Source organism: Pseudophryne corroboree, chromosome 2 (assembly GCF_028390025.1).
Source record: "Pseudophryne corroboree isolate aPseCor3 chromosome 2, aPseCor3.hap2, whole genome shotgun sequence".
In the NCBI taxonomy this organism is placed as follows: domain Eukaryota; kingdom Metazoa; phylum Chordata; class Amphibia; order Anura; family Myobatrachidae; genus Pseudophryne; species Pseudophryne corroboree.
This window is the reverse complement of record NC_086445.1, coordinates 523,642,957-523,787,135: the sequence shown is the minus strand read 5'-3', so window position 1 is coordinate 523,787,135 and position 144,179 is coordinate 523,642,957. Positions and strand designations below refer to the sequence as shown.

General features: G+C 45.1%; 1 protein-coding gene across 2 annotated transcripts; it reads left to right on the top strand.

The window, feature by feature from the left end:
- Positions 1-61,883: 61,883 nt before the first annotated feature.
- Positions 61,884-123,685, top strand: LOC135033639 (gap junction beta-3 protein-like). 2 transcript variants are annotated; one of them, XM_063954199.1, is made up of 2 exons: positions 61,884-62,213; positions 121,614-123,685. In XM_063954199.1, exons 1-2 carry the CDS (start codon positions 62,208-62,210, stop codon positions 122,427-122,429), a joined length of 822 nt encoding a protein of 273 aa, XP_063810269.1. In that variant the 5' UTR covers positions 61,884-62,207; the 3' UTR covers positions 122,430-123,685. The 2 variants fall into 2 exon arrangements, with proteins under 2 accessions (XP_063810269.1, XP_063810270.1); XM_063954200.1 differs by lacking the exon at positions 61,884-62,213 and adding an exon at positions 93,431-93,515.
- Positions 123,686-144,179: the final 20,494 nt, after the last annotated feature.

The following is a 144,179-nucleotide window of genomic DNA, read 5'->3' as shown; positions in this document are numbered from 1 at the left end:
TTAGTAATGTAGTATTACTGAGCACCACAAGACAATGAGCAGTGATACTGAGCACTAATGTTACTACTGAGCAGTGATACTGAGCAGCACGATGCAGCACAAGACACTGTACTAGTATTAGTAATGTAGTATTACTGAGAACCACAAGACAATGAGCAGTGATACTGAGCACTGATGATACTACTGAGCGCTGATACTAAGCAGCACAATTAGCACAAGACACTGTACTAGTATTAGTAATGTAGTATTTACTGAGCAACACAAGACAATGAGCAGTGATACTGAGCACTGATGATACTACTGAGCACTGATACTGAGCACTGATGATACTACTGAGAACTGACACTGAGCAGCACAATGCAGCACAAGGCACTGTACTAGTATTAGTAATGTAGTATTACTGAGCACCACAAGACAATGAGCAGTGATACTGAGCACTAATGATACTACTGAGCGCTGATACTAAGCAGCACAATTAGCACAAGACACTGTACTAGTATTAGTAATGTAGTATTTACTGAGCAACACAAGACAATGAGCAGTGATACTGAGCACTGATGATACTACTGAGCACTGATACTGAGCACTGATGATACTACTGAGAACTGACACTGAGCAGCACAATGCAGCACAAGGCACTGTACTAGTATTAGTAATGTAGTATTACTGAGCACCACAAGACAATGAGCAGTGATACTGAGCACTAATGATACTACTGAGCACTGATACTGAGCACTGATGATACTACTGAGAACTGACACTGAGCAGCACGATGCAGCACAAGACATTGTACTAGTATTAGTAATGTAGTATTACTGAGCACCACAAGACAATGAGCAGTGATACTGAGCACTAATGTTACTACTGAGCAGTGATACTGAGCAGCACGATGCAGCACAAGACACTGTACTAGTATTAGTAATGTAGTATTACTGAGCACCACAAGACAATGAGCAGTGATACTGAGCACTGATGATGCTACTGAGCACTGATGATACTACTGAAAACTGACACTGAGCAGCACGATGCAGCACAAGACACTGTACTAGTATTAGTAATGTAGTATTACTGAGCACCACAAGACAATGAGCAGTGATACTGAGCACTGATGATACTACTGAGCACTGATACTGAGCACTGATGATACTACTGAGAACTGACACTGAGCAGCATGATTAGCACAAGACACTGTACTAGCATTAGTAATGTAGTATTACTGAGCACCACAAGACAATGAGCAGTGATACTGAGCACTGATGATACTACTGAGAACTGACACTGAGCAGCACGATGCAGCGCAAGACATTGTACTAGTATTAGTAATGTAGTATTACTGAGCACCACAAGACAATGAGCAGTGATACTGAGCACTAATGTTACTACTGAGCAGTGATACTGAGCAGCACGATGCAGCACAAGACACTGTACTAGTATTAGTAATGTAGTATTACTGAGAACCACAAGACAATGAGCAGTGATACTGAGCACTGATGATACTACTGAGCGCTGATACTAAGCAGCACAATTAGCACAAGACACTGTACTAGTATTAGTAATGTAGTATTTACTGAGCAACACAAGACAATGAGCAGTGATACTGAGCACTGATGATACTACTGAGCACTGATACTGAGCACTGATGATACTACTGAGAACTGACACTGAGCAGCACAATGCAGCACAAGGCACTGTACTAGTATTAGTAATGTAGTATTACTGAGCACCACAAGACAATGAGCAGTGATACTGAGCACTAATGATACTACTGAGCGCTGATACTAAGCAGCACAATTAGCACAAGACACTGTACTAGTATTAGTAATGTAGTATTTACTGAGCAACACAAGACAATGAGCAGTGATACTGAGCACTGATGATACTACTGAGCACTGATACTGAGCACTGATGATACTACTGAGAACTGACACTGAGCAGCACAATGCAGCACAAGGCACTGTACTAGTATTAGTAATGTAGTATTACTGAGCACCACAAGACAATGAGCAGTGATACTGAGCACTAATGATACTACTGAGCACTGATACTGAGCACTGATGATACTACTGAGAACTGACACTGAGCAGCACGATGCAGCACAAGACATTGTACTAGTATTAGTAATGTAGTATTACTGAGCACCACAAGACAATGAGCAGTGATACTGAGCACTAATGTTACTACTGAGCAGTGATACTGAGCAGCACGATGCAGCACAAGACACTGTACTAGTATTAGTAATGTAGTATTACTGAGCACCACAAGACAATGAGCAGTGATACTGAGCACTGATGATGCTACTGAGCACTGATGATACTACTGAAAACTGACACTGAGCAGCACGATGCAGCACAAGACACTGTACTAGTATTAGTAATGTAGTATTACTGAGCACCACAAGACAATGAGCAGTGATACTGAGCACTGATGATACTACTGAGCACTGATACTGAGCACTGATGATACTACTGAGAACTGACACTGAGCAGCATGATTAGCACAAGACACTGTACTAGCATTAGTAATGTAGTATTACTGAGCACCACAAGACAATGAGCAGTGATACTGAGCACTGATGATACTACTGAGCACTGATACTGAGCAGCACAATGCAGCACAAGACAGTGTACTAGCATTAGTAATGTAGTATTACTGAGCACCACAAGACAATGAGCAGTGATACTGAGCACTGATGATACTACTGAGCACTGATACTGAGCACTGATGATACTACTGAGAACTGACACTGAGCAGCACGATGCAGCACAAGACGGGTACTAATATTACTGAGCAGCAATAAGCACTGATACTGAGAACTGACACTGAGAGAACATAGCCACGTCCTCTCTGTACCCTCTACTATGCCCGAGTAAAAATGGCGGCGACACGCGGCTCTTTATATGGAATCCGAATCTCGCGAGAATCCGACAGCGGGATGATGACGTTTTGCCTCGTTCTGGTTTTCCGAGTCAGGTGGGAACAACCGAGCCTGGCTCGGACCTGTGTTTGACACGTGGAGTTCGGGGGGCTCGGTTCTCGGCGAACCGAACCCGCTCATCTCTACTTCGAACGCAGGTTTCCTGGCCCCAGAAGCTGGAACAGCCCGGCCATCCTGTGTAACCTGAGGGGTACTCATATGGCCAATGTTCATGCAATTGAACCAATGTTGCATCTTTGGCTCACACAAGCATACAGCAGGCATCTATTTACACAAGATGCCTCCTGCTGCTTTTGCATATTCTTGTACAGCAGCAGCATCCAAAGATGCAACTGCTGCATAAACTGCATCCATCTCTGAATCAAGTACAGTAATAGGGGAAATAAAGTTTTACGTATTTACCTGATAGAGGCTTAACCTGTGCAAGACTTTACAATATACCTTTACTGTTTTCATAGTTACACCTACATTTGAACAGATGGTTCCATTATCCTCAAATACGCATTAATTTAAGTATTGTAAAACCATTTGCTGTATTATGAAAAACTAAATAAATAAGACTTGTTCATACGTTCACATGTCTGCTTATCCACGTCAAACAATAATGTGACTATTCATTCCAAGATTAAAAAAACCTATCATGTTCTACACAAGAAGTTACATGTCTACTGTACAGTGAGTGTATTGAAAAGAATTTGTAGGTGGATGGCCAAACACATCTATAATATACAAGAAGTAGCCCCAGGCATATTCTTGTTTTCAGGCTTCTATGAAAAGCAAGGCTGTTCTCAGAAAGCTTGATCACAGAGGCAAGTTCATACAGCATTTATCATTAGCACAGTTTTACTTCTTTGTAGACATCAAAATGTAAATCAATATAATACTCAATTAAATAATCTGTTCAACACCAGTAGCGGATCTTGCCACGGGCAAGCAGTACTTTTGCCCGGGGCGCCGCCTTCCGGAGGGCGCCGCACCATGGCAAGATCCGCCACTGTGCCCCCCGCAGTGCCCCCCGCTGTGCCCGCCGCTGGTCCCCCGCTTTGAAGGGAACCAGACGCTATGCGTCTAGTTTCCCTTCATGGAGAGGACCTATGCTGTGCGGTGCGTGATGACGTCATCGCGCACCGCACAGCATAGTGGCACAGACACTAGGGGTCATAATTGACTTCTAGTGTTACTTTTTTTGGTGTCGTTTTTTGCGTAAAGTGACTGGGAACCCCAATTAGTGCACCGCGTCCCCTCGCAAGGCTCGCTTCGCTCGCCATGCTTCGGGCATGGTGCCTTCGCTCCGCTGCCGCTTCGCTCGGCACAGATTACCGTTCCAATCGTAGTCCACGTGGATCGTAAAGTATGGAAAAGTTCCCCAAAAGAAAAAAAAAAGGTTAAAAAACTCATGTCGACCTTTTCATGTGTCGACCTTTCATGTGTCGACCATTTTCATGTGTCGACCATGTGTCCATGTCGACCATGTCAGTGTCGACCAATAGTGGTCGACCTAATGACTGTCGACCATAACATGGTCGACCATGTGAACGGATACCGGCAGAGGAGGAGGTCTGGAATCAGGAGCGGGGATTGTAAGTATACTTTTTTTTTTTAATCTTCCAGCTGCGCTACAGGGGCACAAATGGGGGCGTAACTGACCATGCCCCCATATGAAACCACGCCCCCATTTTTGCCCGGGCGCCACAAGGACAAGAACCGGCCCTGTTCAACACAGACAACTACACCATTGGGGTAATTCCAAGTTGATCGCAGCAGGAAAGTTTTTAGCAGTTGGGCAAAACCATGTGCGCTGCACAGGGCCGGTTCTTGCCCTTGCGGCGCCCCGGGCAAAAGTTAGGGGCGTGGCTTAACATGGGGGCGTGGTCAGTCAAAAAAAAGTATACTTACTGTACCCCGCTCCTGTTTCCAGACCCTGCAGACCGGCGCCGCTCTTCTCCTCGGATCTATGGGAGAGACGTCAGTCATGACGTCTCTCCCATAGCACAGCATAAGCGCTAGAGGTCAATTATGACCCCTAGCGTCTATGCCACAATGCTGTGCGGTGCGCGATGACGTCATCGCGCACCGCACACCAAAGGTCCTCTCCATGAAGGGAAACTAGACGCTTAGCGTCTGATTCCCTTCAGAGCGGGGGAGGACCAGCGCCACGAAGGGAAACCAGACGCATATCGTCTGGTTCCCTTCTCACAGCGGGAGGGGGGGCACAGCGGGGGGACACTGCTGGGGCGCACACTGACAGTGGAGGATCTTGCCATGGTGCGGCGCACTCCGGATGGCGCCGGCGCCCTCCGGAAGGCGGAGCCCCAGGCAAAAGTCCTGCTTGCCCGTGGCAAGATCCGCCACTGGCACTGCAGGGGAGGCAGATATAACATGTGCAGAGAGAGTTAGATTTGGGTGGGGTGTGTTCAAACTGAAATCTAAATTGCAGTGTAAAAACAAGCAGCCAGTATTTACCCTGCACAGAAACGAAATAACCCGTCCAAATCTAACTCTCTCTGCAAATGTTATATCTGCCCCCCCCTGCAGTGCACATGGTTTTGCCCAATTGCTAACAAACTTGCTGCTGCGATCAACTCAGAATTACCCCCCATGTTGTTTCTCCACATGATGTGTAGTTAAAGGAACTGCACTGTGATAGAACAGAACACATGTCAGGGCAGGGGTGTAACTATAGAGGGTGCAGGGGATGCCGCTGCTATGGGGCCTGGCAGCTTGGGGGGCCCAAAGGCAGTCCCACTGCACCCTTTAAAAAATATTTGTAATCACTGCTCACTGCTGCCACACCAGTGTACATACAAGGAGGGAGGCAGCATCAGGAAGCTTGGCTGCACCTGCAGTAGCGGCGCCGGCGGTGCACAACCAGTCTGTCAGCTTCTGCAGGTGCAGCCACGCTTCAGGATACTGTAGAACAAGCAGTTTTGCCTCCTACCTCCATCCTAACTAATGCCTCCATCCTAACTGCCTACATCCTAACACTGCCGGGCTCCGAACCCGGTGCAACAGCAGCTGTTACAAATAAAAATAATAATAATAAAATAAATAATAAATTATAGAGTGTGCAGTGGGGTGGGGGGGGCCTTCGATGCCACCAAGCCCTATAACAGTAGCATCCCCTGCACCTTGTATAGGTAGAGGGGCTGGCCATCTGTGTCCATCTATGCCCCTTCTGAATGTCTGTCTATGCCCCCTCCCGTCCATCTGTGCCCCCTCCTGTCCGGCCGCCTGTCCATCTTATCCCCCATATGGTGCTGTCTGTCCATCCGTCTATACCCCTATATGGTGCTCTTTTCATCCGTTTGACTGTCTATGCCCCCTCTCGTCTGTCCGTGTATAACCCCTATATGGTGCTCTATCCGTCCATCTGTCCATCTATGCCCCCTCTCGTCCGTCCGTCTAGTCAAGTAGTGTCTCTCCTGCTCGCTCCTGCTCCCTCTCTCCCTAACACTCACTCTCTCTCTCTCTCTCTCTCTCTTGCTCCTCTCTTTCTCTGTCTCCCTGAAACTGTCTAATTTTCTGTCATTTCCTTATTACATGAAAATCCTCACTCTCTTTCTCTCTCTCCCTCTCTAACTCACTCTTTTCCCTCTTTCTCTTCAGCTGACACCCTTTCTCTCTCACTCCCCTCTCTCTCTTGCCCTTTGTCACATTGTAGTAACAAAGACCGGGATGTTGGGGGGAGGGCTTTCAAGATTTTGCTATGGGGCCCACAAAGTTCTAGTTACACCCCTGTGTCAGGGCAATAAGATCTGACTATGCAGGTACCGCCCCAACGACATCTGTCTCTGGTTTGAGGAGTGCCTGGAAGTACTGCACACCCTGCTTACTGGAAAAGATTCATAAGATATGCTTAATACTGTGCTTCCTGCTCTTCTTTTGTGTTAGAGGTAGACAGAGAAACACCAGGATGCAGAAACTATACCATTTATGAACATTACTCAACTCCACCAGCATTAAAGATTTGTGTTCAGCTCCAATCTCCCAACTTTGTGTTCAGCTCCACCTGTAATGTCAAGGGGAAACATAATAAATACTGGGCCAGAGTCAGAGCTGCATGCAATGCTGATATTCATGGAGTTGAGCAACTGCACATGCACAAAAATCCCTAGAAACTCCTATGTTGCATACATTACACAGTGCGATTGAGATGTATGGTAACAGAAATGTCTTGGATATGTGCTGGACGTTCCTGGGCAGAGAGTGGGAGGTGGTTAAACAGATGCACGGAGATGGTCCATCATATGGGTGTGTTAATGCGAGTGTAGTGGGTGTGTCACTGAAGTGTGTGCATACACAGATGCTCAATCATTCACACTAGTGGCCATACTCAAACAGAAAATCTGCACCTGCCATAGATCTGGTACAAGTTTTGATGGTGCGACCGAAAGAAGTACCAGGTGCTATAACAGCGTCTATTGACGTTTAAAGTGGGCGTCTCAATCCTGTACATTTACTTATTGGTACGGATGTAGGGAGAGGACCTTAGTGTTATTTCATAAAGTCATAATAGAAACCACTAGAAGACAGACCCGTTGTATCCGACTGAAAAAAAAAAAATGTTGACATTGAAACAAACTTGTACCATTAAGGCGCTGTTTATTAAAGCAAATTCCTTTGCAGATCATTCCGAAGCTGCAGTTTCTCAATGGTTTTAGTGTTAGGGCAATTTAACAAATAACAAATGGAGGCGATATCACAGATATCTCCTGTGTTAGGCAAACTAATGGCTAGATCGGGGAATCTGGAATATTAAACATGTTAAAAAATGTTGATTCCCTGATCCCGATAGAAAATGGTCGGGATCAGCAAATCGGGGTATTTTTCAAATGTAGAATTTCCCTGATTCCCTGATGGATCGCGGATCATCAATGGCTGTCGATCAGCAGTTCTGTCAGATCAGGGAATCGGGTAAACAGGATCCTGGTGTATGGGGGCCTTAATGACGGATACTGCAGTCTGGAGCAATTTACCAAGTTCTGAAAGTCTTAGCTTTTTAAAGCTGGGCCCTATTACCCATACTTCCCAACATTCTGCAAGGCTAAGTAGGCGAACCACGCCTCCTGTGTTCATCACTGTAGGGGCATGCCCAGTGGTCTGTAAGCTGCTGCCCATGCCTCCAGCTCCTGTTTACTGTGAATAGATGCTGTGGGCATGCGCACATCTATTCGCGGATGCTCTGCTAAATGACAGGGAGCCGTGGGACACTGCATCCAGTGCGTGGGATAGCAGACAGTCCCAAAAAACCAGGACTGTCCCGGCAGGTCAGCGTCACAGCGGGTTTCACCAGCTTTTGCTGACGATACCCCATAGATGCCTATGGGCTTCTCTCCGCAGCGCTGTGTGTGGGATCCAATCGGATCCCTCCCAGCATGCCTCACACCCGCCCCCATCACTCCATGCATGAGCAGACTGACTCCAGTTGCCAAATCCCGGAAGTCAGGCAGCTGCTGGGGATCGCGGAGAACAGCTCTTAGAGGAAGAGCTGTCTTCCGCAAACTAATCGTAAGTAAGTAAGTACATATGCGATCAGCATCGTGGCGATGGGTGGCGATGTGCATTAGTACATCCCACCCTAGGTGCCTTTAATTAACATATATGTGGCTCAGTGGACGCACATGCACGTATTACATGTACTCCTCACCTGCAGCTGTAGACTGCTGATGAGACTGAGAACACCATCGCCTGGAATGAAAAATAGGGATGTCCATTATTGGGAGTCCAACATAAATATTAATAAGTAGGCCTCTTCATTAATCTGATTTAATTGCATAAATAATGTTTAGATTATTTTTATTTCTAGTGCAGTATGTTGGCTGATCCTGTACTGTATTATAATTTTGGTCTGTTTATAAAAGCAATCCAATATACTGGGGATAATTTCCTCCCTAATGGGTGGTACACACGGGCCGACTTGTGCTGTGTGCTAAGCAATCTAGGTTAGCACAGATCGCTATACAAACAGCGATGTGTGCTGAGCGATCTGTGCTAACCAGTGTTCCTTATGCACATGCTAGGCGATCTAACTAGATCTTGCCTGCATGTGCTAAAGATTTGAGCGGGCGATGGCGACGCGCGGGACCGTGCATCCCCATCGCTATGGGGTGTACACAAGGAGTGATCTGTGCTTAATTTCTAAGCTATCTAGACAGATCGCTTAGAAAATAGGTAGAAATCACCCCATGTGTACCCCCCATTAGAGGTTAGAATTGTATTTTTACATTTCTGCAAATCAGGTTTTGTTTCAGTTCACTCTGATTTGAGGAATTCCAGCTTTAATCCACCAAGTTCATTTCCTGTGATCTACTGTATCTAGAACTGTGGGAGCCACATACAGCACAAGACGGCACAAAGCTAGAAGCCAAAGAAGAAATTATAGAGCAGCTTGGAAGAAGACTTGCAAGTGCATGTAAGACGTAGAAAGCAGAGAGGAAGGAATGATGTTGGATAAAGACAAATGGAAGAGAGGGGGAAGGAACGTATCTTGTAATAAGTTCAGAGATGCATAAAGGGGAGGAGATTGTGAAGGCAATGACGGTGAGTGTGAAGTAACTTAAATTAATTCTGGAAGTAATAACAGGTGAGCGTAGACATTTTCAGAGTTAGGCAGCAGATGTTGGGTGGGGAGAGAGGGAGTTCAGTCTTGCCAAAGAATCAAGAAATAATTATAGAGGGAATGCCCAGATTGCAGAAGCTTGCAGTAGTCAAGGCAGGAAATGGATAGAGAATTGATAGGGGTTTTGGTTAGGGGTAGTGTAAAGGAAGCGAGAAAGTCAAGTAATAAAGTATTCAAGGAAATGGAAGATTGGGCCAGGGTGCGGCAGATGACAGCATTGCAAATGTCCAATGAAAGAGACATGGAATTCAAAGAAGAATTAGGTCCGGATGTAATGACGTCCGAGATCGCCGGAGGTGCGAGATGCCGGCCGATGTCAGACTTTTTTTAAAGGGGCAATCCCTTACAAGGCATGATTTTGCCTTGTAAGTGTTTGTCCCTTTAAAAAAGAACGTCCAAGATCAGCTGGCATCTCACACCTCTGGCAATCTCAGGTGTCATTACATCCAGCCCCTAGAGTGAGAGCTTCTAGGGGGATGACATGGAAGGTGCAACCAGAGAACAATAGGAAACCTACTCCAACACCACCTTTTTGATCACCTTTTTGATCACCTGTTAGAGAAGTGTTGATGTAGGAGAGATCCACATAGGAGAAAGCTTCAGATAATGCAGTGTGAGAGGGAAGGAGTCAGGTACAGGCAAGGATATTGAAGAAATGAGTGGAATATATTATGGAGAAATGTTAATTTGTTGCAGTAAGATCTATAATTCCAGAGCGTACAGGAAAAGGGGTGGTGGGAAGGGGAGAGATGAGAATAAGGTTGCAAGTTTTGCAGGTACACAGTGGGTGGGAAAGTTTATGGTAGAAGGAGGAATGTGAGCAGATAATGAAAACTGTGTGGTTCCTGGTGTTGGCAAAAAAACATAACACCAGCAGCCAAGAGTAGAAATAATAAGGGATCACTAAGCATCTACCTGGCGATAATACCCCCATAATGCTGTGGATTGGCATCGCAGGGTCAGAGCTTGCAAGCTGTGTCCCTACATGTGATAATGGATGCATCCGTGCAATGTAATCAATTATAGCAGTGCGGATTGGGTCGATTTTATCACATCCTATCCGCATTCCTCAGATATGGATGGTGATAAATCGGCCACTATATCTCCCTCCACTTTATTCTCTAAGGTTTAGTACATCTCCTTCTGATTATGTAAATAAATTAATAGAAGAATGTAAGTAACTGGAATAAAAACCCCAACTACCTCAAACTACAAAGGTCAGCAATTCAATTCTTAAATGGTTCTTGCCTAAAACTAACTTTATATTTAGTATATAAAATGTGCATCTGATTGCAGTATATATAACTGATGCAGAGTGGTATATAAGAATTACAGCTGATTTAATAAAGTACAGTAGCACATCTGATTAGTGATGAGCGGGTTCGGTTTCCGAGAAACCGAACCCCCCCGAACTTCACCCTTTTTAGACGGGTCCGAGCCATACTCTGATTCTCCCGTATGGCTCGGTTAACCCGAGCGCGCCCGAACGTCATCATCCCGCTGTCGGATTCTCGCGAGATTCGGATTCTATATAAGCAGCCGCGCGTCGCCGCCATTTTCACACGTGCATTGAGATTGATAGGGAGAGGACGTGGCTGGCGTCCTCTCCGTTTATATAGTTAATATATACTACACAGTTGATCTGATTGCTTAGCTTATTGTGGGGAGGATTGGGGAGCAGCTGTTAGGAGGAGTACAGTGCAGAGTTTTGCTAATAGTGACCACCAGTTTTTTATCCGTTCTCTGCCTGAAAAAAACGCTCCATACCATATCTGTGCTCAGTGTGCTGCATGATATATCTGTGCTGAGTGCTCACACTGCTTAATTGTGGGGACTGGGGAGCAGCTATAGCAGGAGTACAGTGCACAGTTTTGCTGACAGTGACCACCAGTATATGTTTGTCTGCCTGAAAAAAACTCCTGTGGTGTCTTTTTTTTTATACTATAAACGCAGTCTGCTGACAGTGTCCACCAGGTCCATTATACTGTATATAGCAGTACGGTAGGCCACTGCTGTACCTACCTCTGTGTCGTCACTCGTCGTCCATAAGTATACTATCCATCCATCTACATTGTATACCTGTGGTGTCTTTTTTTCTTTATACTATAAACGCAGTCTGCTGACAGTGTCCACCAGGTCCATTATACTGTATATAGCAGTACGGTAGGCCACTGCTGTACCAACCTCTGTGTCGTCACTCGTCGTCCATAAGTATACTAAGTATCCATCCATCTGCATTGTATACCTGTGGTGTCTTTTTTTCTTTATACTATAAACGCAGTCTGCTGACAGTGTCCACCAGGTCCATTATACTGTATATAGCAGTACGGTAGGCCACTGCTGTACCTACCTCTGTGTCGTCACTCGTCGTCCATAAGTATACTATCCATCCATCTACATTGTATACCTGTGGTGTCTATTTTTCTTTATACTATAAACGCAGTCTGCTGACAGTGTCCACCAGGTCCATTATACTGTATATAGCAGTACAGTAGGCCACTGCTGTACCTACCTTTGTGTCGTCACTCGTCGTCCATAAGTATACTAAGTATCCATCCATCTACATTGTATACCTGTGGTGTCTTTTTTTCTTTATACAATAAACGCAGTCTGCTGACAGTGTCCACCAGGTCCATTATACTGTATATAGCGGTACGGTAGGCCACTGCTGTACCTACCTCTGTGTCGTCACTCGTCGTCCATAAGTATACTAAGTATCCATCCATCTACATTGTATACCTGTGGTGTCTTTTTTTCTTTATACTATAAACGCAGTCTGCTGACAGTGTCCACCAGGTCCATTATACGGTATATAGCAGTACGGTAGGCCACTGCTGTACCTACCTCTGTGTCGTCACTCGTCGTCCATAAGTATACTATCCATCCATCTACATTGTATACCTGTGGTGCCTTTTAGTTATGCGCATTAAAATATGGAGAACAAAAATGTGGAGGTTAAAAAAATAGGGAAAGATCAAGATCCACTTCCACCTCGTGCTGAAGTTGCTGCCACTAGTCATGGCCGAGACGATGAAATGCCATCAACGTCGTCTGCCAAGGCCGATGCCCAATGTCATAGTACAGAGCATGTAAAATCCAAAACACAAAAGATCAGTAAAATGACCCAAAAATCAAAATTAAAAGCGTCTGAGGAGAAGCGTAAACTTGCCAATATGCCATTTACGACACGGAGTGGCAAGGAACGGCTGAGGCCTTGGCCTATGTTCATGGCTAGTTGTTCAGCTTCACATGAGGATGGAAGCACTCATCCTCTCGCTAGAAAAAAGAAAAGACTTAAGCTGGCAAAAGCACAGCAAAGAACTGTGCGTTCTTCGAAATCACAAATCCCCAAGGAGAGTCCAATTGTGTCGGTTGCGATGCCTGACTTTCCCAACACTGGACGGGAAGAGCTTGCGCCTTCCACCATTTGCACGCCCCCTGCAAGTGCTGGAAGGAGCACCCGCAGTCCAGTTCCTGATAGTCAAATTGAAGATGTCAGTGTTGAAGTACACCAGGATGAGGATATGGGTGTTGCTGGCGCTGGGGAGGAAATTGACAAGGAGGATTCTGATGGTGAAGTGGTTTGTTTAAGTCAGGCACCTGGGGAGACGCCTGTTGTCCGTGGGAGGAATATGGCCATTGACATGCCTGGTCAAAATACAAAAAAAATCAGCTCTTCGGTGTGGAATTATTTCAACACAAATGCGGACAACAGGTGTCAAGCCGTGTGTTGCCTTTGTCAAGCTGTAATAAGTAGGGGTAAGGACGTTAACCACCTCGGAACATCCTCCCTTATACGTCACCTGCAGCGCATTCATCATAAGTCAGTGACAAGTTCAAAAACTTTGGGCGACAGCGGAAGCAGTCCACTGACCAGTAAATCCCTTCCTCTTGTAACCAAGCTCCTGCAAACCACACCACCAACTCCCTCAGTGTCAATTTCCTCCTTACCCAGGAAAGCCAATAGTCCTGCAGGCCATGTCACTGGCAAGTCTGACGAGTCCTCTACTGCCTGGGATTCCTCCGATGCATCCTTGAGTGTAACGCCTACTGCTGCTGGCGCTGCTGTTGTTGCTGCTGGGAGTCGATCGTCATCTCAGAGGGGAAGTCGGAAGACCACTTGTACTACTTCCAGTAAGCAATTGACTGTACAACAGTTCTTTGCGAGGAAGATGAAATATCACAGCAGTCATCCTGCTGCAAAGCGGATAACTGAGGCCTTGGCAGCCTGGGCGGTGAGAAACGTGGTTCCGGTATCCATCGTTAATTCAGAGCCAACTATAGACTTGATTGAGGTACTGTGTCCCCGGTACCAAATACCATCTAGGTTCCATTTCTCTAGGCAGGCGATACCGAAAATGTACACAGACCTCAGAAAAAGACTCACCAGTGTCCTAAAAAATGCAGTTGTACCCAATGTCCAGTTAACCACGGACATGTGGACAAGTGGAGCAGGGCAGACTCAGGACTATATGACTGTGACAGCCCACTGGGTAGATGTATTGCCTCCCGCTGCAAGAAAAGCAGCGGCGGCACCAGTAGCAGCATCTCGCAAACGCCAACTCGTTCCTAGGCAGGCTACGCTTTGTATCACCACTTTTCAGAATACGCACACAGCTGAAAACCTCTTACGGCAACTGAGGAAGATCATCGCAGAATGGCTTACCCCAATTGGACTCTCCGGGGGATTTGTGACATCAGACAACGCCAGCAATATTGTGCGTGCATTACATCTGGGCAAAATCCAGCACGTCCCATGTTTTGCACATACCTTGAATTTGGTTGTGCAGAATTATTTAAAAAATGACAGGGGCGTGCAAGAGATGCTGTCGGTGGCCCGAAGAATTGCGGGCCACTTTCAGCGTTCAGGCACCGCCTATAGAAGACTGGAGCACCACCAAAAATACCTGAACCTGCCCTGCCATCATCTGAAGCAAGAGGTGGTAACGAGGTGGAATTCAACCCTCTATATGCTTCAGAGGATGGAGGAGCAGCAAAAGGCCATTTAAGCCTATACATCTGGCCACGATATAGGCAAAGGAGGTGGAATGCACCTGTCTCAAGCGCAGTGGAGAATGATTTCAACATTGTGCAAGGTTCTGCAACCCTTTGAACTTGCCACACGTGAAGTCAGTTCAGACACTGCCAGCCTGAGTCAGGTCATTCCCCTCATCAGGCTTTTGCAGAAGAAGCTGGAGACATTGAAGGAGGAGCTAAAACAGAGCGATTCCGCTAGGCATGTGGGACTTGTGGATGGAGCCCTTCATTCGCTTAACCAGGATTCACGGGTGGTCAATCTGAAATCAGAGCACTACATTTTGGCCACTGTGCTTGATCCTAGATTTAAAACCTACGTTGTATCTCTCTTTCCGGCAGACACAAGTCTGCAGGGGTTCAAAGACCTGCTGGTGAGAAAATTGTCAAGTCAAGCGGAACGTGACCCGTCAATAGCTCCTCCTTCACATTCTCCTGCAACTGGGGGTGCGAGGAAAAGGCTAAGAATTCCGAGCCCACCCGCTGGCGGTGATGCAGGGCAGTCTGGAGCGAGTGCTGACATCTGGTCCGGACTGAAGGACCTGCCAACGATTACTGACATGTCGTCTACTGTCACTGCATATGATTCTCTCACCATTGAAAGAATGGTGGAGGATTATATGAGTGACCGCATCCAAGTAGGCACGTCAGACAGTCCGTACGTATACTGGCAGGAAAAAGAGGCAATTTGGAGGCCCTTGCACAAACTGGCTTTATTCTACCTAAGTTGCCCTCCCTCCAGTGTGTACTTCGAAAGAGTGTTTAGTGCAGCCGCTCACCTTGTCAGCAATCGGCGTACGAGGTTACTTCCAGAAAATGTGGAGAAGATGATGTTCATTAAAATGAATTATAATCAATTCCTCCATGGAGACATTCACCAGCAGCAATTGCCTCCAGAAAGTACACGGGGACCTGAGATGGTGGATTCCAGTGGGGACGAATTAATAATCTGTGAGGAGGGGGATGTACACAGTGAAAGGGGTGATGAATCGGACGATGAGGAGGAGGTGGACATCTTGCCTCTGTAGAGCCAGTTTGTGCAAGGAGAGATTGATTGCTTCTTTTTTGGTGGGGGCCCAAACCAACCAGTCATTTTAGTCACAGTCGTGTGGCAGACCCTGTCGCTGAAATGATGGGTTCGTTAAAGTGTGCATGTCCTGTTTATACAACATAAGGATGGGTGGGAGGGCCCAAGGACAATTCCATCTTCCACCTCTTTTTTCTTTCATTTTTCTTTGCATCATGTGCTGTTTGAGGAGTATTTTTTTGAAGGGCCATCCTGCGTGACACTGCAGTGCCACTCCTAGATGGGCCAGGTGTTTGTGTCGGCCACTTGGGTCGCTTATCTTAGTCACACAGCTACCTCATTGTGCCTCTTTTTTTCTTTGCGTCATGTGCTGTTTGGGGAGTATTTTTTTGAAGGGCCATCCTGCGTGACACTGCAGTGTCACTCCTAGATGGGCAAGATGTTTGTGTCGGCCACTTGGGTCGCTTATCTTAGTCACACCGCTACCTCATTGCGCCTTTTTTTTTCTTTGCATCATGTGCTGTTTGGGGATTCTTTTTTTGAAGGGCCATCCTGCGTGACACTGCAGTGCCACTCCTAGATGGGCCAGGTGTTTGTGTCGGCCACTTGTGTCGCTTAGCTTAGTCACACAGCGACCTTGGTGCGCCTCTTTTTTTCTTTACATCATGTGCTGTTTGGGGAGTATTTTTTTGAAGGGCCATCCTGCGTGACACTGCAGTGCCACTCCTAGATGGGCCAGGTGTTTGTGTCGGCCACTAGGGTCGCTTAGCTTAGTCACACAGCTATCTCATTGCGCCTCTTTTTTTCTTTGCATCATGTGCTGTTTGGGGAGTATTTCTTTGAAGGGCCATCCTGCGTGACACTGCAGTGCCACTCCTAGATGGGCCAGGTGTTTGTGTCGGCCGCTTGGGTCGCTTATCTTAGTCACACAGCTACCTCATTGCGCTTTTTTTTTTCTTTGCGTCATGTGCTGTTTGGGGAGTATTTTTTTGAAGGGCCATCCTGCGTGACTTCAGTGCCACTCCTAGATGGGCCAGATGTTTGTGTCGGCCACTTGGGTCGCTTATCTTTGTCACACAGCTACCTCATTGCGCCTCTTTTTTTCTTTGCATCATGTGCTGTTTGGGGAGTATTTTTTTGAAGGGCCATCCTGCGTGACACTGCAGTGACACGCCTAGATGGGCCAGGTGTTTGTGTCGGCCACTTGTGTTGCTTAGCTTAGTCACACAGCGACCTTGGTACGCCTCTTTTTTTCTTTGCATCATGTGCTGTTTGGGGAGTATTTTTTTGAAGGGCCATCCTGCATGACACTGCAGTGACACTCCTAGATGGGCCAGGTGTTTGTGTCGGCCACTAGGGTCGCTTAGCTTAGTCACACAGCTACCTCATTGCGCCTCTTTTTTTCTTTGCATCATGTGCTGTTTGGGGAGTATTTTTTTGAAGGGCCATCCTGCCTGACACTGCAGTGCCACTCCTAGATGGGCCAGATGTTTGTGTCGGCCACTTGGGTCGCTTATCTTAGTCACACAGCTACCTCATTGCGCCTCTTTGTTTCTTTGCATCATGTGCTGTTTGGGGAGTATTTTTTTGAAGGGCCATCCTGCGTGACACTGCAGTGCCACTCCTAGATGGGCCAGGTGTTTGTGTCGGCCACTTGTGTTGCTTAGCTTAGTCACACAGCGACCTTGGTACGCCTCTTTTTTTCTTTGCATCATGTGCTGTTTGGGGAGTATTTTTTTGAAGGGCCATCCTGCGTGACACTGCAGTGCCACTCCTAGATGGGCCAGGTGTTTGTGTCGGCCACTAGGGTCGCTTAGCTTAGTCACACAGCTACCTCATTGCGCCTCTTTTTTCTTTGCATCATGTGCTGTTTGGGGAGTATTTTTTTGAAGGGCCATCCTGCCTGACACTGCAGTGCCACTCCTAGATGGGCCAGATGTTTGTGTCGGCCACTTGGGTCGCTTATCTTAGTCACACAGCTACCTCATTGCGCCTCTTTTTTTCTTTGCATCATGTGCTGTTTGGGGAGTATTTTTTTGAAGGGCCATCCTGCGTGACACTGCAGTGCCACTCCTAGATTGGCCAGGTGTTTGTGTCGGCCACTTGGGTCGCTTAGCTTAGTCACACAGCTACCTCATTGCGCCTCTTTTTTTCTTTGCATCATGTGCTGTTTGGGGAGTATTTTTTTGAAGGGCCATCCTGCGTGACACTGCAGTGCCACTCCTAGATGGGCCAGGTGTTTGTGTCGGCCACTAGGGTCGCTTAGCTTAGTCACACAGCTACCTCATTGCGCCTCTTTTTTTCTTTGCATCATGTGCTGTTTGGGGAGTATTTTTTTGAAAGGCCATCCTGCCTGACACTGCAGTGCCACTCCTAGATGGGCCAGATGTTTGTGTCGGCCACTTGGGTCGCTTATCTTAGTCACACAGCTACCTCATTGCGCCTCTTTTTTTCTTTGCATCATGTGCTGTTTGGGGAGTATTTTTTTGAAGGGCCATCCTGCGTGACACTGCAGTGCCACTCCTAGATGGGCCAGGTGTTTGTGTCGGCCACTTGGGTCGCTTAGCTTAGTCACACAGCTACCTCATTGCGCCTCTTTTTTTCTTTGCATCATGTGCTGTTTGGGGAGTATTTTTTTGAAGGGCCATCCTGTCTGACACTGCAGTGCCACTCCTAGATGGGCCAGGTGTTTGTGTCGGCCACTTGGGTCGCTTAGCTTAGCCATCCAGCGACCTCGGTGCAAATTTTAGGACTAAAAATAATATTGTGAGATGTGATGTGTTCAGAATAGACTGAAAATGAGTGGAAATTATGGTTATTGAGGTTAATAATACTATGGGATCAAAATGACCCCCAAAATCTATGATTTAAGCTGTTTTTTAGGGTTTTTTGAAAAAAACACCCGAATCCAAAACACACCCGAATCCGACAAAAACATTTCGGTGAGGTTTTGCCAAAACGCGTCCGAACCCAAAACACAGCCACGGAACCGAACTCAAAACCAAAACACAAAACCCGAAAAATTTCCGGTGCACATCACTACATCTGATTGCAGTTTAGGTAACTGGTGCAGGGTTGATATAATACATATTACACAGATTTGATAAAAACTAGCTGCTCCTGGTTTAGAGTTTTCTGATGGAATACTTACCATTACAAACATTCCAAAATTGTTGTCAGGTGAAGTATCAGTCCCATTAAGATCAGCATGTGCTGTACATCATCATCACCATCGCCATCATTGGCGAATTTCCCATTAGATGCTTGTGTTGGTACTGTCAGTCAGCCCCCCGAAATGTACTGATAACTGCTAAATTCCACTGTACTGTACCATGTGCCATCTTGAATGGAGTGTAAATTGGTATGACATGCACATACTGCCTCTATAAGCTGTCCTAAATATATATAAATACAGTAAGTAAAAAAAAAAAGTCGTAGTGGCTTTTTTATTATCTTTTAAATTGTCTATCTTCAAATGCGGTCTTATAACCAAGCAATGAAAATAATAAAAGGGTACAGTCGGTACTGTTGTGCCTAGGGGTGCCCTCACCCCTAAATTCGCCCCTGATCGCCACCAAAAGGCAAGAATAACAATGCTAGGCAGGAGTATCAGAAGACTTTCAGGTTGAGGGGAACAAAGATACCGTATACTGTAATTTAATTTTGGTTCTATCTTATTTGCTTTACAGTTAGTAAAATATGCATGCGTGTGCGTGTGTATGTGTGTATTTAGGTTGGAAAATGCACAGCTGATGTCACTTTTCTCTATATGACCATCATAGGGTTGCATACATTTAAAATCTGATAGTTATCATCTGGCTCTATATATGATACAGTATGTTTTACAAGGTTGTAAGTGATGTAGAACAAGCAGCAGTGCCAGATTAAGGTCCGCATGGCCCTGGAGCTGAAATTTATGGACATATTGTGTGCCGCTGCAGGGGGTGTGATCAGCGCCACAGAGGAGTTCTCCATGTGTGAGAAGGGGGGTGTAGTGGCATACTGCATCACTACACTACATCTCTGCACTATGGGGGTCATTCCGAGTTGATCGTAGCACAGCTACGATCAGGCACTCAGACATGCGGGGGGATGCCCAGCACAGGGCTAGTCCGCCCCGCATGTCAATGCCGCCCCCCCTCCCCGCAGAAGTGCAAAAGCACCGCACGGCGGCAATGCATTTGCATTTCAGGAGTACCTCCCGGCCAGCGCAGCTCCTGCGGCTGGCCGGGAGAACCTCCTCGCTGCCCGGGTCACAGCGCTGCGTGTGACGTCACACAGCTGCCGCGGTCTGCCCCCCCAGCGGTCCGGCCATGCCTGTGTTGGCTGTACCGCGCCGCCGTCCAGCTCCCTCTCCCATCGACCGCCTCTGCCTGTCAATCAGGCAGAGGCAATCGCTAGGCAACGACGGCCCTCTGCCGTCTGGCATGCGCCGGCGCACTGCTGCACCGGTGCATGCGCAGTACTGACCCGAACGCACTGCTGCGATAAACTGCAGCATGCGATCGGGTCAGAATGACCCCCTATACCACTACTACTACGTCTCTGTACTATTGGCGATTCAGCTTCAGTTACAAAATCGCAAATCAGGCGAGTATCGGTCAACTGTGCATACGCTGCAAACAATTGCACATGCGCGAAGGCTAATATGGGATCACAATTTAGTGAAATGTGATCGCAGTTTGATTGACAGGAAGTAACCATTCTTGGGTGTTAACATCGTGTTTGTGGCGAGTGGTTGGAAAAACGCAGGTGGATCATGGCCATTTTCGTTTTGCAACTGATGTCAGTTGCAATGGTTTGCGACTAAAAACATGGCGCCAGTGCAACTGCATTCTCATTATTTTGAGTAGCCCTGGGTCAGCGGCAATTGTCGATGGTACTCAATTTCTGCTTATGCATCGCAATTCTGCTGTTGCATACGCATTTTTGAGATTGCATTGGTAGGAGTCTTTTACCATTCTGGGCGTCTGTTCACATGCGATTGTTAGCAGAAGCAGGATTAAGAAAATCGCAATTTCTGTCTCAATAGCGATCTAAGCAGAATTAGGCCATATATAGTGATGTGCACCGGACATTTTTCGGGTTTTGTGTTTTGGTTTTGGATTCAGTTCCGCAGCCGTGTTTTGGATTCGGACGCGTTTTGGCAAAACCTCCCTGAAAATTTTTTGTCGGATTCGGGTGTGTTTTGGATTCGGGTGTTTTTTTACAAAAAAACCCTCAAAAACAGCTTAAATCATAGAATTTGGGGGTCATTTTGATCCCATAGTATTATTAACTTCAATAACCATAATTAACACTCATTTTCAGTCTATTCTGAACACCTCACACCTCACAATATTATTTTTAGTCCTAAAATTTGCACCGAGGTCGCTGGATGGCTAAGCTAAGCGACCCAAGTGGCCGACACAAACACCTGGCCCATCTAGGAGTGGCACTGCAGTGTCAGACAGGATGGCACTTCAAAAAAAATATCCCCAAACAGCACATGATGCAAAGAAAAAAAGAGGCGCACCAAGGTCGCTGTGTGACTAAGCTAAGCGACACAAGTTGCCGACACAAACACATTGCCCATCTAGGAGTGGCCCTGCAGTGTCAGGCAGGATGGCACTTCAAAAAAATTGTACCCAAACAGCACATGATGCAAAGAAAAAAAGAGGCGCACCAAGGTCGCTGTGTGACTAAGCTAAGCGACACAAGTGGCCGACACAAATACTTGGCCGATCTAGGAGTGGCACTGCAGTGTCAGGCAGGATGGCACTTCAAAAAAATTGTCCCCAAACAGCACATGATGCAAAGAAAAAAAGAGGAGCACCAAGGTCGCTGTGTGACTAAGCTAAGCGACACAAGTGGCAGACACAAACACCTGGCCCATCTAGGAGTGGCACTGCAGTGTCAGGCAGGATGGCACTTCAAAAACTGGCCCTACAGAGGCAAGATGTCCACCTCATCATCATCCTCCGATTCCTCACCCCTTTCACTGTGTACATCCCCCTCCTCACAGATTATTAATTCGTCCCCACTGGAATCCACCATCTCAGGTCCCTGTGTACTTTCTGGAGGCAATTGCTGCTGGTGAATGTCTCCACGGAGGAATTGATTATAATTCATTTTGATGAACATCATCTTCTCCACATTCTCTGGAAGTAACCTCGTACGCCGATTGCTGACAAGGTGAGCGGCTGCACTAAACACTCTTTCGGAGTACACACTGGAGGGAGGGCAACTTAGGTAGAATAAAGCCAGTTTGTGCAAGGGCCTCCAAATTGCCTCTTTTTCCTGCCAGTATACGTACGGACTGTCTGACGTGCCTACTTGGATGCGGTCACTCATATAATCCTCCACCATTCTTTCAATGGTGGGAGAATCATATGCAGTGACAGTAGACGACATGTCAGTAATCGTTGGCAGGTCCTTCAGTCCGGACCAGATGTCAGCACTCGCTCCAGACTGCCTTGCATCACCGCCAGCGGGTGGGCTCGGAATTCTTAGCCTTTTCCTCACACCCCCAGTTGCGGGAGAATGTGAAGGAGGAGATGTTGACGGGTCACGTTCCGCTTGACTTGACAATTTTCTCACCAGCAGGTCTTTGAACCTCTGCAGACTTGTGTCTGCCGGAAAGAGAGATACAACGTAGGTTTTAAATCTAGGATCGAGCACGGTGGCCAAAATGTAGTGCTCTGATTTCAACAAATTGACCACCCGTGAGTCCTGGCTAAGCAAATTAAGGGCTCCATCCACAAGTCCCACATGCCTAGCGGAATCGCTCTGTTTTAGCTCCTCCTTCAATGTCTCCAGCTTCTTCTGCAAAAGCCTGATGAGGGGAATGACCTGACTGGCAGTGTCTGAACTGACTTCACGTGTGGCAAGTTCAAAGGGTTGCAGAACCTTGCACAACGTTGAAATCATTGTCCACTGCGCTTGAGTCAGGTGCATTCCCCCTCCTTTGCCTATATCGTGGGCAGATGTATAGGCTTGAATGGCCTTTTGCTGCTCCTCCATCCTCTGAAGCATATAGAGGGTTGAATTCCACCTTGTTACCACCTCTTGCTTCAGATGATGGCAGGGCAAGTTCAGGAATGTTTGGTGGTGCTTCAGTCTTCGGCACGCGGTGGCTGAATGCCGAAAGTGGCCCGCAATTCTTCGGGCCACCGACAGCATCTCTTGCACGCCCCTGTCGTTTTTTAAATAATTCTGCACCACCAAATTCAATGTATGTGCAAAACATGGGACGTGCTGGAATTTGCCCAGATGTAATGCACGTACAATATTGGTGGCGTTGTCCGATGTCACAAATCCCCAGGATAGTCCAATTGGGGTAAGCCACTCTGCGATGATGTTCCTCAGTTTTCGTAAGAGGTTGTCAGCTGTGTGCCTATTCTGGAAAGCGGTGATACAAAGCGTTGCCTGCCTAGGAACGAGTTGGCGTTTGCGAGATGCTGCTACTGGTGCCGCCGCTGCTGTTCTTGCTGCGGGAGGCAATACATCTACCCAGTGGGCTGTCACAGTCATATAGTCCTGAGTCTGCCCTGCTCCACTTGTCCACATGTCCGTGGTTAACTGGACATTGGGTACAACTGCATTTTTTAGGACACTGGTGACTCTTTTTCTGAGGTCTGTGTACATTTTCGGTATCGCCTGCCTAGAGAAATGGAACCTAGATGGTATTTGGTACCGGGGACACAGTACCTCAATCAAGTCTCTAGTTGCCTCTGAATTAACGGTGGATACCGGAACCACGTTTCTCACCGCCCAGGCTGCCAAGGCCTGAGTTATCCGCTTTGCAGCAGGATGACTGCTGTGATATTTCATCTTCCTCGCAAAGGACTGTTGGACAGTCAATTGCTTACTGAAAGTAGTACAAGTGGTCTTCCGACTTCCCCTCTGGGATGACGATCGACTCCCAGCAGCAACAACAGCAGCGCCAGCAGCAGTAGGCGTTACACTCAAGGATGCATCGGAGGAATCCCAGGCAGGAGAGGACTCGTCAGACTTGCCAGTGACATGGCCTGCAGGACTATTGGCTTTCCTGTGTAAGGTGGAAATTGACACTGAGGGAGTTGGTGGTGTGGTTTGCAGGAGCTTGGTTACAAGAGGAAGGGATTTAGTGGTCAGTGGACTGCATCCGCTGTCATCCAAAGTTTTTGAACTTGTCACTGACTTATGATGAATGCGCTGCAGGTGACGTATAAGGGAGGATGTTCCGAGGTGGTTAACGTCCTTACCCCTACTTATTACAGCTTGACAAAGGCAACACACGGCTTGACACCTGTTGTCCGCATTTGTGTTGAAATAATTTCACACCGAAGAGCTGATTTTTTTTGTATTTTGACCAGGCATGTCAATGGCCATATTCGTCCCACGGACAACAGGTGTCTCCCCGGGTGCCTGACTTAAACAAACCACCTCACCATAAGAATCCTCCTTGTCAATTTCCTCCCCAGCGCCAGCAACACCCATATCCTCATCCTGGTGTACTTCAACAGTGACATCTTCAATTTGACTATCAGGAACTTAACTGCGGGTGCTCCTTCCAGCACTTGCAGGGGGCGTGCAAATGGTGGAAGGCACAAGCTCTTCCCGTCCAGTGTTGGGAAGGTCAGGCATCGCAACCGACACAATTGGACTCTCCTTGGGGATTTGTGATTTAGAAGAACGCACAGTTCTTTGCTGCGCTTTTGCCAGCTTAAGTCTTTTCATTTTTCTAGTGTGAGGATGAGTGCTTCCATCCTCATGTGAATCTGAACCACTAGCCATGAACATAGGCCAGGGCCTCAGCCGTTTCTTGCCACTCCGTGTCGTAAATGGCATATTGGCAAGTTTACGCTTCTCATCAGACGCTTTCAATTTTGATTTTTGGGTCATTTTACTGAACTTTTGTTTTTTGGATTTTACATGCTTTCTACTATGACATTGGGCATCGGCCTTGGCAGACGACGTTGATGGCATTTCATCGTCTCGGCCATGACTAGTGGCAGCAGCTTCAGCACGAGGTGGAAGTGGATCTTGATCTTTCCCTATTTTAACCTCCACATTTTTGTTCTCCATTTTTTAATGTGTGGAATTATATGCCAGTATCAATAGCAATGGCCTACTACTATATATATTGCGCACAACTGAAATGCACCACAGGTATGGATGGATAGTATACTTGACGACACAGAGGTAGGTACAGCAGTGGCCTACTGTACCGTAATGCTATATATTATATACTGGTGGTCAGCAAACTGTGCAAAACTGAAATGCACCACAGGTATGGATGGATAGTATACTTGACGACACAGAGGTAGGTACAGCAGTGGCCTACTGTACCGTTATGCTATATATTATATACTGGTGGTCAGCAAACTGTGCAAAACTGAAATGCACCACAGGTATGGATGGATAGTATACTTGACGACACAGAGGTAGGTACAGCAGTGGCCTACTGTACCGTAATGCTATATATTATATACTGGTGGTCAGCAAACTGTGCAAAACTGAAATGCACCACAGGTATGGATGGATAGTATACTTGACGACACAGAGGTAGGTACAGCAGTGGCCTACTGTACCGTAATGCTATATATTATATACTGGTGGTCAGCAAACTGTGCAAAACTGAAATGCACCACAGGTATGGATGGATAGTATACTTGACGACACAGAGGTAGGTACAGCAGTGGCCTACTGTACCGTAATGCTATATATTATATACTGATGGTTAGCAAACTGTGCAAAACTGAAATGCACCACAGGTATGGATGGATAGTATACTTGACGACACAGAGGTAGGTACAGCAGTGGCCTACTGTACCGTTATGCTATATATTATATACTGGTGGTCAGCAAACTGTGCAAAACTGAAATGCACCACAGGTATAGATGGATAGTATACTTGACGACACAGAGGTAGGTACAGCAGTGGCCTACTGTACCGTAATGCTATATATTATATACTGGTGGTCAGCAAACTGTGCAAAACTGAAATGCACCACAGGTATGGATGGATAGTATACTTGACGACACAGAGGTAGGTACAGCAGTGGCCTACTGTACCGTAATGCTATATATTATATACTGGTGGTCAGCAAACTGTGCAAAACTGAAATGCACCACAGGTATGAATGGATATTATACTTGACGACACAGAGGTAGGTACAGCAGTGGCCTACTGTACCGTAATGCTATATATTATATACTGGTGGTCAGCAAACTGTGCAAAACTGAAATGCACCACAGGTATGGATGGATAGTATACTTGACGACACAGAGGTAGGTACAGCAATGGCCTACTGTACCGTAATGCTATATATTATATACTGGTGGTCAGCAAACTGTGCAAAACTGAAATGCACCACAGGTATGGATGGATAGTATACTTGACGACACAGAGGTAGGTACAGCAGTGGCCTTCTTTACCGTACTCCTATATATTATATACTGGTGGTCAGCAAAATTATGCACTACTATACTCCTACTATATACTACAATGCAGCACAGATATGGAGTGTTTTTCAGGCAGACAAAGTATACTGGTGGTCACTGGTCAGCAAAACTCTGCACTGTACTCCTCCTATATAATACTGCTGGTCCCCAGTCCCCACAGTAAAGCAGTGTGAGCACAGATATATGCAGCACACTGAGCACAGATATGGAGTGTTTTTCAGGCAGACAACGTATACTGGTGGTCACTGGCAGAAAAACTCTGCACTGTACTCCTCCTATATAATATACTGGTGGTCCCCAGTCCCCACAATAAAGCTGTGTGAGCACAGATATATGCAGCACACTGAGCACAGATATGGAGTGTTTTTCAGGCAGACAACGTTTACTGGTGGTCACTGTCAGCAAAACTCTGCACTGTACTCCTCCTATATAATACAGCTGCTCCCCAGTCCCCACAATTAAGATATAAGCAAGCACAAATATTTGCATCAACAATGAATAAACGGAGAGGACGCCAGCCACTTCCTCTCCCTAACATTTCCAATGCACGAGTGAAAATGGCGGCGACGCGCGGCTGCTTATATAGAATCCGAATCTCGCGAGAATCCGACAGCGGGATGATGACGTTCGGGCGCGCTCGGGTTAACCGAGCCATACTGGAGAATCCGAGTATGCCTCGGACCCGTGTAAAATGGGTGAAGTTTGGGGGGGTTCGGTTTCCGAGGAACCGAACCCGCTCATCACTAATTACTACTATACTATGTTTCTGCACAATATGCCTGCATTTTTCTCCACACTACAGCTCCACACTATGGGCCTAATTGTGATATGTAAGCAATGTCAATGTTCACGCAAATGAGCGATTATCACTTATTATTATTACTACCTGTATTACATTTTATTTATAAGGCGCCACAAGTGTTTCGCAGCGCCGTACAAAGGACAGTACAGGAAGACAAACTTAGCATTACAGTAAATAAATAACAAAAATAGAGTACAGGTAACAAGGAGCACCACACATAATACAGCTAAGATGTAAGTAGCAAGGGAGTAATCATCGTACTACTAGTGGCTGGTGGCCATAGATGGAGATGAGCCTTTACCAGCAGGAGAAAAAGCGGTAAAGATGGTCGCTGAGTAGGGGAGAGCTGCGAGTGAAATGTGTCAAGAAGAAGGCTTAGATAACAAGAAGAAAGAGGGCTATGCTCTGAAGAGCTAACAATCTAGTGGGAAGGGTCGACAGATAGATGACATGAGGTGCAAGCAAGCGGGAGGTAGCCTGATGGCAGTATGCAAGCAAAGCAGAGATGTTCAAGGCAGGGGGATGGAGGAGCAGCCTCAGGACTAGGTTATGTATCGGGAGGGTATGCTTTGATGAATAGGTGGGTTTTTAGTGTTCGTTTGAAGCTTTGCAAGGTAGGGGAGAGTCTAATGGAGTGGGGGAGTGCGTTCCACTGAAGGGGTGCAGCACCTGCATAGTCTTGAACTCGAGCATGGGAAGCAGTGACCAGGGCGGTGGAGAGGCGACGGTCATTGGACGACTGTAGGGGGCGGGAGGGAGTATGAAGGGAGCGGAGGTTGGAGATGTAGGGAGCAGTGGAATTAGAGAGGGCCCTGTATGTGAGGGTGAGAAGTTTGAAGAGGATTCTGTAGGGGAATGGGAGCCAGTGTATATTTTGTCGAAGGGGAGTGGCAGATGTGGAGCAGCGGGAGAGGAAGATAAGCCTAGCTGCGGAGTTCGGGACAGATTGGAGGGAAGCAAGATGGGAACAAGTGAGGCCAGTGAGGAGAACTTTGCAGTAGTCGAGTCGTGAGATGACCAGTGCTTGGATGATAAGTTTAGTTGCACTCTGGGAGAGAAGTGGCCTGATACGAGCAATGTTGCATAGCTAGAACCGACAGGATTGTGCCAGAGCTTGGATGTGGGGTGCAAAGGAGAGGGAGGAGTCAAGAGTGACGCCCAAGCAGCGGAGTTGGGGAACGGGGGAGATGGTGGCGTTGTCAACAGTGATAGAGATATTGGTAAGGGGTGTTACTCTGGATGGGGGAAAGATAATGAGTTCAGTTTTGTCAGTTTAGTTTTGTCAGAGAGCGCTCAGACATCCAAAAGGAGATTGCGGAGAGGCAGTTGGAAACCTGAGAGAGGACAATGGGGGACAGATCAGGAGAGGAGAGGTAGAGTTGTGTGTCATCAGCATAGAGGTGGTATTGACGGCCAAAGGAGTTAATAAGTGCACCCAGGGAAGAGGTGTACAGGGAGAACTTGATTGCGCATGTGTCGCGGTCTCACTGTGAGCACCAAGACACCGTAGCTGAAACGCTTGCAGTGTGGATTCATTTGCAGAGTAATAGACAGGAAGGGACTATTTGGGGGAGGTAACAGGGAGGGGGGAAAAAGGCTGAGGTGTGGTTACCGTTTTTTGGGGTGTGTCTCTCCCTACATCTTTGATTGCATATTTGGAATGGGGGGCACTAGTGCATCTGACATCAGAGTGCCTGGGAGGAGAATGTGGGGGAGCCCTGAACAGGATGAGGAGATCAGGTCAGTGGACTGTGAGCAGGGCCGGATTAACAATGGGGCGGATGGAGCTGCAGCTCCAGGCCCCCCATTGCAAATAGGCCCACAGCAGACTGACAGCATTGACAGGAAAAAAACTTTTTCCTGTCACAGACTGCCAGCGGCTGTCCTCTCTCCCATGCCCAGTCTCCCCGACACCAGCAGTCTCAGTCTCTCACCATGGGTCACAGACTGGTGCAGGCATTGTAGTGGCTGCCCCTACCCTCCAGTCTCTCCTTCTCCAGGGTCCTGACTGAGCCTGTCACCCCAGACTACACGAGGAGCTGCTGCTGCTGCATGAAGCCTGGTAATTGTAGCATTTGTGTGCATATGTGGTGGTGTGTATGTATATGTGGTGGTGTGTACTGTATGTGTGTTTGTAGTGTTTGTGTGTACTGTATGTATGTGTGTACTGTATGTGTGTGTAGTGTATATATGTGTAGTTTTTAGTGTGTGTGTGTGTGTGCGTGTGTGTGTGCGTGTGTGTGTGTGTGTGTGTGTGTGTGTGTGTGTGTGTGTGTGTGGTGATGTGTGTGTGCTGTATGTGTGTGTGGTGTGTACTGTGTGCATATGTGGTGGTGTATGTGCGTGTACTGTATGTGTATGTAGTGTGTACTGTGTGCCTGTGTGTGTGTATATGTGGTGGTGTGTATATATTTAGTGGTGTGTGTGTGTACTGTATGTGTATGTAGTGTATACTGTGCATGTGTATATGCAGCGGTGGTGGGTGGGTGTGTGTGTGTGTGTGTGGGTGTGTGTGTGTGTGTGTGTGTGTGTGTGTGTATGTGTGTTCACTGTATGTGTGTGTAGTGTGTAATGTGTGTGTGTGTATTTGTATATATGGTTGTGGGTGGGTGGGTGTGTGCTCTATGTGTGTGTAGTGTGTGCATATGTGGTGCATACTTGTCTACCTGACCCTCTCCATGAGGGAGAAAATGCTCTGTTCCTGGACTTTCCTGGTAATGAATGATTGCCATCACCTGTGGTGAGCTAGTTAATTGATAAGAAAGGTGTTTCACCACAGGTGATGGCAATCATACATTACCAGGAAAGTCCAGGAACAGAACATTTTCTCCATCATGGAGAGGGTCAGGTAGGCAAGTATGATGTGGTGGTATGTGTACTATGTGTGTATATTTCGTGGTATGTGTAGTGTGTGTGTACTGTATGTGTGTGTAGTGTGTTATGTGAGTGTGTATATGTGGGTGTGTGGGTGTGTACTGTATGCAGACCCTCCAACATGACCCGCCCCACTAGGTACAAAATGCTCTGTTCCTGGACTTCCCTCTTAATTTATGATTGCCATCACCTGTGTTGAACTAGTTAAATGATAAGAAAGCCATTTCTTCACAGGTAATGGCAATAATAAATCAAGAGGGAAGTCCAGAAACAGAGCATTTTGTACCTAGTGGGGCGGGTCATGTTGGAGGGTATGCTGTATGTGTGTGTGCATACCTCCCAACATGACCCTCTCCAGGAGGGACAGAATGCTCTGTTCCTGCACTACCCTCTTAATTTATGATTGCTATCACCTGTGCTGAAACACCTTTCTTATCCATTAACCTGTTCAAAACAGGTGCCTGCAATCATAAATTAAGAGAAAAGCAGAGCATTCTGTCCCTCCTGGAGAGGGTCATGTTGGGAGGTATGGTGTGTGTAGTGTGTACTGTGTCTATATGTGGTGGTGGTGGTGGTGGTTTATGTGTGTGTGTAGTAGTGATGAGCGGGTTCGGTTTCTCCGAAACCGAACCCCCCCAAACTTCACCTTTTTCACACGGGTCCGAGGCAGGTTCGAACCTTCCCGCCTTGCTTGGCTAACCCGAGCGCGCCCGAACGTCATCATCCCGCTGTCGGATTCTCGCGAGATTCGGATTCTATATAAGCAGCCGCGCGTCGCCGCCATTTTCACTCATGCATTGGAGATGATAGGGATAGGACGTGCTGGCGTCCTCTCCGTTTATTGTAGAAGTTGATTGGTTTACTTTATTTCTTATTTGTGGGGAGGATTGGGGAGCAGCTGTTAGGAGGAGTACAGTGCAGAGTTTTGCTGATAAGTGACCACCAGTTTTTATCCGTTCTCTGCCTGAAAAAAACGCTCCATACCATATCTGTGCTCAGTGTGCTGCATGATATATCTGTGCTGAGTGCTCTCACTGCTTAATTGTGGGGACTGGGGAGCAGCTATAGCAGGAGTACAGTGCAGAATTTTGCTGACAGTGACCACCAGTATACGTTGTCTGCCTGACAAACACTCCATATCTGTGCTCACAGTGTGCTGCTTTATTGTGGGGACTGGGGACCACCAGTATAATTAATATTATATAGGAGTAGTACAGCGCAGAGTGCACTGCTGTACCTACCTCTGTGTCGTCACTCGTCATCCATTAAGTATACTATCCATCTGCATTGTATACCTGTGGTGCATTTTAGACTAGTTTTGCAGTTTGCTGACAGTGTCCACCAGTATACTATATATAGCAGTACGGTAGGCCACTGCTGTGTACCTACCTCTGTGTCGTCACTCGTCATCCATTAAGTATACTGTCCATCTACATTGTATACCTGTGGTGCATTTTAGACAGTTTTGCAGTTTGCTGACAGAGTCCACCAGTATACTATATATAGCAGTACGGTAGGCCACTGCTGTGTACCTACCTCTGTGTCGTCACTCGTCTTCCATTAAGTATACTAGCCATCTACATTGTATACCTGTGGTGCATTTTAGACAGTTTTGCAGTTTGCTGACAGTGTCCACCAGTATACTATATATAGCAGTACGGTAGGCCACTGCTGTGTACCTACCTCTGTGTCGTCACTCGTCATCCATTAAGTATACTATCCATCTACATTGTATACCTGTGGTGCATTTTAGACAGTTTTGCAGTTTGCTGACAGTGTCCACCAGTATACTATATATAGCAGTACGGTAGGCCACTGCTGTGTACCTACCTCTGTGTCGTCACTCGTCATCCATTAAGTATACTATCCATCTACATTGTATACCTGTGGTGCATTTTAGACAGTTTTGCAGTTTGCTGACAGTGTCCACCAGTATACTATATATAGCAGTACGGTAGGCCACTGCTGTGTACCTACCTCTGTGTCGTCACTCGTCATCCATTAAGTATTCTGTCCATCTACATTGTATACCTGTGGTGCATTCCAGACAGTTTTGCAGTTTGCTGACAGTGTCCACCAGTATACTACAGTACGGTAGGCCACTGCTGTGTACCTACCTCTGTGTCGTCACTCGTCATCCATTAAGTATACTATCCATCTACATTCAATACCTGTGGTGCATTTTAGACAGTTTTGCAGTTTGCTGACAGTGTCCACCAGTATACTATATATAGCAGTACGGTAGGCCACTGCTGTGTACCTACCTCTGTGTCGTCACTCGTCATCCATTAAGTATACTATCCATCTACATTCTATACCTGTGGTGCATTTTAGACAGTTTTGCAGTTTGCTGACAGTGTCCACCAGTATACTATATATAGCAGTACGGTAGGCCACTGCTGTGTACCTACCTCTGTGTCGTCACTCGTTATCCATTAAGTATACTATCCATCTACATTCTATACCTGTGGTGCATTTTAGACAGTTTTGCAGTTTGCTGACAGTGTTCACGAGTATACTATATATAGCAGTACGGTAGGCCACTGCTGTGTACCTACCTCTGTGTCGTCACTCGTCATCCATTAAGTATACTATCCATCTACATTGTATACCTGTGGTGCATTTTAGACAGTTTTGCAGTTTGCTGACAGTGTCCACCAGTATACTATATATAGCAGTACGGTAGGCCACTGCTGTGTACCTACCTCTGTGTCGTCACTCGTCATCCATTAAGTATACTATCCATCTACATTCTATGCCTGTGGTGCATTTTAGACAGTTTTGCAGTTTGCTGACAGTGTCCACCAGTATACTATATATAGCAGTACGGTAGGCCACTGCTGTGTACCTACCTCTGTGTCGTCACTCGTCATCCATTAAGTATACTATCCATCTACATTCTATACCTGTGGTGCATTTTAGTTTTGCGCAGTAAATATAGTAGTAGGCCATTGCTATTGATACTGGCATATAATTCCACACATTAAAAAATGGAGAACAAAAATGTGGAGGTTAAAGGGAAAGATCAAGATCCACTTCCACCTCATGCTAAAGCTGCTGCCAATAGTCATGGCCGAGACGATGAAATGCCATCAACGTCGTCTGCCAAGGCCGATGCCCAATGTCATAGTAGAGAGCATGTAAAATCCAAAACACAAAAGTTCAGTAAAATGACCCAAAAATCAAAATTGAAAGCGTCTGAGGAGAAGCGTAAACTTGCCAATATGCCATTTACGACACGGAGTGGCAAGGAACGGCTGAGGCCCTGGCCTATGTTCATGGCTAGTGGTTCAGCTTCAAATGAGGATGATAGCACTCATCCTCTCGCTAGAAAAAAGAAAAGACTTAAGCTGGCAAAAGCACAGCAAAGAACTGTGCGTTCTTCAAAATCACAAATCCCCAAGGAGAGTCCAATTGTGTCGGTTGCGATGCCTGACCTTCCCAACACTGGACGGGAAGAGCTTGCGCCTTCCACCATTTGCACGCCCCCTGCAAGTGCTGGAAGGAGCACCCGCAGTCCTGTTCCTGATAGTCAAATTGAAGATGTCACTGTTGAAGTACACCAGGATGAGGATATGGGTGTTGCTGGCACTGGGGAGGAAATTGACAAGGAGGATTCTGATGGTGAGGTGGTTTGTTTAAGTCAGGCACCCGGGGAGACACCTGTTGTCCGTGGGAGGAATATGGCCCTTGACATGCCTGGTCAAAATAAAAATAAAAATCAGCTCTTCGGTGTGGAATTATTTCAACACAAATGCGTACAACAGGTGTCAAGCCGTGTGTTGCCTTTGTCAAGCTGTAATAAGTAGGGGTAAGGACGTTAACCACCTCAGAACATCCTCCCTTAAACGTCACCTGCAGCGCATTCATAATAAGTCAGTGACAAGTTCAAAAACTTTGGGTGACAGCGGAAGCAGTCCACTGACCACTAAATCCCTTCCTCTTGTAACCAAGCTCCTGCAAACCACACCACCAACTCCCTCAGTGTCAATTTCCTCCTTACCCAGGAAAGCCAATAGTCCTGCAGGCCATGTCACTGTCAAGTCTGACGAGTCCTCTCCTGCCTGGGATTCCTCCGATGCATCCTTGAGTGTAACGCCTACTGCTGCTGGCGCTGCTGTTGTTGCTGCTGGGAGTCGATCGTCATCCCAGAGGGGAAGTCGGAAGACCACTTGTACTACTTCCAGTAAGCAATTGACTGTCCAACAGTCCTTTGCGAGGAAGATGAAATATCACAGCAGTCATCCTGCTGCAAAGCGGATAACTGAGGCCTTGGCAGCCTGGGCGGTGAGAAACGTGGTTCCGGTATCCATCATTAATTCAGAGCCAACTAGAGACTTGATTGAGGTACTGTGTCCCCGGTACCAAATACCATCTAGGTTCCATTTCTCTAGGCAGGCGATACCGAAAATGTACACAGACCTCAGAAAAAGAGTCACCAGTGTCCTAAAAAATGCAGTTGTACCCAATGTCCACTTAACCACGGACATGTGGACAAGTGGAGCAGGGCAGACTCAGGACTATATGACTGTGACAGCCCACTGGGTAGATGTATTGCCTCCCGCAGCAAGAACAGCAGCAGCGGCACCAGTAGCAGCATCTCGCAAACGCCAACTCGTTCCTAGACAGGCTACGCTTTGTATCACCGCTTTCCAGAATAGGCACACAGCTGAAAACCTCTTACGGCAACTGAGGAAGATCATCGCAGAATGGCTTACCCCAATTGGACTCTCCTGGGGATTTGTGACATCGGACAACGCCAGCAATATTGTGCGTGCATTACATCTGGGCAAATTCCATCACGTCCCATGTTTTGCACATACCTTGAATTTGGTTGTGCAGAATTATTTAAAAAACGACAGGGGCGTGCAAGAGATGCTGTCGGTGGCCCGAAGAATTGCGGGCCACTTTCGGCATTCAGGCACCGCGTACAGAAGACTGGAGCACCACCAAACATTCCTGGACCTGCCCTGCCATCATCTGAAGCAAGAGGTGGTAACGAGGTAGAATTCAACCCTCTATATGCTTCAGAGGATGGAGAAGCAGCAAAAGGCCATTCAAGCCTATACATCTGGCCACGATATAGGCAAAGGAGGTGGAATGCACCTGACTCAAGCGCAGTGGAGAATGATTTCAACGTTGTGCAAGGTTCTGCAACCCTTTGAATTTGCCACACGTGAAGTCAGTTCAGACACTGCCAGCCTGAGTCAGGTCATTCCCCTCATCAGGCTTTTGCAGAAGAAGCTGGAGACATTGAAGGAGGAGCTAAAACAGAGCGATTCCGCTAGGCATGTGGGACTTGTGGATGGAGCCCTTAATTCGCTTAACCAGGATTCACGGGTGGTCAATCTGTTGAAATCAGAGCACTACATTTTGGCCACCGTGCTCGATCCTAGATTTAAAACCTACGTTGTATCTCTCTTTCCGGCAGACACAAGTCTGCAGAGGTTCAAAGACCTGCTGGTGAGAAAATTGTCAAGTCTAGCGGAACGTGACCCGTCACCATCTCCTCCTTCACATTCTCCCGCAACTGGGGGTGCGAGGAAAAGGCTAAGAATTCCGAACCCACCCGCTGGCGGTGATGCAGGGCAGTCTGGAGCGAGTGCTGACATCTTGTCCGGACTGGAGGACCTGGCAACGATTACTGACATGTCGTCTACTGTCACGCATATGATTCTCTCACCATTGAAAGAATGGTGGGGGATTATATGAGTGACCGCATCCAAGTAGGCACGTCAGACAGTCCGTACATATACTGGCAGGAAAATGAGGCAATTTGGAGGCCCTTGCAGAAACTGGCTTTATTCTACCTAAATTGCCCTCCCTCCAGTGTGTACTCCGAAAGAGTGTTTAGTGCAGCCGCTCACCTTGTCAGCAATCGGCGTACGAGGTTACTTCCAGAAAATGTGGAGAAGATGATGTTCATTAAAATTAATTATAATCAATTCCTCCGTGGAGACATTCACCAGCAGCAATTGCCTCCAGAAAGTACACGGGGACCTGAGATGGTGGATTCCAGTGGGGATGAATTAATAATCTGTGAGGAGGGGGATGTACACAGTGAAAGGGGTGAGGAATCGGAGGATGATGATGAGGTGGACATCTTGCCTCTGTAGAGCCAGTTTGTGCAAGGAGAGATTGATTGCTTCTTTTTTGGTGGGGGCCCAAACCAACCAGTCATTTCAGTCACAGTCGTGTGGCAGACCCTATCACTGAAATGATGGGTTCGTTAAAGTGTGCATGTCCTGTTTATACAACATAAGGGTGGGAGGGAGGGCCCTTTATACAACATAAGGGTGGGTGGGAGGGCCCAAGGACAATTCCATCTTGCACCTCTTTTTTCTTTAATTTTTCTTTGCATCATGTGCTGTTTGGGGACAATTTTTTGGAAGGGCCATCCTGCCTGACACTGCAGTGCCACTCCTAGATGGGCCAGATGTTTGTGTCGGCCACTTGTGTCGCTTAGCTTAGTCACACAGCCACCTTGGTGCGCCTCTTTTTTTCTTTGCATCATGTGCTGTTTGGGGACAATTTTTTGGAAGGGCCATCCTGTCTTGATTGACACTGCAGTGCCACTCCTAGATGGGCCAGGTGTTTGTGTCGGCCACTTGTGTCGCTTAGCTTAGTCACACAGCGACCTTGGTGCGCCTCTTTTTTTCTTTGCATCATGTGCTGTTTGGGGACAATTTTTTGGAAGGGCCATCCTGTCTTGATTGACACTGCAGTGCCACTCCTAGATGGGCCAGGTGTTTGGGTCGGCCACTTGTGTCGCTTAGCTTAGTCACACAGCCACCTTGGTGCGCCTCTTTTTTTCTTTGCATCATGTGCTGTTTGGGGAGTATTTTTTTGAAGGGCCATCCTGCCTGACACTGCAGTGCCACTCCTAAATGGGCCAGGTGTTTGTGTCGGCCACTTGTGTCGCTTAGCTTAGTCACACAGCCACCTTGGTGCGCCTCTTTTTTTCTTTGCATCATGTGCTGTTTGGGGACTATTTTTTTGAAGGGCCATCCTGCCTGACACTGCAGTGCCACTCCTAGATGGGCCAGGTGTTTGTGTCGGCCACTTGTGTCGCTTAGCTTAGCCATCCAGCGACCTCGGTGCAAATTTTAGGACTAAAAATAATATTGTGAGGTGTGAGGTGTTCAGAATAGACTGGAAATGAGTGGAAATTATGGTTATTGAGGTTAATAATACTATGGGATCAAAATGACCCCCAAATTCTATGATTTAAGCTGTTTTTTAGGGTTTTTTGAAAAAAACACCCGAATCCAAAACACACCCGAATCCGACAAAAAAATTTCGGTGAGGTTTTGCCAAAACGCGTCCGAATCCAAAACACGGCCGCGGAACAAAAGCCAAAACACAAAACGCGAAAAATTTCCGGTGCACATCACTAGTGTGTAGTGTGTGTGTTTGTGTATATATGGTTGTGGGTGTGTGTGTACTGTGTGTGTGTGTGTGTGTGTGTAGTGTTTGTGTGTATATGTCGCAGTGGTGTGTGTGTATATATGTGGTGATGTGTACTGTGTGTGTGTGTGTGTGTGTGTGTGTGTGTGTGAGTGTGTGTGTGTGTGTGTATATATGTGGTGATGTGTGTGTGTGTGTGTGTGTGTGTGTGTGTGTGTGTGTGTGTGTGTGTGTGTGTGTGTAGTGTTTGTGTGTGTAGTGTATATGTGTTGGTGCGTGTGTGTACTGCATGTGTTTGTAGTGTGTACTGTGTGTGTATATGTGGTGGTAGGCAGGGATTTCAGTGAAACAACAAATAAATCCCTAACGTTTATTAAGCCACCAAAACTGTTTGGCCAATTGCTATATTATTATACAGGTTGAGTATCCCATATCCAAATATTCTGAAATACGGAATATTCCGAAATACGGACTTTTTGGAGTGAGAGTGAGATAGTGAAACCTTTGTTTTTTGATGGCTCAATGTACACAAACTTTGTTTAATACACAACGTTATTAAAAATATTGTATTAAATGACCTTCAGGCTCTGTGTATAAGGTGTATGTGAAACATAAATGAATTGTGTGAATGTACACACACTTTGTTTAATGAACAAAGTTATAAAAAATATTGGCTAAAATGACCTTCAGGCTGTGTGTACAAGGTGTATATGTAACATAAATGCATTCTGTGCTTAGATTTAGGTAACATCACCATGATATCTCATTATGGTATGTAATTATTCCAAAATACGGAAAAATCCGATATCCAAAATACCTCTGGTCCCAAGCATTTTGGATAAGGGATACTCAACCTGTATGTATAATTCTCATGTAATGCCGCAGTACTGTGATGCCAAGGATAAGTCACAACAAAAAAAGGCAATAGGAATACCTAGGGAGTGCCATAACAAATTTATTAAAAATGAATATTACTGTACTTACACATTATGCACACATAATAATAATATATCATAAAAAATATGGCACTTTTTAGGATTGGATTCTATCGATTAAGGATTTCTGTCCATAAACCCTTATTGGGTAACCTTAATCATTTGAAGATAAAAGGAGTCTTGTTTAATTGTTCATTTAATATATTTTTTAATTATATATTGTTATTATGTGTGCATAATGTGTATGTAATATTATTTTTTTATAAATTTGTTATTGTGCTCAATAGGTATTCCTATTACCTTTTTTTGTTCGGAGTTAAAGTGGGGCAGAACTACGTTTCCGTCAGTTGTATGTGGAATAAGCGGCTCTGCTACCATGGGCATTTATTATGGGTATAAGCGGCACTGCTACCATGGGCATTATTATGTGTATAAGAGGCACTGCTACCGTGGCCATTCTTATGTGTATAAGCGGCACTACTATAGTGGGCATTGTTATGTGTATAAGAGGCACTGATACAGTGGCCATTCTTATGTGTATAAGCGGCACTGATACCTTGTGGGCATTATGGGTATAAGTGGCACTGATACTGTGGACGTTATTATGTATGTAAGTGGCACTGCTACCGTGGAAATGTATTATGTGTATAAGAAGCACTGATACCGTGGGCATTATTTTGTGTATAAGAGGCACTGATACGGTGGGCATTATTATGGGTATAAGTGGTACTGCTACCGTGGGCATTATTATGTGTATAAGAGGCACTGTTACAGTGGGCATTATTATGTTATAATACCTTGTGGGCATTATGGGTAAAAGCGGCACTGATACTGTGGACATTATTATGTATGTAAGTGGCACTGCTACCGTGGAAATGTATTATGTGTATAAGAGGCACTGCTACTGTGGGGAATTAGTATGTGCATAAGGGGCACTGCCACCGTGGGCATTATTATGTGTATAAGGGGCATTGCTACCATGGGCATTCTTATGTGCATAAGAGGCACTGCTACTGTGGGCATCATTATGTGTATAAACGGCACTGCTATTTACAGGGGATTTCCTTTTGTTTGTTAACTTTCACATTACACTGTTGATACAAGTGAAATGAAGAGGGCAATTAAGGTGACTGAAGGACGGCCACACCCCCACACCACTGTTCATGCCCCTCACATCACTAGTCACACCCCTGTGGCAGCACACAATTAGGCCCTTTGTAAATTTCAGCTCCAGGCCCATGTGGACCTTAATCTGGCACTGACTGTGAGGGTAATTCGGAGTTGATCACAGCAGCAAATTTGTTAGCAGTTGGGCAAAACTTTGGGGGTCATTCCGAGTTGTTTGCACGTAGCAACTTTTTGCTTCCTGTGCGATCAACTCGACGCAGGGCTTTTTTGCATAGCAAGGCTACGAACGCTTGTGCAGCCCTGCTATGCAAAAAAAGTTTTGTGTAGAACTAGACCAGGGTAACAGTTACTTACCATGTGCACTCGATCCTGCGATGCAGGTCCCGGAATTGACGTCAGACATCCGCCCTCCAAACGCCTGGACATGCCTACGTTGGACTCACCACTCCCAGAAAACGGTGAGTTGCCGCCCCGGAACGCCTTCCTGCTGTCAATCTTCTTGCACGGCTACGATCAGGTCTGAGTTAGGCCCAATGTGCAAAACAAAGTTGAGGAAACCCAACATCAACTACAAATGAGGCAGGGGCCTAATTACAGGTTGATTGACACACAACATCTTCCGCTAATGGGCAAAACCATGTGCACTGCAGGTGGGGCAGATATAACATGTGCAGAGAGAGCTAAATTTGGAAGGGGTGTATTCAAAATGAAATCTAGATTGCAGTGTAAAAATAAAGCAGCCAGTATTTACCCTGCACAGAAACAAAACAACCCACCCAAATCTAACTCTCTCTGCAAATGTTATAACTGCCTCCCCTGCAGTGCACATGGTTTTGTCCATTAGAGGAAAATGTTGTTTTGCAATCAACCCTGAATTAGGTCCTTTCTTTGTAGCCACACAGGACTTACTTTCCATATGTATCTTAAACACTTTTTCTTCCAGCAACTGACAACACCTGTTCAGGGTATCGCTCTCGATACCCAGGTAGGACAAGTAATGTGTGGGCCCCTCAGTTTTCTCATGGACTATGGGAACACTAAAATGCTTATAAATGACAATTCATGGAAAAAAGCAATGATTGGATCTGTCTGAAACTGCTGAACCAACACACAGAAGTCATCAAGATATTGAGCTATCCCATGGCCCCTGTGTCCTGCTCAGCACACCAGTGAAGTAAAGGGCTAAACCACTACACAAAAAAAAGACAGTATGTAATTTCCGTCATCAAAGCGAAACCCCATAGACTTGTTAGGTTGAGTACACATTAACACGACCAGTAATCAGGCCGATGGTCACAGCGATTTCTTTTGGCCTACACCATACCAGATTGCCGGCACACACTAGCCCGATGTAATGAACAACTGAATGAATCTCGTTCCATCTTTCATTACACTGGGTCGCATGTGATATCTTCCGGGTGGCCGCGCAATAGGACCAACTGAAAGTTGTCTCATGCAACCTGCATGGGTGTGCAATAGTGCATACACACTGCACAATCTAGACTATTTGTTTTACTGATATGGCAAAACGTGCCAACATTGTGCAAGAGTGTACCCACCCTTAGACTAAGGGTGTAAGAGCAGACTGTGGACCTCATTCAGTAAGGATTGCATTACAGTACTCAACCTGTATTTACAAATCACAATCCAGCTGATTATCGAACGACTGCACATGCGCAACATTTGCATTGCGCACGTGTGAGTAAAGTAGTGACAGAAAATGCGTACACATCGTGATCGCAATGCAGCCGCTGCTTGACTGACAGGGGCCGGTGTTTCTAGGCGGAAACCTGGCGATTACTGTGTGTCTCTGAAAAAACGCAGGCGTGCCCAGGTGTTTTAAAGGAGTGCCTCTGACATCAGCGATGACCACTTCCAGCCTCTTGTGTCGCAAGAATTGTAGACGACCTTGCCTGGCGCAGATAGGCAAAATCTTCGATGTTCTGGAAATTGCGTATAGTTTTGCAATCAGCCCACATAGGGGGTCATCTCGAGTTGAACGCACGCTGCAACTTTTTGCAGCCCGTGCAATCAACTAGATGCCACCTATGGGGGAGTGGATTTTTGCATAGCAAGGCTGCGATTGCTTGTGCAGCCCTGCTATGCTAAAAAAGTTTTGTGTAGAACAAGACCAGGGTAAGAGTTACTTACCCTATGCGATCAATCCAGCGTTGCAGGTCCCGGAATTGACGTTAGACATCCACCATCCAAACACCTCGACACGCCTGCGTTTGCATCTCCACGGCCAGAAAACGGTGAGTTGACGCCCGCTACTGCCTTCCTCCTGTCAATCTTCTTGCGGTTGCCGCTGCGACCGCTTTCTTCGTTAGCGGCGTCGCTGCCCGACGACAGCCAGCGGCCGCCGCGCATGCGCAGTTCTGACCCGATCGCATGGCTGCGAAGAAGCGCAGCGTACGATCAGGTCAGAATGACCCCCCTAGTGTGATGTATTCGCAATTTCTGCAATAGGCATATTTGCTTTATTTCTGGGCGGCAACTATTTGATCGCAGCAACTGCTTTTAGCAGAAATTGCAATCTTTACTGAATAAAGCCCAACATTTTTTTTCACAGAATCCTTCTCTTCATGTATTGTTTAGTATACTTCCTAAATTTGATGGCATTTTGCTATTACTTAGAGCAACAGAGAGCTCTAAGTTTAGCTATGGCCACATTTACCCAATTGGGAAACCTTACAATAGTAGAGACCAACATAGAGACAGATGTTGTATACATTAGCAACATAACATTTAAACAGTCTAATGTCCCTACCCTGCATTCTTGTACGTACATGAGTGAGTCATAGATGATGTGTAAAAGGAGTGTTTAACTTCCTAACTCAGATTAAATTCAAGAGAATTGCTATGAAAATAGTTTATACAGTGCATCCGGAAAGTATTCACAGCGCTTCACTTTTTCCACATTTTGTTATGTTACAGCCTTATTCCAAACTGGAATAAATTCATTTTTCCCTCAAAATTCTACACACAATGCCCCATAATTGAAAATGTGAAAAAGTTTTTTAGAGATTTTTGCACATTTATTAAAAATAAAAAGCTAAAAAATCACGTGTACATAAGGGATGTGGTCAACATCCCGCTGGACGGGATCCCGGCGGTCGAAATACCGACGCCGGAATCCGGACCGCCACAATCCCGACATATTCTACCTCCTTGGGTGTCCACGACACCCATAGAGGGTGAATATAATAGTGTGCCGAGTGTAGCGAGGCACCGTGCCCGCAGCGTGGCGAGCGAAGCGAGCCCGCAAGGGGTTGCGTTCCGCTCGCCACCCCTGTCGGGATTGTGTGGTCAGGATTCCGGCGTCAGTATTTCGACCGCCGGGATCCCATCCAGCGGGATTACGTACTGATCCCGTACATAAGTATTCACAGCCTTTGCTCAATACTTTGTTGATGCACCTTTGGCAGCAATTACAGCCTCAAGTCCTTTTGAATATGATGCCACAAGCTTGGCACGCCTATCTTTGGCCAATTTCACCCATTCCTCTTTGCAGCACCTCTCAAGCTCCATCAAAACTTTTTTCACATTGTCATTATGGGGTATTGTGTGTAGAATTTGGAGGGGAAAAAAATCACTTATTCCATTTTGGAATACGGCTGTAACATAACAAAATTTGGAAAAAGTGAAGCGCTGTGAATACTTTCTGGATGCAGTTTATAGTCAATAAAAAAGGCAGGAAAGTACATGATTGTACCATGTGTACCTGTACACGTACATTTTGTCATTGCAAGTGTCTAAACATTTATAGTAGATGTCTTTCAAAGAAGCTATCAATAAAAAAAGTGGGTTGAGTAATATACTCTGATATATCTGAAACAATGCCCGATCTCACATAGGAAATACATAAAAAGGCTACAGTATGCTATGCCCAAATAATGAAGAAAAGATCAGTTAGTACTGGTGGTTCATTTGCACCTTGAGGGAATTCAATTAGCCACGGGGTTTATCCTGCAGCTAATTGGTCGTGCTGTATGGGGAATCGCTATTCAATTAATCAGACTTTTTCACATGTGGTAAAAAATCTGTAAATGCACGGAAACCCACTGATTCCATGTATGCTGAATCTGATGGGTTTACCCACAATTTAAATTCAGAGAGGTACATTCAGCACAGATTTTCCTTTGTAACTCGTGAGACTATGAAGAGAATTCCTGTCTCTGGGCAGGGCTGGATAAAGACTCTGGGGGCCTAGAGTACAGAATCCTATTAATGTATGACTCCTAGCACTATGTCACGTGGAGCCAATATAGAGGGTCATTTAGGTGCGGTTGCACCTGCGCCTATCGTTACATAGTACCGATTTTCTGTACTTTGCTCATGCGCAGGACCCGTTCTGTGCATGCACAAATGAGTCCTGCAACAAGATGCAGAGCAGCAGCAGACTGTCAGTGAGCCTGGAGAGGTAGCGGCGGCAGCCTCAGTTTGTGAAAATGGAGGTGTATCTCTGCCATTTAGAGGGTGGAAAGAGGTCAGAGAGATTTCCTGGCCTCTGCGATTGATGGCTTGTGCAGCACCATGGGTGCCGTAAACCGCCTGATGGTGAGTGGGAGATCCAATGCTATGTCCTAGGACTCAGGTCAGATCACTACTGCAGCAGGAGGCGTGTGCTTGTAATAGATGCCTTGTGCAGCATTACCATACAGCACTATCACTGCTGCTTCCAAGGAAATGATAACAGCTCCAACCACATCTGAATGGAACTCATAATGCGTCCCAATGGTTTCCACCGAGAGACACATATAAGCATTGCATAGAGAGCGCCATGCAGTTTTGATAGGTGTTCCTGGACAGTGGTTGGAGGGTGGCTAATGGTGGTAGGCGTCTCAGTGTCAGATGCAGTTCCACTGATGGATCTGGTATGAAATACCTGCAGTCAAGATCCTAGTTGTCAGGAGACCAACACCGGAATCCCGACATTCAGAATCCCAACGGTAAGTGCAGCAAGTCACCTTGTGGGCTTTCAATGCCCGCCACGCTTCAGGCCTGGTGACGAGCTTTGCTTGCCACCTTATTATATTCCCCATCGGGTGGTGGCGTGGACCACCACCCGAGTGAAAATACAGGGCTTGGGCCATGATTCCGACCGCTAGTATTTCCATGGCTATCGGGATTCCGTCATTGGGATCCTGAGTGCCAGTATCCTGACAGCCAAGTTATTAACTACATCCCCCACTGACAATAACAACCATGACCCAATGGACATCGTGAGCACCACATGGATGCTTTAATGTCTGATAGTACAGCCAATGTGTGATCAAAGGCCTGTCTTTATGCACACATCAACATATTTGCGTTATAGCTGGTGGGCATCACATTAGGATGCCCAACGGGGGCAGTAACGGCTGCGACTTTGTCTCAGGTCGGGCATCAGGAATATTAAAACATGTTTAAAAATCACACATCCCTGATCCCAACCGGAAACAGTTGGGATCAGAAAATGGGGCATTTTTAACATGGATAATTTCCCAGATTCCTCGACAGATCGCCAATCATCAAAGGCCACTAATCAACGTTTCCTGTAGAGTCAGGGTATTGCCCCATAGTTGTATGGGGGCCTTTAGTCTGACACTGATTGACAGCTTCACAGATAGAAAACAAAAGCTGCTTCTTCCTTTGCAGTGATGTGCTGTGTGCTAGACTACCCAGAATTATATCATAAACAGAGAGCTGATTTTTACTGAACTCCTGTTGTTCATTTACTATGAAAGGTTAGAAAATGCTAATGGAAGTTCTGTCACCATTTATTTCCTAGAGTCTGTTAGGGTGAGCTAAAACTGTCTTTCTGATTAGGGACCGGCGCATCCCTGGGCAGTCTGACAAGAAAGAGCTGGTGGAGAAGACATCTGCACTCCAATGGAATGTTTCTTCTTCAGAGGTAACAATCTGCTGCAGGAAGCTGGTCTAATAGCTGATGTCAGCTCCTTGGGGCAGTGTGAAGCTTGAAGATTTCTTTTTAATTTACTAAAGATAGATAACATAGAAATATTATACTTTATAAAACTACTCTGATCAGATGTCTAATATAGGGGAAACAATAATTAGTTTTCTTACACAAGTCTATGAAAAGCTATGTAAGGAAGAACCTGTGGATATGAATCTGAAATAATATTAAAACATAAATCCCAACTGTTCCGATTTTGGCAGGACAGTCCCACTTTTCACGGTCTGTCTCGATGTCCCACCTGCGGGTTGTAGTGTCCCGCAGTGGTGGTGGCAGTTGGGAGTTCACCCCATTACTCGCTGCTCTGAGCAGAGCAGAAGAGAATACTCTGCAGCGCTATGTGCGGAGCACACTCCGCACAGACCTAGTTACGACCCTTGACTGGAAGCAAAAATAATAACCTTTCCCAAACTAGGGAAGAATCCCGTGATCTTGGCCAATTATCACCCTATCGCCCTACTAAATTCCGATGTGAAAATGTATGCCAAGCTTATCGCTAATAGATTTGCACCACTCCTCCTGGCCTTGATCCACCCAGATCAGGTAGGATTTATTAGCGGGCGACAAGCCCCGGACAACACTAGGAGGGTGATTGATGTGCTGGATGCCTTCTCTGCGTCCTCTGAACCATTGATATAGCTTTCGTTAGATGCAGAGAAGGCATTTGACAGGCTGCACTGGGGCTTTCTACGGACGGTGTTATGTAAATTCGGTATAACTGGCAGGGCCCTGTCCTCCATTACGGCTCTTTATTCCCGCCCGTCAGCTAGAGACCTGGTTAGTGGACTGCTTTCTGCCTCCTTCCATATTATGAACGGTACTAGGCAGGGCTGCCCATTGTCCCCATTGGTGTTCGCTTTGGCAATCGAACCCTTAGCAGAAGCTATTAGAAGCGACCCCATGATAACTGGCCCGGATTTGTATGGTGTCCCATGTAAAAGTAGCCTATTTGCGGATGACGTCTTAGTGACCCTCACCAATCCACCTAAGTCCCTGCCTCAACTCCATGCAATTCTTCAAGAATATTCATCCATATACTTCTACAAGCTGAACTGCTCCAAAACGGAGGCCCTGCCTATTTCTTTTACTCCCGCCCTATTGACACATATGAAATCAGCCTACTCATATGCATGGCAAACCACTAGTATTAAATATTTAGGCATAAAAGTACCTACCAATATGAGGGACATTGTTTCTTGCAACTACCCCCCGCTCTTAATTAAATTCACGCAACTAACACAAAATTGGATGATGCAACAGGTTTCATGGCTGGGATGCATTGCTGCTCTCAAGATGGTCTTGCTCCCCAAGCTACTATACTTATTTAGGATTATTCCCATTTTAATCCCAGATGCTCTCCTGGCTAAATTCAATAAAATATTTGTGACTTATGTTTAAAAGGGGAAAAGGCTGAGATTAGCATGAGCAACGATGGCCCTTCCTAAATCTGTAGGAGGATTAGCCTTCCTGGACCTCCAGGCTTATCACCTTGCCTCCCTTCTATCCCTGTTGGGAGCTTGGAACATGGAGGTTGATCCAAAACCATGGGTAGTGTTGGAACGAGGCCTCTTGTCCCATTTCCTGCTTCCAGATCTACTCAGGTTGCCCCTGAAAGAGGGGAAACGTCTATCTCTCCCATCCATCACCGTTTCCTCACTATGCAAGGCATGGCACCTGTTCATATCTAAAACTTCCATGCTAACTCTGCCTACCCTAGACTTATCACTGAAATGTTTAACGTACTTAATACCTAATCTGTCCTTCACCTCCTGGTCACTGAGGAACATCCATACACTACATAATATAACTGAAGCTGGTATACTGCTATCATTCTCTCAGATCCGAGCTCAATATTCTATATCTTGGAATGACTTCTATAAATACCTCCAACTGAGGCACTAGTTGCATGATACAAAAAGGAGGAGATCTAGTCCCCAGTGGTATGCCAATCCCACTCTCCTGGCACTGGTATTAAGTGAAGAATATAAATTAAAAAAATATAGTGAAAATATGTAAATAGAAATAAAAATAAAAATAATAAAAATAGACAGCAGCGTATGTTTTGCGACTTGGTTATGGTCTCTAGCATGAACAAAATGAAAAAAATCTATAAAACATTGCGCTATGTAAATAAAAATAAAGTATGTATATATGTGTGTGTGTGTGTGTGTGTGTGTGTGTGTGTGTGTGTGTGTGTGTGTGTGTGTGTGTGTGTGTGTGTGTATTTTAAAAGGTAGGAAATGGCTGTGAATTTATCAGAAATAGGGTTGGGAGACTATCTACATACAATAAAATACCATTTATTTCAGACTAAATAATCCACAAACTGTGAAAATGGAATATAGAGATAAAACATGTATATAAGCATCACATTTTTAATATAACATCAAACACAGGTTTGAATTGCATAACGTTCCAGAGGTAATCCCTGGTAAACGTACCAATACGTATTATAACAATTCTCTGGATATGTCCCTTCACTTGAATAATCCTCACATCGATGATAGGATTTGCATGAAACAAAGAAATGAAACACAATATAGTGTAATACTGTATATGGAAATAAAGTTATTTTCCACTGTGCACCTCTGTGTGGAGTATTCGTCCCTCCTCTCCCGGTGGTGAGGCTGTCACCGCCCCGGGTGTGATGTACCGTGTGTCCGTGAATAGAAAGAGGTCGGGGAACTCACCGATTCCTCCCGCTAGGATGTTACTGCCGTCTCTCCTCTCCCGGTGGTGAGGCTGTCACCGCCCCGGGTGATGTAAATCAGATGTCCGTATGTACTGTCCGCAGGCTCCCGCTGCCAGTTTTACGTATCGTGATGATGTTCAGCTAGCAAGCTGACAGGCGGGTGGACAACTGGCCAGCGGTAATGAGAGAACGATGCTGTTAGCAATGGTGCGGCAGCGGGGTCTCGGTGAGTGATCTCTGGAGCCCCACTACCGGGAGAGGAGGGACGAATACTCCACATCTATGGGAGCCACAGGCGGTAATTAAATTATAACATCTTCAGTTTTACTTTGAACTACCAGTTACAGCCGGGACGCCGGCATTTAAAGCCAGCAGTATTATTTGTGGGGATCGTGCAAAAGAAACTGCAACAGTTGTTGCACACTGTCTCTAAAAAGGACACTTAAGTATCTATTTTTATTGCAATATATCCAGAGAATTGTTATAATACGTATTGGTACGTTTACCAGGGATTACCTCTGGAACGTTATGCAATTCAAACCTGTGTTTGATTTTATATTAACAATTTGATGCTTATATACATGTTTTATCTCTATATTCCATTTTCACAGTTTGTGGATTATTTAGTCTGAAATAAATGGTATTTTATTGTATGTAGATAGTCTCCCAACCTTATTTCTGATAAATTCACAGCCATTTCCTACCTTTTTAAAATATATATATATATATATATATACACACACATACACATACTTTATTTTTATTTACATAGCGCAATGTTTTATAGATTTTTTTCATTGGTTGCATGATGCCAACCCGACCCGGCCACCCCTCTGACCATTTCCTAAACAGGTCCTAGCCCTTCTTAGTAAATCTAATAAAAAGGGAGCTATTTCTAGATGGTATTTTGCCCTTGTGACCCCCAACAGCAGCCCTCAATGTCCCTCCTTGCTGAAATGGGAAAGGGACTTAGGTTGTGCAATATCAGATGATGAATGGCATGGCATGTTCCGAACCTGTTTTGGAATGTCTAAATGTATATCTCATATCGTGCAACACTTTAAGCTTATCAATAGATTATATATTACACCAGCCCTGCTTCATAAGATATGGCCAGATACTTCTAGAGCGTGTTGGCGCGACTGTCAAGGTGTTGGGTCAATATACCATATATTTTGGACGTGTCCCATGATTACTGAGCTGTGGAAGCGTATATTCCATCTCATATCTGTCATTGTGCATGACAATATTCATCCACATCCAAAGCTGGCACTACTGCACATACTTCCAGAAAGTATTCCTACCCCCGAGGCCTATGTTGTCTGTTATATTCTATCCACCACTAAACGATGTTTGGCACGCAATTGGCGCACCACTTCAATCCCCCACTGGACCCAGGTGGTGCAGATAACTCAATCCAATTATGAATTTGAAATGGCAGAAACCCTCTTGGGCCCATCCTCCACATCTCTCACTGCTAAAAAATGGGCCCCATGGCTCAACTATAAATTCTCTCACTGATAGGGAGATGCCCCCCGTGGTCACCTGGAGCCGCTATGTTTTTTTTTTGTTTGTTTTTTTTAATTATCTCTCAACCTTCCTCTCTTTCTCTTATTGCCATTATCGACTGAATTGATGTTAGGGGTAGCAGAGCACTGGTGTGTTTGATCAGACCCCTTGGTCAAATACCTGGAGACATGGTAAAATTGTACTATTGGTTCGATTAACACTGTTTATGTACTTTCTAAATGTTTTTGTTTTTGTTTTTTTGTTTGTACCCCTTCCTGTGTTTCCCTCCCCCCTCCCTCTTTTGTTCTGTACCCATTCCTCTATTATTGCTAATACTTGTTCAAACTCAATAAAAATGTATTTTGGGAAAAAAATTACAAACACCATTGTTATCAAGACCACTGGCAAAGAGGGTGGAGTCATGATTATGAAGGAGGTTTTGAAATATTCAGACAAATACTAGATGATATATTTATAGTTATATCAGCCACAAGAGTAAAATTAGGAGTAAATTTGATTTGTTTCTGGAGAAATATTTTATAAAAGGGACAAGTACTAAAGGAGATTACATTTTTTTAACACCATCAACCCCAGAACTCCTCCTATATGTACTGTATGTACTACCCAGGGTACATAAACATATTCAAAATCCTCCTGACTCAGGCAGCCTCACCACCAATCTTTCAGCCTTAATCAATTCTTCCAACCATTAGTGGTTCAAAGTAATTCCTATCTTAGGGATACGACTCTCACTCTTCGGAAAATAGGAAACATCACCTGGGAAGAAGATATGTTCCTAGCTACAAATGATGCTGCGTCATTATATGCCATCATTAGTCATAATAAAGGCTTAGAGGCCTCATCACAAGTTTTATCTGAATCTGATATTCTAGAGAATAAACATAAGTTTATTATGGAAGTGTTATGAACCACAAGTCACATATTATAGTAGTGAATTCAGTATGATGTTTATTGTGGGAAATACAATGACAGGGGATGGCTGATAAGCTTCATATGCAGACAAACACTTGAGTGATGATACAGTTGAGATGCAGATTACTTTGACAGGACACCAATACTTGGTATGGCAGATTAACTTGACATCACAGATACTTGGAATCACAGATACTTGGCTGAAACAATACAGACAGAAGGTGACCTGAATGGCAGAGGTTTCTTTAGTTTTGCATCCACAGAAGATCACAGAAACATACACAGGAGCAAGTTTCCAAGAATCTTGGCAAGGCAAAGCATGATAAATAGGTCCAAACAGAAGTTCCTTAACTTGGCAGAACCAGAAACCATGAACAGGAAACATTGATGAACCAGCCCTGAGTGCAGGGATCAGACAGATTAAACAGGTGGCTGTCAGATGCAGTCCATGCTGGTGATGAATACACCCATTACCCAACACCTGAGCGCAGAACCATCTCTGGTAAGGACCAGTACTGCAGCTCACATAATAGTAGCCATGCCAACCGCTGGTGGCAGGGAAACATACTGCTGGGAAAACACAGCAAACCAGGTTTCTAACAAGGAGTCTCATTCATTTTAAGTAATAATTATTATTTTTCTTTGAGTATTATTTACAGGGACAGCAATGGGCACCAACTTTACTCCCAGCTATGGTAACCTATTTATGGCAGAATTGAAATACAACTTTATTTGGAATGTAGCAAATAAACTTGAAGTCTTGGAACATATATAGATGATATTTTTTTATTTGCAAGAATAATAGCACAGAATTAGAATATTTTTTTGTATCCCATTCATTATTACAATCTTAACATCAAACTTATTTTCTCAATTAGTGATTCCCTGGTCAATTTTTTAGACATTACCATCCATATAAAGAACCAACAATTTAATAGCATAGGTTTATTATAAACTCATGTATTCAAATAATTGTATTGATAAAAAGAAAGAACATCATATACTGGCTCAACAATGTACTGAATATCCAACTTCATAGACTTAGAAAGAATATCACTGAGAATTCTGTTTTTAAAAGGCAAATAGATGAGATGAACCAATTAGTAAAGGTTATGAAAAAAGTAAAACTGAGGGAACAAAGGAAGCTATCAAAGAAAATAGAAAAAAATAAATTCTACCCTCCACATCCACCAAACCAAATTGACCATAATAAGAAATAGGCTTTCATCACAGGCTATGGGATGAAACATAAAGAAATAGAGAAGCTCCTTAAAACCATTTAGACCTCTTGTACAGTACTTAAAGACAAAATATCGCACGAACCAAATTTCATATATAGGAGAGCAACTAACTTAAAGAACAAACTAGTAAGAAGTAGTGATGAGCGGATTCGAAGTGCTCTTACTTTTTAAAAACAATAAGAAATACAAGATACAAAAGTGTACTACATGCCATAGTATAAATGATATCTACCTTACTGAATGTAAGTGTGGGTTATTTTATGTAGGACGTACCTCTATGACTCTCAAAATAAGGTTGGCCGAGCACATACTGTACACATCATCAAAAAATTATTCACTAACCATTCTTTGCCTAAACATTTTAGGTTTATGTGAACTCAGAGCATCAGGAACAATTGCAGTCAGAGGGATGAAGATATTACAGTAGGTTGGCTATAGCTGAGATGTCTTGGATTTTTAAGTTAAAACTCTTATCCTAAATGGACTAAACCAAGACTTTTAGCTTAAATGGCTTTTATGGTTAGTTTGTAATCACATTTTACAAGCATTTTTTCCATTTTGTGTGCACGTTTTGTTTTTCACACAGAGAATACATTTTAATCTTCATATAGTATATTTTTAGTAGTTTAATTATAGTAGCATACTGTGCATTTCTGTGCTGTATTCTGTTATCTCTTTATTTTAGTTTGAATTTTAATTGCTACATTTCCTCTCTGCAGAAAATATAATTAACTATAATAATATAGAAATAAACTACATGTCAGGAAGGATCTGTGTCTTGTTTGGGCTCTAAACTGAAAACAACTAGGCAATACTGACTAGATGGTCTTATGATGCTCTTTCTCATTCAGGAACTAATCTTATGCTGCTTTCACATCGCAAAACCTGCTTTTGAAATGGTTCTTTAAACGGTTCTTAAAACGGGTCTGAGCAGTTAAACCCCCTTCACATCGCATGTTGTAACCAGTATATTACCATTTCATTACCGTTTTGGTACCTTTCACACTGAACCCGTTTCACCCATACAAAACAGTGGTTGTCATTTTAAATTAGTGATGTGCACCGGACATTTTTCGGGTTTTGTGTTTTGGTTTTGGATTCGGTTCCGCAGCCGTGTTTTGGATTCGGACGCGTTTTGGCAAAACCTCACCGAAATTTTTTTGTCGTATTCGGGTGTGTTTTGGATTCGGGTGTTTTTTACAAAAAACCCTAAAAAACTGCTTAAATCATAGAATTTGGGGGTCATTTTGATCCCATAGTATTATTAACCTCAATAACCATAATTTCCACTCATTTCCAGTCTATTCTGAACACCTCACACCTCACAATATTATTTTTAGTCCTAAAATTTGCACCGAGGTCGCTGGATGGCTAAGCTAAGCGACACAAGTGGCCGACACAAACACCTGGCCCATCTAGGAGTGGCACTGCAGTGTCAGGCAGGATGGCACTTCAAAAAAATAGTCCCCAAACAGTACATGATGTAAAGAAAAAAAGAGGCGCACTAAGGTCGCTGTGTGACTAAGATAAGCGACACAAGTGGCCGACACAAACACCTGGCCCATCTAGGAGTGGCACTGCAGTGTCAGACAGGATGGCACTTCAAAAAAATTGTCCCCAAACAGCACATGATGCAAAGAAAAAAAGAGGCGCAATGAGGTCGCTGTGTGACTAAGCTAAGCGACACAAGTGGCCGACACAAACACCTGGCCCATCTAGGAGTGGCACTGCAGTGTCAGACAGGATGGCACTTCAAAAAAATAGTCCCCAAACAGTACATGATGCAAAGAAAAAAAGAGGCGCACCAAGGTCGCTGTGTGACTAAGCTAAGCGACACAAGTGGCCGACACAAACACCTGGCCCATCTAGGAGCGGCACTGCAGTGTCAGACAGGATGGCACTTCAAAAAAATTGTCCCCAAACAGCACATGATGCAAAGAAAAAAAGAGGCGCACCAAGGTCGCTGTGTGACTAAGCTAAGCGACACAACTGGCCGACACAAACACCTGGCCCATCTAGGAGTGGCACTGCAGTGTCAGACAGGATGGCACTTCAAAAAAATTGTCCCCAAACAGCACATGATGCAAAGAAAAAAAGAGGCGCACCAAGGTCGCTGTGTGACTAAGCTAAGCGACACAAGTGGCCGACACAAACACCTGGCCCATCTAGGAGTGGCACTGCAGTGTCAGACAGGATGGCACTTCAAAAAAATTGTCCCCAAACAGCACATGATGCAAAGAAAAAAAGAGGCGCACCAAGGTCGCTGTGTGACTAAGCTAAGCGACACAAGAGGCCAAAACAAACACCTGGCCCATCTAGGAGTGGCACTGCAGTGTCAGACAGGATGGCACTTCAAAAAAATTGTCCCCAAACAGCACATGATGCAAAGAAAAAAAGAGGCGCACCAAGGTCGCTGTGTGACTAAGCTAAGCGACACAAGTGGCCGACACAAACACCTGGCCCATCTAGGAGTGGCACTGCAGTGTCAGACAGGATGGCACTTTAAAAAAATAGTCCCCAAACAGCTCATGATGCAAAGAAAAAAAAGAGGCGCACCAAGGTCGCTGTGTGACTAAGCTAAGCGACACAAGTGGCCAACACAAACACCTGGCCCATCTAGGAGTGGCACTGCAGTGTCAGACAGGATGGCACTTCAAAAAAATAGTCCCCAAACAGCACATGATGCAAAGAAAAAAAGAGGTGCACCAAGGTCGCTGTGTGACTAAGCTAAGCGACACAAGTGGCCGACACAAACACCTGGCCCATCTAGGAGTGGCACTGCAGTGTCAGACAGGATGGCACTTCAAAAAAAAAATCCCAAACAGCACATGATGCAAAGAAAAAAAGATGCGCACCAAGGTCGCTGTGTGACTAAGCTAAGCGACACAAGTGGCCGACACAAACACCTGGCCCATCTAGGAGTGGCACTGCAGTGTCAGACAGGATGGCACTTCAAAAAAATAGTCCCCAAACAGCACATGATGCAAAGAAAAAAAGAGGCGCACCAAGGTCGCTGTGTGACTAAGCTAAGCGACACAAGTGGCCGACACAAACACCTGGCCCATCTAGGAGTGGCACTGCAGTGTCAGACAGGATGGCACTTCAAAAAAATTGTCCCCAAACAGCACATGATGTAAAGAAAAAAAGAGGCGCACCAAGGTCGCTGTGTGACTAAGCTAAGCGACACAACTGGCCGACACAAACACCTGGCCCATCTAGGAGTGGCACTGCAGTGTCAGACAGGATGGCACTTCAAAAAAATTGTCCCCAAACAGCACATGATGCAAAGAAAAAAAGAGGCGCACCAAGGTCGCTGTGTGACTAAGCTAAGCGACACAAGTGGCCGACACAAACACCTGGCCCATCTAGGAGTGGCACTGCAGTGTCAGACAGGATGGCACTTCAAAAAAATTGTCCCCAAACAGCACATGATGCAAAGAAAAATGAAAGAAAAAAGAGGTGCAAGATGGAATTGTCCTTGGGCCCTCCCACCCACCCTTATGTTGTATAAACAGGACATGCACACTTTAACGAACCCATCATTTCAGCGACAGGGTCTGCCACACGACTGTGACTGAAATGACTGGTTGGTTTGGGCCCCCACCAAAAAAGAAGCAATCAATCTCTCCTTGCACAAACTGGCTCTACAGAGGCAAGATGTCCTCCTCATCATCATCCTCCGATTCCTCACCCCTTTCACTGTGTACATCCCCCTCCTCACAGATAATTAATTCGTCCTCACTGGAATCCACCATCTCAGATCCCTGTGTACTTTCTGGAGGCAATTGCTGGTGAATGTCTCCACGGAGGAATTGATTATAATTCATTTTGATGAACATCATCTCCACATTTTCTGGAAGTAACCTCGTACGCCGATTGCTGACAAGCTGAGCGGCTGCACTAAACACTCTTTCGGAGTACACACTGGAGGGAGGGCAACTTAGGTAGAATAAAGCCAGTTTGTGCAAGGGCCTCCAAATCGCCTCTTTTTCCTGCCAGTATACGTACGGACTGTCTGACGTGCCTACTTGGATGCGGTCACTCATATAATCCTCCACCATTCTTTCAATGGTGAGAGAATCATATGCAGTGACAGTAGACGACATGTCAGTAATCATTGGCAGGTCCTTCAGTCCGGACCAGATGTCAGCACTCGCTCCAGACTGCCCTGCATCACCGCCATCGGGTGGGCTCGGAATTCTTAGCCTTTTCCTCACACCCCCAGTTGCGGGAGAATGTGAAGGAGGAGATGTTGACTGGTCACGTTCCGTTTGACTTGACAATTTTTTCACCAGCAGGTCTTTGAACCTCTGCAGACTTGTGTCTGCCGGAAAGAGAGATACAACGTAGGTTTTAAATCTAGGATCGAGTACGGTGGCCAAAATGTAGTGCTCTGATTTCAACAGATTGACCACCCGTGAATCCTGGTTAAGCGAATTAAGGGCTCCATCCACAAGTCCCACATGCCTAGCGGAATCGCTTTGTTTTAGCTCCTCCTTCAATGTCTCCAGCTTCTTCTGCAAAAGCCTGATGAGGGGAATGACCTGACTCAGGCTGGCAGTGTCTGAACTGACTTCACGTGTGGCAAGTTCAAAGGGTTGCAGAACCTTGCACAACGTTGAAATCATTCTCCACTGCGCTTGAGTCAGGTGCATTCCCCCTCCTTTGCCTATATCGTGGGCAGATGTATAGGCTTGAATGGCCTTTTGCTGCTCCTCCATCCTCTGAAGCATATAGAGGGTTGAATTCCACCTCGTTACCACCTCTTGCTTCAGATGATGGCAGGGCAGGTTCAGGACTGTTTGGTTGTGCTTCAGTCTTCTGTACGCGGTGGCTGAATGCCGAAAGTTGCCCGCAATTCTTCGGGCCACCGACAGCATCTCTTGCACGCCCCTGTCATTTTTTAAATAATTCTGCACCACCAAATTCAATGTATGTGCAAAACATGGGACGTGCTGGAATTTGCCCAGATGTAATGCACGCACAATATTGCTGGCGTTGTCCGATGTCACAAATCCCCAGGAGAGTCCAATTGAGGTAAGCCATTCTGTGATGATCTTCTTCAGTTTCCGTAAGAGGTTGTCAGCTGTGTGCCTCTTCTGGAAAGCGGTGATACAAAGCGTAGCCTGCCTAGGAACGAGTTGGCGTTTGCGAGATGCTGCTACTGGTGCCGCCGCTGCTGTTCTTGCTGCGGGAGGCAATACATCTACCCAGTGGGCTGTCACAGTCATATAGTCCTGAGTCTGCCCTGCTCCACTTGTCCACTTGTCCGTGGTTAAGTGGACATTGGGTACAACTGCATTTTTTAGGACACTGGTGACTCTTTTTCTGAGGTCTGTGTACATTTTCGGTATCGCCTGCCTAGAGAAATGGAACCTAGATGGTATTTGGTACCGGGGACACAGTACCTCAATCAAGTCTCTAGTTGCCTATGAATTAACGGTGTATACTGGAACCATGTTTCTCACCGCCCAGGCTGCCAAGACCTGAGTTATCTGCTTTGCAGCAGGATGACTGCTGTGATATTTCATCTTCCTCGCAAAGGACTGTTGGACAGTCAATTGCTTACTGGAAGTAGTACAAGTGGTCTTCCGACTTCCCCTCTGGGAGGACGATCGACTCCCAGCAGCTACAACAGCAGCGTCAGCAGCAGTAGGCGTTACACTCAAGGATGCATCGGAGGAATCCCAGGCAGGAGAGGACTCGTCAGACTTGCCAGTGACATGGCCTGCAGGACTATTGGCTTTCCTGGGTAAGGAGGAAATTGACACTGAGGGAGTTGGTGGTGTGGTTTGCTGGAGCTTGGTTACAAGAGGAAGGGATTTAGTGGTCAGTGGACTGCTTCCGCTGTCACCCAAAGTTTTTGAACTTGTCACTGACTTATGATGAATGCGCTGCAGGTGACGTATAAGGGAGGATGTTCCGAGGTGGTTAACGTCCTTACCCCTACTTATTACAGCTTGACAAAGGCAACACACGGCTTGACACCTGTTGTCCGCATTTGTGTTGAAATAATTCCACACAGAAGAGCTGATTTTTTTTGTATTTTGACCAGGCATGTCAATGGCCATATTCGTCCCACGGACAACAGGTGTCTCCCCGGGTGCCTGACTTCAACAAACCACCTCACCATCAGAATCCTCCTTGTCAATTTCCTCCCCAGCGCCAGCAACACCCATATCCTCATCCTGATGTACTTCAACAGTGACATCTTCAATTTGACTATCAGGAACTGGACTGCGGGTGCTCCTTCCAGCACTTGCAGGGGGCGTGCAAATGGTGGAAGGCGCAAGCTCTTCCCGTCCAGTGTTGGGAAGGTCAGGCATCGCAACTGACACAATTGGACTCTCTTTGGAGATTTGTGATTTAGAAGAACGCACAGTTCTTTGCTGTGCTTTTGCAGCTTAAGTCTTTTAATTTTTCTAGCGAGAGGATGAGTGCTTCCATCCTCATGTGAATCTGAACCACTAGCCATGAACATAGGCCAGGGCCTCAGCCGTTCCTTGCCACTCCGTGTCGTAAATGGCATATTGGCAAGTTTACGCTTCTCATCAGACGCTTTCAATTTGGATTTTTGGGTCATTTTACTGAACTTTTGTTTTTTGGATTTTACATGCTCTCTACTATGACATTGGGCATCGGCCTTGGCAGACGACGTTGATGGCATTTCATCGTCTCGGCCATGACTAGTGGCAGCAGCTTCAGCACGAGGTGGAAGTGGATCTTGATCTTTCCCTATTTTAACCTCCATATTTTTGTTCTCCATTTTTCAATGTGTGGAATTATATGCCAGTATCAATAGCAATGGCCTACTACTATATATACTGCGCACAACTAAAATGCACCCTAGGTATAGAATGTAGATGGATAGTATACTTAATGACGACACAGAGGTAGGTACAGCAGTGGCCTTCCGTACCGTACTGCTATATATAGTATACTAGTGGTCACTGTGTCAGCAAACTGCAAAACTAAAATGCACCACAGGTATAGAATGTAGATGGATAGTATACTTAATGACGACACAGAGGTAGGTACAGCAGTGGCCTTCCGTACCGTACTGCTATATATAGTATACTGGTGGTCACTGTGTCAGCAAACTGCAAAACTAAAATGCACCACAGGTATAGAATGTAGATGGATAGTATACTTAATGACGACACAGAGGTAGGTACAGCAGTGGCCTACTGTACCGTAATGCTATATATTATATACTGGTGGTCACTGGTCAGCAAAACTCTGCACTGTACTCCTCCTATATAATATTATACTGGTGGTCCCCAGTCCCCACAATAAAGCAGCACACTGAGCACAGATATGGAGTGTTTTTCAGGCAGAAAACGTATACTGGTGGTCACTGTCTGCAAAACTCTGCACTGTACTCCTGCTATATAATACAGCTGCTCCCCAGTCCCCACAATTAAGCAGTGTGAGCACAGATATATGCAGCACACTGAGCACAGATATGGAGTTTTTTTCAGGCAGACAACGTATTACTGGTGGTCACTGTCAGCAAAACTGTGCACTGTACTCCTCCTATATACAGCTGCTCCCCAGTCCCCACAATCAAGTAATAAGCAAGCACAAAATATTTGCAATGCATCAACATAAACGGAGAGGACGCCAGCCACGTCCTCTCCCTAACATTTCCAATGCACGAGTGAAAATGGCGGCGACGCGCGGCTGCTTATATAGAATCCGAATCTCGCGAGAATCCCACAGTGGGATGATGGCGTTCGGGCGCACTCGGGTTAACCGAGCCATACGGGAGAATCCAAGTATGGCTCGGACCCTTGTAAAAAGGGTGAAGTTCGGGGGGGTTCGGTTTCCGAGAAACCGAACCCGCTCATCACTATTTTAAATGTTTATTTCCTGCTACTGCCTGGTGACATCACACATGGAGACAGCCTATCACCTTCTGGGGCTTGCAAATACCGTTTCAGACCCTTTCACACTGCACAATGAAACGGGTCTGAAACTGGTAGGACCCTGCTTTTTTACCATTTCAAAATACCGGTATTTTGAAAACGGTAAATTGAAGGTGACCCTTTCACATCGCAGCTCGAACCGTTTAGGAAGCCTTAAAAATCGGCAATTTACCGGGTTCAAGCTGCGGTGTGAAAGGGGTATTAGAGTATCAGAAGTGTACAGGAATGGAAGTCAGAACTAAAGCACTAAGTTGAGAGTAACTGATATCCTGCCCTGCAATGGATGCATTCACTTGGAGGAACTACGCAGAGGCGGAACTACCGCCAGTGCAAGCAGTGCGTTGCACTGGGGCCCGCCTCTGTCCAGGGGCCCAAGCATGTAATGAGTCAAATTGACTCATTACATGCCGCTGTGCGCTGCGGGCAACCGCTGCCCGCAGCGCACAGCCGCCCACAGAGGAGAGGAGCAGCGGCACGGATGGGGGAAGGAGGAGGAGGGAGGTGGAGGAGGGAGCCGCAGCAGCGCTTTGTTACTGGTGGAGGCGCTGCTGCCCCTCTGCTTCACTATAGGCTGTCTTCCGAGAACAGCCTATAGTGAAGCAGAGGGGCAGCAGCAGCAGCGCCTCCACCAATGACACAGCGCTGCTGCGGCTCCCTCCTCCACCTCCCTCCTCCCCATTCTCTACTGCCCGGGAATCGTCTGACGCTGCACCGAGGAGCCTGAGCCAGCGGAGAGGGTAAGTATAATTCTTCTTTCTGTCTTTTCTCTTTCTCTTTTTCTTTCTTTCCTACAAAAAAGGGGGACTGTGTGCTGCAATGTGTAAAAACGGGGAATCTGCCTGCCGCAATGTGTAAAAATGGTGAATCTGCCTGCCGCAATGTGTAAAAATGGGGAATCTGCCTGCCGCAATGTGTAAAAATGGTGAATCTGCCTGCCGCTATGTGTAAAAATGGGGAATCTGCTTGCCGCAATGTGTAAAAATGGGGAATCTGCCTGCCGCAATGTGTAAAAACGGGGAATCTGCCTGCCGCAATGTGTAAAAATGGGGAATCTGCCTGCCGTAATGTGTAAAAACGGGGAATCTGCCTGCCGCTATGTGTAAAAATGGGGAATCTGCCTGCCGCAATGTGTAAAAAGGGGGAATCTGCCTGCCGCAATGTGTAAAAATGGGGAATCTGCCTGCCGCTATGTGTAAAAATGGGGAATCTGCCTGCCGCTATGTGTAAAAACGGGGAATCTGCCTGCCGCTATGTGTAAAAATGGGGAATCTGCCTGCCGCAATGTGTAAAAAGGGGGAATCTGCCTGCCGTAATGTGTAACAAGGGCACGCTGTCTGCCGTTATGTGAAAAAAGTGTACGCTGTCTGCCGCTATGTTTAACAAGGGCACGCTGTCTGCCGTTATGTGTAAAAAGTGTACGCTGTCTGCCGCTATGTGTAACAAGGACACGCTGTCTGCCGCAATGTGTAAAAAGGGGGAATCTGACTGCCGTAATGTGTAACAAGGGCACGCTGTCTGCCGTTATGTGAAAAAAGTGTACGCTGTCTGCCGCTATGTGTAACAAGGGCACGCTGTCTGCCGTTATGTGTAAAAAGGGGACGCTGTCTGCAGTTATGTGTAAAAAGTGCACGCTGTCTGCCGTTATGTGTAAAAAGAGCACGCTGTCTGCCGTTAAGTGTAAAAAAGGGGGACGCTGTCTGCTGTAATGTGTAAAAAGGGGACGCTGTCTGCTGTAATGTGTAAAAAGATGAATCTGTCCGCTGTAAGGTGTAAAAGGGTCTCTACCTGGTGTAGTGGTGCTACTGTGCGGCGTAATTTGAATAATGGAGATTACTGTGCACCGTTTTATGAATTGGTATTATTTTGTGGCCACACCCCTTCCCCACGAAGCCACGCCACTATGTATTTTTGCGCGCGCCTACAGCGCGCACTGCCCCTGTTTTGCATGCAGGGGTGGGGCTCCAATGCCGTTTCTTGCACACAGTGCTAAAATGTCTAGTTACGGCACTGTTGCTAAGTATCCACTTCCCTGAGCAGGTTCCCCTCACCAGATCCTCTCCAGGGGTGAGGGGGTGGACTTGGATGGGGGGGGCCCAAGCCATTTTGTCGCACATGGGCCCACCGCTCGCTGGTTCCGCCACTGGAACTACGAATATGGTGAACAGGAGTGGGCTCTGCTAGTGATGTACAGTAACTGCGCACACTGGAGAAGGTTGGCAGCCTGCTGATGATAGATGGTATTCACACACAGGTATAGGTTGTGTGCTCTGCAGGTTAAGAGTGGTAATGTACACAGATCATGGTTGCACACTCTGCAGGCTGTGAGTAAAATACATGCAGGTACTGGATGTGGGAATGATTAGCAGACTGGGAACTGCACAGGAGAGCAGTGGCAGGTTAACTGCACAGGCTTTGCAACCTGGAGATGATTAGCAGTTTGGAAACTGCACAGGATTGCACACAGACAAAATATAAGAAGCTGAAGCAGGGAAAAGGAACTGATGAACTCAGAACTTGAGAATGCACCATGGAATCTGCACCAGGCAGTAGATACAGCAATCCAACCTGAAATAAGGAAATGGAGCTGCTGATATTGGAACCAGGAATTGACAAAATCCAAGCTGTACTGGCAATGAGCAGATGCAAGTGAATGGTTGAAATAGGACACGCTGAATAGTCATTTGTGCCTCTGGTCAGGTGGAAGCTAATCCCTCTGTGATTAGGAGAAACTGGAGTCAACTGTTTAATCCAACATGGGGGTAAATTTACTAACATTCGTATTTTCCCGTTTCAGGTCAAAGTTCAATCACGAATGACATCGAAAGTGTAAAACTGCAACTTTTTGAATTGATTACGACTAATTTACTAAGCTGTCGTATTCGGGTTTTTCTTTTGTTCCGATGTCGATGTCATTCGTGGTTTTTTTTCTATTTTTACGGCAGTGATTAGCAAAACACTGCCGACTTTTTTACAATGAATCTCGGCCGGATCTGTGTGAACCGTGCTGGGGTTCATTTTTTTTTTTTTTTTTTTTTAAATTAAACACTGTCAAATATTTTAAAAAAAATTGCGTGGGGTCCCCCCTCCTAAGCATAACCAGCCTCGGGCTCTTTGAGCCGATCCTGGTTGCAGAAATATGTGAAAAAAAATGACAGGGGTTCCCCCATATTTAAGCAACCAGCATCGGGCTCTGCGCCTGGTCCTGGTTCCAAAAATACGGGGGACAAAAAGAGTAGGGGTCCCCCGTATTTTTAAAACCAGCACCGGGCTCCACTAGCTGGACAGATAATGCCACAGCCGGGGGTCACTTTGATATAGTGCCCTGCGGCCGTGGCATCAAAAATCCAACTAGTCACCCCTGGCCGGGGTACCCTGGGGGAGTGGGGACCCCTTCAATCAAGGGGTCCCCCCCCCCCAGCCACCCAAGGGCCAGGGGTGAAGCCCGAGGCTGTCCCCCCCATCCAATGGGCTGCGGATGGGGGGGCTGATAGCCTTTGTTGTAAAAGAAAAGATATTGTTTTTAGTAGCAGTACTACAAGTCCCAGCAAGCCTCCCCCGCATGCTGGTACTTGGAGAACCACAAGTACCAGCATGCGGCGGAAAAACGGGCCCGCTGGTACCTGTAGTACTACTACTAAAAAAATACCCAAAAAAACACAAGACACACACACCGTGAAAGTATAATTTTATTACATACATACACACATACATACATACTTACCTTATGTTCCCACGCAGGTCGGTCCTCTTCTCCAGTAGAATCCAAGGGGTACCTGTTGAAGAAATTATACTCACGAGATCCAGGGGTCCAGGGTCCTCGGGGAATCCAGGTGTAATCCACGTACTTGAAAAAAATAACAAAACGGACACCCGAGCCACGCACTAAAAGGGGACCCATGTTTGCACATGGATCCCCTTTTCCCGACTGCCAGAAACCCACTCTGACTGATGTCTAAGTGGGTTTCTTCAGCCTATCAGGGAGTGCCACGTTGTAGCACTCTCCTGATCGGCTGTGTGCTCCTGTACTGAGTGACAGGCGGCACACGGCAGTGTTACAATGTAGCGCCTATGCGCTCCATTGTAACCAATGGTGGGAACTTTCTGCTCAGCGGTGACGTCACTTTAGGTCAACCGCAGGGCAGAAAGTTCCCACCATTGGTTACAATGGAGCGCATAGGCGCTACATTGTAACACTGCCGTGTGCCGCCTGTCACTCAGTACAGGAGCACACAGCCGATCAGGAGAGTGCTACAACGTAGCACTCCCTGATTGGCTGAAGAAACCCACTTAGACATCAGTCAGAGTGGGTTTCTGGCATTCGGGGAAAGGAGTCCCATGTGAAAACATGGGGCCCCTTACAGTTCGTGGCTCGGCTTTCCGTTTTCTTATTTTATGCAAGTACGTGGATTACAAATGGATGCCCCGAGGACCCTGGGACCCGCGATCTGGTGAGTAGAATTTATTCAACAGGTACCCCTTGGATTCTACTGGAGAAGAGGACCGACCTGCGTGTGAACATAAGGTAAGTATGTATGTATGTTTGTGTGCATGTATGTAATAAATCTTTACTTTCACGGTGTGTGTGTCTTGTCTTTTTTTGGGTATTTTTTTAGTAGTAGTACTACAGGTACCAGCGGGACCGTTTTTCCGTCGCATGCTGGTACTTGTGGTTCTCCAAGTACCAGCATGCGGGGGAGGCTTGCTGGGCCTTGTAGTACTGCTACTAAAAACAATATCTTTTCATTATCACAAAAGGCTATCAGCCTCCCCATCCGCAGCCCATTGGATGGGGGGGGACAGCCTCGGGCTTCACCCCTGGCCCTTGGGTGGCTGGGGGGGGGGACCCCTTGATTGAAGGGGTCCCCACTCCCCCAGGGTACCCCGGCCAGGGGTGACTAGTTGGATTTTTGATGCCACGGCCGCAGGGCACTATATCAAAGTGACCCCCGGCTGTGGCATTATCTGTCCAGCTAGTGGAGCCCGGTGCTGGTTTTAAAAATACGGGGGACCCCTACTCTTTTTGTCCCCCGTATTTTTGGAACCAGGACCAGGCGCAGAGCCCGATGCTGGTTGCTTAAATATGGGGGAACCCCTGTCAATTTTTTCCCCATATTTCTGCAACCAGGATCGGCTCAAAGAGCCCGAGGCTGGTTATGCTTAGGAGGGGGGACCCCACGCAATTTTTTTTAATAAAATAACAACTTTCCCACCCCTTCCCACTGATATACATGCACGGATCTCATGGATCCCTGCATGCCTATCCAATCACGGAAAAAAAAAGCAGGTCTAGTTTTTTTTTGCACTTTTTTACGAGTTGTAATTTTTCACGGCAGTGTTTGTTTTTTTTTTGCTTTGCACTTCTTAGTAAATTACCGAGATTCATACTTAAACAGCCGCGTTTTGACCGATGGTGTATTCATTCGTAATTTTTTTCTTGGACTTGCAAAAAATTACGAATGCCCTCATCACTGCCGTGATTATTGCTTAGTAAATTACCGAGATGACACTTTGATGAAAAAACGGCATCTCGGTCAAAATCGGGAGCTTAGTAAATTTCCCCCATGGTGTTTCCCATGCATTGCAGAAGCCAGAAATAAGCTCCAAGTCATCCAGGTTGAATATGTTTATGTTTACTAGTGATTAGCAGGAGCTCCCCAGCAGATGAAGTGAAAACATCAGGTCTGGTTAAGACGGTGTCAGAGTCCGATGCATGACACTACATTTGTTATTGTAACTTATCTCATCCACAGTGGTGTAACTAGAAATTTTCCTCCCCCAAGCCAAAAAATTGTTCGGCGCAAGAGAGGGATAAATACGCGTGCGCGGCAAAAAAGGGGTGTGGTTTCATTGGAATGGGCGTGGTTTCGCATAAAGGGGCGTGGCATTGCAGGAAAAGACTACCTTATACCCCAGTTTTGCAACCTGCACGCCCATACGTTGGCCACCACAGGAAAGAAAAATAATCCTGATTCATGCCCCTTACATTATTTGCCATTTTTCTTCCTTATAGTAATGCCCAGTATACATTATGCCACATACTGCAATGGCCCTTAGACATTATGCCGCACACAATAATGCACATGACACAATATGCACACACTGTAATGCCCCCGACACATTATGCCACACACCGTAATGCCTGTGACACATTATGCCACACACCGTAATGCCTGTGACACATTATGACAGGAATCGCAATGCCCGTTATACATTATGCTACACACTGCAATGCCCCTGATACATTATAGCACATACAATGTCTGTGACACATTATGACACACACCGCAATGTCCGTGATACATTATGCCACACACTGCAATGCCCGATACATTATAGCACATGCAATGCCTGTGACACATTATGCCACACACTGCAATGACCTTGAGACATTATTAGAGATGAGCGCCTGAAATTTTTCGGGTTTTGTGTTTTGGTTTTGGGTTCGGTTCCGCGGCCGTGTTTTGGGTTCGACCGCGTTTTGGCAAAACCTCACCGAATTTTTTTTGTCGGATTCGGGTGTGTTTTGGATTCGGGTGTTTTTTTCCAAAAACACTAAAAAACTGCTTAAATCATAGAATTTGGGGGTCATTTTGATCCCAAAGTATTATTAACCTCAAAAACCATAATTTACACTCATTTTCAGTCTATTCTGAATACCTCACACCTCACAATATTATTTTTAGTCCTAAAATTTGCACCGAGGTCGCTGTGTGAGTAAGATAAGCGACCCTAGTGGCCGACACAAACACCGGGCCCATCTAGGAGTGGCACTGCAGTGTCACGCAGGATGTCCCTTCCAAAAAACCCTCCCCAAACAGCACATGACGCAAAGAAAAAAAGAGGCGCAATGAGGTAGCTGTGTGAGTAAGATTAGCGACCCTAGTGGCCGACACAAACACCGGGCCCATCTAGGAGTGGCACTGCAGTGTCACGCAGGATGGCCCTTCCAAAAAACCCTCCCCAAACAGCACATGACGCAAAGAAAAAAAGAGGCGCAATGAGGTAGCTGTGTGAGTAAGATTAGCGACCCTAGTGGCCGACACAAACACCGGGCCCATCTAGGAGTGGCACTGCAGTGTCACGCAGGATGGCCCTTCCAAAAAACCCTCCCCAAACAGCACATGACGCAAAGAAAAAAAGAGGCGCAATGAGGTAGCTGACTGTGTGAGTAAGATTAGCGACCCTAGTGGCCGACACAAACACCGGGCCCATCTAGGAGTGGCACTGCAGTGTCACGCAGGATGGCCCTTCCAAAAAACCCTCCCCAAACAGCACATGACGCAAAGAAAAAAAGAGGCGCAATGAGGTAGCTGACTGTGTGAGTAAGATTAGCGACCCTAGTGGCCGACACAAACACCGGGCCCATCTAGGAGTGGCACTGCAGTGTCACGCAGGATGTCCCTTCCAAAAAACCCTCCCCAAACAGCACATGACGCAAAGAAAAAAAGAGGCGCAATGAGGTAGCTGACTGTGTGAGTAAGATTAGCGACCCTAGTGGCCGACACAAACACCGGGCCCATCTAGGAGTGGCACTGCAGTGTCACGCAGGATGTCCCTTCCAAAAAACCCTCCCCAATCAGCACATGATGCAAAGAAAAAGAAAAGAAAAAAGAGGTGCAAGATGGAATTGTCCTTGGGCCCTCCCACCCACCCTTATGTTGTATAAACAAAACAGGACATGCACACTTTAACCAACCCATCATTTCAGTGACAGGGTCTGCCACACGACTGTGACTGATATGACGGGTTGGTTTGGACCCCCCCCAAAAAAGAAGCAATTAATCTCTCCTTGCACAAACTGGCTCTACAGAGGCAAGATGTCCACCTCATCTTCACCCTCCGATATATCACCGTGTACATCCCCCTCCTCACAGATTATCAATTCGTCCCCACTGGAATCCACCATCTCAGCTCCCTGTGTACTTTGTGGAGGCAATTGCTGCTGGTCAATGTCTCCGCGGAGGAATTGATTATAATTCATTTTAATGAACATCATCTTCTCCACATTTTCTAGATGTAACCTCGTACGCCGATTGCTGACAAGGTGAGCGGCGGCACTAAACACTCTTTCGGAGTACACACTTGTGGGAGGGCAACTTAGGTAGAATAAAGCCAGTTTGTGCAAGGGCCTCCAAATTGCCTCTTTTTCCTGCCAGTATAAGTACGGACTGTGTGACGTGCCTACTTGGATGCGGTCACTCATATAATCCTCCACCATTCTATCAATGTTGAGAGAATCATATGCAGTGACAGTAGACGACATGTCCGTAATCGTTGTCAGGTCCTTCAGTCCGGACCAGATGTCAGCATCAGCAGTCGCTCCAGACTGCCCTGCATCACCGCCAGCGGGTGGGCTCGGAATTCTGAGCCTTTTCCTCGCACCCCCAGTTGCGGGAGAATGTGAAGGAGGAGATGTTGATAGGTCGCGTTCCGCTTGACTTGACAATTTTGTCACCAGCAGGTCTTTCAACCCCAGCAGACCTGTGTCTGCCGGAAAGAGAGATCCAAGGTAGGCTTTAAATCTAGGATCGAGCACGGTGGCCAAAATGTAGTGCTCTGATTTCAACAGATTGACCACCCGTGAATCCTTGTTAAGCGAATTAAGGGCTGCATCCACAAGTCCCACATGCCTAGCGGAATCGCTCCCTTTTAGCTCCTTCTTCAATGCCTCCAGCTTCTTCTGCAAAAGCCTGATGAGGGGAATGACCTGACTCAGGCTGGCAGTGTCTGAACTGACTTCACGTGTGGCAAGTTCAAAGGGCATCAGAACCTTGCACAACGTTGAAATCATTCTCCACTGCACTTGAGACAGGTGCATTCCATCTCCTATATCGTGCTCAATTGTATAGGCTTGAATGGCCTTTTGCTGCTCCTCCAACCTCTGAAGCATATAGAGGGTTGAATTCCACCTCGTTACCACTTCTTGCTTCAGATGATGGCAGGGCAGGTTCAGTAGTTTTTGGTGGTGCTCCAGTCTTCTGTACGTGGTGCCTGTACGCCGAAAGTGTCCCGCAATTTTTCTGGCCACCGACAGCATCTCTTGCACGCCCCTGTCGTTTTTTAAAAAATTCTGCACCACCAAATTCAAGGTATGTGCAAAACATGGGACGTGCTGGAATTTGCCCATATTTAATGCACACACAATATTGCTGGCGTTGTCCGATGCCACAAATCCACAGGAGAGTCCAATTGGGGTAAGCCATTCCGCGATGATCTTCCTCAGTTGCCGTAAGAGGTTTTCAGCTGTGTGCGTATTCTGGAAAGCGGTGATACAAAGCGTAGCCTGCCTAGGAAAGAGTTGGCGTTTGCGAGATGCTGCTACTGGTGCCGCCGCTGCTGTTCTTGCGGCGGGAGTCCATACATCTACCCAGTGGGCTGTCACAGTCATATAGTCCTGACCCTGCCCTGCTCCACTTGTCCACATGTCCGTGGTTAAGTGGACATTGGGTACAACTGCATTTTTTAGGAGACTGGTGAGTCTTTTTCTGACGTCCGTGTACATTCTCGGTATCGCCTGCCTAGAGAAGTGGAACCTAGATGGTATTTGGTAACGGGGGCACACTGCCTCAATAAATTGTCTAGTTCCCTGTGAACTAACGGCAGATACCGGACGCACGTCTAACACCAACATAGTTGTCAAGGACTCAGTTATCCGCTTTGCAGTAGGATGACTGCTGTGATATTTCATCTTCCTCGCAAAGGACTGTTGAACAGTCAATTGCTTACTGGAAGTAGTACAAGTGGGCTTACGACTTCCCCTCTGGGATGACCATCGACTCCCAGCGGCAACAACAGCAGCGCCAGCAGCAGTAGGCGTTACACGCAAGGATGCATCGGAGGAATCCCAGGCAGGAGAGGACTTGTCAGACTTGCCAGTGACATGGCCTGCAGGACTATTGGCATTCCTGGGGAAGGAGGAAATTGACACTGAGGGAGTTGGTGGGGTGGTTTGCGTGAGCTTGGTTACAAGAGGAAGGGATTTACTGGTCAGTGGACTGCTTCCGCTGTCACCCAAAGTTTTTGAACTTGTCACTGACTTATTATGAATGCGCTGCAGGTGACGTATAAGGGAGGATGTTCCGAGGTGGTTAACGTCCTTACCCCTACTTATTACAGCTTGACAAAGGGAACACACGGCTTGACACCTGTTGTCCGCATTTCTGGTGAAATACCTCCACACCGAAGAGCTGATTTTTTTGGTATTTTCACCTGGCATGTCAACGGCCATATTCCTCCCACGGACAACAGGTGTCTCCCCGGGTGCCTGACTTAAACAAACCACCTCACCATCAGAATCCTCCTGGTCAATTTCCTCCCCAGCGCCAGCAACACCCATATCCTCCTCATCCTGGTGTACTTCAACACTGACATCTTCAATCTGACTATCAGGAACTGGACTGCGGGTGCTCCTTCCAGCACTTGCAGGGGGCGTGCAAATGGTGGAAGGCGCATGCTCTTCACGTCCAGTGTTGGGAAGGTCAGGCATCGCAACCGACACAATTGGACTCTCCTTGTGGATTTGGGATTTCAAAGAACGCACAGTTCTTTGCGGTGCTTTTGCCAGCTTGAGTCTTTTCAGTTTTCTAGCGAGAGGCTGAGTGCTTCCATCCTCATGTGAAGCTGAACCACTAGCCATGAACATAGGCCAGGGCCTCAGCCGTTCCTTGCCACTCCGTGTGGTAAATGGCATATTGGCAAGTTTACGCTTCTCCTCCGACAATTTTATTTTAGGTTTTGGAGTCCTTTTTTTACTGATATTTGGTGTTTTGGTTTTGACATGCTCTGTACTATGCCATTGGGCATCGGCCTTGGCAGACGACGTTGCTGGCATTTCATCGTCTCGGCCATGACTAGTGGCAGCAGCTTCAGCACGAGGTGGAAGTGGATCTTGATCTTTCCCTAATTTTGGAACCTCAACATTTTTGTTCTCCATATTTTAATAGGCACAACTAAAAGGCACCTCAGGTAAACAATGGAGATGGATGGATTGGATACTAGTATACAAATATGGACGGGCTGCCGAGTGCCGACACAGAGGTAGCCACAGCCGTGAACTACCGCACTGTACTGTGTCTGCTGCTAATATATAGACTGGTTGATAAAGAGATAGTATACTCGTAACTAGTATGTATGTATAAAGAAAGAAAAAAAAACCACGGTTAGGTGGTATATACAATTATGGACGGGCTGCCGAGTGCCGACACAGAGGTAGCCACAGCCGTGAACTACCGCACTGTACTGTGTCTGCTGCTAATATATAGACTGGTTGATAAAGAGATAGTATACTCGTAACTAGTATGTATGTATAAAGAAAGAAAAAAAAACCACGGTTAGGTGGTATATACAATTATGGACGGGCTGCCGAGTGCCGACACAGAGGTAGCCACAGCCGTGAACTACCGCACTGTACTGTGTCTGCTGCTAATATATAGACTGGTTGATAAAGAGATAGTATACTCGTAACTAGTATGTATGTATAAAGAAAGAAAAAAAAACCACGGTTAGGTGGTATATACAATTATGGACGGGCTGCCGAGTGCCGACACAGAGGTAGCCACAGCCGTGAACTACCGCACTGTACTGTGTCTGCTGCTAATATATAGACTGGTTGATAAAGAGATAGTATACTCGTAACTAGTATGTATGTATAAAGAAAGAAAAAAAAACCACGGTTAGGTGGTATATACAATTATGGACGGGCTGCCGAGTGCCGACACAGAGGTAGCCACAGCCGTGAACTACCGCACTGTACTGTGTCTGCTGCTAATATATAGACTGGTTGATAAAGAGATAGTATACTCGTAACTAGTATGTATGTATAAAGAAAGAAAAAAAAAACACGGTTAGGTCACTGGTATATACAATTATGGACGGGCTGCGGAGTGCCGACACAGAGGTAGCCACAGCCGTGAACTACCGCACTGTACTGTGTCTGCTGCTAATATAGACTGGTTGATAAAGAGATAGTATACTACTAATATTATATACTGGTGGTCAGGTCACTGGTCACTAGTCACACTGGCAGTGGCACTCCTGCAGCAAAAGTGTGCACTGTTTAATTTTAATATAATATTATGTACTCCTGGCTCCTGCTATAACCTATAACTGGCACTGCAGTAGTGCTCCCCAGTCTGCCCCACAATTATAAGCTGTGTGAGCTGAGCAGTCAGACAGATATATAATATATATAGATGATGCAGCACACTGGCCTGAGCCTGAGCAGTGCACACAGATATGGTATGTGACTGAGTCACTGTGTGCTGTGTATCGCTTTTTTCAGGCAGAGAACGGATTATAAATAAAAGTGGTGGTCACTGGTCACTATCAGCAAAACTCTGCACTGTACACACTACTGAGTACTCCTAATGCTCCCCAAAATTAGTAAATCAAGTGTCTCTCTAATCTATTCTAATTCTAAACGGAGAGGACGCCAGCCACGTCCTCTCCCTATCAATCTCAATGCACGTGTGAAAATGGCGGCGACGCGCGGCTCCTTATATAGAATCCGAGTCTCGCGATAGAATCCGAGCCTCGCGAGAATCCGACAGCGTCATGATGACGTTCGGGCGCGCTCGGGTTAACCGAGCAAGGCGGGAAGATCCGAGTCGCTCGGACCCGTGAAAAAAAACATGAAGTTCTGGCGGGTTCGGATTCAGAGAAACCGAACCCGCTCATCTCTAGACATTATACCACAATGCCCGTGATATAGTATACCATACACCGTAATGCCTGTGACACATACCGCAATGCCCTGCCCGTTATACCCTATGCCACACACCGCAATGCCAGTTATGTATTATGCCACACTGCAATGACCCAGAGACATTATATACCACATACCACAATGCCCGTGATATAGTATACCACACACCGTAATGCCTGACACATTATGACACACACCGCAATGTCCGTGATACATTATGCCACACACTGCAATGACCGTGAGACATTATACCACATATCACAATGCCCGCGATATAGTATACCATACACCGTAATGCCTGTGACACATTATGACACACACCGCAATGTCCGTGATACATTATGCCACACACCGTAATGCCCATTACACATTAAGTCCTACAGTAAGGCTTCTAATTACTTTTCAATTACCTGCTCGTTGTCAGGGGTTTCATGCACTGGGTGTCATGCTCGTTGCCAGGGGTTTCATGCTCTTGGTTCCATGCACGGTGCCAGGGGTTTTCATGCTCAGGGTGTCATGCTCGTTGCCAGGGGTTTCATGCACTGGGTGTCATGCTCGTTGCCAGGTGTTTCATGCACTGGGTGTCATGCTCGTTGCCAGGTGTTTCATGCACTGGGTGTCATGCTCGTTGCTAGGAGGTAGTCCTTGTTGCTAGGGCTGTGCTCCCAGTGCCACATATGTCCCCAGTGCCAGATATTCCCCCACGGTGCCAGGTACTCACATGCCCCAGTGCCAAATATAGCCCCCCCATGTGCCAGGTACACATATACCCCCCCAGTGCCACATATGCCCCCAGTGCCATATATTCCCCCCCAGTGCCAGATATTCCCCCAGTGCCAGATATTCCCCCCCCCCAGTGCCATATATGCCCCCAGTGCCAGATATTCCCCCCCAGTGCCATATATGCCCCCAGTGCCAGATATCCCCCCCCAGTGCCATATATGCCCCAGTGCCAGATATTCCCCCCCAGTGCCATATATGCCCCCAGTGCCAGATATTCCCCCCCCAGTGCCATATATGCCCCAGTGCCAGATATTCCCTCCCAGTGCCATATATGCCCCCAGTGCCAGATATCCCCCCCCAGTGCCAGATATTCCCCCAGTGCCAGATATTCCCCCCCAGTGCCATATATGCCCCCAGTGCAAGATATTCCCCACCCCAGTGCCATATATGCCCCAGTGCCAGATATTCCCCCCCCCCGCGCCTGCTGCTTTTTGGAGGGACACGGAGGGCACAGCTCGCCTCTCCTGTGTCCCTCCTGCTGCATCATCTCCGGCGGCCGCGGGTCTAATAGGGGGAAGTGCCGGTTCGTGAGCCAATTAGAGCTCACGGACGGCACTTCCCCCTATTAGACCCGCGGCCGCCGGAGATGATGCAGGAGGGACACAGGGAGGCGCGCTGTGCCCTCCGTGTCCCTCCAACAAGCGGCGGAGGGAAGGAGACCGCAGACTGACATGCGGACGCTCGTTCCGCATGTCAGTCTGCTGTAAATCAGTGGCGCCCCTGCAGCCCCTCGCCCCCAAGCCACCGCGAGGGCTGCGGGGGCAGTAGTTACGCCACTGCTCATCCATCCATGCTAAGGAGTTGGCATCATACCAGGTAGTTCCAAAAAAAATCACCAAGAAAGGTGAAAAAAGAACTCTCCTGAATTGGGGCACACAAGAGTGCTCTAACTGACGTGCATGGAACGGATCTAAATTTAAAACGTAACTTTTATTAATGTAAAAATAAAATAAACGAGAAAATGATCTCTAAAAGGCGAAATATTAACCCATTACATAAACACAACATTTAACATAGATAAAAGGTACAGGTCGTGTGTGAACTCCAGAGGGCCTCAGCTCATAAACTGGAGAAGAATTATATATAGGTATAACTCAGGAAAAAGTCAGGCAAGACCTAAGGCATGTTTCGTGGTTCTGCTGCCTCGTATGTGCTACTGCATTATATGGTGAGAGACCCTTACTCGTGCCAGTCTCTGGAATTACAGATAGAGCCAGAGCATATATGTGGTGTGTCTCATTCACTTCTGCTTTTGGCTGATGACAGTATGGTCAGCGCAACCAATGAGAGAGTTACTGACACTCTACTTGCTCTGGATTGAAAACAAGTAAGAATAACGACTGAGATATATGAAGGATCTGCCCTGAATTGAGAGTGTGGGTTAAACGCCTGTCTGCCAATGATTAATGCAATTTGTCCAGGCCCGTGGTTCAGTTATAGAATTTATAAATACCTCTGATTTTCCGCTGATGGGATGGAAAAGATTTTTGTAGAAAGAAGACCTTAAAGCGTATTTCGAGGTTCTGCTGCCACGCATGTGCTATCGCATTATATGTGTGGTGAGAGACCCTTACTCACGCAAGTCTCTAGAAATGTAGACAGTGCCAGAGTGTTTAGTATTGTATCTCATTCGTCTCTATTTATGGCTGATGACTCTACGGTCAGTGCAACCAACAAAGCAGGTTACTGATATTCTACTACTCTGGTGTTTGGAAGGAGAAGGGGGACAGGACCTAGAAATCTCACAGAATCATATGTAAGAAATGAATACTGATCAAGGTGCTTATTATCCAACCATTAACATAGCATCTATTAATAAAAATATTGTGTTACAATTAACAGTGCCTTCATTAGCGCCCTGGACACAAATTAATATTTGTTCTCAAGGGATACTAAATATCTGTCTATGTCTTCTATTCATGGCCTTTACCAAGGGAAAAAGGGAGCCTTATAATAATCCCAGTGAACCGGATTTGGAAAAATGTATAACAATCAGGGCACAATGTTTAAAATAAGATTTTAAACCTACCGGTAAATCTATTTCTCCTAGTCCGTAGAGGATGCTGGGGACTCCGTAAGGACCATGGGGTATAGACGGGCTCCGCAGGAGATAGGGCACCTAAAAAGAACTTTGACTATGGGTGTGCACTGGCTCCTCCCTCTATGCCCCTCCTTCAGACCTCAGTTAGAGAACTGTGCCCAGAAGAGATGGACAATACAAGGCAGGATTTAGAAATCCAAGGGCAAGATTCATACCAGCCCACACCAATCATACCATGTAACCTGGATCATACATAACCAGTTAACCGTATGAACAACAACAGTAACGGTCCAAGACCGATTTCAACTGTAACATAACCCTTATGTAAGCAACAACTATATACAAGTCTTGCAGAGTTTCCGCACTGGGACGGGCGCCCAGCATCCTCTACGGACTAGGAGAAATAGATTTACCGGTAGGTTTAAAATCTTATTTTCTCTTACGTCCTAGAGGATGCTGGGGACTCCGTAAGGACCATGGGGTTTATACCAAAGCATCCAATCGGACGGGAGAGTGCGTATGACTCTGCAGCACCGACTGAGCAAACGCTAGGTCCTCATCAGCCAGGGTATCAAACTTGTAGAATTTAGCAAAAGTGTTTGACCCCGACCAAGTCGCTGCTCGGCAAAGTTGTAATGCCGAGACGCCTCGGGCAGCCGCCCAAGAAGAGCCCACCTTCCTAGTGGAATGGGCCTTAACCGAATTTGGTACCGGCAATCCAGCCGTAGAGTGAGCCTGCTGAATCGTATTACAAATCCAGCGAGCAATAGTCTGCCTCGAAGCAGGTGCGCCAATCTTATTGGCCGCATACAGGACAAACAGAGCCTCTGTTTTCCTAAGTCTAGCCGTCCTGGCTACATAAATCTTTAAGGCCCTGACTACGTCCAGGGATCTGGAATCCTCCAGGTCACTTGTAGCCACAGGCACCACAATAGGTTGATTTACATGTTATGAAGAAACCACCTTAGGCAAAAATTGCGGACGTGTCCTCAATTCAGCTCGATCCACATGAAAAATCAAGTAGGGGCTTTTGTGTGACAAAGCCGCCAATTCTGATACTCGCCTTGCTGATGCCAAGGCCAACAACATGACCACCTTCCAAGTAAGAAATTTCAACTCAACCTTGTTAAGCGGCTCAAACCAGTGTGATTTTAGGAACTGCAACACCACGTTGATGTCCCACGGTGCCACTGGAGGCACAAAAGGAGGCTGGATGTGTAGCACTCCCTTTACAAACGTCTGGACTTCTGGAAGAGAAGCCAATTCCTTCTGAAAGAAAATCGAGAGGGACGAAATCTGAACCTTAACAGAGCCTAATTTCAGGCCCATATCCACTCCTGTCTGTAGGAAATGGAGAAAATGACCCAGATGAAAATCTTCCGTAGGTGCATTCTTGGTCTCACACCAAGACACATACATTCCCCAGATACGGTGATAATGTTTAACCGTCACCTCCTTCCTAGCCTTTATTAAAGTAGGGATGACCTCTTCCAGAATCCCCTTTTTCACTAGGATTCGGCATTCAACCGCCATGCCGTCAAACGTAACCGCGGTAAGTCCTGAAATACACAGGGCCCCTGTTGCAACAGGTCTTCCCTCAGAGGAAGAGGCCAGGGATCTCCTGTGAGCATCTCTTGTAGATCCGAGTACCAGTCCCTTCGAGGCCAGTCTGGGACAACGAGTATCGTCTGTACTCTTCTTTGCCTAATGATCCTCAACACCTTTGTGATGAGAGGAAGAGGAGGAAAAATGTAGACCGATTTGAACACCCACGGTGTTATCAGAGCGTCTACTGCCACTGCCTGAGGGTCCCGAGACCTGGCACAATACATCCGAAGCTTTTTGTTGAGGCGTGACGCCATCATATCTATTTGAGGAGTTCCCCAAAGACGTGTTATGTCTGCAAAGACTTCTTGATGAAGTCCCCACTCTCCTGGATGGAGATTGTGTCTGCTGAGGAAGTCTGCTTCCCAGTTGTCCACTCCCGGAATGAAGACAGCCGACAGAGCGCTTACATGATTTTCCGCCCAGCGAAGAATCCTGGTGGTTTCCGCCATTGCGACTCTGCTCCTTGTCCCGCCTTGGCGGTTCACATGAGCCACTGCTGTGACATTGTCTGATTGAATCAGAATCGGTAGGTTTCGAAGAAGACTCTCCGCTTGTCGAAGGCCGTTGTAAATGGGCCGGAGTTCCAACACATTGATGTGTAGACAGGACTCCTGGTCTGACCAAAGTCCCTGAAAGTTTTTTCCCTGTGTGACCGCTCCCCATCCTCGGAGGCTCGCGTCCGTGGTAACCAGGATCCAGTCCTGAATTCCGAACCGGCGACCCTCCAGCAGGTGAGCACTTTGCAACCACCACAGGAGAGACACTCTGGCCCCTGGGGACAGAGTTATTTTCCGATGTAAGTGCAGATGGGACCCGGACCACTTGTCCAGAAGGTCCCATTGAAAAGTCCTTGCATGGAACCTTCCGAAGGGAATGGCCTCGTAGGCCACCACCATTTTTCCCAGAACTCGAGTGCATTGGTGAACTGACACCCTTTTCGGTTTTAGCAGGTCTCTGACCATGTTCTGGATGTCCTGGGCTTTCTCTATTGGGAGGAAGACCTTCATTTGTTCCGTATCCAGTATCATACCTAGGAACGGTAGTCGAGTTGTCGGAATCAACTGTGACTTCGGTAGATTTAGAATCCAATAAATAGTGGCAAACTGCTCTAATCAAGCTGGTAACAATCCTCAGGTGCTGCGGGAGGGGGTTACTCTAGACAAGAAAAACAAAAGGGATTTTCCCACACACTCTGCTGGCTGTTAGTAAGAAGAACTATATACTATGTAATACTAGAAAATGTAGAGCTCTTCGTTACATATGTTTTGCAAAAGATATGATAAGCCTCCAGACCACTTCACGGCTGCTCTATTACTGGAGGTCCCTAACTAAGCATAAGTCCAGGGCTTGGACCCCACAAAGTCGGCTCAGGCCCGACCACCCCTAGGGCAGCACACCATTGAGATACTAAAGTGTTAATATGTGTTAAGAAAGAAGCAGAAGCTATGGGTTAGAAAGTGCTACAAAAATAAGGGTGTTAATAAAATACTCCAAAGAGTAATATTAGTGAAAAAATAGGAGTGTTACATAAGTGCTAAATAAATAATATGGCGTGCTACCCCAAGGTAGCCCAGTCACACCAGACCTGGGGGGTACCACTCCCCAAACTCACACACAGCTTTTAGAATCCAACCATGTTGCTGGAGTACTCTCAGAGAGAGTGCCACACTGCTCAGCAATTTCTCCCTTGATCTCGCTTTTATCAGGAGATCGTCCAAGTATGGGATAATTGTGACTCCATGCTTGCGCAGGACCACCATCATTTCCACCATTATCTTGGTGAAAATCCTCGGGGAGGTGGAAAGTCCAAACGGCAACGTCTGAAATTGGTAATGACAATCCTGTACAGCGAGTCTCAGGTATTCCTGATGGGGGGCATATATGGGGACATGAAGGTACGCATCCTTTATGTCCAGAGACACCATAAACTCCCCCCTCCTCCATGTTGGCTATTATCGCTCTGAGTGATTCCATTTTGAATTTGAATCTTTTTATGTACAGGTTTAGGGATTTCAGATTCAAAATAGGTCTGACCGAACCGTCCGGTTTCAGGACCACAAATAGGGTTGAGTAGTAACCTCTTCCCTGCTGGTGCAGGGGAACCTTGATTATCACTTGCTGTATACACAGTATTTGAATTGCAGCTAACACTACATCCCTTTCCGATGTGGAAGCTGGTAGGGCCGATTTGAAAAAACGGCGCGGGGGCACCTCGTCGAATTCCAGTTTGTACCCCTGGGAAACTATTTCCAACACCCAGGGATTCAGGTCTGATCTAACCCAGGCCTGACTGAAAAGTCGAAGACGTGCCCCCACCGGTGCGGACTCCCTCAGCGGAGCCCCAGCGTCATGCTGTAGGTTTTGGAGCAGCTGGGGAGGACTTTTGTTCCTGGGCACCTGCCGAAGCAGGTGCTCTTTTGCCTCTGCCCTTACCTCTGACGAGGAGAGAGGATCCCCGACCTCTTTTGGACTTGTGCGACCGAAAGGACTGCATCTGATAGGGTGTTACCTTCTTTTGCTGTTGGGGAATATATGGTAAAAAATTTGATTTTCCTGCTGTAGCTGTGGAAACCAGGTCCGTCAGCCCATCCCCAAACAATACATCACCCTTATAGGGTAGTACTTCCATATGTTTTTTGGAATCCGCATCACCCGTCCATTGGCGAGTCCATATCTTGCTGAGATAGACATGGCATTGGCCCTAGAAGCCAGCAATCCAATGTCCCTTTGAGCATCCCTCATAAATAAGACTGCGTCTTTTATATGGGCTAGAGTTAAGAATATAGTATCCTTATCCATATTATCAAATTGATCTGTCAGCTCATCTGTCCAAGCTGCAATTGCGCTACACACCCATGCCGACGCAATTGTCGGTCTTAGCACAGCCCCGTATGAGAATAAATACACTTTAAGGTAGTTTCTTGCCTGCGATCTGCAGGGTCCTTAAGGGCCGCTGTGTCAGGAGACGGTAGCGCCACTTTCTTGGACAAGCGCGTTAGGGCCTTGTCCACAGTGGGGGATGATTCCCAAATCTCCCTGTCCTGCTTAGGGAAGGGGTATGCCATATAAATTTTTGGGGGGATCTGCGGTCTCTTTTCCGGAGTCTCCCAAGCTTTTCCAAAGAAATCATTTAATTCATGAGATGTGGTAAAAATTAATAATCTGTTTCTTTTCCTTAAACATGTGTACCCTTGTGTCGGGGACCGGGGGGTTCATCCTCAATATGCAACACATCCCTTATTGCCACAATCATACACTGAATGGTTTTAGTCACCTTAGGGTGCAATTTTACTTCGTCATAGTCGACACTGGAATCAGAATCCGTGTCGGTAGTAGTGTCTTGTGTTAAGGGACGCTTTTGAGACCCCGACGGGCCCTGTGAGTCGGTCCAATCCGAGGATTGACCCCCTGATGTCCCCCCTAATTCAGCCTTATCAAGCCTTTTATGTAAAGATGCCACACTTGCATTCAACATATGCCACATGTCCATCCAATCCGGAGTCGGCACAACCGACGGGGACACACCACTCATTTGCTCCACCGCCTCCTTGGAGAAGCCTTCCGCCTCAGACATGTCAACACACACGTACCGACACCCCACACACACAGGGATTAACCTATAAGGGGACAAAACCCCAACCAGGCCCTTAGGAGAGACAGAGAGCGAGTATGCCAGCACACACCAGCGCTTAAAAACACTGGAATATATATACCAGATAGCGCTTTTTATATATATATAGCCTTAATTCCCACTCACTGCGTTCCAAAGTGCCCCCCTCCTCTTTTTTCCAGCCTGTGAAGGTTCAGCAGGGGAGAGATCAGGGAGCCAGCTTTTCCTCATGCAGTTTCTGTGGAGAAAATGGCGCTGGTTAGTGCTGAGGATCAAGCCCTGCCCACCCGACGGCGGGCTTCGGTCCCAGTAAACTTATATAAAAAATTGCGGGGGATTCGTGGATTTACTGTGCCACAGCCTAATCCTGCTTATATTGCTACAAAAGTGAGGAATATTGCTGCCCAGGGCGCCCCCCCTGCGCCCTGCACCCTTGTGTGGGTATAATGTAAGACGGGCATTGAAGAGGCTGATAGGAGGGGGGATGTGTGGGTATAATGTAGGCTATGAAGGTGCTGATAGGGGGGTGAAATGTGGGTATAATGTGGGACGGGAATGCAAGGTTCTGAGAGGGGGATGATGTATGGGTATAATGTGGGTCGGGCATTGAAGGTGCTGAGAGGGGGTGATGTGTTGTTATAATGTGGGTTGGGCATTGAAGGTGCTGAGAGGAGTGGTGATGTGTGGGTATAATGTGGAACGGGCATTGAAGGTGCTGAAAGGGGTGCTGATGTTTTGGTATAGTACTGGATGGGCACTAAAGGTGCTGAGAGGGGAGTGATGTGTGGGTATAATGTGGAATAGGCATTGAAGCTTTTGAGATGTGGGTTGTTGTGTGGGAATACTGTGTGGGAATACTGTGGGATGAGCATTGAAGGTGGGGTGATGTGTGGATATAATATGGGACAGGCATTGAAGGTACTAGGAGAGGAGTGTTGTGTAGTGGACAGTGAAGGTCCTGGGGGAGGGACGGCATGTGTGGTAGACAATAAAGGTGCTAGAGGCGGAGGCTGTGGGGTGGATATTGAATGTGCTTTGGCGGGAGTGCTGTGGTGGGTGTATGAGCGCTGTGAGGAGAACATTTAAGGGGCTGGGGTAGTGCTGTAAGCAGATTATTGAAGAAGGGAGAGTGCAATAAAGGGGAAGATTGCTCTGAGTTGGACAGTGAAGGTGCCACTGGGGTGATTTGAGGTGGACAGTAAAGGGGTTAGTAGGAGAGCTGTGAGATGAACATTGAAGGGACTGATAAAGCTAAATATTTATCGTATATAATACCCTTTATGAGGTCTAAGAACAATGTACTCTATTTATGTATGAAGTACCGTAAGGGTACGCTAGTTGCGTAACAATCGCTTTGCCGTGATCGAGACGCTCACTCACGGCCAAGAGATCACAGGCAGGCACGTTATTGGCTGTTAACTAAAGTAATGATTCGCTATAGCGTAGCGAACGCTCGGGACCACGAGGAGATCACCAGCGGAGCTGACGCTCACTATATTAAACCTTTGTATCTATACCATAAACAGTGTATTGTGCAGTAAAACCTTAGTGTACTGTTAGAGAGTAAATGCAACACAGTATAACCTTATTACCTTAAAAACTGTTTGAGCGTCACCGACGCTCTGAGAATACTTAATACTATAAGAAACACACAGATACCGTGCTCAGGGTCCAACGCCTAAAATATATATTATGAATGCTATACTTGCAAAAGAGTTAAACACAATACAAGTCATACACTACAATATAACATAGACTACCTAACCAGATAACTACACAGGAAATACAATACAATACAATTTAAGGGAGAAATGAGTGAGAAAGAGAAGGAGAGAGAGAGAGAGAGAGAAATTGAGAGAGATTGGCCCACAATAACAAGAAGATCAATATAGCTGCGGAGAAACACTTACGCACAAGGGGAAACGATCGCATGCGCCTCGATATCCAGCTCCCGATTATCAGCAATGAGAACCGTTGAAGAGAGTGAACTGGATATGGTCGGCCTGCCTATTTATGCCCCACACACAATACAATTCAATGGTCCCTACAATCTCATTGTTCATTGGACACAGGAATTCGGCTTCGCATTATAACAAAAGGTCATAGGTTGATTCATACAGGTGGGCTGTGACTATTTCCAACTGCTCAGGTGGGAGGGAAACTGGGTTTCCCGCCGCATGGGTAATAAAGTGCAAATAAAGTAAATGTTCATAAACTTCTTATGTCCATAACTATTCGCACGAGCGATTGATCTGCTTCAAACCAACACCGGAATATTTCTAATTAAATATTCTTCCGATGGATACTAAACACCACTGTATTACTCCTGTCTGACCCTTCGTATCAAACAAAGAGGGATTTCTCTGTTCATGAACATTCTATATTAACCAAACTTTCAGAATCTATCAAAGGGACCATGATCTTCAAAATACATTATTAGTGAAAATATGTAATGATTGAGTCGCATGCTACGATCGCATAAACTCTACCGTAAATACGCATACCATGCGCCTGCGGGTGCCCGCGACTGTGAGTATGCGCACGTACGGGAGAGCGTACGCATGCGCAGCACGGACCAGTATGAGGTGCAAATATGGCAGTGTGTGTAGAGATATTTTTCTGACTTTGACAGGACTGAGGGGTGCCGTGAGGTGGACAGAGAAGGAGGGGGGAGTGCTGTAAGATTGACCTAATGAAGGGGGGAGTGCTGTGGGGGGATCAGTGAGTGCTCTGAGGTTGAAGTGAGTGCTGCTAGGTGGGCAGACCAGTGTGTGCTATGGAGGGGCAGCATGTAAGCTGTGACTGGGTCAGTAAAGTAAGGAGTCAGTGAAAGGGGCGGTATGTGCTGTGAGGGTGTCATTGTGTTCATTGAGGTGAACAGTGTCTGCTGTTAGGGTGCAGTGAATGAGCTGTGGGCAGACAGTGAGTGAGATATGAAGGCGGCAGTGAGTGCTGTGATGGTTTCAGTGATTTATGGAAAGAACTGGCAATGAGAGAGAGTTATGGAGGGGGTAATGAGAGACAGCCATAGAGGGACAATAAGTGATATATACAATTAGGTCTTGATGAGACAGCAAGGAGATATGCAAGGAGGGCTGGTAGAAAAGCTAGGGCAACTTGATTACACTTGACACCCAGGCAAACAGCTGCCAGCCAGCCACTGGGTCAGCTCATTGCATACTTACCTACTTTTCCAGAAGCTGCGGGAGGCTCACGTTTTTTGGGGTAGCCCCCCGCACCCCCAGAAGAGTGGGCAGGTCTCCCGCATCCTGCTCGCACCCTAGTGATGCGAGCAGGATGGAGAGAAAATCTCCCGTATTCGCGGGTCCGTCGGGTGGAGAAGGGGTTAAAATGACGCAAATCGCATAATTTTAGCACCGCCCCCTTCCTGCAGACCCGCGAAACGCGCCATTTCCCGATGCGGGGGCGGGGCTTAGCGATGTCACAGTCCGCCCCCCCCCCCGAATACTCCTGCAGCGTTTCCTCTCCGGGCTCTCCCGGAGAGGAGAAATAGAATGTAGGCAAGTATGGCTCCTTGTCCGCACTTATAGTAATGGGGACTATGGTCTGCAGCGGTAGTTAGCCTTTTGAGGGACATGAATTGCATTACTGAATGTGATCATCCCTGACTCGTGGAAACAACTTGACCTGCCTAGAAGGGATGATCTGAGTGGCTGTGTGCTTAAGGTGACCTCACGTCCACTCATGTAATTTCTTCTTTAGAGGTTATGTACCTTTGCTGCCATTCACACAATGGATAAACAATTTATCAAATCTATCTCAGCTAACATATTTTGGCGAGATGTACCAACCTCTTGCGGTACCTCCCGCCACACATCATGCCAACACTGGGGGTCATTCTGACCTGATCGTATGCTAGGTTTTTTCACTGCGCTGCGATCAGGTCAGAACTGCACCGCAATGCGCAGGCGTGTCGTATGGGTACAAAGCGGATCGTTGCTGTGCGATAGCAAGGAGATTGACAGGAAGAGGGCGTTTATGGGTGGCAACTGACCATTTTCTGGGAGTGTTTGGAAAAACGCAGGCATGTCCATGCGTTCGCTGGGAGGGTTCCTGACGTCAATTCCGGTCCTGGAAAGGCTGAAGTGATCACAGCGGCTGAGTAAGTTCTGGGCTACTCAGAGACTACACAAATCTTGTTTGTACCGCTCGGCTGCACATGCGATCGCACACTTGCACAGCAAAAATACACTCCCCTATAGGTGGTGACTATCTGCTCGCAGAGCTGCAAACAATAGCTAGCATGTAATACAAATACTCAAATGAGGCGCTCAGTGTTGTTTCATACAAAATGAATAAATGAAATCATATACTCATAGTCCATAAATGAGATAAGGGCAAAAAAGTCCAACTCCACTGCAAACTTCATGTAGCGGTATGGTGATCTCTTCTAATCCACAAGTATCTCACGATGATATAAAATGGAAAAGGAACAAAATATCATGGTATAGTACGTCCAATCAGATGAAATGATGCAAACAGTGACTAATGCCAATGTAACAAGAGGGTGGCGTACCCCACTCACACAAATTAGAGCTAAACTCCACACATCAAGGTATCTTTGTATGTTGAACTGTAGACAAATTTCATGACATCAAATGCGTACCATTACTCACTCAGAATCACGTATGCATCCTCCCATAACGGTTTCTTTAATGTCCTGCTCCGAAAAACGGACGAGGGAATGGTAATATAAAATCTTATTTATTAAAAATTGAAAGTGAACACATATGACTCAGGGGTGGTAAACCAGTATTCAGCCGTCGGCCTAAAACGGCAAATACCGGCCAGATGTAAATCACAATTACAACCCCAAGAGATACATGAATGTGTCACTATCTGTAAAAGCACCTATCCAACGCGTTTCTCCCCAATTAATGAGGCTTTTTCAAGGAACAAGAGTGCCCTTACCTGTATGGTATTTAAACCAAATCCCCGGATATGAACAATGATTAGATGAATGAATTCAGCTGCGTTGCCATAGCAACACGTCTCCACGAGGTCCCACAATGCAGTGTGGCCGAGTGTAACAGCCGGAGTACTGGCGTGTGCCACGTTAATCTCGGACGGGGAATCTACTTCCGCCCGAAGTGGCATCACATCCGCTCGCACACTCTGGGTGCAGTTTACAATCGCGGACGGGACACTCACTTCCGCCCATAGCAACGCAACTTCCCGTTTGCAGTTGCCATAGTGACACAAGATCCCGTACTCTATCAATGTGGTACATTGTGCATTTTAAACACAATGCATTTGGAGTGTTAACTAAAAAATGAAATATAATGTGGGCATCAAAAGTGAAAAATAATAATAATTAAACACCCACTTCCGCCCAGAATGGCCACCTTAACCAGCAGTGTAGTCATGGCAACATGCAATATCACTAGCTGACACGTAAACAACACCAGGGGACAGATATAATCCAGGACTAAAACAATCCCTTGCACTGATGTATGTGTGTTTAACGTACGCTTGGGGTTATAATTATGTATATCAACAAATATATCAATAACACATACATAAATCATCATAAAACAATGTAAATCAAAATTAAACACAGGAATATCACAAGAACCATCTCAATTCAAATTCATGATTGAGACCATTTGGTGTAAGAGATTGCAGATTGTATATCCACTTCATTTCGCTTTTCGCGAGTCTAATCTCTTTATTGTTGTTTCGCCATTGGTCCTTAGTCACCTCTATACCCCAAAAGGATACGATGTGATCTGTGGAGCAATTATGAATTTCCTTGAAGTGGAGAGAGAAGGGGTGGGTAATTAACCCCTTACGTATATTCCGGAGATGTTCTGTCCAACGGATTTTTAGACTTCTACTGGTTTTACCTATATACAGTTTGTTACAAGAGCATTGTATGGCGTATATAGCATACTTGCTGTTACAGGTGATAAATTGCGAGATCTTATGTGTTTTCCCTTCCCAGTCAAAAGAGGTAAGTTTTCTTACTTTAGAGGGACAATTTTTACACATGCCGCAATCTCCACACCTGTGAAACCCTTGATTTCTAATGACACCCCCTAGTGGTTTATCTATAAATGCACTAGCAGTTAGTTTATCCCTAAGATTAGGCGCTCTTTTGTAAATAAATTTGGGTCTTTCTGGTAAAATGGATGTCAGTACTGGGTCTTTTTTTAGGAGATGCCAATTCTTACGAAACACCCTCTCTATAAATTTATGATGACCATTATATTGTGTGACGAAAGCTAAATTATGCGACATCTCAAGTTGTGGTTTGGTCTTAGTAATCAAAAAGGTTTCCCTATCTAGTTCTGCTATATCATCCAGTGATTTTTGTAGACAGTCAGGTTTATACCCCTTTTCCATAAACTTCTTTTTCATAATCCCCGCTTCTGTAACATAATTTTTATCTTCTGAACAGTTCCGTCGTAGACGGGTGAATTGCCCTTTTGGTACATTTTTCAACCACTGTGACAAATGATTGCTTCTTGTACTAATATAAGTATTCGAGTCAGTGGGTTTAATATAAACTGTAGACTCGATTTTACCATCAGCAATGTATATATGCAAGTCCAAAAAATTTACCTCCATTTTACTGAAATTAAAAGTCAGATAGATGCCCAAAACATTAGTATTAAGATAAGTGAAAAAATCCTGAAGTACACTAACGTCCCCCTTCCATATAAAGAGGACATCATCAATGTACCGCCACCACTGGACCAGGTTCGCCTCCCAGCCATGCCCCGTCCATATGCAATTATCTTCCCATCTGGACATAAAAAGATTCGCATAGCTGGGGGCGAACCTGGTCCCCATGGCGGTACCTACCTCCTGATTGTAATATTCTCCGTCAAAATTAAAATAATTATTGTGAAGTATAAAAGCAATACCCTTCAAAATAAATTCACATAAACCACTCGACATACTGCAAGTGGATAGAGTCTGTTTGACCGCTTCTATTCCATCAGTGTGTTTAATGATAGTATAAAGAGCTGTAACATCCCCCGTCACTAGCCACATGTCATTGTCCCATTGGACCTCTTTAAGTTTATTCAAAACATCCTTAGTGTCCTTAAGGTGCGAGCGCCCCTCAAGAACAAAGGGCTGTAATTGGAAGTCTATATAATGTGACAAATTTGCAGTAATGGAGTTAGTGCCAGCCACTATGGGGCGGCCAGGGGGGTGATGTTCATCTTTGTGTACCTTCGGCAACAAATATAGCACTGGTACAGTGTATTTATCATTAATCAAAAATTCAGCTGTGGTCTTGTCCAGCGTGCCCGTCTCTACATAGTCATCTATTAATTCTCGTAGGCCATTAAGAACTCTACTAGAGGGGTCTGTTCTCAATTTTTTATAGGTTATCCCATCTTTTAGTTGACGCATAGCCTCTTTGACATATGTCGTTCTATTCATGATCACTATGCCCCCCCCCCTTATCTGCAGGTTTAATTATAATAGACTCATTATTTCTGAGTCTATCTAAAGCCACCCGTTCATTCTTAGTGAGATTGTGTTTATAAGATGGCAAGTTACCTTGTAATGCTTTAATTTCATCAGTAACAATCTTCTGGAATACATCAACAAAACAACCCTTAGCGTGGCTAGGGTTAAAATGAGATTGTTTCTTAAAACTATTGCCCCCACTATTTTGTGTGGGTAAATCGACACTAGTGGCAAAAAACTTTTTAAGGGACAATTTGCGCACAAACTTCTGAATGTCAATATACAGGTTAAAAAAATTAATTTCGTTTGACGGGCAAAATTTTAAACCCTTTTTTAATACAGAAATCTCATCCTCATCTAAGGTGTGATCACTCAAATTGAAAATCTTAATCACAGTTTCACTCTCATTAATTTGATGAGGATTAACCACACCATGATTACTTTTATGATGACGCAGATACAGAAGCAGGCTTCTTTCACTGACATGAATGAGTATTTTTCCACCAAATGGAATAGTATCTTGGAAATATGCTCATTCTCATTGATGGAATTAATTATCCAGGAACGACAAAAAGAGGCTGAATTACTAGACGGGCAGATAAAATGCCTGGAGCCTTTATTAACACCGTTCAAGGATTTAGAAGAGTACAAAAATATGGAAGATACCATCACTAATAGGATCAGGAAAAATGAAAGGGATATTATACAACGTAAAACTAAGAAATTGGCACGAGACAAACTCAATTCTGAACCTGTCTCTGTGCCAATGAATATTAACCAGTCTGTAGCACAGGACAAAACTGTCTCGAGACCCCATACTCAGATTAATACATCAGTGTCCACACAAAAGTGGAGAAAACGCAAGAATAGAGTTGATCAAGTGAAATCAAACTTTAATGATAGGAATAGAGGTCCCTATTCTGATGCAAGGTTTAAACCCAAGATTGATCAGACTCCGTCAAGGCATATTTATTCGAACTGGAAACAGAATGAGCATACACAGAGGGAGGGACTTAGGGACCGGTTCCGACCAAGTAATGCTGGTTGGAAAAATAATAGTGAGTCCTTTCACCGTCAAGACCACTTCCAGTTGAAGAATGGCAGCTGGAATAATGGTGGTCACAACATTAATTATTCTAGACAGGATGGTGCTCATTTCACTCCGTTACAGACTAGAAATAGATATCACACGCTTAGAGATCAAACTCCGCCACGTGATTTTTTAGACGTCAGAGGGGACAATTGGAGAAACCGAAGGTAGTCCATAACTCTATCCCAGTGTCCATACCTCAACCTTATATTAGGACGAGGAGAGGGAAAAGAGGTGGACATAGAAAAAGGGAGCGTCATCATAAAAGTAATCATGGTGCGGTTAATCCTCATCAAATTAATGAGAGTGAAACTGTGATTAAGATTTTCAATTTGAGTGATCACACCTTAGATGAGGATGAGATTTCTGTATTAAAAAAGGGTTTAAAATTTTGCCCGTCAAACGAAATTATTTTTTTTAACCTGTATATTGACATTCAGAAGTTTGTGCGCAAATTGTCCCTTAAAAAGTTTTTTGCCACTAGTGTTGATTTACCCACACAAAATAGTGGGGGCAATAGTTTTAAGAAACAATCTCATTTTAACCCTAGCCACGCTAAGGGTTGTTTTGTTGATGTATTCCAGAAGATTGTTACTGATGAAATTAAAGCATTACAAGGTAACTTGCCATCTTATAAACACAATCTCACTAAGAATGAACGGGTGGCTTTAGATAGACTCAGAAATAATGAGTCTATTATAATTAAACCTGCAGATAAGGGGGGGGCATAGTGATCATGAATAGAACGACATATGTCAAAGAGGCTATGCGTCAACTAAAAGATGGGATAACCTATAAAAAATTGAGAACAGACCCCTCTAGTAGAGTTCTTAATGGCCTACGAGAATTAATAGATGACTATGTAGAGACGGGCACGCTGGACAAGACCACAGCTGAATTTTTGATTAATGATAAATACACTGTACCAGTGCTATATTTGTTGCCGAAGGTACACAAAGATGAACATCACCCCCCTGGCCGCCCCATAGTGGCTGGCACTAACTCCATTACTGCAAATTTGTCACATTATATAGACTTCCAATTACAGCCCTTTGTTCTTGAGGGGCGCTCGCACCTTAAGGACACTAAGGATGTTTTGAATAAACTTAAAGAGGTCCAATGGGACAATGACATGTGGCTAGTGACGGGGGATGTTACAGCTCTTTATACTATCATTAAACACACTGATGGAATAGAAGCGGTCAAACAGACTCTATCCACTTGCAGTATGTCGAGTGGTTTATGTGAATTTATTTTGAAGGGTATTGCTTTTATACTTCACAATAATTATTTTAATTTTGACGGAGAATATTACAATCAGGAGGTAGGTACCGCCATGGGGACCAGGTTCGCCCCCAGCTATGCGAATCTTTTTATGTCCAGATGGGAAGATAATTGCATATGGACGGGGCATGGCTGGGAGGCGAACCTGGTCCAGTGGTGGCGGTACATTGATGATGTCCTCTTTATATGGAAGGGGGACGTTAGTGTACTTCAGGATTTTTTCACTTATCTTAATACTAATGTTTTGGGCATCTATCTGACTTTTAATTTCAGTAAAATGGAGGTAAATTTTTTGGACTTGCATATATACATTGCTGATGGTAAAATCGAGTCTACAGTTTATATTAAACCCACTGACTCGAATACTTATATTAGTACAAGAAGCAATCATTTGTCACAGTGGTTGAAAAATGTACCAAAAGGGCAATTCACCCGTCTACGACGGAACTGTTCAGAAGATAAAAATTATGTTACAGAAGCGGGGATTATGAAAAAGAAGTTTATGGAAAAGGGGTATAAACCTGACTGTCTACAAAAATCACTGGATGATATAGCAGAACTAGATAGGGAAACCTTTTTGATTACTAAGACCAAACCACAACTTGAGATGTCGCATAATTTAGCTTTCGTCACACAATATAATGGTCATCATAAATTTATAGAGAGGGTGTTTCATAAGAATTGGCATCTCCTAAAAAAAGACCCAGTACTGACATCCATTTTACCAGAAAGACCCAAATTTATTTACAAAAGAGCGCCTAATCTTAGGGATAAACTAACTGCTAGTGCATTTATAGATAAACCACTAGGGGGTGTCATTAGAAATCAAGGGTTTCACAGGTGTGGAGATTGCGGCATGTGTAAAAATTGTCCCTCTAAAGTAAGAAAACTTACCTCTTTTGACTGGGAAGGGAAAACACATAAGATCTCGCAATTTATCACCTGTAACAGCAAGTATGCTATATACGCCATACAATGCTCTTGTAACAAACTGTATATAGGTAAAACCAGTAGAAGTCTAAAAATCCGTTGGACAGAACATCTCCGGAATATACGTAAGGGGTTAATTACCCACCCCTTCTCTCTCCACTTCAAGGAAATTCATAATTGCTCCACAGATCACATCGTATCCTTTTGGGGTATAGAGGTGACTAAGGACCAATGGCGAAACAACAATAAAGAGATTAGACTCGCGAAAAGCGAAATGAAGTGGATATACAATCTGCAATCTCTTACACCAAATGGTCTCAATCATGAATTTGAATTGAGATGGTTCTTGTGATATTCCTGTGTTTAATTTTGATTTACATTGTTTTATGATGATTTATGTATGTGTTATTGATATATTTGTTGATATACATAATTATAACCCCAAGCGTACGTTAAACACACATACATCAGTGCAAGGGATTGTTTTAGTCCTGGATTATATCTGTCCCCTGGTGTTGTTTACGTGTCAGCTAGTGATATTGCATGTTGCCATGACTACACTGCTGGTTAAGGTGGCCATTCTGGGCGGAAGTGGGTGTTTAATTATTATTATTTTTCACTTTTGATGCCCACATTATATTTCATTTTTTAGTTAACACTCCAAATGCATTGTGTTTAAAATGCACAATGTACCACATTGATAGAGTACGGGATCTTGTGTCACTATGGCAACTGCAAACGGGAAGTTGCGTTGCTATGGGCGGAAGTGAGTGTCCCGTCCGCGATTGTAAACTGCACCCAGAGTGTGCGAGCGGATGTGATGCCACTTCGGGCGGAAGTAGATTCCCCGTCCGAGATTAACGTGGCACACGCCAGTACTCCGGCTGTTACACTCGGCCACACTGCATTGTGGGACCTCGTGGAGACGTGTTGCTATGGCAACGCAGCTGAATTCATTCATCTAATCATTGTTCATATCCGGGGATTTGGTTTAAATACCATACAGGTAAGGGCACTCTTGTTCCTTGAAAAAGCCTCATTAATTGGGGAGAAACGCGTTGGATAGGTGCTTTTACAGATAGTGACACATTCATGTATCTCTTGGGGTTGTAATTGTGATTTACATCTGGCCGGTATTTGCCGTTTTAGGCCGACGGCTGAATACTGGTTTACCACCCCTGAGTCATATGTGTTCACTCTCAATTTTTAATAAATAAGATTTTATATTACCATTCCCTCGTCCGTTTTTCGGAGCAGGACATTAAAGAAGCCGTTATGGGAGGATGCATACGTGATTCTGAGTGAGTAATGGTACGCATTTGATGTCATGAAATTTGTCTACAGTTCAACATACAAAGATACCTTGATGTGTGGAGTTTAGCTCTAATTTGTGTGAGTGGGGTACGCCACCCTCTTGTTACATTGGCATTAGTCACTGTTTGCATCATTTCATCTGATTGGACGTACTATACCATGATATTTTGTTCCTTTTCCATTTTATATCATCGTGAGATACTTGTGGATTAGAAGAGATCACCATACCGCTACATGAAGTTTGCAGTGGAGTTGGACTTTTTTGCCCTTATCTCATTTATGGACTATGAGTATATGATTTCATTTATTCATTTTGTATGAAACAACACTGAGCGCCTCATTTGAGTATTTGTATTGTGTTCTATCTATTCGATAAGGGTAAGGTGGCCCTTTTTTCCTCAAGTGGCTGCACAAGTGTGTTTTGCGCCTTGGGTCTCTGAATTATTTTTTATTGTAATAGCTAGCATGTGATCAGGTCGGAATGACCCCCACTAATCGCATATGTACTAACTTATGGTATTTGTACTACATATGTGATTAATACAGCAAAGGGCAGCTCTCCTGATAAAGAGCTGCCCTTTGAGATGGCTACCGGTTCCTGGACTTTGTGGTTTATGACCCGGGAGTCCATCTGCCCATGCGCAGTAACACATGGCGGCTGAGGGGATCCCTCTGACAGCACCGATGAGGGAATAAGCCCATAGGCTTCTATAGGGATGACGTCAGTTATAGTTTGCGTTACCCCCCGCATTGAAAACCCAGCGGTGGGGCTTTAGTACACATAGTAAATGCGGTAAACCCCCTACTGCATTTTCACATTAGTACGACCCGCCCTTTATCTATTATATGTTCCTTCAATGAAAAACAAATTAATGTACTAAAATGAAATGCATAATAATTAAAGCTACTTCTGAAAAACGTTGCCGCTCCACAGGTCTGCAATACCCATTACATATATAGAACACTATATACACGCCTTTGTGAGTTTGATGAGTTAAAAGGTAAAATTCAAAAGAAATCTCTTTTTTTCATAAAGTCTATACAAATATACACAGCTGTAAAAAATGTTTTCAACTTTCTCCCGGGCCCCATCCCCCTTTCTATGTGTCTGCCTTCTCAGCAAGGTATAACCTGTTAAGGTATTTCCTTGGACACACCTCAGCAAGATCTGAAGGCGCAAGCACACTGTATGACTCTACAACAGTATTAGATTCGAGTCTATTAGGACCCTTCTCTTACCTCTGCCACACAGGTAGGACTGCTGCAGTTCATTCTTTCAATTTCAACTGTGAATCCTGCAGTATAAAACAGTATTTCAATGCTGAGAAATACTGTAGTTGCTTGTAAAGATCTTATTTGTTGCAAACAGGTGCTATCTATACAGTACCTTGCTTTTGTGTTATAGACTATGTTAATCTATAATGCTCTTTCTTTAGTTACCTGTTGTAATTTTCTATTGATCTGAGCATATGACATGTCCTAGTTCTGCCTTGTGGTATATAGCATAGTTAATACCTTTTCTCCTCTGTTATTCTTCAAAGTGAGAACATTGAATATTACAAAGTATTAATATGTCACCTGTATTTTCAAAATACAGTATGGTTTAAATTACAAATAACTTCCTAAATGTAACAAAGAACATTGATAGTAAACTCAAAGTATAAGAAAGAACTGGCTATGTCAGCAGTTATGAGTACAGAGACACAAGTTTGCGCAGCACAGATATAGAATATAGAATAGCATTCTAAGATATAGTAAAAGTTTAGGGGTGGTCTTCAGGTTGCCGGCTGTTGGGATCCCGGCGCAAGTTTAGATGTTTCAATTTTATCTGGAGTCAGTTGAGGCATTCCTCTTACTTCTCTTTATCTATAAAGGTTTGTGGTTTCCCAAACCCCCAACGGATTCCTGTATGTACTAGATGTATAACAATAGTTAGTTAGTAAGTAAAGTAAACACAGCAACTTGCTGGGTGGCTTACATACAGTATGCTACACAAAAGAAAAATAATATTTTACTGTACAGGTACTAAAATAATGAACAAAATTTTTTATCAGCATTTAGCTAATAATAATAATAATAATAATAATAATAATAATATTCTTTGTTTCACTAATTGTTCTGTGTCTTTTACGTGTCAGATTTAATTAATGCATATATATTTTTAAATTTAGCAAGATGCCTCCCTTTCCCATTATTAGTTAAATAAAGATTTTGATTGTTTCATTATTCCAGTAAATTTTATTTTGTTTCCCCAGTAAACATTTATAGCAATAAGCTGACTTAAGCTACACAACGTGGCCTTAACATGTAAAATGTATTGCTGTTTTACAGAGAACCAAAGGAATAAAGTCACCATACGCTTGCTTTACTATAGGCAATATTGTAATTGTTACTCCATATAAGACCTGCTAATGCGATTATTCCATAACACCAGCTATTCAGTTAGAAACACCACATTTAGTGTTACAGTATATATGAGGCTTCCAAGTTGAGTGACCCCTTTATGTAGCAGCTCTGTCCATAAATAGCAAACAAATAATGGCAAAGAGATCACTGATGCTTTAACGCTTAATACATATCACACACAATGGTGTATGTGACCGAATGAGTGGAGATTTATACTAGAGCAGGAAAATAGATCAGATATTTAATTAAAAAGACTTGAAATCCTCATGACAAATAGTGCTATTGACAAGCAGACTAGATGTTCTTATGGAGATATGATATGTGTAATATGCATTCAAACCACACAAACTATTTCAACAGTGTAAACCAGAGCTTATAAAGCCTAAAATGTAACAAATCATCAAACCTGTTACTCGTGACCAGTTTGTTCTTTATGTTTCAATAAAGATATGGGATCTTTTAATCAGTTATCCATTATCCAGCAGTTTCTAAAACTCAGAGCAAAGTTAATAAATACTGCAACTTAGTGACATCAACATCATCCCAAATTTCACTGTGAGGAGCACTGGTAAATAATTACTTTTAATATCTGGGAATGTATGTGGAAACGGACATTTTTAAATGCAAAGCTATATATTTTTTGTGTTATAGGGATGGGCATCGACCATCAATAGTTGCCAAACATCGATGTTAACTATCGATGGATGATGGTTTTACCATCAATGACATAGAGCCAATGGTTCTCTGTCATCAATAGCTAAATAAAACCAATTTTGTCACCGCATGGAGCTTAGCCCCACCCCTGGCCACCCGCTAAGCCCCACCCCCATTTTTTTTATTGGCCCACGGCCCCACCAGCATCTGCAAGTGGTGGCCATCAAGGGTGAAAACCATTGATGGTTCACCATAGATGGTTTTAGTGCCATCAATGGTTATCACTGATGGCACCATTTATGGGAACCATCGATGGTTGCTCCTAATGTGTTGTGCTCCAAATTACTGGGAAACAAAGTATTTAAGATGAATGTTCATTCTTTTCTATTAATCCCAGTGAGATTCAGACCCCTAAGGCTAATAACATATGGAAACTATGAAAAATGAGTTGTGAAAATGAGAAACAATTAATTTTGTACACCGTATTATGTTCATCTTTCCTTGTACTGCTAGTCAGATTGCTTAGAATTTAAGCACAGATCTCTCCATCTGTGCACCCCTTAAGAGATAGAAAAAAGCACAATTGTAAAATGTTTGAGCTTTCGAGGAACCTGCCAGATCTGGGTATTGTTGCAGGGAAGGCAACTATTGCTTTGTATTTTAAGTTATGTTGATGAACTCAATCCTAAATGGTATTTTTCATTATGGGTAAACTACTGTAGTCCTTTGTGTTAGGATGCATTCCACAGCAAATAACATATTTGGATAAAGACTGAGGGAAAGTATTAATTACAGTATTCTCATTGACCATATAACATTATTTAGACAAGGCCCAAAGTAAAATTTGTAAATAGTACTTATGTTTCAAATATTTAATAATATAGCTTTTTGTCATTCTGTTACTCAGAAAAAACTGGTCTTTTTTTCAGTTATTTATATAGCGTACACATATTCTGCAGCACTTTGCAGAGAATATTTGGCCATTCACATGAGTCCCTCCCCCATTGGAGCTTACAATCTATATTTCCTACCACATGTACACGCACACATATTCACACTAGGGTTAATTTTGTTTGGAGCCAATTAACCCACCAGTATATATTTTTGGATTGTGGGATGAAACCGGAGTACCCGGAGGAAACCCACGCAAGCACCGGAAATATATACATACCCCACACAGTTAGAGCCAAGGTGGGAATTGAACCCATGACCTCAGTGCTGTGAGGCAGTAATAAATATATATATATATATATATATATATATATATAACAATAATGTCCTTATCCTGCGCCACAGAGGGTTTAAATAATTAGCTGCTAATCCAACAGAGTCCCCTGTTAGAGGGACTAGAAAATACTGGTATGGGAAAGTTTTTGTAAGAGAGCGCCTATAGGACCCACACATGTAGGGTGATCTGATCATTTATACTGGGAGGAGCTTAGTGTATGTACCTTTCAATTAAAATATATAGTAAGCCTGTTGACATTCGTTATAGATACATAATGCAATTTATTACAATAAAAAAATAATTCATACAGTGTTGTTGCAGTTCTGTATAAATAAGTTAATTCACAGAGTTTCACTTTTAAATGCATACAGTTTTGTCCTTCATAGGAGTATGGACATTCACAGTTGTGTTTTCACCCAGAGTTTTCAAAACACAGTTGCTCTATGCGTTTCGGCTCATTGGAAACTTCTTCAGGGGTTTTTTTCGCTATACTTTCAGTCATAAAGAATCTCCATTGTGTCCCATCATTGGCATCTACAAGTTTTTAACTGGAGGTGTATTTTCTTTGGATGCCCTTCTGTTATAGTAGCAGGCTGCAATCCTTTAGAGTCTGTTAGACAAAGATTATTGGTATGTGATAATACATCAAGGAAAAGAGTTCTTTGATCTTGATCACCAAACTTTAAACGATTGCAGCCTGTTACTATAACAGAAGGGCATCCAAAGATTGCCCTTTAAAGAGGAGATCTAGAAAAATGTACTGTTAGGGGAATACTGCTGTAGACCATCAATAATGTTAATTATTAATATGTATAACAAGCACTATCCAGTTTATAAGGAGTCAAATGTGTACATATACTGTATGTCCAGATTCTTTTGTCACTCCTCCTGTCTTGCAGAAATTACTCCAATGCTCCACAGAGCAGAGAATTTGGATTGTGGAAGGTGCTCACATCCAAAAAAACAAACAAAAAACTTTAAGCTCATGTGGACTGGCCCTACTGCTGCATTGGAAACCCCACTCTAGAAATCCTGCATTTGCCCCTGAGGTGTGGCGATCACTAGTAACTTAACAGGCTCTGTAGTTGATGGTCACGTCTCCTTCTGTATTACACTATGGCAGTCAGTCACTTTCATTCATGTGTTATGCAGTCCAGCCTGGAGAGCAGAGTTGGAGTCACTGGCCACCAGCACAAAGGAAATAGAGGTGGTGCCAGGGCCAGAGTTGTGCTAGAAAAGTCTGTAATATAATATGGCTGCGTGCTGCCTAGTTAAGGCAATATGTTTTGCAAGCCCAGTGCTATAACATTTTGCAGTCCAGTGATCGGTGGCCAGACCAGGGAGATGAAAAGGTCACCGGCCCGGGAGACATTTTGCACCCTGACCCAGCCTGCCACTGTTGCTAATCTATGTGTTTTGATATAAAATTGACCTCACACAGATATAGGTTTGTGAAGTCACAAAAGGGAAAGATATAATGCTTTCGGAGCATGTACAAAGTTTGTAAGTTTCATAAATTACCTTAATTTTGTAGCAAACTTTTAGCAGAGTGAATTTCAGCATGAACTTTGGAGTCTAGATCTGTGCCAAACATCACTAAATCATTGCTATTCAGGATTCTGAATTCTTTTTCAGCTCTGTGAATTGCTAAAAGAAGTAACTTTGAAAATGGCAATGGTATATATAGAATATAAGTCATACTAAGGCATGTGAGTGATTTGGATATCACTAAGGGGTATATTGCTGAAAAGAGAAACCAATGCCAAAATGTCAGTTTCTGTATGATGTACTGTAGATGTCTTTTAAGCACTGGCATAACTATCGTGGGTGCAAGTGGTGCTGCTGTTTGGGGCCCGGGCTTCCTTCAGGGCCTGCCGCACCCCCTACACCCAGTCACACACAGCAGCAGTGGGAGTACGAAGGGGTCTGAAGCCAGACAACTGTGATGCCCGGGCAGGCGACTCAAGAGGTGTGCAGTGTCATTTTTAGGGGCGGGTGCTGGAAGAGCTCCTGTGGTGCACTTTGCTTTGCGCATACAGACTCACGTCCTCTGCATGATAAGCTCCGCTCCCAGTTCTCATTTGCAATATGATTGGTTGTCGCTAAAGCTTGTCATTCTTAGGGGCCAATTAGAGAATGCTATACACCAAAGCCACTAGCAGTCATGCTCGTTGGCTGCTATTGGTCAGTCACTCCTACAAGCCACTGGTGTGTGTGTGTGTGTGTGTGTGTGTGTGTGTGTGTGTGTCTGGAGTCCAGAAGTACAGGACTGCTTACAAGAATTGCTTACAGGAAATGTGGCTTCGCATGTTCCTCCTCCCACACTTCAATTGATATACCTCCTGGGTGCTGCGTACAACCTGCTCTACATGCTGCAACCCTGGGAGTGGGAATTCACTGTACACAGGCGGATCCATTGTGGGGCTGACTCCATCCTCCCAAACTTGCTGTAAACCACCCACCCACGATGCTTCCACAGAGACTTTGAAATGGCCCTTTACAACTGTAAACAAACTGTCCCCTGCTTTGAATTAGTCTGTATGATAAGATGAACCTAATGGCTGTTCTCTGATGCTCCTTTGTCCCTGTGTAAACACTTGCCTGGTATGGTCACATCAGATGTGACCACCGCAGGCTGGACTGTCACTGACATAGTCGTATCTGATGCGACCAGTCAGAAGCCTACTGTGTGGCTGCATGAAGAGAATCTTTCTTCAGATGCTGCTCACCACATCAGCTCACCACTGATGATCGGGTAGCCTGGCAGCACCCACCACCCCGAGGCTGCAGACATTAGCAGCCACTGGGGAATGTAAAAATGCAGCCCCTTTTTCTTTTCTTTTTTTAAATATTTTGAAATAAAATCATATTGGAAATTCTTAACCTAATTCAATCATAACAAAATTAAAATTTCTGAGCAGTTTTTGGAAAAAATATTAGCCATTTAAGTGGTTACGATTGGGTGTGTTAATTAACATTGTTATTCATCCATTTTTTTATGTCTATAGGTTTTCTTTTTCTCTTTTTGTTTTATTTTCAAAATGGAGCTTTTTAAGCTAACCCTCCTCATTCTCTGTGACCCCCAAACCATCTTATCAGCTCTTTTTCTGCACCCACCTCCCCCCTCCATCTCTTCAAAACCCCATTCTCTGACACCCCAGCCATCTCATAAGCATCACATTCTCTGACATCCAGCCATCTCTCCAGCATCCCATTCTCTGACACCCCCGGCCATCTCTCTAGTATCACATTCTCTAATACCCCAGCCGTATCTTCAGCAGTATCCGGTCTCTAGGTGGACCACACTTAGGTCGACAATGTCTAGGTCGACCACTATTGGTCAACAGTAAGTAGGTTGACATGGTTTCTAGGTCGACATGGTCTCTAGGTCGACATGTTCTAGGTCGACATGAATTTTTTTTTTATTTTTTTTTTTTCATTTTTGGAACTTTTTCATGCTTTACGATCCACGTGGACTACAATTGGGAAAGGGTAACTTGTGCTGAGCGCAGTGAGGCACCTTGCCGAAGCTTGCAAGCCATGCGAGGGGACACGGTGCACTAATTGACCTTCTGTCATGTTGACCTTGTACTTGTTGACCTAGAGACCCTGTCGACCTAGCAACCATGTCGACCTACTTACTGTCGACCAATAGTGGTCGACCTAGACACTGTCAACCTAAGTGTGGTCAACTCTATGATCCACACCCTCTTCAGCACCCCATTCTCTGACACTCAAGCCATCTCGCCAGCATCCCATTCTCTGACACCCCAGCCATCTCTACAGCTCTCCATTCTGTGACACCCCAGACATCTCTCCAGCACTCCATTCTCTAACACCCTAGCCATCCCTCCAGCACTCCAATCTCTGACTCCACCATTCCATTTTCTTACACCCAGCCGTCTCTCCAGAACATGCATAATATGCATATGTTACTGACCTCATTTTGTTTTTCTTTGGGGAGGAGGGGGCAAAGTATGTTTTTTACACTCGCTAGTGCCACCACTGATGCATGGATTGGGCCCCCGGGAAGAAGGGACATGCTTGGCCGGGTTACATGTGCCCTGCGCAGGCTCAGTGTCTAACACTGGCCATGTTGGCTGTACTAGGGAAGGAGGAGGGCTGTAGGGAGGGGGGTAGGGCTGTGCAGAGCTAAGAGGATTGCGCAGAAGTCAGACAGCAGTTAATTACTTGTACTGCACCGCAGTGGGGTGCTGAAGGTATGAGTCTGCATGGGCCTCACAAAGTTCTAGTCACATCCCTTTTTAAGAAAAGCCTAACGCCAGTTATAGTGGAGATTTCCCTTGTGCTAGACAAACTAATGCTGAAGACTACAGTCCAGTTATGATTCCTAATAAGGCCTGTGGTCTGGCCCATTTTACTATTCTCCAAAATGCTTGGCCTCAGTAGTTAATGTCACTGTTAGATGGTGTTAATAGGTCTAACCCTATGCGAACAGCAATTTTCTGGTTCCTTCTGGCAGACCCATACTCCTACCCTCTCTGCTATTGTAGTTTTCTTATGCGCATGCTCGGACTGATGGAGGGGAGATGCCGCTGATCGCTGTGAGGGGCGGAACCAGACACTTCTCTGAGTATCGCGTTTTTTGCCCCTCCCTCAGAGTATAAGAGGATATAAAAGGTTTCTGAAATTAAAATTAAAAATTTTGGGATTTATATAGACACACACATGGCCCAGCCTTACAGAGAAAAATATCAAAATATGTATACAGTATATGTCACAATCCTCTAGAACACATACCAATATCCTGTATATGCAGGGGTGTAATAATAACAATAGTAGATGAGGATGCCGCATTAACTGGAGGCACAATGGGCTAGTGAGATCTAACACCCTAAAACAAGCAACATATGAGTAATTGTGTGCCCACCTACCTTAGCCTAGGAAACTGTACTTTTATGTTGTATTTTCCTGCAAGTAGCAGGTCAAATAACAATGTTAAAAATAATATTATTAGTAGTAGAGTAGTTGTAGTAGTAGTAGTAGTAGTAGTAGTAGTAGTAGTAGTAGTACTGTATTGTAATTTAGTTATTTAGCTCTTGAATACTCTGCAGCGCTCCACAATAATAGTAACATATACAATAATAATAATAATAATAATAATAAACAAGACTGGACATTAATAAACAGACAAGGAGATACGAGAAGCCTGCCTGCAAGCTTAAAATCTATATAAGATAAATGTTAGGTTCCTGCCATACAAGCACTGGTATTGTCACTTTTAGAGACTTAATAAAAAAATGCATATGATGAGACAGTGGTTCTTATTTTATTGCAAACTCCCAGCATGTTACATCAGCTAAACAAAGACAGTTTAAGAGCCAGAAAACAGGATAATACAATAGTGTCTGCCCTAAGAGCTGTTAATTCCCATTATATCATCTTAAATGTCTGCTATTTTGCATAGGTGTGCCATAATGTGAGAGAAAGCATCACAAAAAGAATTAGGGTGTTTCTCTAAAATCCATTCAATACCCAGCTTAATGATCTATTATAAATGCAGTAACTCCCATATACCATTACACTTATAATTTATACTATTTATTATTATTATTATTAGTAGTAGTAGTAGTAGTAGTAGTAGTAGTAGGAATATTAGTAATATTACTCATTATTTCAAGCAAAATAAAAAAATCTGATCATATAATTGGCGGGATGTAATGCAGTATGAGATTGCTGGAGGTGCGGGTTGCCGGACGATGTTGGACTTTTTTTAAAGGGACAGTCACTTATAAGGCAAAACCATACCTTGTTGTAACTTAAGTGACTGTCTTTTAAAAAAAAAAAAGTCTAAGATTGGCCAGCAACCCACACCTCCGTCAATCTCTGACTGCATTACATCCCATCTGAAGTCTGGAAGGTCGACTATGAAATAAAGTATAAGTATTGCAAAGTTCCACTCTGTACTTTTTGCCACTTTCCTGGTTAGTTTACCTGTGCCTTACAAAACACACTTTTTAAAGAAACCTGAACAACAAGTTTTATGAGTGAAATGATACACCCAGGTGTCTCTCTGCTGATCGCTCTTGAAAATTTTTACCTCTCATTGAGTAAACAATTTCCCAACTCCACTCCTTGCCAAATATTGTGTCCTCACCTCAGTGGGAAGGGTGAGTAATGGTACAGCAATGTAATTCTCTTATCCTGCTGATATGGAAGTATTTTACATGGACATGATCACTAACCACAAAACTTGCTTGTTCTTGCACACAAACACTTTTAGTGTATCCAAATTAAGTTGCTCTGAAGTGCATCCAGCTATGTTGGGTGATGCAGTCAAAAGCCTGACAGTGGGATCCCGAGCATTAGAATCCGACAGACCCCGGAGGTATGTATGGGGAGGTCAGGGTTAGGCACTAAGGGGAGGGTTAGGTTTAGGCTTTGTTGGGGGTGGACAGGGTTAAGCTGTGGTAGGGGACTGAAAGAGTTAGGCTGCGGGAGGAATTAGGGTTAGGCTGCGGGAGGGGATGGTTTTGGTTAGGCTGCATGAGGGGAAGGTAAGGGATAGGCTGCAGGAAGGGTAGGTTAGAATTGAATTAGGGGTCAGTAAAAATATTTACCTCATTCCTTCGGGATTCTGAAGGGTGGGATCCCACTGTTGGTATTCTGACTTCCGGGATTTCATACCCAACCCTCTGTGGGTATGCAACTAAAAAGTTTATAATATGGAACATTGTTTGCTATGACCAATTGCTATTTAATACATATGGGCATTTATTTGTGAATATTGCAAAATACTGCATACAAATCAGTGACATGTAGAGCCTCTTCTGTCATACTCTCGTTTGTATTACTCTAATAATTTTTATAGTCAAAACTCTGGAGTATACTGGTCTATGACAGGTGAAGCACGGCCCCCTACCCCCCTCCTCCCCTCCCCACCCGCCTACCTTGTCTGCACATCTCTGATCAAAACTCACCAAATTTCCAGCAGTATATACTGCTGCACCTGTGTATAATGCCCACATGAAAGCCTTTTAACTCATATATTGTGTGTAAATCTGGCTCTGGTACTAGCCAGTGTCTCATCAGCCATTTACCTCACCACACGTCCCTGATACATATTGAAATGCAGATATCAGCACAATGATCCCTATATTGATCTACATTTAAACTATGTGACCTCACATGTTCACGCAACTCAGTATAAGAGAATAATAATGGATCGCAGCATTGTAAATAGGTTTGCACAAACTGGTGCTTGTCCAGTGAGCCAAGAACAATATAGCATATGTCAGACTGCTTGGCACTCACATATAGGGCCTGCCTGTGAGTCACACATAGGCCCTCATTCCGAGTTGTTCGCTCGCTAGCTGCTTTTAGCAGCATTGCACACGCTAAGCCGCCGCCCTCTGGGAGTGTATCTTAGCTTAGCAGAATTGCGAACGAAAGATTAGCAGAATTGCATATAGAAATTTCTTAGCAGTTTCTGAGTAGCTCGAGACTTACTCCTACACTGCGATCAGTTCAGTCAGTTTCATTCCTGGTTTGACGTCACAAACACACCCAGCATTCGCCCAGACACTACCCCGTTTCTCCAGCCACTCCCGCGTTTTTCCCTGAAACGCCTGCGTTTTTCCGCTCACTCCCATAAAACGGCCAGTTTCCGCCTAGAAACACCCACTTCCTGTCAATCACACTCCGATCACAAGAACGATGAAAAATCTTCGTTAGGCCGTGAGTAAAATACCAAACTTTTGTGCTAATTTACTTGGCGCAGGTGCACTGCGAACATTGCGCATGCGCAGTTTGCGACAAATCGCTCCGTTGAGAAAAAAACTAACGAGCGAACAACTCGGAATGACCCCCATAATGCATACACACATGTATAAGCATTACAATCAGCTAGCAAATAGTACTGTGCATATGTGACCAAGCAACACCCGGGGGTATATTTACTGAAGGTCGATTTTGTTTGTTTTTGTCCGATGCTAGATTGATTTTAAATCAATTTTAATCGATGTTGGGCTTCCAGGATTAAAACACACATTTACCAACAGAAGATTTTTTAATATTAATTTTTAAATATTAGTAAATGTGTGTTTTAATCCTGGAAGCTCAACATCTATTAAAATCACTTTAACATTGCTCTAACATCGAACAAAAACAAACAAAATCGACCTTTAGTAAATATACTCCCTGGTGACTAAAAGCACCTTAGTTTTCATGTTTCCCAGCACTTATGTGTAAATTAGCCCAAAATCTTTGTATTCACTACTGAAGTTTAATATTATGCAGTGGAAATATGAAATGATTCATTGCAAGGCCATAGAGGTGTTTACTAATACAAATACATGAAATCTTTGAAAATACATTATTCATTGACAGTCATTTTCACAATTGGTTTCAAGTATATTTACTCTCCTCACACAGCCAGCAAGTGCTAAAGAAAATACACGCATTTCATAGACTTAGCACCTTTAAAAGCAAATAAAGGTTATCAGACTTCTTATTGATAATGGCCAATCTTCTTACATGTTTATTTAAAGTGGGTGCAATGTTCCTTTCATGTGTATATGTAAGTGCAGACTGAAAAATATACTCCTCTACTAAACTGTAAATCATTTGACCATTTCCCTTCACAGCAAATTGATTCTACAGTGTGTACAATATTGCTAAATAGATTATTCATAGTACATAGGAATGGAAAGGTAGAGTAATACTACAAGTAATAATAATAAACAATTATAAACAGCGATAACCAATCTTAACAGGTATAAAGGGCCCGCTTCAGCATTCAGCGCTGACACCCCATGACCACCCCACCAGCTCTTAAACTGCGATCGCAGTGTGCACATGCACACATCGCCATGCGTGCATGCGCAGAAGTGTGGAAATTGCATATCGTTACCATGGTACACATCAGACTGATGTTATGAAGGGCAGAGCGATCCCTCATTCCATCCTTCATTACTTTGCATGGCACGCATGAAATATCGTCCAGTTGGCCGAGCAGCATGGCCAACCAGACAATATCACATGTGACCGTGGAAACATGCAGATTGGCCTACACACCAGTGGTGGAACTACCGCCAGTGCAGGCAGTGCCTTGCACTGGGGCCCGCCACTGTCCAGGGGCCCAAAGCATGTAATGAGTCAAACTGACTCATTACATGCCGCTGTGTGCTGCGGGCAACTGCTGCCCATAGCACACAGCCGCCCGCTGAGGACAGGAGAGGATCGCAGCGGACACGGAGGGGGGGGGGGGGAGCCTCAACATTCAAAGCGGCGGAGAACAGCCTATGGGGAAGGAGAGGGACAGCAGCAGCAGTGCCTCCACCAATCACACAGCACTGCTGCGGCTCCCTTCTCCACCTCCCTCCTCCTCCTTCCCCCCTGCCCGGGATCTCTGCCAGAAGTTGCACCGAGGAGCCTGACTGGCGAGAGTAAGTAAAATTCATTCATTCTTACTTTCTTTCTTTCTTTCTTGCCCCCCCTCTAAAAAGGGGGGACGCTGTCTGCCGTAATGTGTAAAAAGGGGGGACGCTGTCTGCCGTAATGTGTAAAAAGGGGGATGCTGTCTGCTGTAATGTGTAAAAAGGGGACGCTGTCTGCCATAATGAGTAAAAAGGGGACGCTGTCTGCCGTAATGTGTAAAAAGGGGGACGCTGCCTACCGTTATGTGTAAAAAGGGGACGCTGTCTGCCTTAATGTGTAAAAAGGGGACGCTGTCTGCCTTAATGTGTAAAAAGGGGGCATTGTCTGACGTAATGTGTAAAAAGGGGACGCTGTCTGCCGTAATGAGTAAAAAGGGGATGCTGTCTGCCATAATGTGTAAAAAGGGGGACGCTGTCTGCCGTAATGTGTGAAAAGGGGACGCTGTCTGCCGTAATGTGTAAAAAGGGGAACGCTGCCTACCGTAATGTGTAAAAAGGGGACGCTGTCTGCCGTAATGTGTAAAAAGGGGGACGCTGTCTGCCGTAATGTGTAAAAAGCGGGATGCTGTCTGCCGTAATGTGTAAAAAGGGGACGCTGTCTGCCGTTATGTGTAAAAAGGGGACGCTGTCTGCCGTTATGTGTTAAAAGGGGACGTTGTCTGCTGTTATGTGTAAAAAGTGGACGCTGTCTGCCTTAATTTGTAAAAAGGGGACGCTGTCTGCCTTAATGTGTAAAAAGGGGATGCTGTCTGCCTTAATGTGTAAAAAGGGGGCGTTGTCTGCTGTAATGTGTAAAAAGGGGAACGCTGTCTACCATAATGTGTAAAAATGGGATGCTGTCTGCCGTAATGTGTAAAAAGGGGGACGCTGACTGCCGTAATGTGTAAAAAGCGGGACGCTGTCTGCCATAATGTGTAAAAAGGGGACGCTGTCTGCCGTTATGTGTAAAAAGGGGATGCTGTCTGCGTTAATGTGTTAAAAGGGGACGCTGTCTGCTGTTATGTGTGAAAAGTGGACGCTGTCTGCCTTAATGTGTAAAAAGGGGACGCTGTCTGCCTTAATGTGTAAAAAGGGGACGCTGTCTGCCGTTAAGTGTAAAAAGGGGATGCTGTCTGCCGTAATGTGTAAAAAGGGGACGCTGTCTGCCTTAATGTGTAAAAAGGGGGTGTTGTCTGCCGTAATGTGTAAAAAGGGGGACGCTGTCTACCGTAATGTGTAAAAAGGGGACGCTGTCTGCCATTATGTGTAAAAAGGGGACGCTGTTTGCCGTTATGTGTTAAAAGGGGAAGCTGTCTGCTGTTGTGTAAAAAGGGGGATGCTGTCTGCCTTAATGTGTAAAAAGGGGACGCTGTCTGCCTTAATGTGTAAAAAGGGATGCTGTCTGCCGTAATGTGTAAAAAGGGGGGACGCTGTCTGCTGTAATGTGTAAAAAGGGGACGCTGTCTGCCATAATGAGTAAAAAGGGGACGCTGTCTGCCGTAATGTGTAAAAAGGGGGACGCTGTCTGCCGTTATGTGTAAAAAGGGGACGCTGTCTGCCTTAATGTGTAAAAAGGGGACGCTGTCTGCCTTAATGTGTAAAAAGGGGGCGTTGTCTGACGTAATGTGTAAAAAGGGGACGCTGTCTGCCGTAATGAGTAAAAAGGGGATGCTGTCTGCCATAATGTGTAAAAAGGGGGACGCTGTCTGCCATAATGTGTAAAAAGGGGAACGCTGCCTACCGTAATGTGTAAAAAGGGGACGCTGTCTGCCGTAATGTGTAAAAAGGGGGACGCTGTCTTCCGTAATGTGTAAAAAGCGGGATGCTGTCTGCCGTAATGTGTAAAAAGGGGACGCTGTCTGCCGTTATGTGTAAAAAGGGGACGCTGTCTGCTGTTATGTGTAAAAGGGGGATGCTGTCTGCCTTAATGTGTAAAAAGTGGACGCTGTCTGCCTTAATGTGTGAAAAGGGGGACGCTGTCTGCCTTAATGTGTAAAAAGGGGGCGTTGTCTGCCGTAATGTGTAAAAAGGGGATGCTGTCTGCTGTAATGTATAAAAAGGAGGACGCTGTCTGCCATAATGTGTAAAAAGGGGATGCTGTCTGCCGTAATGTGTAAAAAGGGGAACGCTGTCTACCATAATGTGTAAAAAGGGGACGCTGTCTGCCTTAATGTGTAAAAAGGGGGACGCTGTCTGCCGTAATGTGTAAAAAGGGGGACGCTGTCTGCCGTAATGTGTAAAAAGTGGGACGCTGTCTGCCGTAATGTGTAAAAAGGGGACGCTGCCTGCCGTTATGTGTAAAAAGGGGACGCTGTCTGCCGTAATGTGTTAAAAGGGGACGCTGTCTGCTGTTATGTATAAAAAGGGGGATGCTGTCTGCCTTAATGTGTAAAAAGGGGACGCTGTCTGCCTTAATGTGTAAAAAGGGGACGCTGTCTGCCGTAATGTTTAAAAAGGGGAATCTGTCTGCCATAAGGTGTAAAAAGGGGACGCTGTCTGACGTAATGTGTAATAAGGGGATGCTGTCTGACGTAATGTGTAATAAGGGGACGCTGTCTGCCATAATGTATAAAAAGGGGACACTGTCTGCCGTAATGTGTAAAAGGTGCTCTACCTGGTGTAGTGGCGCTACTGTGTGGCGTAATTTGAATAATGGAGACTACTGTGCACCATTATATGAATTGGTATTATTTTGTGGCCACACCCCTTCCCCACAAAGCCATGCCCCTATATTCCCCCGTTTTGCATGGAGGGGTGGGGCTCCAATGCCGTTTCTTGCACACAGTGCTAAAATGTCTAGTTACGGCACTGTTGCTAAGTATCCATTTCTCTGGCCCTGAGCAGGTCTCCCTCACCAGATCCTCTCCAGGGGTGAGGGGGTGGACTTGGATGGGATGGGGGGGGTCAAAGCATTTTGTCGAACCTGGGCCCAACGCTTGCTAGTTCCGCCACTGCTACACACTGTACAATCTGGCCAGAAACGACATATGGGCCAGAGATCGCTCCAGTATGTACCCAGCATAATACATGGTGGGCAATACAGAGTTGGTAACAAAATGAGCATAAATAACTTAAAAGTGCACAAAAAACAGCATGTCCGCACATATGCAAAACCATACACATCTCGAGTTGCGTACGCATCCGCATTCTGCATTGGTAGAATTATATATGCCTAATCGTCACTGCCAGTGTGTAATTGCACCTGCCATGTAACAGGGCCATCTCCTGAAGCCCCCCAAGAGCGCTGTCTTGGAGATATCCTTGACTCCTCTCTCTCCTGTAAACCACACATTCAATAGATGTCACAGTCCTGCCATTTCCATCTCAAATATATCTCCAGGATCAGACCCTTTCTCACTGTAGATGCTACTAAAGGGTCTATTTACTAAGCCTTGGAGAGAGATAAATTGGATGGAGATAAAGTACCAGCCAATCGGCTCCTAACTGACATTTTTCAAACACAGCCTTTGGCATGGCAGTTAGGAGCCGATTGGCTGGTACTTTATCTCTGTCGACTTTATCTCCATCCATGGCATAGTAAATAGAACCCTAAGACACTTATCCACTCACTGGTCATCTCCAACTTGGACTACTGTAACCTCCTCCTATCTGGCCTCCTTGACGTTCACCTCTCTCCACTCCAATCTGTCCTCCATGCTGCTGCCCGGCTCATCTTCCTCTCCAAATGTATATATCTGCCTCCCCTCTCCTACAAGGGGTGTGTAACATGTTACCGGCACGTGGGATCCTGGCGGTCAGCATACCGATGCCGGATCCCAGACACAGAGTACCGGCATGGGGGACAGGTTCTATTACCACTCTATGGGTGTCGTGGACACCCACAAATGGGAATAGTCCCTGTTGGTAGGCATGCCAACCATCGGGATAGTGAGGGGGCGGGATGTAGGGAAAGGTGACATAACTGCAACGCCCTACAAGGCTTACACTGGCTCCCATTCCCCTTAAGAACTTAATTCAAGCTTCTCAGACTCACTTACAAAGCCCTCACCCATTCCTGTCCCGTTTACAGTAGTGATGAGCGGATTCGGTTTTACTCGGTTTTACTCGGTTCTCAAAACCGAATCTTATTGGCTCACTGATGTCACGTGTTTTGGATAGCCAATAAGATTCGGTTTTGAGAACCGAGTAAAACCGAATCCGCTCATCACTAGTTTACAGTACATCTCTGACCTCATCTCTCTTTACACTCCCGCCCTCTTTGCTCCTCAAATGCTGCTTCTCCTGCTAACTGATTACTTCCTTTCATTCATGCATCCATGATTTTGTCCGTGGTGCTCCATACTGTACCTCTGGAATTCTCTCCCACTCCATATTAGACTGTCCACCTCTCTGCAAAACTTCAAACGGGCTCTCAAGAGCCACATCTTCACCAAACCCCTGCAATCTCTCAGTCTAACCATCTGTCCCTTGATCACTGTTTACACCATCTGTGACTGTGACAACCCTATCTGTCCTTTCCCTTTAGAATGTAAGCTCTCATGAGCAGGGCCTTCTAATGTCATATGCTTTGGCTTCTCTACCAATAATATCATCTACTCCATGCTCACTTTAATGGGACTTAATCATTTGTTTCTGCCATGTTGCTGCTTATTTGAGTGCTATGACCACAACAATGTTTATATACCACGTACTTCTTTTTGCTTTGTCTTGTTTTGTAATCCACTGTTTTCTTGTGTGCTCATGTGTTTATGTACTTTGTTATGCACTGTGGAACCCTGAAGGTGCCATATAAATAAAGGATAATAATAATAACAAGGGGGGTAATTCCAAGTTGATCGCAGCAGGATTTTTGTTAGCAATTGGGCAAAACCATGTGCACTGCAGGGGAGGCAGATATAACATGTGCAGAAAGAGTTAGATTTGGGTGGGTTATTTTATTTCTGTGCAGGGTAAATACTGGCTGCTTTATTTTTACACTGCAAAATAGATTGCAGATTGAAATCACCACACCCATATCTAACTCTCTCTGCACATGTTAAATCTGCCTTCCCTGCAGTGCACATGGATTTGCCCAACTGCTAAAAAATTTCCTGCTGCGATCAACTTGGAATTACCCCCAATATGCACTAACTTGCTGGTCTGCATGGCCTGTATTTGTGTGAACACGCCTCTTCCTGAAAAATACCTACCTATAAAGCACCTTCCTACACCGTCTGATCATAAGGTTTGATATGTGGCAAATGTATGTGGGCGCATTTATGTGCATTCATATTCAAGAATCGTTTCTGGAAAATACACAAGATATGAGTCACAAACTGGCATACTACTCACACTGCTCACTCCCATAATCATGTCTATTTACTCTTCAAACATTTTGTTATTTAACTTCCACTTGTGACAATCAGTAGATTTGTTTAAAGTATAGGTACTGTGCACAAAAAATGGGCATGACCATGAATCGTGTTGCATATCTGCATAACAACCCCTGACCCCCCCCCCTCATAAGTCTGGAAGCTTGTCATAATGTCTCTGGTTCTGGGCATTTTAGAGGCAAGCTGCCAAAGTCCACTGAAAGGGGAGGGTCCCAGCTTTTGGAATATACCCCAGAAAACCTCTAAGTCAGACTCGGATGGGAACCACCATAGCTTTGAAGTCGGATAACTCTGGTTCCCCAGGGACAATTTTCAAAATTTGGTACCCCTGGAAAAAGGTGACCCTCAGCTTTCAGCATAGAGACCTTTATATTCCTGGGGCACTTGGGCGACTGCCCATTGAGCCCATACAAAAAGACAGCCCTAAGGGAGGCACTGGCTTGCAAGAGGCAGATGTACATACAATATATGAGCCCAAGGGTGCATGTGGACATTATACACGGGTGCAGCAGTATGTACTGCTGGAAATTTGGTGAGATTTGATCAGAGATGTGCATATGTGTCTCAATTGTCATAGACTTTTTACTTCAGAGTTCTGACTATAAAAATAATTAGGTTAATACAAAGAAGATATTTATAATATATTTATTTGTATTTTTCAGATACTTTATATACTCAAAACCCTGGAGTATACTGGAGTATGACAGGAAAGGCTCTGCCTCACCTGCCTCATCCCACCACATGTCACTGGTGGTTACGGCAGTAAGATGGTAGGGGCAGGTACGGCATACTGGCTACCAATTTCTTAAGGGCATGCCATACCAGCCCTTAACACCTTACTTGTACTACTGGCAATGATACAGCATTTCCTACAGTATTGTCAAAATACCCGAATAATGACTTTCACATCTGATGTAAACTTATAACCGTGCTTATAGTATGAGTGATGTCTCTCATTAACACGTGTAGGTCATCCTTTTAGAGGGTGAATCCCTTATAACACAGTCAACTCATCCTTTTAGAGGGTGAATCCCTTATAACACAGTCAACTCAGGAACAAAGCAATTCTATAAACAATTATTTTCCCTAACCCTTATTTATATCCGTTGTGTACATATCTCTAATTTCTCTTCAATAAAACACACTGGACCTTATTTCTATTGAGCACTGGATAAGCAGCACAACATGTGTATCGTATGCCAATGTGCCTAGGTGGTCAATCCTGCATACATAGTGATGTGCACCGGACATTTTTCGGGTTTTGTGTTTTGGTTTTGGATTCGGTTCCGCGGCCGTGTTTTGGATTCGGACGCGTTTTGGCAAAACCTCCCTGAAAATGTTTTGTCGGATTTGGGTGTGTTTTGGATTCGGGTGTTTTTTTTACAAAAAACCCTCAAAAACAACTTACATCATAGAATTTGGGGGTCATTTTGATCCCATAGTATTATTAACCTCAATAACCATAATTTACACTCATTTTCAGTCTATTCTGAACACCACACACCTCACAATATTATTTTTAGTCCTAAAATTTGCACCGAGGTCGCTGGATGGCTAAGCTAAGCGACACAAGTGGCCGACACAAACACCTGGCCCATCTAGGAGTGGCACTGCAGTGTCAGGCAGGATGGCACTTCAAAAAAATAGTCCCCAAACAGCACATGATGCAAAGAAAAAAAGAGGTGCACCAAGGTCGCTGTGTGACTAAGCTAAGCGACCCAAGTGGCCGACACAAACACCTGGCCCATCTAGGAGTGGCACTGCAGTGTCAGGCAGGATGGCACTTCAAAAAAATAGTCCCCAAACAGCACATGATGCAAAGAAAAAAAGAGGCGCACCAAGGTCACTGTGTGACTAAGCTAAGCGACCCAAGTGGCCGACACAAACACCTGGCCCATCTAGGAGTGGCACTGCAGTGTCAGGCAGGATGGCACTTCAAAAAAATAGTCCTCAAACAGCACATGATGCAAAGAAAAAAAGAGGCGCACCAAGGTCGCTGTGTGACTAAGCTAAGCGACCCAAGTGGCCGACACAAACACCTGGCCCATCTAGGAGTGGCACTGCAGTGTCAGGCAGGATGGCACTTCAAAAAAATTGTCCCCAAACAGCACATGATGCAAAGAAAAAAAGAGGCGCACCAAGATCGCTGTGTGACTAAGCTAAGCGACCCAAGTGGCCGACACAAACAACTGGCCCATCTAGGAGTGGCACTGCAGTGTCAGGCAGGATGGCACTTCAAAAAAATAGTCCCCAAACAGCACATGATGCAAAGAAAAATGAAAGAAAAAAGAGGTGCAAGATGGAATTGTCCTTGGGCCCTCCCACCCACCCTTATGTTGTATAAACAGGACATGCACACTTTAACGAACCCATCTTTTCAGCGACAGGGTCTGCCACACGACTGTGACTGAAATGACTGGTTGGTTTGGGCCCCCACCAAAAAAGAAGCAATCAATCTCTCCTTGCACAAACTGGCTTTACAGAGGAAAGATGTCCACCTCATCATCATCCTCCGATCCCTCACCCCTTTCACTGTGTACATCCCCCTCCTCACAGATTATTAATTCGTCCCCACTGGAATCCACCATCTCAGGTCCCTGTGTACTTTCTGGAGGCAATTGCTGCTGGTGAATGTCTCCACGGAGGAATTGATTATAATTCATTTTGATGAACATCATCTTCTCCACATTTTTATGAAGTAACCTCGTACGCCGATTGCTGACTAGGTGAGCGGCTGCACTAAACACTCTTTCGGAGTACACACTGGAGGGAGGGCAACTTAGGTAGAATAAAGCCAGTTTGTGCAAGGGCCTCCAAATTGCCTCTTTTTCCTGCCAGTATACATACGGACTGTCTGACATGCCTACTTGGATGCGGTCACTCATATTATCCTCCACCATTCTTTCAATGGTGAGAGAATCATATGCAGTGACAGTAGACGACATGTCAGTAATCGTTGGCAGGTCCTTCAGTCCGGACCAGATGTCAGCACTCGCTCCAGACTGCCCTGCATCACCGCCAGCGGGTGGGCTCGGAATTCTTAGCCTTTTCCTCACACCCCCAGTTGCGGGAGAATATGAAGGAGGAGATGTTGACGGGTCACGTTCCGCTTGACTTGACAATTTTCTCACCAGCAAGTCTTTGAACCTCTGCAGACTTGTGTCTGCTGGAAAGAGAGATACAACGTAGGTTTTAAATCTAGGATCGAGCACGGTGGCCAAAATGTAGTGCTCTGATTTCAACAGATTGACCACCCGTGAATCCTGGTAAAGCGAATTAAGGGCTCCATCCACAAGTCCCACATGCCTAGCGGAATCGCTCTGTTTTAGCTCCTCCTTCAATGTCTCCAGCTTCTTCTGCAAAAGCCTGATGAGGGGAATGACCTGACTCAGGCTGGCAGTGTCTGAACTGACTTCACGTGTGGCAAGTTCAAAGGGTTGCAGAACCTTGCACAACGTTGAAATCATTCTCCACTGCGCTTGAGTCAGGTGCATTCCCCCTCCTTTGCCTATATCGTGGGCAGATGTATAGGCTTGAATGGCCTTTTGCTGCTCCTCCATCCTCTGAAGCATATAGAGGGTTGAATTCCACCTCGTTACCACCTCTTGCTTCAGATGATGGCAGGGCAGGTTCAGGAATGTTTGGTGGTGCTCCAGTCTTCGGCACACAGTGGCTGAATGCCGAAAGTGGCCCGCAATTCTTCGGGCCACCGACAGCATCTCTTGCACGCCCCTGTCGTTTTTGAAAAAATTCTGCACCACCAAATTCAATGTATGTGCAAAACATGGGACGTGCTGAAATTTGCCCAGATGTAATCCACGCACAATATTGGTGGCGTTGTCCGATGTCACAAATCCCCAGGAGAGTCCAATTGGGGCAACCCATTCTGCGATGATGTTTCTCAGTTTCCGCAAGAGGTTGTCAGCTGTGTGCCTCTTCTGGAAAGCGGTGATACAAAGCATAGCCTGCCTAGGAACGAGTTGGCGTTTACGAGATGCTGCTACTGGTGCCGCCGCTGCTGTTCTTGCTGCGGGAGGCAATACATCTACCCAGTGGGCTGTCACAGTCATATAGTCCTGAGTCTGCCCTGCTCCACTTGTCCACATTTCTGTGGTTAAGTGGACATTGGGTACAACTGCATTTTTTAGGACACTGGTGACTCTTTTTCTGAGGTCTGTGTACATTTTCGGTATCGCCTGCCTAGAGAAATGGAACCTAGATGGTATTTGGTACCGGGGACACAGTACCTCAATCAAGTCTCTAGTTGCCTCTGAATTAACGGTGGATACCGGAACCAGGTTTCTCACCGCCCAGGCTGCCAAGGCCTGAGTTATCCGCTTTGCAGCAGGATGACTGCTGTGATATTTCATCTTCCTTGCAAAGGACTGTTGGACAGTCAATTGCTTACTGGAAGTAGTACAAGTGGTATTCCGACTTCCCCTCTGGGATGACGATCGACTCCCAGCAGCAACAACAGCAGTGCCAGCAGCAGTAGGCGTTACACTCAAGGATGCATCGGAGGAATCCCAGGCAGGAGAGGACTCGTCAGACTTGCCAGTGACATGGCCTGCAGGACTATTGGCTTTCCTGTGTACGGAGGAAATTGACACTGAGGGAGTTGGTTGTGTGGTTTGCAGGAGCTTGGTTACAAGAAGAAGGGATTTAGTTATCAGTGGACATCTTCCGCTGTCACCCAAAGTTTTTGAACTTGTCACTGACTTCTGATGAATGCGGTCCAGGTGACGTATAAGGGAGGATGTTCCTAGGTGGTTAACGTCCTTACCCCTACTTATTACAACTTGACAAAGGCAACACACGGCTTGACACCTGTTGTCCGCATTTGTGTTGAAATAATTCCACACCGAAGAGCTGATTTTTTTGTATTTTGACCAGGCATGTCAATGGCCATATTCGTCCCACGGACAACAGGTGTCTCCCCGGGTGCCTGACTTAAACAAACCACCTCACCATGAGAATCCTCCTTGTCAATTTCCTCCCCAGCACCAGCAACACCCATATCCTCATCCTGGTGTACTTCAACAGAGACATCTTCAATTTGACTATCAGGAACTGGACTGCGGGTGCTCCTTCCAGCACTTGCAGGGGGCGTGCAAATGGTGGAAGGAGCAAGCTCTTCCCGTCCAGTGTTGGGAAGGTCAGGCATCGCAACCGACACAATTGGACTCTCCTTGGGGATTTGTGATTTAGAAGAACGCACAGTTCTTTGCTGTGCTTTTGGCAGTTTAAGACTTTTCATTTTTCTAGCGAGAGGATGAGTGCTTCCATCCTCATGTGAAGCTGAACCACTAGCCATGAACATAGGCCAGGGCCTCAGCCGTTCCTTGCCACTCCATGTCGTAAATGGCATATTGGCAAGTTTACGCTTCTCATCAGACGCTTTCAATTTGGATTTTTGGGTCATTTTACTGAACTTTTGTTTTTTGGATTTTACATGCTCTCTACTATGACATTGGGCATCGGCCTTGGCAGACGACGTTGATGGCATTTAATCGTCTCGGCCATGACTAGTGGCAGCAGCTTCAGCACGAGGTGGAAGTGGATCTTGCTCTTTCCCTATTTTAACCTCCACATTTTTGTTCTCCATTTTTTAATGTGTGGAATTATATGCCAGTATCAATAGCAATGGCCTACTACTATATATACTGCGCACAACTGAAATGCACCACAGGTATGGATGGATAGTATACTTGACGACACAGAGGTAGGTACAGCAGTGGCCTACTGTACCGCAATGCTATATATTATATACTGGTGGTCAGCAAACTGTGCAAAACTGAAATGCACCACAGGTATGGATGGATAGTATACTTGACAACACAGAGGTAGGTACAGCAGTGGCCTACTGTACCGTAATGCTATATATTATATACTGGTGGTCAGCAAACTGTGCAAAACTGAAATGCACCACAGGTATGGATGGATAGTATACTTGACGACACAGAGGTAGGTACAGCAGTGGCCTTCTGTACCGTACTCCTTTATATTATATACTGGTGGTCAGCAAAATTATGCACTGTACTCCTACTATATACTGTCTACAATGCAGCACAGATATGGAGTGTTTTTCAGGCAGACAACGTATACTGGTGGTCACTGGTCAGCAAAACTCTGCACTGTACTCCTCCTATATAATATTATACTGGTGGTCCCCAGTCCCCACAATAAAACAGCACACTGAGCATAGATATGGAGTGTTTTTCAGGCAGACAACGTATACTGGTGGTCACTGTCAGCAAAACTCTGCACTGTACTCCTGCTATATAATACAGCTGCTCCCCAGTCCCCACAATTAAGCAGTGTGAGAACAGATATATACAGCACACTGAGCACAGAGAAGGAGCGTTTTTTTCAGGCAGAGAACGGATAAAACTGGTGGTCACTGATCAGCAAAACTCTGCACTGTACTCCTCCTATATTAATATACAGCTGCTCCCCAGTCCCCACAATTAAGATATAAGCAAGCACAAATATTTGCATCAACAATGAATAAACGGAGAGGACGCCAGCCACGTCCTCTCCCTAACATTTCCAATGCACAAGTGAAAATGGCGGCGACGCGTGGCTGCTTATATAGAATCCGAACCTCGCGAGAATCCGACAGCGGGATGATGACGTTCAGGCGCGCTCGGGTTAACCGAGCCATACGGGAGAATCCGAGTATGCCTCGGACCCGTGTAAAATGGGTGTAGTTCGGGGGGGTTCGGTTTCCGAGGAATCGAACCCGCTCATCACTAATAAGGATACACATTGTCTGCTATGAGGATATCCCTCAGCAAACTAGTAATGTGCTCAGGTATTTAGAGAGGCAGAAAGTTCTAGAGAGGCACAATGCGTAAAAGTGTCGCATTTATATTAAAAATCCAGCCTTTAGTAGCACTATTTTCATTTTCATCCCAAAATACTTCTTGGAGTAGCTTCATTTATTAGCAACTAGCTTTCCTACCTGTTCTTCTCACGGGAGTTTCTGATGTTCACGGCTGTAAATATAAATGAGTGTTAAAAATTTGGTAAATCTACAGAGATGTAAATTTGAAACGTCTTAATATAAGTAAATATTAATCCATGGTTCTTTGCGTTACCCAAAGTGCCCCCAAAGCAGATACGGTAAAAAGTGATAGGACCATTTTTGTAGTTTATTAAATTCTACCCACTGGAGGTGCAATCCAAATTTTGATCCGATTGTCATTTGGGCGTTTTCATCCCCTTAAGGGAGGTTTATTAAAATTCTGATTACGTAATTTTCCTATTTCCCACCTGAAGAACACCTATATTGAATTTCAGCTTCCTAACATATCAGGAATTAGTGATTAGTCAGTGAGCGAGTGAGTGAGGGCTTTCATATATATATATATATATATATATATATATATATATACATATATATATATATATATATAGGATCAGTACGAGATACCACCGGACGGGATCCCGGCACATTCCCGAGAGGGGGGCAAGCACAACGAAGACCCTGGCAGTCGCACACTTGCACAGCTAAAATACACTCCCCTGTATGCGTCGACTATCTGATCACAGCGCTGCATAAAACTGCTAGCGAGCGATCAGGTCTGAATTACCCCCCCCCCATGTGCACTGCAGGGGTGGCAGATATAACATGTGCAGAGAGAGTTAGATGTGCAGTGCACATGGGCCCAACTGCTAACAAATTTGCTGCGGCGATCAGATCTGAATTACCCCCTTCTTCTCCAAAGCACAAATAGAAATTTGGAAAATATATTACAGTAAATTTATAGATGAGATCAGATATCTGCAATCTCAGAGCTGATATGTAAGTTAAATCCTTTTGTAGAGTGGAAATGTCCCTGTGCCCCTGGCACTACGAGTGAAACCAGAGGTGTTTTAAGAGAGGAGGCAGACTACGGGTGAGCCCCCTCCTCCCCACAGCTCTGTAGACTCCAGTATTGTGCCAGAGTCTACTGCACATGTGCAGGTCTCCGGAAACATGGTGCCCGCCATGGTCCAGAAATTAATAACCTTCTGCGCAGCCATTTTGGGAGTGCTTTTTGATGCGGCTGCAGCCACCGTCCTGGGACTCCAGAAAGGTAAGTATTAAAACAACATGGGTGCAGTGTGTGCTTTGTGGGTTCCCCTGGACCCAGGGCCACTTGTGCACCGCACACATTGCATCCATAATAGAAACACCAATGAGTGAAACCCTTACATATGCACCCTTTTTCATCTATTTATTTTTTATTATGAAGCAGCTCCAAAAATGTGCATTTTGCCAGGACACAGGCTCCAATAAGAGCTTATCCCAGTGATGAGTGAAAAGTAAAGAGATAGTCAGTGCTATGACTTTATTTCCATGTTTGGACCCAGACATACAAAAGTGCATGCGCTGCTATCTGGCTGGGGCATATGGTCATTAGAAAAGTTGTGATGGGCATCACAGTCAGCTCCAGCCCTGCAAGGCTGCTAAATCGAGATAAGCAAGTTTTCCGCATTGACCAATGAGACAAATTCCAATGGTAGTGTATCAGGATCCGGCGTAGGATGCCGGCAGTCAGAATACCGACAGCGGCATCTTGACACCCAAGATACCGACACCTACTATATAAATTTGTTACTCCTAATCTCTAAACCTACATTACCCGCAGCCTGACCATAACCCTCCTTTCCCCCCGCAGCCTAAACCTAACTCTCCCCTGTAGTGCCTAACCCTACCAAACTCACCTGCCCACAGCCTAACCATAACACTCCCCCCGCAGCTTAATCCTAACATCCCCCCCACGGTTTACCACTCAGCAGTCCCAGCAAACTTATGTTCAGGATCACGGCGCCAGAGTTGCGATCGATGTCGGGATCCCAGTGTCAGTATTCCAAGCAGTGTGAGGATTCCGAACTGCCAGGAATCCTAACCGGATCACATTCCCACATTTTCACAGCTGGTTAAGTAACCCTACTAGCACAGTTCCCATAGGAAAGGCTGCTGTGAGCTCTGGTGATTGCCGATATCTCTTACTTCCTGTCTTTGTTACCTAGTAGAGGTATATATTTCAAAATCTACTTTAAACATATGACAGCACCCATTTTAAAAGATAGCATTCTATTGATAAATAGGCCCCTGACAATCTTTCTGCACATTGAAATCTTCAGTGGTCCACTTATTCCATACACTATTTGAATTCACTCTGCAAGACATCTCCCATATTTCCCCTCCTCTACAAACTTTGTCATGGCACTATCAAATAAAATGCTGTACTGCACCGCCCTTAACTATTTGGAGCATCTCATAATGCCAAAATTAGGATCCAAAATTAATTTAAATAACAAATAAAGATGGCACAGTGATCATATTCTATGCCACAGCGCTATGATTACATTTCTACATACAGTATTGTATTAGATCAGCCAAAACAATCCTTGCTTGTGATCTGCCAGTCATGGTTTCAGTCACAACCATTGAAGACTATTATTAGGTATACTATGAATTAGCAGAAGGTTTGAAGTGCAAACAGAATAGGTTTCATCCTGTGATCTTTCATGACCTGGTTTATTCATATATTTAATGACCATTTCCACTCCAGCCAGTATTTCTGAGAAAGATTTCTATAAGTGAACAGCTAATGTACTAGGAATAACAATCATCTCAGGAACGCAAGGAAAGTTAACTCAGCCTGGCACAACATGTGCCTATAGTAAGACATCATCTTGTATCACTCAGCCAGCACGTGCAGCTTCTCAATTCAAATTATAACATTTTCCTGTGCTTAGTTCTCTTATTTGAATAGTTAACCCCTACTGTATATCAGTTACTCTTTCCCATTGCAACATCTTTATCCATTCCAATGATATATTGTCACTTGTCCTCAAGTCCTCAACAAACCTTATCCTTGCAAATGTATTTCCCACAGTTATATTGAACAACATGAGACCGTTTGCCTTGTCATTCATTTTGATAATGCCCTTTTGATTGTAAACAGTACAGTCTTCTCATCTCCATTCCATATTCCTGTTGTTATTTCATACTAATTTGTAAAATTTCTTGAACAGTCCCATAGAATAATTTGCTGCCAATTAGTACACAAGTACATCTGGTTATTCAAGCAAAGCAGATCCAGGGTTAATCAAAATAATTCCAGTAACAGCCACTAGATCTTTTGTTATTATGATGAGGCTGGTGATGTGTGAACTTAAATGTGCTACTGGGCCAGTGGGATACTTCATCTAAGACAGTTAAGACCTTATATGTAAAGAAAATAAGAAAGTTATATCCCTTGTATATTACTTGCCAAGTGTTATGCTTGTGTGTTTTTCCCAGTTTGTTATACTACTGTATTAAAAAATAAATACTACCCTCTTTTTTCTATTAGGTTGCCATAATGGACTGGAAGACATTCCAAGGTCTACTGAGTGGAGTGAATAAGTATTCAACAGCATTTGGACGCATTTGGCTATCAGTGGTATTTGTATTCCGAGTTCTTGTGTATGTGGTTGCAGCAGAGAAAGTATGGGGAGATGAACAAAAAGACTTTGATTGCAACACCCGTCAACCAGGCTGCACCAATGTCTGCTATGACCATTACTTTCCTATTTCTCATATCCGACTTTGGGCTTTACAGCTAATATTTGTTACATGCCCATCACTCTTGGTAATTATGCATGTAGCTTACAGAGAAGATCGAGAAAAAAAGAACCGGTTAAAAAATGGAGAGCAGTGTTCTAAATTATACTCAAACACAGGCAAAAAACATGGTGGTCTCTGGTGGACCTACCTTTTAAGCCTGTTCTTCAAAACCGGCATTGAAATCACCTTCCTATATATACTTCATACAATGTGGGACAGCTTTGATCTTCCACGACTTGTTAAGTGTACGAATGTGGACCCCTGTCCCAACATTGTAGATTGCTACATTGCACGGCCAACTGAGAAGAAAGTGTTTACATATTTTATGGTAGCAGCCTCTGCCATCTGCATTATTCTCAGTATCTGTGAAATATTTTACCTTATCTTTAAGAGGTTTACCAATTGTTTTAACAAGTATAAAAAATCCAACAAACACTCAGTAACCTACAGCAAAGCATCAACCTGCCAGTGTCACATCCGGTTAGAGACAATAGAGAAAAAACCAATTAACAAAACAGTTGACTCTCTAAGAGCTTCTGCACCAAATTTGACAAATTTGTAAAATCATTACATCAGTCTGTAAAATATCTTTTGACGACCGAGTCGTATGGTAACACGGATGAAAAGAAAGCCTTCTTATTCAACTACTAAGACAAGACTTAAAATGTGTGCCTACTTTCTCCTGGACAGTTATACATATATTCAAGGAAAATGTTGGATGACAGTTTATGAATATGTCGCTTAAGGAACCTCATTTTGATGGAGCTGTCAAAAAATAATCTCTATACAGATGTTATGTTTACACAGTGTAACTCTTTCCACATTGGAAAACTCAAAGGAACATATAAAGGCTTTATGGACACAGGAAATCATGATAAGGCCATGGCAGTGAGGAACACAAAGTAAAAACAATGACTGCCTACATTCTAAAGCTGGCGTTTTAGAGAATCACAATTTTTCATTTCATAGATTCTTGGTTAAAGATACTTAAAATTAAACATTGACTCCAAATGACTATTCACTGCCACTTTATATGCTGTTTGATCTAGACTGTTGGAATGTACTATCCAAGCTGATGCGTGGGGAGTTTAAGAGACTAAAGAACAATCCCCACTCAATGGGGGGAATTCAAATGTTTCAAAAGTCGGTTGGGTGTTTGGTTTTTCCTGTCTATTAGATAGGAAAAAACAGACACGCAACTGACTTTTCAAACATTTTAACAGGGGTGTATCTAGGGGTCCGAGCGCCCCTGGCAAAGTCAGGGGCAGGCCCCCCACACACACATACATACACATATTTGAAATAAGGGAGGCGTGTCAAAAAAGGAATGTGGCCTTGTGGGGAAGAGGCATTGCCACACAATAGTACTTCCAATTCAAATTATGCCACACAGTATCACATTACACCGCACAGTAGTGTCCATTACTCACATTACAACGCACAGTAGTGTCTCTTATTCACGTTACGCCCTATAGAAAACACAGTCTATAAAGGGCATATGGGGAATGCAAAGGGAAAATGGAAATGTGGACTTGTGCTAATAAATATATTCCTAATTTTATATGGGGAATGCAGTCAAACCACATTTGCCATTAGTATATCTGATCCTGCCCATAGGCACACACATATACACTTACATACATAGGGGTATATTCAATTGACGTCGGATCCATTCCGACATTCATTTGTCGGAATGGATCCGACCTGGGCTATTCAATGCAATCTCAATTCGAATTGAGATGCGGGTGCTGAGACGGGGGGAGCAGCGCTGCAGCAGCGTAGCCGGAGGATGTGTCACAGCCGCCATTCACGGCAGCATCCACCTGGCTCCAGCAAGCGAGGTCTCGCTTGCTGGAGCCGGGTGGACGCTGCTGTGAGCGACGGCTGTGACATCCTCCGGCTATGCTGCTGCAGCGCTGCTCTAGCCCGTCTGCCCGAGGCTCTCCCCCGTCTCCCCTCATCTCCTCCTCTCCACCGTCTCTGCTTCCGCATCACAGCCGCCGCTCACGGCAGCGTCCACCCGGCTTCAGCAAGCGAGGTCTCACTTGCTGGAGCCGGGTGGACGCTGCTGTGAGCAGCGGCTGTGACACATCCTCCGGCGCTGCTCTCCCCCGTCTGCCCGCGGCTCTCCCCCGTCTCTGTTCCCGCATCCCAATTCAACTTTTTTAAAGTCGAATTGAGATGGTCCAAAAGGGGGCCAAAACCTGTCAGTTTTGACCCCGTTTTAGACACAAGCACGCGGATCGGCAGCTATTCCGCCGATCCACCTGCTTTTCTACAAGTCGAATTCCTCGACTTGTCGAATAATTTGGGGTTAGATTGAATAGGTCGGAACCCCTTCCGACCTAAAAAAGTAGAAAACTGCCGTCTTTTCGACAGACGGCAGCTTTCGACTAAAATTGAATATACCCCATAGTCACACACAAAACACATACATATGATATACAGTACAGTCATACATGCAGTATATACAAATACAGTCACATACATACTGTACATAGTTACACACTTATTCACATACATAGTCACACACTAAGGGGGACATTTACTAATCAGTGATAAGAGCGGAGAAGTGAGCCAGTGAAGAAGTGCCCCCATCAACCAATCAGCAGCTCTGTATAATTTTATAGTATGCAAATTATAGATGTTACTTCAATGCTGATTGGTTGCCATGGGCAACTTCTCCATTGCAACTAGGCAGATCTATGTAGTGTGCAGCAACACACTAAATAGATCTGCTCAGTCACAATGGTGCTTATTTCTCTGGCAATTATTTTACAAGTGTCATACCCAGTATTAGAACCCACAACCTATTACACTGGAAATAGTACCTCACAGTTTCCATACTGCTGGGCTGCCTGGCAGTGAGTGTCGTGTAGTCTCTCCCCCGTGCTTCCACTCCGTCCACGGCCCTAGCCCAATGCAGAGCAGTGCAGTCCTGTGCATTGACCCCCACCCTCCCCATAATCCGGCTCTGACTGTACCTGGTGACTGTCTGTCACTGCTGACGCCAGTGTCCAGCGGCACAGCTCAGCACTAGTGATCAATCAGACTCAAAGTAAACTACAGCTCCTAGCAGCCCTTGGTGCCAAGAGCTCCCAGCAACAAGGGCTGCTGGGAGCTGTAGTTTATGTTGAGTCTGATTACAAGCGAGGTGTATTGCGCTGCTGCCAGACACTGGCGCTGGCACTAACAGACAGTCACCAAGTCTAACAGTACCACTTGGTTCTACCCCCTGGCCATGGATGGCACAGCCGGATGGCGCCCCCTCCTTGCCTGGCACCCCTGGCGAGTGCCATCCTGGCCAATAGGTAGATACACCCCTGCATTTTAATTCCCCCCAATATATCTAAACAATTGTGGGCACTAACTGACCTAGAACCAATACTGACTTTATGACATCCTTTTACATACAGCATGGGTGGGATGTAATGCCGACCGAGTTCAGCAGCCGTGCGGGATGCCGGCCAAACGCTGACGTGTTTTTTTTAAGGGGCAATCGCATAATAGGCAAAACCATGCCGGCACTTGGGTGGCATTACATCCAACCCCATATGTCTCTTTACTCAAAGATAGTGAATCTAACTGTGACTTTGCAATTTATCTTTAATAGCATATGCTCTAGATGCAATACAAGCAAATAGTTTTGTACACTAGTCATATCATATCAATACTTTGTAACTAGAATGTTATTGTATATAATACTAATACTAGACTGGCAATCATGGGTTCAAGAGAAGGTTGTAAATATCAAGCAAATCCCTTTTCTGATAGTTTCAATGGTAATCTCTATGTATTGGGATAAGACTAATACTAAGCAAGTTTCATCTTTTATTCCTTTCTTAAATGAACCGTTACAGGGTAAATTTTTCAAATATTTCAAATCTACAGTTTATGCAGATTGTCAGACATTTTAAACAGAAAGAACACAAAAGCCAAGAGTTATATAATTACTCCTGTGGTCAAAAATAATATGTTCATATGCTAATGAGCAGGAAAGTTTTGGAGAATACTTAGCTCCTTATAAACTAAAAAGGGAAGTTGGATTAAATCAGTTGCTGTTATATTTGATAGACTGGACAGATTTGCATTGCAGGAAAGGGTTAAAGGACATTGGGACATATAAAGATGTTTGCATATAAGAGAAGACCCTTATCTCTACCACATGTGTATTTATTATTTATATAAAACGTATATATTTTATTAAAATTGCATTTTTTACAAAAAAAAAAATAAGTTGCCGTTGTCTAATTCTAAGTTTCACTTGCATGGAAATGAAACAGTACTATTGATCTAGAAAGCATGGATGGAACAGGAAATAAAGCCAACCTTTATTGATACTACTATATCTACAACCAGGGTCGGACTGGCCCACAGGGGTACCAGGGAAACCACCGGTAGGCCCCACTGTCTGAGGGCCCACTCCTTCCTCTAGGGATCAGGTTCCAGACTATGCACTTGTATTATACATGGTGGATATGTTGCATTACACTGCACTAAACAATTGTGTATTTCAAGCCTCTGTGGAGGCTAGCCACAACCCTAAGTATGCGCCCCTACAACTTAATTCCCCCGGTGGGCCCTTCATGTTCCAGTCTGACACTGACTACAGCCGTGGCTCCTCAAACCTTACCATCATATACTTCTTTTTGAAAAGACATAAAGGTCTTTTTAAAACTGTTTGCAATTTTGCACTGATAACTAACAAGATACTAGTCTTCTCAAGCTAAGACTTTGTGGTATAAGATTACTTTTCTGAATTCTCACCTGGTTCACCTATTGCGCATGCAAGGCCATCATGCCGTGTATTCACACAGTATTGGCTGATGGGGATGAAGAAAAAGTTACACTGGTAAATTAGATTAAATCACTGTGCCTATAGAGGTCTATGGCAATGTGTTTCATTAACGTAAAAGTTTTCTGTGATATCTCCTTAGCTGATACAGTACTTTTGCTAAATATTGTCCATACTATATATTACAAATATTATGTGACTGCGCATGCATTGTGATCACACTGTGCACGTGCCAAGGTACCTTTGGGATGTCACTTGCAGTGAGGCCTTAAACGGAGAGTGATAGACAGTAAGGGACCATTTGGGGAAGTGTCATCGCCATTTTCTGGGTGTGTTTCTGCCTTCAGTTGTCATTATGCAGAGAGAAACATGGCGCCATTGTCGCTACTTCCACGGCCAGTCTACGTGACCTCACACTCACTCAGGGAGTCAATATTCCTTACGTCTGCGTCGGTGCTGCATATGTGTATTCAGTCTCTGAGGACTTTGCTATGGCTCCAGTGAGCATCTATATTCTTTTCTGGCCGGCAGCTTCCCTTGCCTATAGTGCTGTAGGGCATTGCTGTGTGATTGGCCATGACCCACCCCAGCACTACTGGGACCACTGTTGTCTCGGCAGCCCTGCCCATAACAAAATTGGGTACCCAAAATGCTTCTCTGTAAGTACTTGTTCTGCTTCTCTGGGCATGTTTGGGAGAAAGCAGATGCAGTAAATTCCTCTTTGAGCCTTTAGTTCATGAAAGGAGAATCCTATCTTCACTTTGCATATGCTGTCTCATACACAGAAGAGCAGGGCAGGTGTCAGTATACAGAAGGAGAGAGAGAAAAATTGTAAAGTCTGAGCATGTTAATTGGTGAATCCTTCCCGAGTAGTTGGAGGTAAAATTTTTAAAACACCACTCATAGTCAGTGTAGAGCTCTAAATGCCGTAATTTCTTAAATAAGGCACAGGAGGAAGACCTTTCCCGCCAATTATGTCAAAGTACAGAAACTTCTTTAATGGTGGATTCTAGCGGCACTGAGTTAATATTGTGGGATGATGATGTTAACACTGCTGAAGGTGAGGATGAGAATGAAAATGACAACATCTTCCCACTATAGAGAAGAGATCATTCACAAAACACTGTTAGTTGCCTAAAGCCAATTGGTAGCTTGCTGTGTGGAAGCCCAAACAGAGCAAGCACAAAATGGCAGTCCCTGTTGCTGAAATGTTTGCTTTGTTAAACTATGCATGTTATTTTGAATATCCAAGATAAGGGTGATAGGGAGGACCCAAGGACAATTCCATCTTGCACCACTTTTCTTCTGTTTCATAGATGTGCTATAAACTGCCGTATGTTTGTTTCACTGCTTTGTCCCTTAGTAACCAGCCAGCTCACTGCAGCCTTATATTGGTGAAAACATTATTATGAGCTGTGAGGTGGCCAAAAATGACTGGAAAAGTAGGATACTGAGGTTAATAATACTGTAGGAACAAAAACAGGCCTAAATTACATGTTTCCAGCTATTTTTAGCATTTAAAAAAAAATACAGATCCAAAACCAAAACACGCAAGGGTGAAAAATTAGACCCAAGATCCAAAACTAAACACGTGGGTCGGCACACATCTCTACAATGAAGTACAGTGTATAACTCTGAAATTGACACTCACCTTAGCGCAATTAGTCAGATCATAAAGTCACATGGAGTTATATGGCACACTGGTATATTGCAGCATGCTGCCAGAAGTGCTATACAGTTTAAACAGTGGGTACTTTTCTGCCACCTCTGTTTAAAGTTTGATTAAGGTCCAAGCAACAAAATGGTATATACCTTGCTTTTTACTGAAGTATTGTATTATATTTTCATTTTAGTATATTACTTCCCTATAACCTGTTGTTTCAACTTGTTTTAACTTCCTGTCGCATTTGTTATTTTCTGCCCTCTTACATCAGGTATGAAACCAGAGTTATTTCTTAAAATGACTCAAAGACAGGAAATGGCATTGAAAAAGGTTAACTACAGTATTTATTTTTAAAAAATTAACATAATAAAGACTGTATCACCTACTCTCCGGGAGAGTAGGTGAGCATGGATAAGGGTCCTATCCATGGATCTTTAAGAGCTGTGGTGAGGCATGCCACTACATCTGGCCACACCCCTATAGTGATATGACCAAGTGCCAATATGTCAAAAAAGGACAGCCAATAATCAGCGCAGCCAAACAATGCACCAGCACAAACACACAACATGCACTGAAGGCGAAGTCCACCCTAATGGTGTGTACACATGGTGAGATCCTTGCTATGACCGATTTTCACTTTGCGATTTCCCCTGAACTCCCCGAAGCCCAGCGCCACCAATTTTGACTAACTTTTCTTGAGATATGGACTATGTGTGCTTACGATTTTGGCTTATGTGAGACTTTAGAATGTAAGCTCTCACGAGCAGGACTCTCTTCCCTCATGTGCTTATCCTTTTCTTACTCTAATAATATTCAACTGCACCAAATCCAGCAGCCTTCTGCCACCTGATACTTATTCCAGTGTCATATGCTGATGTAGCTAAGGTTTATTTACCCTGTACTTGTCCTATATTGTCGTTGCTGCTTTCCTGCTTGCTTATTTGTTTATGTACTCTGTAATTGGGCGCTGCGGAACCCTTGTGGCACCATATAAATAAAGGATAATAATAATAATAATAACAATTAACTGAGATGTGGATGAACTAGATAGTACACCGATCTAGCAAGGATTGACTTGTGATACCGACCTGGAGGGACCGTGCATCAGGATCGAATCGGGATCGCAAGTGGCATAACACCTTGCGATTTGCACTAACATTTCTTGCGATTTTGACTATATAGTCAAAATCGAAAGAAAAAATCTCACCGTGTGTACACACCATAAGGATGAAATATAAAATGTGGCTGCGGAAACCACCTGGCGCCCAAGTGGATTTTTCTTATAACAATAGAACACACATAATTGTATAGATTATACAACCCTCCAATTGTCCTCGACCTTCACAAATCCTCCTCTTAGCAGGTGTCCTTAGCAGAACAGCATATAGAACAGAGGGGAGAGGAGGGCCACATGTGTAATACAATATTTAATATAACACACAATACAGGACAAATACAAGTAACAAAATATGATGGTATCAGACATCCATGTGTGTGGGCCACAAGGGAAATGAATGCAACAATTACTAGAGCGACAGAGAACCCATAAAAAGTTCTCAATCGAGTTCTTAAACACCAGAGTCCGCCCCCATTTCCCTCCTTGGTATTTAACGCCTCCATTGTCCAATCATATGCAGCGAGTTGTTAGTGAGGATAAACTGAATGCCCTCCAAAATAAATTGTTGTAAATTATTCTCCAAGGAACTAGCACCCAGATAAGATGTGACTGCATCAATCCCTGCCTTATGATCTATAATAGAATAAAGGGACCTAACGTCGGCCGTAACCAACACATATTCCTCCTCCCATGTTACTGATGACAAGAAATTAAGCAAATCCTTGGTGTCTCTCAAATGTGAGGGGTTAGTAAGCACCAGGGGTTGCAGAAAAAAATCGATATATTCAGAAAGGTTTGCAGTTACTGACTGGATGCCCGAAACTATCGGACCTCCAGGGGGGGGTTAGAAGCATTTTTATGGACTTTTGGCAGTAAATAAAGTGCTGGTACAACTGGTGTAGGGTTAAAGATACATTTCTTTTCTGCTTCTTCCAATACACCCAAACTGCAGAATTTATCAATAAGAGTCTGTAAATTTGAATTGAATTTATTCGTAGGGTCCGATCTAAGGTTGACATAGGTACCTAAATCTTTCTGTTCTGCTAAGGACACCTGCTAAGAGGAGGATTTGTGAAGGTCGAGGACCGGACGCCCTTTTCCAATTGAGGGTTGTATAATCTATACAATTACGTGTGTTCTATTGTTATAAGAAAAATCCACTTGGGCACCAGGTGGTTTCCGCAGCCACATTTTATATTTTGTACTTGTTTGCCATTGTGTTTTGGAGAGACACTATTTTGGTTGTGGAAATCGCGAGGCAGCCCTTCACATAGTGGCGCGACACGTGAGATAAGTGGACAATTCTTCTAGTATTTGACACCATAAGGATGATTACAACACAAAACTAAAGTGTATCCAAGTCAACCTTGCAACATAACAAGCCACCCAGTAAGGTATAGTGCTGTCACTGGTGGAGTGGTTCAGACGTTAATCAAGATGAGTGCACCCAAAAACAGATCAACTTCCCAGATCAACTTCACTCAAGTTGAATAATCTGCCTTTCTTTCCAACAACTAGTAAATATTCAACAATCAATCAAACTAAAACTGAGTAAAAATGCCCAATGTGACAAAATGCAACAAAATGGCATTTTGTCAGACAATCCAGTGTATAACGCCAGACAATCCAGTGTAATCCAGTGTATAATGCCAGACAATCCAGTGTAATCCAGTGTATAACGCCAGAAAATCCAGTGTATAACCTTCTGGTTTACCCCACACCACGCATACTGAGTTCTGTTCTTCTTTCCACGACTATAAATGTTTACATTGGAAACACAAAATGGACACTTACAGGAATTTAAAATGCAACAAACTTTTCATTAATGTATTGAACACTGCAGTGATCTAGACAACTAGCACGTAACTTATATATCAAATGTCCAGCAATACTAGCACACAAGTCACAGAGAGGTGAGGTTTATGAGAATGCCATAGCTCTGTTGACTATCAGAACAAATGTAATATCTTTATTATTTTAGCCTTCTCAAGCCTAAGAATCCTTGTTCAATAGTGGGTACAGAACATTTATTATTCGTTGCACACAAGATTGAGATAGAGTTATCACCATTTTCATTTTCAGATTCCTGGACAAAGGAATGGACCAGGCGTAACAAAAATAGGGGTTCAGTATGAGAGACCATACGCCCCACCAGTGGGCCCATGCCCCCTAGCCATGAGGCCATGCCCCTTTTTGCGAGCGTCCGTACATGTCCTCCTGCTCCTGGTGTCACCAAAGATAGGGATGATGCTGGATCCGCTTGCAGGCACAAGGTAAGTATACTCTGGGTGCAGGGCATACAGTGTGTGGCTCCTTGTACACAGAGGCCTGTGTGCACCACACACCCTATACCCTTTATAAATATGCCTATGCTCAGAGCCCACTAATGCCCTTATTAATGCCAGCCCTGAGCCAATTTCATGACCAGTTATATAAATTGGAGGAAAGTGCGGAGGAAACTCTGATGCACAGGGAGAGTGAGAGGGCGGTGATAGAGAGACAGTGGGAGGAGAAAAGAGAGGTGGGGAGAAAGTGTTAGGATTGGGAATAGAGAGAAAAGGGAGAGTCAGGAAGAAAGTGTCAGGGGAGAGAGAGATAGATAGAGAGAGAGAGAGAGAGAGAGAGAGAGAGAGAGAGAGGGAAAATAATAAATAACCACCATGCACCGTGTTATGATTCCAGTACTCCTGACCGGAGGAGATCTAATGACAATGGCCAGAGTACTGGAAGGGGAATGCTCGTTACGGGAGCTAAAAAGACTAGTTGCCCCTGGCACCCTAACTCTATTGTCTCACCCGTGCTATCGAAAATCCCTTGCGAGACTATGGTTTCTTGAGCCCCTGGCAGCCACGTTTGAAAGGCGGATTATGTCTGCCCAACTCCGGTGCCCCCCGGTCTTAGTGAGAGACAAAGGGAAATCCGAGGCAGGATGATGACAAGAGGACCTCTGACTGACAACAGGCCAGGGGCAAAAAGCTAACTAACCAAACCAGAAGTATGCGCGGAAAAACCGCCAGATAAAAGGACAACCAAAATCCACTAGTCCGTTACTCCTACCCAGCACCGCTGGATACCAGAGTGGATCTGTGGGAGCGGAATCCTCCGCAAAAGCTCCGGAACACAAATGATAAATAATAAGTAAAAAAGCGGCCAAGCCGCAACACACGGCTACGCCGTGACTCACGAACACCACTGGATGTTTAAAGGTGCTCAGTCAGGACTCCAGGAACAGATGACGACTTCCGAGTACAGGACAACTGAGGACAGGAACGACCGGGTACAGCAGGACTGGAAACACTCTCAGCAAACAGATACAGCATGCAGGAAGCTATTACCGGCATCTGTGAGAAGCCCAGGAAGTGTACTTAACAGGGAGTCCTCCAATCAGCTGTTCAGAGGCTGATTGGATTAAATGCCGTGCAGCTGCCTTGCTGAACGGCCAGGAAACAGGTGCCCTATTAATTTAAATGGACCCAGCAACGGGGAACGCGGTCCGCCAGTGGCGTCCCCGTTGCTAGGGTCCGTGCGGCTCCGTGCGCCCGGCGTCTAGCGTTGCCAGGGAGCCGGCGGCTGTACGCGCACGGCGTCCCTGGTTGCTAGGCGCCGGGCCGCACCGACGAGCGGACCCCGGCGCCTAACAGTACCCCCCCTTGAGGAGGGGTCAAGGAACCCCTAAAGCCAGGTTTCCGAGGAAATTCCCGAAAAAATGCCCTCTTGAGCCTCGGGGCATGGAGATCCTTATCCAGGACCCAAGACCTTTCCTCTGGACCATAGCCCTTCCAGTGCACCAGAAAATAAAGCCGACCCCGGGACAATTTGGAATCGAGAACCTTCTCCACCAAGAACTCCTGATGTCCCTGTACATCTACTGGTGATTTCCCCTGAGAGATCTTCCGAGGAAATCTACTGGAAGAAACGTATGGTTTCAACAGGGAGCATTGGAACGTATTTCCGATTCGGAGAGCTCTTGGTAAACGTAACCGGAAAGCAACTGGATTGATTTTTTTAATAATATGAAATGGTCCAATAAATTTGAGGCCCAATCTAGCTGAGGTTTGTCGAAGTCTAATGTTACGAGTCGACAACCATACCCTGTCTCCCACCTTAAAAGTGCAAGGACGCCGGAGCCTGTCAGAAAACTTTTTCTCTCGAAATGCCGCTTTTCTGAGAGCAAGGTGCACTTTTTTCCAAATGACTCTGAGATGAGAGGTTAAGGTTAGCGAGGAAACAGAGGAATGTTGGAAAAAAGAATTAGCTCTGGGGTGAAAACCAAAAACTGAAAAGAATGGAGACACATTAGTGGAGGAATGACAAGAATTGTTGTAAGCAAACTCCGCCAAAGGAAGAAACTCGGACCAATCATTCTGGAGTTTGGCTGAGTACAAACGCAAATACTGTTTTAATGATTGATTAACTCGCTCGGTCTGCCCGTTGGATTGGGGATGATAGCCGGATGTTAAAGACAATTTCATCTTTAATGAGGCACAAAAAGACTTCCAGAATTGTGCAATGAATTGTGGACCCCGATCAGAAACAATATCAGTGGGCAACCCATGAAGTCTGAAAACATGGCGGAGAAACAAAACAACCAATCCCTGGGCAGATGGCAGTCGGGGAAGAGCAATGAAATGGGCCATCTTGCTAAAACGGTCCACTACCACCCATATGACTCGGAATCCGGCTGACAGAGGGAGGTCTACCACAAAATCCATGGAAATATGAGACCATGGCCTGAGAGGAACATTTAAGGGCATAAGTTGCCCGATAGGCAAGGAACGGGGAACCTTATGCTGTGCACAGACCTGACAAGAAAAAACAAACTCCTTAATGTCTTTAGAAAGACCAGGCCACCATACTGAGCGGGAGACTAATTCCAAAGTCTTAGAGATCCCCGGATGCCCGGCAACTTTGCTATCATGAAACTCAGTCAAAACAGTAGCTCTCAAAAACTCAGGGACGTAAAGACGACCAGCAGGAGTATTTCCAGGAGCTTGATGTTGAAGCTGCTTTAACTGGGTAAACAAATCTTGTGTGAGGCCTGCCCAAATGACTGAAGACGGAAGTATGGGAGTAACAGGACTGTTATTATGAACTGGAAGAAAACTGCGTGACAGGGCATCCGCCTTGGTATTCTTGGAACCTGGCCTAAAAGTGATAATAAACTTGAAACGAGTAAAAAATAAAGCCCAACGAGCCTGCCGGGCATTCAGCCGCTTAGCTGATTCGATGTACTGAAGATTTTTGTGGTCAGTCAATACTGAAATGGTATGTGTTGCTCCCTCAAGCCAATGCCTCCACTCCTCGAAAGCCCATTTAATAGCCAGTAACTCCCGGTTACCAACATCGTAGTTGGATTCAGCAGATGAGAATTTCCTGGACATATAGGCACAAGGATGTAGTTCCAGAGAGTCCGGATCCTTCTGAGATAGGATAGCCCCCACTCCAACCTCCGAGGCATCAACCTCAACAATGAAGGGCAATTCTGGGTTGGGATGTCTGAGGACTGGAGCTGAGACAAAAGCTTGTTTCAAGGCCTGAAAGGATAACTCAGCTTCACGTGACCAGTTGGTAGGATCCGCTCCCTTCTTAGTCAGTGCCACAATGGGAGCAACCAGGTCGGAAAAAGAATGAATAAATCTTCTATAATAATTCGCAAACCCTAAAAAGCGCTGAATTGCTTTTAAGTTGGTGGGTTGCGCCCAACTAAGGATGGCTTGGAGCTTCTTAGGTTCCATACAGAATCCCCGAGGGGAAATAATGTACCCTAAAAAGGATACCTCCGTGACATGAAACTCACACTTCTCCAGCTTGGCATATAGGTGATTTTCACGTAATTTTTGAAGAACCTGACGCACCTGGGTAACATGTTGTTCAATTGAGTCAGAATAGATCAGGATGTCGTCTAAGTAAACGACCACGAATCTTCCTAGAAAATCACGGAGCACATCGTTAATGAGATCCTGGAAAACTGCCGGAGCGTTAGACAAGCCAAACGGCATCACCAGATACTCGTAGTGACCCGACTGAGTACTGAAAGCCGTCTTCCACTCATCTCCCGACTTGATTCGGATGAGGTTATACGCTCCCCTCAGGTCAATTTTAGAAAAAATCACAGCCGAACGCAGCTGATCAAAGAGGACAGAAATCAGCGGCAGAGGGTAAGTATTTTTAACTGAGATCTTATTCAGGGCTCTAAAGTCAATGCAAGGTCTGAGTGATCCATCTTTTTTCTCCACAAAGAAGAAGCCTGCACTTAAAGGGGATTTAGATGGCCTGATAAATCCTTTCCCTAGGCTCTCCTTAACATACTCATTCATGGCCGCAGTTTCTGGCCCGGATAATGCATATAACCTTCCCTTTGGCAATGTGGCACCAGGAATTAGCTCAATAGCACAATCATAAGGCCGATGGGGAGGCAGAATGTCCGCATTGCCCTTGGAAAACACATCAACAAAGTCCTGGTATTCCACGGGAATGAGTTCGGGAATGGCAGCAGCTATTCTGACGGGAAGCGTAATACATTCCTTATTACAGATGGTACCCCATTGTGAAATCTCCCCCGACTGCCAATCAATGATGGGATTATGAAAGGCCAGCCAAGGGTGACCCAGAACCACTGGAACTGCTGGGCAATGGGTATGGAAAAACTCGATCTTTTCGGAATGAAGAGCTCCTACCGTAAGTAGTATAGGGGGTGTACGGAGGGAAATAACCCCATTGGACAAGGGACTCCCATCTAAACCATGCATGGTGATACACCTACCCAAGGCTAACTGAGGAATACCTAAGGCTTTGGCCCACGTTAAGTCCATAAAGTTCCCTGCAGCTCCACTGTCAACAAAAGCCGACACCGAAGAACTGAGGCTGCCAAAGGAAACTTTAGCTGGGACTAAAAGGGAGTTATTCGAGGAGATAAGCTGCAGACCAAAGTGAACCCCCTCACAATTCACTTGGTCGAGGCGTTTCCCGACTTGTTCGGACAATTACGGGCAAAATGTCCCTTACCCCCACAGTACAAACAAAGACCAGAGTTTTGCCTTCTGGCTCTATCTTCTGGAGACAGCCGAGAGAGACCCATCTGCATGGGCTCCTCTATGTCCTCAGGAATGGAAAATACACATGGAGTAGACCTGACAGGTGCTCCTTTTTCTGCCCTCCGCTCTCTGAGACGACGATCAATCTTAATAGAAAGCTCCATGAGTTTATCGAGAGTCTCAGGAGCGGGATACTGAAGGAGACTGTCTTTTATAGACTCAGATAAGCCGAGGCGAAACTGACTGCGCAGGGCTGGGTCATTCCAGCCACAGTCGTTCGACCAACGGCGAAATTCTGTACAATAAACCTCTGCAGGATTTCTACCCTGTCTGAGAGCGCGTAACTGACTCTCAGCGGATGCCTCTCTATCAGGGTCATCATACAAAAGCCCTAAAGACCCCAAAAAGGCGTCTACTGACAACAATGCCGGATCCTCTGCTTTTAAACCAAAAGCCCAGGTCTGAGGATCCCCCTGGAGCAAAGAAATAATAATTCCGACCCGCTGAGATTCAGTACCTGAGGAGATCGGTCTTAAATGAAAATAAAGTTTACAGGATTCTTTAAAATTAAAAAACTCCTTCCTATCACCAGAAAAACGGTCAGGCAAGTGCATTTTTGGTTCAGGGACTACCCTCGGGGAAGTTCGTAAAAGATCTTCCTGCGACTTCACCCGAAGGGAAAGATCCTGAACCATCTGAGTAAGTTCTTGAATCTGGCTGACTAGGAGCTGGCCAGGATTTGGCCCTAAACCTGTGGGATTCATGAGGCCGATAACTCTTACAAAACTGAATAAGGAAAAAATCAAACCCTGTTTAATTTTAAGTTTTGGTATGGCCGGTAATAATGTTATGATTCCAGTACTCCTGACCGGAGGAGATCTAATGACAATGGCCAGAGTACTGGAAGGGGAATGCTCGTTACGGGAGCTAGAGAGACTAGTTGCCCCTGGCGCCCTAACTCTATTGTCTCACCCGTGCTATCGAAAATCCCTTGCGAGACTATGGTTTCTTGAGCCCCTGGCAGCCACGTTTGAAAGGCGGATTATGTCTGCCCAACTCCGGTGCCCCCGGTCTTAGTGAGAGACAAAGGGAAATCCGAGGCAGAATGATGACAAGAGGACCTCTGACTGACAACAGGCCAGGGGCAACAAGCTAACTAACCAAACCAGAAGTATGCGCGGAAAAACCGCCAGATAAAAGGACAACCAAAATCCACTAGTCCGTTACTCCTACCCAGCACCGCTGGATACCAGAGTGGATCTGTGGGAGCGGAATCCTCCGCAAAAGCTCCGGAACACAAATGATAAATAATAAGTAATAAAGCGGCCAAGCCGCAACACACGGCTACGCCGTGACTCACGAACACCACTGGATGTTTAAAGGTGCTCAGTCAGGACTCCAGGAACAGATGACGACTTCCGAGTACAGGACAACTGAGGACAGGAACGACCGGGTACAGCAGGACTGGAAACACTCTCAGCAAACAGATACAGCATGCAGGAAGCTATTACCGGCGTCTGTGAGAAGCCCAGGAAGTGTACTTAACAGGGAGTCCTCCAATCAGCTGTTCAGAGGCTGATTGGATTAAATGCCGTGCAGCTGCCTTGCTGAACGGCCAGGAAACAGGTGCCCTATTAATTTAAATGGACCCAGCAACGGGGAACGCGGTCCGCCAGTGGCGTCCCCGTTGCTAGGGTCCGTGCGGCTCCGTGCGCCCGGCGTCTAGCGTTGCCAGGGAGCCGGCGGCTGTACGCGCACGGCGTCCCTGGTTGCTAGGCGCCGGGCCGCACCGACGAGCGGACCCCGGCGCCTAACACACCGCCAGGCATTACTGCTAGTTGCCTATATTACTGAGGGTACACTATTCTTTACATTGATATCACTAGGCAGAAATACATTTTACACATGAAAGAGGTAATGAGTATTATGTTGATCTCATTCATAATATATAGTATTAATATTGGCTGATAAGAACACTTCAAAGTATTTGATTATAAATGATGCATACACATGTACTATCCCTCTGTGATTAGTGTATATGAGCACCTCTGCATGCATCTGGATTTCAGCTGAATGACATTGACCCCAGCCCTATCTGTCATATCCATTGGTATAGTACATTTACACACAACCACCCTAGCTCCACACTGTACCCCTCGCCCCATACCTCCTTCACTGAAATCCCATGTAATGTTTTTATTGGCATGACTGAGCATCAGAGATACCTGGTCTATCCAGACATAGTTCCTGCAGATGCTCCTTGCGCTCAGATCTATGATCATTGTCTATTGAGAATTGAGACAGTAACACCTGTACGCAGCCACATTACAAAAAAGGCAGACCACAGGGTGTGCTGGAGCAGAAGAGAGAGCCGGTCCGTGATGTAGAGACAGTGACGTCATCAACACCACCCGTCCTGCACTAGGCAGCCTTTATACTACACACAGTGCTGCTGTTTCTAGACTGTTTGGAGTAATCTCTAGATTGAGATCAGTATTTTCATGAAGGGCACCACCAGCTGCAAGTCCTTTATTATTTGGCACTGTAAGGGATGAGAAATAAACAACTGTATCAGGTTTTCGGACACAGGCCCCATCCAACATCCTAGAATGCTTAATGATGTAGTTGTTGATGGGATTTTTCTTTTGTTGCACATAAAATTCACAAAGGTATTGAAAAAGTCTTTGCAACTGATCGGGACCTCTAATTTCAGGTGAAGTAAATGTATAATTCATACTGTTAGTGCCGGACCTTTCACCTTACCTTTGCGAAATATCCTATTCCATAGTAAACTTTATTTCTGCTACAGCTTCACTTGTCTCTACTTGCAATGTATTATAATGTTCTTATGAGTAATTATACTCACATCAATTAGCTGAATTTAAGTTAAACTCATGTGCACTTAATGTATGCAGAAATGAATTGGAATGTTTAGCGACCACTGATGTCCAACCAGTCAAATAATAATTGTCACATAAATAATTGTCCAGATCTAAAAGTACCATGAGAAGTTATTATGGAAAAGTATTGACAATTTATTAAAATATTTCCATTAAAACCTTAAAAAGCATATAGACAGCACATAACATATAAATAATATAAAGGAATACTCCTCTTTTGTATCGGGAACAAAAGGTCAGTTAGGGTAGCACCAAAACGTTTCGTCACACAGACTTCATCAGGGGGTATTAGTACCGGAAATTGACATCTTATTTATACCAAGAACCAGTATCTACTGAACTTTAGTGGGCATGACCTCATCTCCTGTTAGCTTTGATGATAATAACTATAAAATCACTATTTTGTATGATTAGTTATCTTGGTATCACACAAGGTAAATTAAACATACTATTGGTGTCAAAAACTAAAATTATAAAATAAATAAAACATTAAACAACATAATAAGGGAAGAAACTTCCTGTCCCAGTGTCTAAAATGTCACTTTTGCCCAACTTAGTGCGTCCTGGAGGCCAGACTGAGCATGTGCGCACTCTCCAGCGCTTCATGGTATTGCTGGAACACAAATGGAGCGTAACATCACTTCCGGCTTCCAACGCTTCCCACTTGTACTGGAACACCGGCGGACCGCATCATAACTTCCAGAAGAGACTTAAAGAATACGTAAAAACAAATCTAAGCTAACAAAAAAAGAAATGTAAAATGAATATTTGCTGAGGACCTTGGGATACATATGTATTGCAATAAACCTCTGAAAACAGCATTTTTGGAGGATTTACAGTATTTTTTTAGTTTGATGAATCCTGCCCTTAATTCTGTTAGCAGCAGTGAACATATGATTAGACAAAACAAGTTATACAGTATAATTTTTATCCATACTTTAAATTTTAAATTCTATTTTATAGTAGCTTAATGCAAGCAAAAATGTGCTAGGGACTGAAATGAGAGTGATAACTACAGGTGTGTTTCACCAGCATCTCTGGCTTCGTCAATGGGTAACAGGCACTAAAACGTAGACATAGAACAGCATCTCAAGTTCGATAAATTCTGATTGCTTCTCAGATTTCTCCAGCTAAAGCTGCAGGATAGAAACATGAATTTGCAGACAGATAAGAACCTCTTGGCCCATCTAGTCTCATAAACAGATGAAAGAGTTAAACTATACTTTAAATATACAATACATTCAAATTTGTAGATTTGGGTGGCACTTCTTCCATTTTTAGATCAATGGCCCTCATTCCGAGTTGTTCGCTCGCTAGCTGCTTTTAGCAGCATTGCACACGCTAAGCCGCCGCCTACTGGGAGTGAATCTTAGCTTAGCAGAATTGCGAACGAAAGATTCGCATAATTGCGAATAGAAATTTCTTTGCAGTTTCTGAGTAGCTCGAGACTTACTCTGCCACTGCGATCAGTTCAGTCAGTTTCGTTCCTGGTTTGACGTCACAAACACACCCAGCGTTCGCCCAGACACTACCCCGTTTCTCCAGCCACTCCCGCGTTTTTCCCAGAAACGGCAGCGTTTTTCAGCACACACCCATAAAACGGGCAGTTTCCGCCTAGAAACACCCACTTCCTGTCAATCACACTCCGATCACCAGAACGATGAAAATTCCTCGTTATGCCGTGAGTAAAATACCTAACTTTTGAGTAAAATAACTAAGCGCATGCGCTCTGCGAACATTGCGCATGCGCAGTTTGCGACAAATCGCTCCGTTGCGAAAACCACTAACGAGCGAACAACTCGGAATGAGGGCCAATGTCTGCACCATTTCCTAGTAAATAGTATACATTTTATAGAATAGATTAGCTATTTCCCTGGGATGGGAGGGAGATCGGGTTTATTATGTTTATTACCAATAGTATGCGGTTGTTGTGAGCACACTACTGTTTCTTATCTCTCTCTGACCTATATTGTTTCCTCTTCGCTGAAAGGTTTCTATAAGCATTTTTTTTTGCAATGTGCAGTCACTGACTCCCTTTCACATGCAGAATGTTGACAGATTCAGAATATCCACATTCAGAACACCGACATGAACATAATGACATTCAATGGGGTATATTTACTAAAATTCGTATTTTTCTGAATGAGGTTAAAGTTCAAACACGAATGACATCGAATGTGTGAAATTGCAACTTTTTGAATTTTTTACGCCTCATTTACTATGCTGTCGTACAGGGGCGGATCCAAAAGAAAATGAAAGGGGGGGCACCATGATAGGGGAACGGTAATAGATATATTTACATGCACCTAAGGAACGCATGCTCCCAGATAAGGAGTGTGGTTCTCCTTTTGAAGAAAAAAAAAAAGAAGTGTCAGTGATCGCGCTGAGCCCAAAAAAAGTGGGTCCCACGGACCCCTCACTTTTAAAAATTGGGGTCCTATCTGTCCTTTTCTGGGTCCCATCGGAATGAAGGTTCATATTAATCTTATTCTTATTAATTATTCAAATATAAAAACAGACTTGATTTCGACACTACAAAAGTATTGCGAGGGGGAAGAGGGGGTGACAATGCTGCGGGGCTGTGCAGCATACAGGACACTCTGCCCCAGAGCTGTAACTAGACATTTCAGTGGCCTTTGAAAGAAAGTAAATTGGTGCTCCCCCTGCCGTACTTCAAACCAAGGACAGTGCGCGCCGAAGGCGCGCACCAAAAATGTTGCAGTGTGGCTTCATGGGGAAAGAGCATGGCCACTTAACAGTACCAATTCACATTACACCACACAGGTAGAGCACGTTATATACACATTGCACCAGGTAGAGCACGTTACACACATTGCACCAGTTAGAACACCCTATACACATTGCGCCAGGTAGAACACGTTATGCACAATGCACCAGGTAGAGCACATTATACACACTGCGCCAGGTAGAGCACGTTATACACACTGCGCCAGGTAGAGCACGTTACACACACTGCGCCAGGTAGAGCACGTTACACACACTGCACCAGGTAGAGCACGTTACACAAACTGCGCCAGGTAGAGCACGTTACACACATTGCACCAGGTAGAACACGTTATACACACTGCGCCAGGTAGAGCACGTTATACACACTGCGCCAGGTAGAGCACGTTATACACACTGCGCCAGTTACAACACGTTATACACACTGCACCAGGTAGAGCACGCTATACAGATTGCGCCAGGTAGAACACGTTATACAGACAGAGCCAGGTAGAACACGTTATGCAGATTGCGCCAGTTACAACACGTTATACACACTGCACCAGGTAGAGCACGCTATACAGATTGCACCAGGTAGAGCACGTTATACACACTGCGCCAGGTAGAGCACGTTACACACACTGCGCCAGGTAGAGCACGTTACACACACTGCGCCAGGTAGAGCACGTTATACAGATTGCGCCAGGTAGAGCACGTTATACAGATTGCGCCAGGTAGAGCACGTTATATAGATTGCGCCAGGTAGAGCACGTTATATAGATTGCGCCAGGTAGAACACGTTATACACACTGCACCAGGTAGAGCACGTTACACACATTGCACCAGTTAGTGTTCTATACACATTGCACCAGGTAGAGCATGTTATACACGTTTTATATGGTACTAGGGAGTAGCGACAGAGGTAGCAGGGAGTAGGGACAGAGAGAGGCACCAGGGAATAGGGACAGAGGTAGCAGGGACAGAGAGAGGCACCAGGGAATAGGGACAGAGAGAGCAAGGAGTAGGGACAGAGGCACCAGGGGGTAGGGACAGAGGCACCAGGGAATAGGTACAAAGAGAGGCACCAGGGGGTAGGGACAGAGAGAGGCACCAGGGGGTAGGGACAAAGGTAGCAAGGAGTAGGGACAGAGGCACCAGGGGGTAGGGACGGAGCCGGCACCAGGGGGTAGGGACGGAGGCGGCAGGGACGGAGTCGGCAGGGGGTAGGGATGGAGTCGGCAGGGGGTAGGGATGGAGGCACCAGGGGGTTGGGACGGAGGCACCAGGGGGTAGGGACGGAGGCACCAGGGGGTAGGGACAGAGGCACCAGGAAGTAGGAACAGAGGCACCAGTAGGTAGGGACGGAGGCACCAGGGGGTGGAGACAGAGGCACCAGGGGTTGGAGACAGAGGCACCAGGGGGTGGAGACAGAGGCACCAGGGGGTAGGAACAGAGGCACCAAGGGGTAAGGACAGAGGCACCAGGGGGTAAGGACAGAGGCACCAGGGGGTAGGGACAGAGGCACAAGAGGGTAGGGACAGAGGCATCAGGGGGTAGGGACAGAGGCACCAGGGAGTAGGAACAGAGGCACCACTAGGTAGGAACGGAGGCACCAGGGGGTAAGGACAGAGGCACCAGGGGGTAGGGACAGAGGCACTAAGGGGGTAGGGACAGAGAGGCAGAAGAGAGTGCAGCCAGAAACCCCACCAAATAACTCCCTCCAGGGACCAGGCCCCCACCGCTTACCATGGAAACTGTGAGCAACAGCGATGTCAGGCCGGGAGGTATAGTCCGATCCGCATGAGGCCACAACGCCGCCAGCATGGAGTCACAGGATGCGGCCATGGGGGAGCGGAAAACGCGGAGGAGGCGGCCGCATGCTTGAGGAGGGAGAAGAGTGGAATCAGCGGGGAGAGTGGCGGCATCCAGCCGGGGGACCAGGGACCGAACTGCCCCCACCTCAGGTACAGCAGCGGAGTTAATCGTGGGAGGACAGCATGCGGAGCAGAGGAGGAGGGGAGAGCGGGAGATCACACTGTTCATGGTCTCCGCCTCTTCCAAGTAGAGATGAGCGGGTTC